The sequence below is a fragment of the Rhopilema esculentum genome, chromosome 19 (genome assembly GCF_057945365.1).
Source record: "Rhopilema esculentum isolate cy_ngs chromosome 19, ASM5794536v1, whole genome shotgun sequence".
In the NCBI taxonomy this organism is placed as follows: Eukaryota; Metazoa; Cnidaria; class Scyphozoa; order Rhizostomeae; family Rhizostomatidae; genus Rhopilema; species Rhopilema esculentum.
In genome coordinates this window covers 394,724-510,487 of record NC_142833.1, presented here as the reverse complement: position 1 = coordinate 510,487, position 115,764 = coordinate 394,724, and the positions used below count along the sequence as shown (strand labels likewise).

Genomic DNA, 115,764 nt, shown 5'->3' with positions numbered 1-115,764 from the left:
TTTTTTCCAAAATGTAGCAGTTAAAAATGTTTCACTGCAATCTTGATTTCAACATATCCAGAAGGGCGTTTCCCCCTTTTTCGAAGGTCTGAAGGTCGTGGCTCCACGCGATTTTTCTGGCCCACCTGTTCTTGATTGGCTACGCCACTGTTATTTCATAAACCCTGATCAAATAAATTAATATAGACTAGGCTGAGTATTAGTAGCTATCTACAACTTTTTACCTTTCATGAATTCAATTGTGCAATGATAAGAGATTGCTTCCTCAATGCACGAAAAATATACATAAAGTGATCAAAAGAAAAAACAGCTTTCATATCGATTTCAAAATTAAAGGCTATGTACATCGTTTAATGCGAAGCTTAATGAAGCTTCATCAACAAGACAAAAATATCTGCTTTCTGGTTTTTCTTTTGCCCATAATAAAAATATCATGTTTCTTGTAATTGAAGAGCAAGAAAACTGAGGGAAAGATAGCGAAATGTTAAGCAAAATATGGCTCGTTGGCTTCTATAAGAAGGCATAAATCTCCAATAGACTTTATTCCAAATATTTCCTTTTTATTGGATATTGAGTATTCCAAGAATTTTTGGACGCGTAGATAATGCTTTTCCTGTTCGTGAAAGCATCTTCTATCCCAAAGCCAGTCATGGAATTCGAATGCAAAGAGATTCTTGTGAATGTTTTCCCTTTGATACATAGTACAACTTTTTTCACAATAACGAAATCCAGCTGAATAGCACAAACTCTCGCGAATAAAGCCATCCATGACTTCCCGTGGAGGTTCCTGTTGCTCAAACTTGATGCCATTTAACATGAGATATCGAATATGAATTGCAGGTCGGGGTATTGGTACTCTCAAAAAAGATTTTAATTCCTTTTTGTAATATTTCAATTTAGCCATACTTGGTACCAGATCCTTACGCTTCAATACACCTTTTGGTATAACTTGCAAATGCCAGGCATACTCGTTCCTGTGATAGTACCAAACATAATTACACATAATATTAAATTGAGATATGCAAAATGCTCCTCCTGCTTCAATAGGTACGTCTCTAAACAATGCATCAAAAGTTTTTTCATGTTCCAATGAAAGCCTTTCCCTCATTTTTTGTATATGATCATTTTTTATCATAATTGGAAATGTTGACATGCATTGCAAAACTTCCTTCCTTCCGAGAAATATTTCAGTGGCCAGTGACCAGCATTCAATTGCCGGTTTACCGATTTTCGCCACAATTACAGGCTTTCCATTTTCAAACAAAAGAGAAGGTGTAACCAAAGTGCTGAAAAACGTATCTGTATCTATAAAGCCAACAAATGGAGAATCTGTGCATTTTTCCGGATGGAGCATGTCCCAGAACATCCTTGATTTTCCCATGTTATGGTAAATTGTTTCGTCTCCCTTTTCACTGAAGCAAATTTTTGGGAATGGCCATTCATTGCGTATATTTTCGGCCAAATAATGATCTTCTGTCTTTTCGCCATCAAGAACAACCACCAATTTTGCTCTTTCACTGGGAAAGAACAGCTTCATTGTTCTGACCAGAATATACTGATATTCTTTATCCCATCGATCATCAGAAGTAAAACGAACATACAAAATGAACTCTGGGATCCCATGCCAAGGGCTTGCTTCACTGATACTAGCTTTGCCTGCTTTCCTTGTACTTTCAAAACGATGCGTACGAACAGCGATGTAATATGCGAAATAAAGAATGGCCGACACAGCGAAGGAGCACACCGTGAGCGAAAACTTGGTATTTCTCATGCAGCAGCAGGCCTGTAAATCATAAAAAGAAAAATATAAAAATTTATTTAAAGTTTGCAGAGACAATAGCGATAAGCTAATTAAGACCAACTATACAGAATGTAATTAAAAGTCTAATTACAGAAAACCTAAATTTGGTATAAAAATTTTACGCAATTTACAGCTACAGTCAAATGTTTTTGTGCACTTAATATTTTTTTCAAACTTGCTATTTTATGGGACTCTTTGATTGCTCATGGCAGAGTATGCCATAGGTTTTTTGACCAACAAACCTGATCGATGCCATATCAGTATCGATGCCATAAAACACGCCATAAAGACTGATTCAAGTTGTTCAGGGTTTTATAAATCTCTGTCAGTAGCACCTGTAAATTCCTCTTGTAAACAGTTTATTTTCGTTAAAGTTCCCAAAAAATTTGAAGTACTATCTTTGTGAATGAGTTTAACCAACGTGAAAATATTTGCTGACCACACCTAGATTAGGGAAAGCCCTCATTTTGTAACTGCTTTTGGAAAAACTGTCTTTTCTACTTGACCTTGGTTGGCTATTCAAACACAATAACCCTCATATGTAGCTTCTTGTGGCTGACCTCCTTATACAACTGTCTATTTCCTTCCTAATTCCTCTAACATTTATATTCTGAATTGTTCAAGACAAGGAAGCTTTACGAGTAAAGCCTGATTTTCCAAAGTTGCAAGCAAATATCTAAGAAGAACAAACAGTATTTAAAAGTTTAAAACTAAGTCTGTTCTCAGGGAGCAAAACCTGCAACATCCCTGACAAGTATTTCAGAATCCAGTTTTTTAAGGATTAAAGCACTTTAGCATTTTAGTTTCCATGTTATTGGAAAATCTAAAGACTTTTCTAATATAAACCCTAAAAATGGGGGGGGGGGGGGAGAGAATGTAAAATATCCTGTAGAGGGTCCCTTACGAGCAAAGTGAGCAGAAATTTTTTCAACCACCTCCTTTGGATTTAGCTTAAAATACATTTAAGAATTTCTTACAGTCATTTACTTGCAGTCTTTAAAACTTTTTATGTTTGTCTGAAATATCGACACCCCCCCCCCCCCTCCCTGAGGTAATAAGCTTAATGCAAATTTGCACTTTTCCAAGACACCAAATTTCTGAGCATTAGGGGGCAGCCGTCCCCTTGCAATGCTTTTGTTAACAGTCTGTTTTTTAATTGTTATGTTATGTAGTTTTGCACTTACATTGTGTAAAGTTCTCCTATTAAATTTACTTCACTATAACAGTACATTGCGCATTGAGAAGTTAACTGTCAGGCACACCTTGAAATTTAAGCCACATGAAGGGTTACCCTCTGTAAATACAGATTTGACATAATATGTGGAAAAAATATCAACTTTCTGTAGGATTGACAAAAAGAATTTCATAAGGCAGTCTAAACTACAGAAAAAAGTGGATTTCTTTTTCCCAAGTATGAACAAAAAGTAGAAGACGGTATACCAAACAGTCATGTGCAGAAGATATTTTGCCATTGAATCACCATGCCAGGCACATAAATGGCAGGGGGTGTGCGGCTTTATGCCCCCTAAAGTTTGGAAAATCCATTTACAGTTGGAAAACCTAACAGTTTACTTGGGTTTTGTTTTCACAAGACCAAACTCATGAATGTAATAATTTAGGAATTTTGAATGTAAAAATTTTAAACCTTATTAAAATTTACAGGCTGGACCTATCTACTAATTGTTTCCTATTGTGAAGTCCTGTCTCCACCGGATCTCCACTGTATTTTTGGATGCTTTTTTGACGGGACTTAAGTTGAATTGAATTATTTTGATCAGGCAAGGAAAATTTTCGAACAAGAACAAGAATCAGATATTGAGCCTACAGTTTTGAAAAAATGATACCTTGTATTGATCATAATACAAGGGAATCTTTAAGAAACTACGAGTAGTCAATTCAATAAAAAGTATAGAATCTTTCAATGCAAAAAATTCTTGAAGCTTCTAGGAGAATAGTCAAATTCTAATAAATTTCTATAATAATGCTGCTGAGAAGCCAGAAAACATTGCAGAAGCTGTAGCAGAAGTATTTGATCAAACAAAATGTTTTATCTTACGAATTGAGCATGTGTACTTGCTCTCAAATCATCCATTTCTATTGTAATAACAAGAAAGGACATCTGGCCCTCTGAAAATTGTCAACAATTTCCTTTGATCAAGAAAAAAGACGAAGGGCTCAATTCCTTGATGCTTTTAAATTGTTAAAGAGATATCTTAGATAAAATTGATTTGCAGCAAATAGCTGGGGCAAAGCAGAAAAAGTGAAGAATTTCTGGAAATTGATTAGAAAGAATGTACATTTTTATTATCAAATATATATGTTTATCAGATATTTGGCTTTACTTCTTATGACAGTTTTAATGTTTATGTTTTGTTAATCCAAACACAGAGATTTCCTTATCATATTTATTGCTTATATATGCTTTACTAGGCTAATTATTATTAGTAAAATTTTCCTAATAACAAAGAACCTAGAAATGTGGAATAGGGTCCATTTTCAATTATATCAATTGAGTAGGTACAGTAGATTTACAGGTCAAACAAAATATTCTTCAGTTGAAGTTGGAATTTTCATCCTCCCAGGACCCCCAAAATTAGTTTTCATCTCTGTGAATCACTGATATTCTGAAATACGTGAAATAGTATTCCTTATCAAAAAGTGTTGAAAATTAAGGTTGGACCAGGGTTGTAAAAAGTTGGAGGCACAGGGGGCTGATGTCCTTTATCTTTTTGCAATTTTAGGGTGCATTTCTCATTGCAAAATATCCTAGGGTGGAACTGTCAATTTTGCTTTCTTTCTTTCAACAATTTTTAAATTCTCTTCTGGTTTTTCAATTCTCCTATAAGGTAATCTTCTTCTAAAAAGAGGAAGCTCTATCGAGGTTGTTCAGTTGAAACATTCTTTTCTTCTTCCTTTCCTTACCGTGCTTTGCAAGAAAGGCTCCAAAGGTCCTGGAAATTGATAGACATAAATGTTCTGTACTGTTTACTCTTTACTGTTTAAATATGTCTTCTTGTTTTCAAAGAGAATGAAGAATTTCTGCAAATGTTGAGGACATTCAACATTACCAATGTTTATTTGCAGGAAGGTTTGGAAAAGAAGCATATGAAAACAGGGCTATCAGAATCATGGGGCTAGGGGGCTGTAGCAGCAATGATTGCCTAACTACTTTAGTTGATTCCTTTATAACAAGGTACTGAATGGGAAGCAACTGAGAAGGCAACTAGCCCCCACCCCAAAATATGAATTTTGATCTGACCACACTGGAGCTAATCCCACAACATTGACAGTATGCTTAGAAAATAAAGATGGTGAAAATTTGTCTTTTGATAAGAATGGTGAATGCTTGATTCAATGCCATCAACAGCATTGAAGTAGACAAAAGTTATGATTTACCACAAGAGAGTAAATACAGGAAGTAATCATGGAGTTCACAAATGTTTGTGAGAGGGCCTCTTGATTGAGAGATTATATCTTTTGCAGGAGTGGCAGCAGGACCTAATGGTGTCCATCTAGAGTAATTGTTAGCACCCAAAAAACAAAAGTATTAATTCATAGGAAGTGATGTATGACTGAAATATTATTCCCACATGAAATTTAGCAGCAATAGGAAACCTGAAAACCTTTACTAAAAAGGAAAATGCTTTAAAAGCCCTTTATCTCCAATTAAATATGGATCAGCAGTGTTGCAGGCAGTCATATACCAATCAAAAGAAGATGGTATAGACTTTTAAACTAGCATAGCTTGCTTCAATATCAAAAAGTGATACCCGTTTCTTATACAGAGAGTCTATTTGCTTTTATGGCAGTGTGCAGTCATTATTTGCTTACAAATCTGTAAGAAGGGTGTTAGTGTATAAAGTCAAAAGCAAAGATTCAAATCTCTCCAAAAATAGACATCAGCGCAAATTACTTTCAAAGTATGACATTGCTGTAATCGTCTACTTAGTTTGATTCAATGATAGGTTTCCCAGGTCAGAACAAAGTGGACCTTTCTAAAAAACATGATATGGGATCAAAGCGATGTGCACAGCACAAGTGCGTAAGTTGACACAGCTGATTTTTTGTTCTGGTGCACAAAAGATGTTTTTCAAGAATTATTTTGTATGAATCACCTGTGTGCAGGGGCGAAACTACTGGGGGGGTATGGGGGGTGCTGCACCCCCCAATCTTCCAAAAAGCAGATTTTGTCAGGCAAATTTATGGCTGCCACTGTATCTGTCGGGAAAATCTGGAAATGTTCTTTAGATCGCACTTTTATTGCTACTTTTTGGCCTAGCTTGGTTTTTCCCCCATCTTTTTTTCAATCTCCTCCCAGTTGGGAAAACAAAACAGAAACGAGGCTAGGAACAGTAACATATATATGTCTTCTGTCCACTGATCAGCGCTTTCGTCTCGAGCTCGACAGGCACATGTTTATCTTCGCCTCGAGATGAAGTCTGAAGTATTGATCAACAGCGAAAGTATAGACAAAAAAGTAAAGTGTGTTTGATGCGAGAAGAAAATGAACACTGTGCATACCCATTCCCCCTACTTTTTGCAAAACAAGAGAGCTTTTTACAAAATCTCAGTTGTGATTTCTAAATTTTCCCTTGACAAGCCCAATCCCCCCCCCCCCCCCCGCCTGTGTTTTGGTGTTCCACTTTGATAAAATTGAGACCCCACTTCAATCCCCTTTTTTGAATTGCTCTTTTAATAGCTAGGTGATTTAGAAAGTGAAGACCTTACAAATGCCTGCTTTTCGGAAACAAATGTTTATAGCCACCAGAAAAACTAGAGGCATATTTCTTGACTTTAAACAAACAGCCTGAGTCTAAACTCTCTCGGACTTCTCCTAAAAAACTTCGAAAATCTGAAGGCATGTGAATGCAAAGATCGAAAATTCAAGTACGTACAGATTCCCTTTGAGATTTTTTCTTGGAATCATCGGCCATTATGACATGGATGACAATGACATCTTCCATCGCCATCAACTGTAAACATGATTGTAGAGCATTCTTCCTCTGAACTAAAAGGAGACTGCATAGATCTCGGTCACAAGTGGAGCGCCATCACAAGGGGGCTTCATTGGGGGCTTATTCGATGTGCGAGGGGCTTATTTCAAAACATGGCATTCTTCAAGGGGATGGCAAATTTGACTCGCAGAATATATCTGAAAAACACAGGGGCGTAGCGTGCCGGGGGGGGGGGCGGTGTTGTCACGCCCCCTAACTTTCAGAGAACTTGTCACGCCATGCCACTGTAAAAACAACACAGTCGAGTCGTCGAACAGTCTTCCTCGCTGACCCACTGCCTATAAGAAATGAGTAGCCTACAGACAGTCAGAATAAAAAGAAATTTCTGTACTCGAAGCAAAAAAGTAATAATAATAATAGCTTTGAAAAAAGCAAACATTTAGTAAACTAAAGCTTTTCGTCTGACACTCTTCAGAGTTTAAAACGTCAGAACATAGACCGAAAAGTTGTGGATCGAAATAGGCCAATCAGAAACACGAGCACATGACTGTTGAGGTTGTCCAATCAGTGCCGCTTGCCTATTGAGAATGTTACCAATAGAGTCAGTCCTAAGGTGAAGACGAACTCCTTTTGTCTTCACAGTAGCGGTTTTTTCGTGCTTATGTAGATAGATTCCAAAACTGCTAGGTGGAACGACGATCGGGCTTTACCAATAATCCGAAACATGTCGCCAATCTGGGTTTTCTAATAAATGCTGCCCGATAGCAGAATCGCAGGTTTTAGTTGTAATTTTAGATTTGCAAGACCGAGGTGGCTGTTCTCTTTGAAATGGGTTTTGTTTCTAATATTAGACGGAACATGTTGTTTTATTCTATCCTCCAATCTTGGGTGGTGCGTCCTACGTAGTCAGAATCACACTGGCACGTAAATTCATATACAACGGAACTTTTTTGTGTGGTAGGAATAATAATAATAATAATAATTCTTTTTTCTACAGCAGGCGTTCTTTACAGTAGTAGCTAAAACCATAAGCTAATTAAAGCCCACTATTTATAGGAATAAAAATGATGATATTATACAGTGATGTAAAAACTATTTAAAGAAATAAATTAGAATACCTAGGATTTAATTAGATAAATAGTTGAAAATATTAATGTTAGACAATTCATGTCAAGAACCCGACCTGTGTTACAAAAGTTCTACATAGCCTGCAGCTGCAATTATCTTTCCATTGTTTGATCTTCACTTTAAATGTATGAAGAGTATTTTGGTTTTACAAGTTTTCTGGTAGATTGTTCCAAAGCTTGCATCCTAAATAGGACAAGCTTTCGATTCCATGAGTGATGGTTCGGTGGCTGCTCTTTTGTATAAATATTTCATTCATAAAGCTTGGATTGAGTTTATGTACAGTTTTGTAGATCTCAATCATTAGTAGCTGCAGGTTTCTTTTGTGTATGGATGGACACACAGTTGTTTTCAATCAGGAGAGTATCAAAATCTGACACATTGTTTTTGCATGCGATACGCAGTGCGTTTTCATGTATATGGTTTATCTTATTATTTAGGCTTTTGTCACAGAACATCCATACAAGTGGGCAATAGCTAAATTGGCATAGAATAAATGTCCTCATTGTTTGCTTGAGTTGTTCTGTGCTTAAGTAGCATGAAATGCGGGAGAGGGCGTGCAATTTTTGACTAGCCTTTTACACAGTGTTTTTATGTGTGGCTTAAATGAGAGTTTTTTGTCTATAGTTACACCAAGTAGTTTTTCTTCGCTGCTTTCGTTGATTAGATTGTTGTCTATTTGTATGTCTAAGTCATTACTTTGATCGCCAAAGGTCACGAAGTGGCATTTGTCCCAATTTAATCTCATACAGTTGTCTTTAAACCATTCTGCAACTGTTTAGGAATTTTTATCTAATTTTTCAATTACATGTGATGGGTTGATGTTGCTCGCATAGAGGGTTGTGTCATCTGCATAGTTGCATATCTCTATGTCTGGTACAAACATGAGCAGATCGTTAATGTAAATATTAAATAAGAGAGACCCTAGGACTTACCCTTGTGGAACACCCTTGTCGATTTCTTTCCATTTACTTTGTTTCCTCTTGTCTAGATAGCTATGAATGAACAATAAGGCTTTTCTGCTGAATCCATATGCATTAAGCTTTGTATTCAGAAGTTCGTGGTTTAAGCAATCAAAGGCCTTTGATAGGTCCATAAAGACAGCCCCGACACACTCTCCGGCGTCCAGACTAATCTTACATTTTTCAGTGAAGCGCAGTAGGGCATGTTGTGCACTATAATTTTCTCGAAATCTACAAAGCAAAGGGTTAAAGAAGCCTAGTGAAAATGGTTTCATCTGAGATTCCATTAGTCTTTCCTATACTTTTGAGACTGGTAGGAGGACCGTGATTGGTCTATAGTTTTTTTAACATGATGCAATATCACCAGCATTAAGCTTCGACGGGAAGTTGCATTCATCAATAGACAGGGAATTTACTGTAACAATCTAGGAAACTGGGTAACCGAAATTTTTGAAGTGGATATGACTTCTATGATGGTTGGTCGTCAATTTAAACCTTGGGCACATTCTCGAAAATTTGTTGTTGTCAGGTGATCGATGACGTAATTACTCCCCGGTCAGTAAAATATTAACATTTTTTGAATCTGAGTATACCATTCGAAAGAACATGCCAAACTGTGTCAAAAATTATAAAACACTTAAGTATTGTTTGACTTATTGTTTCGAAATTATAGATGTTTGAACTTTCTATGACTTCATCAAAATGGCCGCCACTGGATTTTGTGAAGAGCATCCCGCCTAAAGGGTTTGATAAAGCCATCGATCATAAATTGATTAGTTGTGAACGTGTTATCAATTTTCGTCTCAGCCATTGTTATTATGTCTATATTATTGGATACAACTGTTTTCAGCATATCAAATTTATGTCGTATCGAGTTGATGTTCAGGTAGCTCAATATAAGTTCTTTTTTATTTTTCGCTCGAAAGTCTTTAAGCCTATTGAAGACGTTTTCAGAGTTCGAGCTTTCTGTGACCGTGTTATTCGAGCTTTCATCGGAGCCTGCATCCACATTTTCGTCAGCAAGATCTATGCAATTAAAAGAGGATATCTCAGGGGTGTTATGCTCACGGATATTATTTTCCTGATTTTTAGTAACTCCCGAGGCAACCTCATTATTCTTTTTTATTTCATTTGTCAATATATCACTGTCGACATAGCAATAATAAGTTAGAAAACAACAGAAAAAGCAACATTTCAAGAAGTTTCGTGAAAATCCCCAATATGATTTGCTAGTAGGCATGACAATTTAAACACAGGAAATAAAATCGCTCTTACAAATTGGGATTGTCAAAGTCTTTTTCCCAAAAATTTGGGAACTGCCCCGACGAGCACCTATTAATTATGAATCTTTGAATGATTTTTGCCTTAATTTTTGTCAGGGACATTTATATACAAGATCTTTGGGATCAAGAAAGTGCTTGATTCCTTAGATTAGGTTCTCTACAAAGAAAAGTATGCGCTCTTTGTTGTTTGTTAAAATTATTGAATAACACTTATGGTGATCTTAATATTTTGAGCATTTAGTATTGCAACTGAGTTCATTTCATTTTCATTTCATTTTAAAATCTTTATAAACGAATTTCCTATCAGCTAAAATAAAAATGAACTACTTCTACTACGAATTAATTCTTTAATTTATATAAAATAAAGATGTTGCTGTTCTACCCAGGGATCGTGTTTTGTTTAGGGAATTTATCAACTTTGCAGGAATCCTTTCAAGTTTCTTTTAAACATGGAAATTGTGGGGCTCATTCTGATGTTTCTTGGAATCTCATTCTATGTTTTGGCCCCAGAGTGAAAGAAACTTCCCTTTGAGAATTCCAAATTTTCCCTTGGGATGTCAATATCAAGCTGATTCCTTTTCGAATACCTGGATATCTTTAAACTAGTGATAAATTTACCTTAAGGCTGTCAGGGCAAAGACCGTTCATCATTTTGTACGTCATTATGGCCCTGTCATATTTATATAGATTAAAAACTGAGAGCCATTAACAGACCCACCCGTCCTCAAATTAAAGATTTAATGTTTGAGCCCTTTCTTGAAGACGCTGAAGATGTTCAAGCTTTGTAGCGGACAGACTTCCCCATAATTCATCACCGTATCGTAGATGGCTCTCGAAAAGTGTCCTATAAACCTGGTCCAATTTCGACTGTGGTAGTATGTTTTTAAGTTTCCTCAACGAAGGAAGACCACTTTTGAGTTTACACTTAAGCGTCTTGTACTGCTTGTTCCAAGAAAGGTTTTCATCGATAGTAACTCCTAGATATTTTACTTCATGGGCTCGTTGGATTTTCTTCTCTGAGAAGTTTTATTTCTCTCTCCGATTCTCTAGCCCCCTTTTGGAAAGGTCACTTTCCTCCGTCGTAGAATAACTAATAGAGAGTTTCCGATCGCCGACGCAGCTAGGACGGGGACGTTTCCGAGGCCTGGAAATAGCGCGGCCGTTCCGTCCTCTTGCACATGTAAAAAAATCAGATTCCGATTTTACGACGGGGACGTGCATTGGCGCCAAAATTAAACCAGCTAAAATGGACGACATGCTGTATTTATTGCACGATGAGGGCGATATCGACGACGAAGAGCTGCTTCTTCTATTAGATGACCACCCGAAAAATTTGCACGTTGGCCTTCCGTATTTTAAGTACGAACGTTTTAATGTTTTTGATATGCGAGAAGACGAATGTGAAGTGGAATTTCGCTTCAAAAAGGATGACATTTTTAGACTTGCAGCTGCTTTGCGCCTCCCGGAAATATTCAAGTGTCAGAATGGTGTGGTGGTAGACGAAATCGAAGCCTTGTGCATCGCCCTAAAGAGATTTGCTTACCCATGCAGACTTGCTGATCTCATCCCTCGTTTTGGTAGGCCTGTATCACAACTCTGTATGGTCGTAAATCTCGTGATTGACCATATCTTCGACAGATTTGGATACCTCCTTGCCAACCTTGATCAGCCATTATTGTCACGCCATAATCTGAAGGTATATGCAGATGCCATTCATCAGAAAGGTGCTGCATTAGACAACTGTTGGGGTTTCGTGGATGGAACAGTCAGGCCCATTTGCAGACCAAACCAGGATCAAAGGGCTGTCTATAACGGCCATAAAAGAGTGCACGCAATCAAGTTCCAATCGGTAGTGGTACCTAATGGACTTATTGCCAACCTCTTTGGTCCAGTTGAAGGAAGAAGGCATGACAGTGGCATCCTGGCAATGTCAGGTCTTTTAAATCAGTTGGAGCAACATTCCTTTACACCTGATGGCCAGCCTTTGTGCATCTATGGAGATCCTGCATATCCTCATAGAGTTTTTCTCCAATGCCCCTTCGCAAGAAGACCAAACCTCAATGTTCAAGAGCAAGCCTTCAATCAATCCATGAGCAGGGTTCGTATTTCTGTTGAATGGGTGTTTGGTGATATTGTGAATTATTTTAAATTCACAGACTTCAAGAAAGATCTGAAGATTGGCCTCAGTGCAGTTGGAAAGACTTATGTTGTTTGTGCCCTACTACGCAATGCACTTACTTGCCTGTATGGGAACAACACATCTGCTTTTTTCAATCTGCAGCCACCACTTCTTGAAGAATACTTCAGATAAAAACAGCTTTTTTAAAAGCTACCAAACAGCTTTTTAAAAGCTACCAAACAGTTTTTTTAAAAGCTACCAAAGCTACCAAGTTTAGATTTATCTTATCACACATGATAGAAATCTCAGTGTATGGGATAATTAATATTGATAAACAAAAAATTAACCAATTGAGTTAACCATTGATAGAACTTAAGTAAATGTGACTTTTCCAAAACAAACAGTATGTCACTTCGAACACACTGAGTTGTAAAGAGCAACATTTCATTAATTCCAAATCACAATCTTGTCTTGTAGAACTATTTTATCAGGACATGAGCCTGAAAACTGACACAAAAATAGTAAAAATTTGAGAACAATCTAAGGCTGAGATATTTTACAAGGTGATTTTGAATATAAAGCTTGTTGAAATAGGCTTTTCAATGCATAACCTGTCAGAACATTGCTATTAAGAAAATTGATATTAAGATTATTTTTTAAGAAAATTGTTATCTAAATGAAAATAAAAGGCCATTAGTACTTCAGTAAAATGTTCCTGTCTAAAAATTTCTCTACTTGCAACCTAATTATTTAGGAACATATTAAGGACAGTCCAGCCTTGAAGTTTAAGAACAATTAACAAGAGAAATCCTTAACTGCAATTGACAATTTCTAATCTAAAAAAGTTAATGTTGAAAAATAAAGCATCACATTACATCAAGAACAACTATAAATCTATGGTTATATAGAAACATATCTTTCAAAGTTCTAAATTCAAATTGAAACAACAGCATGCAGGATATGCTTATATTTTTATAAGAAAATGACTAAACAAATGGGTGGAAGGAAAATATACATACTTTTGAGACTAGACAAAATTGTGTTTTAAAGTGAGTTGTTTGTCTATTAGATGTATAGTGCTAATTATATAGTAGTTCTAGAAGAGCCTCAAGAAAAGGCCTCAATAAATTTTATGAAATTTTGAACTCAGAACCAAAAAACTATACAGGAGCTAGAGGGCCTGTAGTAGCATTCCAAAAAAGGGGCAAGCTAAACTTGCATAATGGGGAAATATGTCTCATGAAGAAGTCTTTATAACCAGTGCATCAAAGCAGTGGGGGGGGGGAGAGGGAAAGCGGTAGGCATGGTCCTTCAAGCTCTGTATTAGGTCAGGTTTTATAACAAAAATTGCCAACATGTTTATCTTCTAAAATTTGTTCTTACTTTATAATATAGTCATTAAGTTCTTACTTGAAAAGAAGGAATGTTTGGATATGAATTTTATCTGGCATTTATGAGTTTTATAAACAGAGGATCTGTTGGTACTAATAATACCAGCATTTTCACTTGGAGGTTCCATTATTTTTACTATGAGTCTTAACCTGGTCATTCCTTCTTTTCCAGGCTACTTTGGTAAAGAGACAGTAGCAATTTGTTTTGCTGCTGTACCTCTTCCAAAATAGCCTGTTGCTGCTGCAGCTGTTGTCTTAAAATATTTATAACTTCATCATCTTTCTTGAGCCTTGCCTCCAATTCCCTCTCCCTCATAAGTTGTTCCCTCTCTTTTATTTCTTGCTCTTTCCTTCTCATCTTTATCTCTTCTTCCTGCATCTTTTCCTTTAACTCCAGATCTCGCTTCTTCAACTCAAATTCTTTCTCACTCTTTTTGACTTCCTGCGCTCTCTTTTCCTTTAAATACTCCACTGTATCCCCCCCATGCCTTTTCTTCTTCCTCTCTCTTTCTACATTCTCCCTCTCCCTTGTCTCCCCCATTCTCTCCATTGCCCTCTTCCTCACTGCCTCTGCTGTTTCTTTTTCTTTCTCAATGTCATTTTTCTTTTTTACCTCTCCCCTCAACAACTGTTCTTGCTGCTCCCTTGCAGTCTCTGTAATATCCTCAAGAGCCTGATCCAGCTCATCAGGCTCTTCTGGACTGATACCACTGGCTCTTTCCTCGCTGGCCTTTTTCCTTTTAAAATCTTTTTCAAGTTTGGTGAAGCGATCTCTCACTGACCTTTGGTCAACTATGAAGTGAGGATGCTCCACCAAATTCAAATTATTGGCAATTCGCTCCCAGCATTGCCCTCGGTCATGGGTGCCATGCCTAAATTGAAATGGCTGGACAACCAGCACTTCTCTACAAAGTAGCACATCATGCTGCTTGGTCCATGTCATTTTGTGCCTATTTGAAAAGGTTTAAGAAGGGTTGAAGGCAAAAAAAACCTTTTCACTCAAAAATTATGTATGAAACATAAATGATTACAGATGTTCTAGATATAATTATGTATATCCCAGTCTGCAGAGTGTGGCAGTTCTCAATAAAATCTCACATGCTCAAAGTCATTTCAGGTTGGTTTTCTGTGTGTAAAACTCATGGCAGTAAATGTTATGTGTAGTTCCTAATATCAGCATACAGCACTACATTGACCTGGTGCATAAATCTGCCATGCTCTTCAGACTGGTGTATATCTTACAGGATACCTTCAACATTTTTACAAGAACACAACTGTTTATTTAAAAACAGAAAATGTAGAAAGCTGCATTTTGACATGCATAATAAGAATTTGGCAAAAAGTCTTAGCAGTTTGATTGCAATTTGGACGAACACTCATTTTTATAAGAAACAAAGGTCAACATTTAGTAGCAAAGTGTCTTAGTGTTGCTGCATTTTTCAGCACTTGCTTTTGTCAACTTTCTTAATTTCATGTCATTAATTCATAATTGAAATATTTAAACCTATAACTGAAACCTGAAGGGGACTTGATTAACTTATAACTGAAGATAAGTTGGCTTTGAAGAACAGGTAGATGTTTGTAATAGCTTTTGTTACTTGTCCTACTCTCAACTTTCTTCAAGCTCTCTTTTCTGAAATGTCCCAAGCAAGTTTTCTATATCAAGTTTGTTGAATAATAGATAAGTGTATAGTGTTTTTGTGAAGGGAAAAAACTAGCTTTAATAATAGCTGGTAATAGATGGTAAAATCCCTTTAATAATAAATATCTGAAAATTTTAGCTTCAAATGCGTTATGAAGCTGGCACTCTTTTGATTTAATAACTCTTAGACAAAGTTTAACTATGTTTCTTAAAAAAAAATAGTTAAAAGAAAGCCATAATTTATAAGAAATACAAGACAGTGTTCAGTCAGTAAATTACAACTACATTCAATGCGATATGACTACGAACACGGGTCGGCTTTCCATTTCTTTGGATAGTGGTTCTGTTGCCATTTTCCCTCTGAAATAGGTCGATTTGATAAGGCTGAAATGCAAAAGAAAGCTTGCTGAAATGAGCTGTTTTTACTTCGAAGAGATAGATTAATGTCTCGATGAATCAAAATTATATCGATTTTAAACTATTACATCGAAAACATTTAACTCTTACCTTAAAAATTCTGCGTTCTTCCTCCGACGGAAATTTTCGAATTTTGCGTCGTAGGCCGGACGAGAAGTAATCACGGGGGGTAGGCAATTTTTTCTGACCGCGCTATTTCCAGGCCTCGCAAACGTCCCCGTCGTAGCTGCGTCGGCGATCGGAAACTCTCTAATGACACCACTAAAGGCATCATAATCTTCTTGCTTAAGGTAAGCATAACTGTATATCCAGGTGTGGATAAAATGAAATGCGTCGGGATAAAGGACCCTTTTGATCAGTTGCTCATTTTGACCAATCAGCAACCGCTATCCTCCCACCTCGTTGAAGTGGTTGCAAAAGTGGGATCATGCCAAGCTAGGTAAGCACAAGGTAAGCATAACTGTATGTCCAGGTGTGGATAAAGAGTAACGCGAGGGGAAGAAGGTTGATTTTGATCAGTTCCTCGTTTTGACCAATCAGTGCTACCATACCAAAGTAGGTAAGCCTAAGGTAAGCATAGATACATGTCCAGGTGCAGATCGAAAGGACGTTTTTCTTTTTATAAGAAACATGAAATTTGAGTTGAGCCTGACTGTTTCTTAATATTTTCACATTTTCAGCCTGCCGATGTTTCTTAAATGTTTCTATGTGTACATTAAAGGATATGTACCTCAGTTTCAATTTTCCACAGGAAATTCGTTTTTCGCCTGATGGTACAGATGATGATTTGGTCCAACCCGAAGGTCTTCCAAATTATAAAATATCTCTCCCTACCATGATTGATCCAAGTGATAATCTTGCTCTTTCTTCCCTGCCAGAACAGTCACTGCAAAATGATGATATTGAAGAAAAAGGTGATAGCCCATTCGAAGAGATGGCAGTAGACGAGTGAGATGCTGATAGAAATACCTTCGATATCATCAGTCATCAGTCATATTGACTAGTTCACAAAATAATGTTTGTGTTCTTAGTTTAATGCTGAACAACATTACTTTTCAAAAAAGTTCCTTTTTTGCTTGACTCAGCCTTCCAATGTTTCTTAAATGATTTTTAAAATTAAGGCAATCTGAGCTGTTTCTTAAAATCATGTTTCTTATAAAAACAAAAGACGTGTAACGCGAGGGGAAGAAGGATCCATTTGATCAGTTGCTCGTTTTGACCAATCAGCAACCGCTATCCTCCCACCTCGTTGAAATGGTTCCAACAGTGCTACCTTTCTATTGCATATGTTTTCACCTTAGAAAATGAAAATTGGCGACCGTTCTATAAATAATCCCTGTTTGTGGCACTCACGGGTTCTTTCGATTGCGTTAAGAGACACGTGACCCTGGGTCATCCCCTGATGGCCTAAGCTGAGAAAGACAACACTTTTACAAATTCTAGATGGCCCGAATCATTCAAAGCCAAAGTGTACTTCAAATCACACGAGATAGCAAATAGAAACATAAAGACGACAGTTTGACAACAATGACACAATCAATGACACATATACACGACCCGAGTTTACCACCACTTATGCGCCTGTTTCTAACGAGATCGTGCAAATGTAGGACGGGTATATTCGACTTTCGGTTTAAAGAAAATTTAATGATTGGTTTGCTGTTATGAGGGGGAAAATCCAGCAAAACTTTGAAGCACTGCTTCAAAACAATTCTGTAAAAGATTCTCTGATTATTCATAAAAGATGACCACAAAGTGTCACTTTATTGAAGAAACGCGAACGAAAAATGTTAAAATTCGAAGCAAACTGCTTAAAGCTTTTTTTTTGAAAAAAATTTAACTGAGAAAGTGACGTTAGCTGTGCACTTAAACTTTAAAGTCCCAATACTGACACAAGGTGAGTTGCTCTACATTTGATGTTAATGACTTGTTTTTCTAAAATTCTGATTTACTCATTATCTAAGCACATGAAAGTAAAAAAATTAAAGCAAAACGTTCAACGTTTATTATGCTTTTGAAATTAATGAAAAGAATCATCTAAACCCAAAGCGTCTGTTTTTTAGAAAAAAATATTTTGATCATTAAACGAAAGCTTTAGAAATTGTTCACCCGATATCATTTTTGATCACCTAATGCCTGATATCTCGGCCAAAATGATCTTCTCCGTCATATATTTAAAGTAAGAACAAAGGTGCATGTATCAAGTTTCAAGGTTGATTAAATTATCTCATGCTCATCAAGTTTCGTTTTATACTTTGAGGCATTTTTTCATGAATCCTTCGAAAATATTTTCCAGAAATTGTTTGAAGAACCGGTCCAACGTTTTCCTGACTTTTTACCCATAAAGCAGTAAGGCAATATTTCAAATTTATTTTCATTCAAATGTCATTGAAGTTACGCAAAAAGTTTAGTGGCGAAAGCGTTCCATACTTTTGTGACCCTATTGTAGTTGCAGCGTCTATTTGTTTCAACGGAATATTCATATATTGTTACGCAGACATAAGCAGATACGACTAAACAAGTAGAAAAAAAATTTAGAACCCCGAAGCCCGACAAATTACTACTTTTGAGGCACACCATTCAACTTTCCATACAAAGCTTTGTGATCGTTTCCGTGTTTCGAACGACCAATACGGCTGCCACAATCTTTGAATACTTCACCCGTTGAACAATAGAAGCTCGATCCAGTCTTCTAAGATCTGTGCGAGATTCTTCTGCTTTTATACATGTTTTTGGTTTAATATCTGAGCATTAGATCAACTGGTAGTAAAACATGCTTTGTGTGTTAGAATCAACTCAGGCCTCGACCAGGCTGTGACAATTTGGCGTCTTTGTAGCACTAGGGATTATAAAATAATGACCTGATGCAAAAAGACTTCAAGGTAAGACTCTTTGATTACCAGCAAGTTAGAAGTCTTTTACAATACTTTTTTACTAAATTGGGGTGATATTTTTATCAATTTTATCATTTTTATGAATTAATTGTAAGACAGTTTGTAAATATATGTTTGTGGTGTTTGTTCAAAGGTGATTGCATTTCATGAACAAGAATATTTAAAACAATTTTCCTCAGTAGCTAATTGTAAAATCTTGAGAAATAAAGCTACTTTTGTTTCGATGCTTGACCGCACGGGTTGCTGATCCGAGAGGTCGTAAGATTAATAATTGTTTTATAATACTTTTCTGAATTCATTTCTTTTCAGATCAGAATTGAAAAATACCACCCGTTTTCTTCATGCCACCCGTATCTTTAAGTGCTCTTCAGCGCTATAAGAGCTAAATTTCTAATCATGCTTACTCAACAGTTTCAAAGCAGAAAGCAAGTTTCAATGAAAAATTTTAGTGTAACAGCGAGACCCCGCCGCCATAAACAGGGAGCAATGTGCATTTTTCTACAGCAACATTGAATGACACTAAATATTGCATTTTTGCTTTTGTTTGCAAATTTGAATGAAACTGTTACCATTTGACGCTTATTCATCAGAAACTAATTGATTATCTAGATTTCAAGATGTCTAACAGTGATGTGACCGTAGTCGAAACTCGGAGAGTACTTCTTGTGGTTACTGGAATATAAGAGCCAGGGGCGTCACTCCATACTTTTTGTTGGGAGGGGGGATGACTGCATATTTGCCCTGCAAAAAAAGTTTTGCCTTGCCAAAAATTGAAAAATCCATAACGGAAAATGAAAACTAAAGAGGGTTTGAAGCTATATATTGTTAAAGAATGATAAATTACGTTGTTTTTTTGTTTTTGAAATACGTGCGTTTCCTCCGAGTCATCCCTGTGGCACTGTCGCATGTTTTATGTTTACGTTTCAGCACGTTATGTTTAAAATTGAAGTTATCTACATTCACAAGTAGGTTCAACGGCGCCAATGCTTGAAAATTAACGTGCAAAGTTATGCGCTGACCCCGGTTTTGAGAAATTTTAAATGTGCCAAAAAAAAGTGGTTTTACATTTGGATCATGTATAGTGATAAATCAATAATCTAAATCTTCTCCATTGATACAATCATACATAGATTATCTCCAGAAATGCAAAATGGGGATTTTTCTATGATGTCATACGATTTTTATCTCTAGCTTACCCCCCGAAACCGATAGAAACCGGCATCATTTCTGGAAATGTTCTCCATGCCCCTAGGTATCACCAAGAAAAGTTTGGTGCTTTGTTCCAGTCTGTCACGCTATTGTCTTTTCTGCATGGTTTTAATTTTAAAGGCACAAATATTGACCGCACTGTAGTCTGCAGTGAAAGCAGGGGCGGATCCAGTGGGGTGCGAAGGGGGCTCGAGCACCCCTCAGATTTGAGAAAAAACTTTTTGGGGATTAAAGCTTATTCTACCGCAATTTTGTTTATTATTATTTAAACCATTTTAATAATACCGGGAAGTATGCACATCTCCTGAAATTGTTATTTCCGCTTCAATGCCCCGTCTCACAACTGTTCAACATTGTTATTTCAGTCCATGCATTGAAGTGTTATGAAACTCCCCCTGGTTGTCCTGTATAGCATTCTACAGACTCGGAAAGCATTGTCTCCTCTTATATCCAGCCACTTAAGGAACCCGTGGCCTGTAAATTATACGAGTTTCTGCACCCGTGGAAGTGAATCTAGCCAATCACGGTGCCAGGTCGAGGGGTTCTAAACTTTGGCGCGAGAACCCATGGATTTCAAAAATCCAAAACATCAAAGAATACCGACAAACCAGGGGGAGTTTCTTCGCTTCAATCTACAGTCAAATGTATAAGTGGTTTCATGACCAGGGGGAGTTGAGCTTGAACAGGGGGAGTTGAATTATGATACAGCACGCGACAAATGCTTAGGCGCAAATTTGCAATATGTTTTCGTAGGTCTTTTGACGATCTTTATCTGATGCTCGATGCTGTAACGGCAGAACTTGTAATCGCTGTGGTTTATATAACAGAACGGTTTCAAGTTTCAACTCCGTGTTTCAACTCTTATTCATAGACCATGAGGTATGATTTATATTCAGAGGATAAAGCTTGCCCGAGCCCTTGTTATTCTTTTTTTAATCATTCAAGAACTACATAAAAAACATCTCAAAAACTTGCCCTTACTATTATTGACCAAAAGGGGTTTCCTTTTTATACCTACTTATATTCCTGCGAATCCTTTTTTCTCTAAGAATTTCAAATACATAAAAATACTCAAAACGCCAGGCCCATAGCGAAACGTTCAGGGCCTTCTTTGTTTGGTTTGAATGCTGTGTTAGAATCCCTGTGTTCAACTTTTGCACTGCACTTCAAGGGCTTCATTCCACCAATTCCAAAAATTAAATTTTGCTTTGAAAATTTGTGGGCTCAGGCCTTTTGCCACTGCGGGCCATCATATCATCTTTGACTACAGTTTCTATACTTTTGTACCCTAAGTGAATATAAGACGGGCGAGCTGCAAATTGCGTTCAATTGGCATAAAAGCTGAAACCAAAAATTACTATATAAATCAAGGCATCCAGGCTTTTTAGTTTATGGAAGGCTTTCATTTCATTATGGCTTATTAGCAGGGGTACGGAGTTTGTGCATAGCAACACCCTGGGTTACCAAGCCTTACGTTTTAGAACCCCTCAGAATAATTTCTAGATCCGCCCCTGGAAAGGAAGTCAGAATCAATTCAGAAATCTATTCCCTCCAGACCAAACTATCACTGGCAATTCCTATTGCGTGTCACTGGTAGTCTTTAATGTGTTACTTCTAGAACAGGCAATTTCCAAGCGTAAACTACCTTCTCACTATAGATTTATAAAAAAAACACCAAAGCAGATCAATTGGAAAAAAAATTGCCCTGCCAAAATCGATTTTGCCCTGCGAGAAGGCCATATTTATTTTCTTGGGGGGCTAATCACCATCCATACCCTTTTAAGTGACGCATCTGATAAGAGCTATCACAGAACGAATTAAAATAACAGAACACAATATAAAAGGGACTGCATGATAATAAAGTCACGGGGCTGTCTACCAACATCCCCCCCCCCCCCTTTATTATGATAGCATCCCAAGGAATGTTATCAGGAAGGCATCGAGCTCGTCTCTTACGTTGCGGATATTGTTGACACGGGGCTACAATTTTTTGTTTCAGAAGCGTCTGATTTCAGAACTGATGTTTTCTTCACTGTTTTCATCATCTAACCCAGCGTTAAGGGATGAGCGAGTTGGAACGAGTTCCGTCAGAGTCCATTCATACGGTGGCCCATTGCTGCCACTTACTAAAATTAACTGATTCGCATACAAACGAAACAGATTCGCATTCAAACAAATTGATTCACGTTGACAGAACAACTACTCACACAAAATTCAAGCGAGTTGCACAGAAAAGAATCTTATTCGCACAAAATTGAAGCGAATCGCAGAAAAGAAAACTGATTCGCAAAAAATTCACACAGTTGCGCACAAAGAAAAGAGACTCGCAGAAAATTGAAAGTCGACACACAATTTTAGTTTCAATCACACGAAATAAAACAAAACCCATAACGTAAATCCTAGAATTAGTCCCCTGGGGACTTATTTATTTTTGATATTTTTGGATGGGGGCTTATTCGAAGGGGGGGGGTTTATACGAGGGGGGACCTTATAAAACTATTGTAGACATTAAGAGGACATTATTAAAAGACCTTGTTTATTTTAGTAGGAATTTCTTTATGAGCATGTAATTAATTACTACCAAAAGTATGAATTTGTTGTGGAAATTCAATAAAACGCCATAGGCAACCTCAAATGGCAAAAATCGTCAAATTGAAGGGTCCAATTCAAGAATTTACGGTGGCAGTGGGGGCTTAATCGAGGGGAGGGGCTTATTGACAATTTGTAGTTTTTAGGGTGGGGGCTTATTCGAGGATGTCTTTGAATTTGTTTCGATTGAACTCTGTTCAAATTTCATGATACTTCTACTCTTGGATCACGTTCTATTTAAAAAACCATGCAGCAATCACCGTCTATCAAAATCATACAAAAAAATTCAAGTCAATAAAAGGTAGCTTGTAAATAGAAAGGAAAGGTCAAAAAGAAAGCAAGGGTCAGGGGCTAGCGGCCACTTTTTCCCACACAAAGTATTACCTGATGATAAAGTTTATATGGATAATTGTGGAACAGAAGAAATTTGTTTCGATTTTGGTGATGATCATAATGATGTTATTCTTGATCAAGAAGAAAGACCGCAAGTAAGGTACCCGATTAGAAATCATCAGCCAGTACGCAGGGATGGTAACAATATCTACTTTTACTGTACATAAACGTAGATAAGGGACTACAATTGAAAAAAAGTACGCTGCTTAAAAACTCGTTGAATTTAATTTTAATGATTCTTAAGATTTATAAACATTAGTGATTTTATATGTAGTAAGGGAGGGATGTAATGTTTACATAATTAGTATCGTACACTAAGTCCTGATGTAATCCGCCCATGTAATCTCGTACACACGTGTTTTGTTATGGAGTTCAGTTTTATATGCATGGAGTTCATATACAGTTGGTATTTTAGTAATTATATTATCATGGACATTTCTCTATGATCAGCTCCTAAAACATTATACTAAGGAGGACGTCAACTGGAAGACGAGCAGATCTACCAAAAATCACATTGTATGGTGTGCATTTAATCGCTTTGCTAAGACTGGCGTTCAGAGCAAACACAAGTTCTGGCGATAGGGATATCCATGTGGAATGTTGTGCTTTTCGCTGCAGTAGAACGGATCGTAACATGTCATTAACACTACGTGTATTGCGCTCAGCGAACCCTTTGCCTTGCAACGATCGCCGCTTTTCGGTACCTAAGATATTACAAGTCTGTTTGATTGTAGTGCCATCAACATAAAGAGCCTTCGTCACTGAGCATGAAAAATGGAGATCCATGGATATAGATCCAATGTGACAACAAATTGAGATCCATGGATATAGATCCAATGTGACAACAACGTAATGGCAATAATAAGAGCCGTCTGATCTTTAAGTGGTACAGCTTCAATGTATTTTGAGAAAACGTCACCGATAGGGAGAAAATATTGAAAACCGTGATTATCCTTAGGCATAAAAGCGATATCAATTGCGATAAATTGCATTGGTGCTTCAGGAATTGCCATGGGAGTAAGGGCGCTTTAGGCGGAGACGAATCACATTTAGTCTGTTGACAAATCAGACACTGAGATACAAAATTATGTACATAGTCATACATATTTGGCCAAAAAAATCTGTCTTCAAGCAGCGAGTATGTTTTATCTGTTACGAGATGGGCCATTTGATGTATCTCGGTCACTGTGAATTTTCTTACTGAGACTGGCACTACAGGTCGAGCGGATTTTGTAACAGTGTCATTCTCGACCCGAAGTTGATTTCTAACACGTCACTGAGTCTACCCTGAACTACAGTTTCTCCATTTTCGATGAGTCTTTTAGTTTTACTTATCACAGGGTCTGTACTTTGCTCCTGTTTTAATTGGTCAACAAAAGCGGAACTGTCACTATTTGTAGCGAAAACCTAGTCGTCGGAGAGTGAGTTTGGTTGATTTGGGCACAGAATAGAAATATTTCTTTCTATTCTGTGATTTGGGTTGGCAGCTGGGTTACGAGACAAAAAATCGGTTTTTACATTGTCCTTTCCTCGAACGTTTTACACGGTATGATTATATTCCTCTAACTTAGCTATCCAGGGTCTAGATTTGCCGAGTGGTAAAGCCTGGTTTTCACTAAAGTCATGAGGATCGTATCGATCATAAGAAACATAATTTTTAAGTCCGTGTCGCTTATGTTTCTTAAAATCCAAATGAAAACGCCATCGTTAAAATGTCTTAAGGATCGTAAGATTTGAAAATCCTTTGTTCTCATAATGTCATAAGCGTCATAAGTATCGTAAAAGTAGTGAGATTTCTTATGATTTGAAAGGGCGCTCTTCTCCCCGCCACTTGTTTGCATGAATCCAGCATGGCTGCTACGAATCTGCGTTTGTTCCTGGCAGTGTATATTCTAATCAAAAGATGAAGGCATCGAAGAAATGCACGTTAAAAAAATACGAGGAAAGAAAAGGAGCTCTGAGCAAGGTGTTTTGCCAACTTGTAGTTTTTCGAAGACTAGTCTTACAAGCAGCTGAATTTCACGATAGATAGTCTTTCCGCGCGAGATAGATCCATTTTGTATACAGAAAATAAATTTCATGTTAAAGGGCCTCTCCAGCCAAAATTTTTTTTTTTTTATTGACCAAAAAGTTAGCATCTGGTGCGTGTATTATGGTAAAGTTGTTGTTTTTGCAAAACCGAGAAACCGAGAAGTGGGCGACCAAAAATAAATTGATGTTAGAGGGGAACGACTTTGTCGGTTTTATTTCACTGCGTTTGCACCCAGGGGCAGTAAAAGACAAGAAACTCGAAACTGGGCAAGGTTTTATAGCTCAAAATCCGTCCACAGAAAATATAATGAGCGTTTTGAAAAAAAACAAAAGAAAAATTTACTTGAGCAAACGAAAACTATATTTACAAAGAATTATTTCCAAACAAAAGAAATTAAAGCTTTGACAAAGTCAGAGTAAAGTCCAATTTTTAACATCACTTAAAAAGTTTGACTTCAAATGAAAAAGGTTACAAATCGTGATCCAAATGGTGGTCCAAAGACCAGAGAATCATTAATTATAAGAGGTTTCCAGGCCTAATACGAAATTCCACAAGTATTCGTTGGCCAAATGTATGGATCCATTTCAAGGAGGCTTTTTGCGGTTTCATAAGTTTGCGGCTACCCGTCAAATTATTGAAATTTGAAACTGTTAAAAGACGTTTTCTTCTGTTATTTTTAAAACAAATGCTCTAAATAGATTGAAGTTTAGATTGGTGGTTGTTTTGCTTTCGACCAATTGCCGTTGGCCTTTTAAAAACAGAATTAATTTGCATAACAATAGCTTTCGATCATTCATGCGCCATTTCTTCTCCTTCGAGGTGATGCAATACTTTTGATACCCTAGTTTATATTGTACTTTTAATTACATTTGATGTAACTTTCAACAATCTCACTCTATCTTGATGATTATTTTGTGAAGTGAAGTATTTTTATGTTTCTAATGTTTATTTAAAAAGACAAGAACTGAAAAATAAAATAAAATGCAAAGGTTAGAGGCAAAATATGTACTATAGGTACAACTGCACTTTGACTACCCACTTCTTCGTCTCGTGGTCAGAAGTTGAATTGAATTACAAACTTTTCAATCTAGCCTGGTTTCTGAAACAATCGAACGTTGGAAGTTCAGCCAGTTAAGGGCAGGCTTACCTAAGAAACATGATTTTTGTCAATTCTGATCAGATTTTGATTAATCTTTGGGAAAATGTTGTTTAGAGGTTGAATATAGAAAAATCACCAAAAAAAATAAAATATAGCATTTTGATCACATGATTTAAAGATGGTAGATGCACAAAGGATGTCGTTACAAAATGGGATATAACTGAGCAACCAGGAAGGCTAGAGGTTCCATATTTTGGCCTATGATAACTCTAGGGTATATGTTCAAACTGAACTACAATCAATGTGATATATCAACTAGATTTTATTAAAAAAATTATTTCATTTGCACCATTGAATTGTCACGCAATTTTAAATATACTTTTGTTCTCAAAATAAAATCTATCAGGGTTAGGGGGCTCATTGTAGTTCAGAATGAAATACATAGTCTGGGTAATATGCCCTGAAAATTTCAAGACTCTAGCATTAATAGAAGCTGAGATATATCCCAGTTTATCATGTACATTAACCGTAAATAAGACTTTTGAGAAAAACGCGTTTAAAGTTTAGGTAAAGGCATTCAAACACCTACTAATACTCCTATGCTTTACACCCTTACAGGAAAATGGTATTTAAAGTTTTTAATGCTAGAGGGTCTTGAGCTAAAGTATCTACAAACAGAAAATTACAGTTATTCAGTGATTTCACAAATTCCAGGGCCATATTGACTGGATGGTTTTGACAAGCTAGCTGCCTCTTGATTTCTCCGCCTTTTTGCTTTATGTCCTTCGGTTACATAAGAGCTTTTAATTCTTTTCTTGTCCATCATGCTAGCATATTGCTGGTGATATTTTGAATGGAACAAGCCAAGGTTAGCATACACAGCAAGCTTACTGGCTTTTCCCTCATTGTATTGCAATGTAGCAGAAGAAACTGCTATATCAAGGCGTCGCCAGCCAACAAAAATTTCTTTTGGGCACAGGGACCAGATAATGTTATGGAATGACTCATTGACATTTTGAGTCCCTCCATGTGTGCACCTTGAAAGAAGCTCTGTTGCAGTTAGACTCTCAAATACAGGTCTCATTTCATTTGTCACAAAATCTGGAAGCAATCTGGCATTAGCCTTTTCAAGGTTGCCGCATAGTGAAGGACACCACTGTCCACACATTGAATGGTCTCCTGACCGGTGGTGGAAAATAGCCCAAATTGCCTTTCTCATTCCATTTTCATCACCAACATGTTTCCTTATAGCAGCCCCATAATGTCCTTGAATTCTATAAATATCCTTTTTGGTCAATTTGTTTTTCCCTCCAATTCCTTTTATTCTTTTTCCATTGCTGTCTGTATAAAACATTTTCTTACATTGAAAAACTAAATTGTTCAGCTTTCTCCCCATTCTCTTCTGAATGTGTCCAACACATTCAAGTTTTTCAATTTGTTTTCCTGAGTAGATGGGTGGCTCTGCCTCACTTAGATTTTTGAAACTCTTTGAGTCACCATCTCCCAAGTATCCAACATATGATAGACCATACTGTTCTTGTGACCGCTTGAAAATTCTTTTCACACCTTCACCTTCCATTGACCCAGCAGTTCCTTCATAATTTTTCTGGCATGTATGTGTAGTTTCATTGCCATTTGTTGCTGCTTTGCATTTATTGCAATGGTTTGTCAAGGTCTCAGTATCAATTATTTTAGAACTGAGTCCATTGACTGTTGCAACTGTCACTACACCATTCTTGCTGGAAAATCCACGCTTTTGCCACGTTCCATCACAAGAGACAGTAACATCATCCCCTTTGGCATCCTTGATCTCTGAAGCAGCCTGGTTTTTGCTCTTGGAAGACTCTTGCTTGAATGCTTCATGGATCCTTTTCTTGTTTTGATTCCAAGATTTGCATGAAACTGGTGGTGGAAGGTCCATATTTCCACAGAAATTTCTGGCAGCTTCAAAGTGGCATCCAATTTCATACATTGAAACCTGTAGCCTGTCATTGACCTGGTAATGCTTGGATGTTGTGCACAGATCTGAGGATTTGAGGGCTAACCTTGAATTACATCCACATAAAAAATAAAGGGTGGACGCTTGTCCAACCAATTTTTCTTCGGCAAAGACCATCTTTTCTAAGCAAGTGCTACAAGCTAGTTGTTCCAAGAAATTTAGAATGTTCATAACACTCATGATTCTGTTGCCAGAAAGTCCAGGATCAAAATTATCAGACGACAAAAGGGTGACCTTAGAAGAAGATGCCGTTGCTTCGCCGTGTCTCTCTGAAATTGACTGCGATGAGACAACACTGGTCTTACGAGTGAATCGATTTCCATGAAACTTTCTTGCGTTTTTCCGTGGTCTACCCATGTTTATAAATTAGGTAGTGTCAGCTAAAATCTAAAACAAATACGATCGAGTCTGATGAAAAGAGAGTTAGAATGACACCAACGTTCTTGCACTTGGCCAAAACGAGTAAACAAACAGGCCTAACTTGCGATTTCTTCCCAGGAAGTGTGGATATGTCAGTTCGAGATACAGTTTATAATTTCGTAAAGCCAATACAAGTAAGAATATGAATAGTGAAGCACATTCACAGCGAAATGCGAAGGTAGGCAAAGTAATTTCACACCACACAACAGTTTTCAACGTTTGTTTGTGAGCGAGACGCCATGTTTGAACAATAGATTTCAAACCATGTGACCAGTTTTAGCCAATCAAATTTGAATATCGGACATTTTGCATCATTTCGACCAATGGAAAACCTAGATTCTCTCTTTTTTAATAGGAGACTCAATAAAGATGGTAGGCTTGTTGAAAAGATAAAAATGTAACGATTCGATCGGTGTCTGGGTTGAAGGGGTTAGGATGACGCCTGGAAAAGCATAAACCATTCATTTTTCACAGTTTTTGCACAGAATTTGAGCTTTTTACTGTAGGACATGTTTTTCAAATTAAAATATAAGTAACTTCCTGGGAAGATAGGTGAAATCTAAATTGACCGTCGGAAAGAAGATATTTTAAAATATGTAAATCCTTTCACTTTGAGATTTCATAAAAATTTACACTTTTCATCAAAATCTGAGGTAAGCCTGCCCTTAAAGGTAATGTGTCCAGCTATAGCAAGCGACTCTGCAGGGGTTTTTAGAAACATGTGATTTTTCATGTCATCGTCCCAGCCATTACAGTCATTCTGTTTATCTAACCTGCTGCGAGGTTAGCTTTTCATGTGAGCAGTTTTGCATCCCAAGAATACTAACCAATCGCAAGCCGTTATTTTGATGGGTGGCTTGACAAGTTGGGTATGCGCAGTCCTTTTATATGGACACCAGTGGCGTGGTGGCAGAGGGGGCCAGGGGAGCCATGCCCCCCCCTAAATAGGGGCGCAAATGGAGATAAGAAGGCGCCAAAATTGTTTGCTTGTAATAATTGACTAGGAACATCAAAATTGATCGTACACGGGTAGAACACTTCACTGTAACTTGCTGTGAACAATCTAATAAAACGTGTGATTCTACAATCGAAGCACGTTGCGCTGCCATGACCCAATCAATATTTGTGTCATATTTTTTCGTGTTTTCAAGATTTTACGTATGCCAAACATGTTTTCTATTAGTTTGCACTCCGAACGCAAAAAAGTCTGATGGTACGCCATAGATCTTCGGGCCTAAGTACATTGAATACCCCTGGCAATCAATACAGCAACTTCTTGTTATTAACATCGTTGTGAACCAAAGGTCACCCTTTCTTTCTTTATCCAACGCATGAGTCCTCCCCTCCCAAATTTTTTCTAAAAATCAAAAATCGATGTTTTTCTGAGCACCGTCGAGCTGTCTATTCTGAGCGGTGTAGTAATTTGTTAAATTTTAGCCTGGGAGATGCATTTTCCATCCTAGAAGGCTTGATTTCCAAAATTTTCTTTAGCGTCGGACCCAACCATGGGGGATCCTCCTTTGTAACTAAACTTGATCCTAAGCGCGCTGCCTTTGTCCGATTCAATAGTGTGATTCAATGCTTGAAACTTTCAAGTTTTTTAAAAAAACTACTACTATTTAATAACTATTAAAGAATAACAAACTTGAGGCCATATTTGTATATCATACATCATTTATACGATGACACTAGGCTGATAAAATCGCCCGCAAGCAGTGGCGAAATGGACTAAGGTTACTTTTGGTTAAAAAACTAAGGAACCCGAAACAAAAATTTGCTCTACGTTATTTTACTCTGAAGCTTGTATTCTGGATATAATAAACGAGTAGCCTGTATGAAACATTAGTGTAATTGAATATAATGTCTTTTGATTAGTATTTTATGTTATCCCTACAGTATTTTTTCCTCGAAAATAGGCCGACTGTGGAAAATAAGCCAATTCAAAGTAGCCTGATATTTTTCCGAACCACGATCGGAAGGTCAAGTGTTAGGGTTACATAAATTATCCATTCATATTCGTATTTTAAGTCAAAACTTATTCATGCAACTTTGTATTCAAGTTGCAAAAATCGATTTCCCTTCTAGAAACACATGCTTTTACATAACCACGATATATAGATAGGGCGCAAAAATTGACTTGGCCACCCCAGGGAAAACATAGCCACCCCGCCACTGATGGACACATTACCTTTAAGGATTCACTCTCGTACAATTACAGCTGTACATCAGTTTCAATTTGGATGACTTCGTTCTTTGAATTGTTTTGGTGTCTGTTTTGTTGCAACTTGTTTGCAGTAATCATTTTCACACAATCACGCCGTGAGTAATGCTGATCACAGGTCACGCGCGAATGTCTGCCTACTCAAGCATGCGTAACATATTTTTTACTATGCTTTTATTGCCTGGGCAATACTCTATCGATTCGACAGTTATTGGAGGAGGATGGCTTAAAATGCAAATGCAAACCCGATCAACGTCAGTAGAACGTGGAATTCGACGGTTTTCGAACCTTTTGTCTAAGTTTCGAATCTTCCTTAGTTTCGAAGAAACTACAAGAAGTTGCCTGGTAGTGGTAGGATTAGATGTCTTTTCAATTCCAGAAGGATGAAAGCATGATCACTTGACGTTGCCCTTTCCAAAAGAAAATCTGAAACAAGAGCAGACGAGGCTAGTAGTATATTCGCTACAAGGTATGCTACATATGTTCGATTTGATTTCAAATAATAGTTGTAATTGCTCTAAGCATTTTGAATAGGTTGGTCCGGCTGCTAAGTCAATAGGATAAGGAATGCCTTAACGGAATAGCAAGGTTATGCTGGCCTATAAAAAAAACTCGTACGGCCTTGTCAATTTTTTTAGAGATGCCCAAACGAATTCAATTCTTTAGATTCACGTTTGCATAGCAAAAAATTACAAAAAGTTTACAAAATCAAACCCTTTGTTTAATTTTACATGGCAGTATAATGTCTAATTACTTTATCGGTATGCCAACCAATTTTTTACCAATTTTGTAGGGAAAATTTCTTTCCACACCATTAAAGCTGCACCAAAAGGCAGCCAACAATTGATTCAATTTCAGGAAATCTACTCGCGTTTTTTCACAGAAAGAAATTTGCGAGCGCTTCTCGAAACTTTATTTTTGACTTTTAAGTACTTTCATGTTTACGTCTCAAAGGCTAAATAATTCTAACGGTTATGTTTTTCTTGTTTTTTGTACACTCCCCTCACAAAAGTATTGCACCACAAAAGTATACATTGCCCAATTATATGCAACCAATTTAAGAAGGCATAAAGCGGTTTCAAAAGTTCATAGCTCCCGTCAAAATATTGTAATTTGAAACTGTTAAAAGACGTTTTGAAACTGTTATTTTAAAAAAAGTGCTCTAAAAAGATTGAAGTTTTGATTGGTGGTTGTTTCACTTCCGATACACTCCCATTCGCCACATAAAAACAATCAATTCGCGCAACAATAGTTTTTCGATAATTCTTGCGCCATTTTCCCTCCTTCGAGGTGGTGCAATACTTTTGTGAGGGGAGTGTACATAAAAGGCTTCGACGCCGTCTTGCGAAAATTTCATGGAAATATCTACAGTACTTGTTTAATGAAAATGATTTTTAAAAATCTTTTCAAATTTTTTCCATAGAATGTTTAAGTTGGTCCCCCGATACTGTTTCAACGTGCGTGTAGCTTATTATTAACAAAAATGAGTTGTCAGAAAGAAACTCCTACCTTTAATGGTTGTTCTCTAGCCAACATTGTCGAAAATTATACCTTTGCTTGACCATAGTCAGTGCTGAGGAGAGGGGGGGTCAGGGGGGTCACTGACCCGGGGGCTCTTGGCTATAGGGGCCCATAAAAAACAATTCAATCAAAAACATTTCTAAGTGATAATCCAACCTCTCCATTACCACACATTGTCATTAGTAGAGACAATCGTGACAAAAGTCTATGAATGAAGTAAGGTAGAAGCAGCTTGAGTCTTTGACTGCCTGAGTGCTAAATATATTTTTGTTGAGAATTTTTCATCTTTGAGGTTGAAAAGCTTCTGAATGTAATTAGAAAATGTGATTGAAAGAGGGCAACATACAGTATTTACACTATAGCATGCGCATCTATTTGCAACAGTGTGTCGGTTCTGATCAAATTTAGTTAACGAATTAAACATTTTCCATTTTATAAGACTTTCAAAATTTCTAAGAAAATTTCATTTTAATGCATTATGGTGTTAAGATATCAGTTTTGCTCAAATTATATTAAACAGCAAACAGAAGTAATAAATAGCCCCCAGATAATGGCTTAGATAGGAAAATTCGTAGGAGGGTGAGAAACTTTGATTTTCCGTCAAAAATCTAACAAGCATTTATATTTTTCATAAATTTTAACATAGCATAACGACTTCGGAACTGGAATAAATAAATTTTTGCTATATCCAGATATTCTTATATTTATTTAGCTTTAAATTCTTTCCTATAAAAACATAGCAGTTAGATAAACTTAGACAACCATGCTAAATTTCCGACAAGACCAGAGGTTTTCCGATAATTTAGCAGTTAAGCTCTACAGGGGTTTTTCGCCCCCTCTGACCCCCCTCTATCTACGCCACTGCCACCAAAGCAGTTTAGCCACCATAGCAATTTAAGCAATCGTCAATTTAAAAAATTCCAGGGGGAGCATTCCCCGTACCCCTTAGAAGTATCTGCCTTAGGCATGTTTTACTATATATCTTTTGTCCTGACCCAGGGCCCATAAATTCTCTCCGCGGCCCTGACCATAGTTACAAAAACAATTAGACCCTTGGCTAGACTGAAAGTCCTCAAAACTAACCTTGCACACAGAACATTCTCAATTTCCTGTAGAAGAACCCCCCTGCAGTGGTGGATCCAGACTACCGCCATTACCGCCCGAGCGGTAGTCAGATTATTCAAAAAATTATAGAAACAAGGATCATTTTCATGTTTATCCTACTACTTTAATTAAACCAAAATTAAAAATTGAAAATTTTTTGATCGCGCTGGAAACCAAGCATTCCTCCCTAGAAACATGCCTGAAATTTCTACAGAGAAAAAAATATTTTTTAATCCTTATTGCTATGGAAATTGCGTGCCACATGTTTGCAAATAAAAGGCATGGGGGGATGGTGAAATTAGGGGGGTTGAGTCGGTGTAGAGCGGATTCGAGCTGCACTGAGCGGTAGTCAGCCTGCCTAAACCAATCAAATCAAAAGAAATCACAGCAGACCTGGGGGGATGCGTACAAATTTTGTTGACAACCAATGAACAACCGAGTTGACTACCGCTCAGATGGGGGATTGAGTAGTACTGCCGCTCAACACGGCTCAAACGTTACAGAAAGATGGGGGGATGCCTACATATTCTGCAAGTGGGCAAACTGTAACTTCAAAGCCGATGTGACCCATTATTTTTTACATTACACAACTATTCGTAGGAATATATTTCATAAGAATATTAAAGCCTTGGCCAAACGATTCGATTTTCCGCTCGATTTTTCACTCGATTTTTCACTCGATTTTTTACTCAATTGCCTCTGAAGCCTCTTTCCCATGCAGAAACGCGCCAAATCCTAAACTCTGCCATTTAAAATGGGGCCAAGAAACGCAAAGCGGCTGCCATGCTTATCTTAATGGAAGTTTTGGAAGACAAAGATGAGTTGGACGGTAATCCCAAGAGAGTAAAGACTAGAAGTTGGATGAGAAGAAGAGGAGAAAAGGGATATTTTGATAATATTTTTGCAGAATTGAGTGCCGAGGACACTTCCAGCTTTAGAGAAATTATTCGAATGTCGAAAGAAGATTACAATTATATTCTGATAAAAATAGAAAAATATATAACCCCGAATCAAATAATTGGTGGACACGAAATAATCAATGCCAAGGCCAGGTTAGCATTAACGTTACGATTTCTTGCCACTGGCGAAACCTATAGATCACTTTGTTTCCAATTCAGGATATCCAGAGCAGCCATATCATACATAATTGTACAAGTTTGCAAGGCAATTAGAATTCATTTAGCTGAATATATGACTGTCCCAAACACGACGAAAGAATGGTCAGTAATTTCAGCAAAATGTGGAGAAAGATGGAATTACCCTAACTGCATTGGGGCTGTTGATGGAAAACATATTGTTATGCAGCCACCTGCAAATGCTGGGTCAAAGTTTTATAATTATAAACACACTCATTCAATTGTTCTTATGGCTGTTGCTCGGCCTGACTATGAGTGTATTTATGCAGATATTGGAACAAATGGTAGAGTCAGTGATGGAGGAGTCTGGAATAAATGCACATTATCCAAAAAAATAGAAACTGGGGAGCTCTCATTACCTGCCCCCAGCTGCCTTCCATTGAGTGAAAAGGTGGTTCCATTTGTCTTTGTTGGGGATGATGCATTTGCTTTAAAACCTAACATGATGAAGCCATATCCACAAACAGGACTCACAGAGGATAAACGGATTTATAACTATCGACACAGCAGAGCAAGGCATATATCTGAGAATTTATTTGGTATATTAGCCAATCGCTGGCGTGTTTTCAGATCAGTGATACTGTTGCCTCCAGAAACTATAGAGCATCTTGTGCTGGCAACACTGACACTGCATAACTTTTTAAGAAAAAGTAGCTCAAGAAATGTGTACTGTCCTCCTGGCCTGGCTGACATGGTTGATAAAACTGGTAATCTAACAAGTGGTAGATGGCATGCAAACCCCCCAACAGAGTCTATGTTTAAATTACAGGCTCCTTCTTCTGGTCACAATGCTTCTAGTAATGCAAAGGCAATAAGAGAAACTTTAAAAGACTATTTTTGTTATGAGGGTGCCATAAGTTGGCAATGGAGTAAATTATAGCTGATTTACTAAATTCTTTTTTTAATAAATATGAAACTGACTGCAGTACATCTTTTTTGTTATCTTCTCTAAACTCTAGTTAAAGTTGCATGCAATTATTATTCAAATATGTTTCCTTAATTTTCTGACATAGAAAATCATTCAACTGGGAGCAGTAATTGGCACAAACAAGGATTTCCAATAAGCAGAGAATGTTTGATTGTATTTGACCATCAGTTCTTGCTTTTGCTCCATGATTCCTTTTCTTGCAGTAGACTTAGGATGCTTGCCATTATTTGCTGGGGGCTGTTTCTCTGTTTCAAAGCCTTTCATGTCCTCCTTTCCATCATCTGAAGTTGGGCTAAGGGAGAGGTTGTCTTTGCTTTTTCCAGGGTTCATCACTGGGCATAGGAACTGTAATCTTTCCCAGTAGGTCCAGGTTGGCTTGTAAAGATCTGATGTGCTTTGACCAGACTTTTTTTCTCTGACTTTTGCTAATTCCCTTCCAAGCTGGGTTCTCAGATTCATCACTTTTGTCTTGACTTCTTCAATTGATATGTCAAGTTCATCTCCAATTTCATTATAAGCAATTTGTTTTTTCTCCCTGTCATGGTATGTCTGGCTAAATATATCCCAAAGACAAGTTCTTTCCTCCACTAAATCAATGAGGTGGTTGACCTTGTCAACAGTCCAAGTTGCACTGGGATGTTTCCTTTTTCTTTTCATAGCTAAATTCCCATCTGCACTTCTGCATACCTTCTGATCTTGTTTAGTTCTTTTTTGGGGGTTTGGGTGCTTATCATTGATGCCAATTGAATTATCAGAGGAAGCTGTCTCTTGCATAACTTTTGCTTGCCTAACAAATTTCTTAACTTTTGCTTTTGCAAGCTGCTGCTCCAGTCTTGTTATCACTTTATCGCTATCATCCTCACCGCGAGTAGGGCTGGTAGACCTAGACCGTGACTCATCGCAATCGCTGCCATAATCTTCATCATTTCCCAAAGATGAATCCGATTCAGAGAATTCAGTAATTTTATATTCGCCGTGTTGCATTCTTGCTTGCTTCGTTTTGTTCATGGCCTTTAAATTTTCACCAGCGATCCAAACTTTTACATAATTAAATTGTCTGTCTTGTCTCCTCGCTGCAAAAATAATTCCCGCGTAAAAACGGGTTATTGCGCATGCGTTCGCTCGACTCGCTCGACAAGGTGGCCAAACGATTCGATTTTCATTCAACAACATGTTTTTCACTCGACTTTTTTGATCGCGATCAAACTTCACTCGACATCACTCGACGCCATTCGACTCGCTCGACAAGGTGGCCAAACGACTCGATTTTTCACTCGACTTTTTGTTGAGCAAAAAATCGAGTGAAAAATCGAATCGTTTGGCCGGGGCTTAAGACTCGAATATCATAAAATTTAGGAAGGCATCAGGAGTACAAGTCAGACCCAAAATGTTCGCCAAAAGTATGATTCTTTGTTTAACAAAAGTTGCCCTCAATAATTGCAAATTTTATCTGGCTTTTTAAACTTATCATTTCCAACAGGTCTGATTTTTATAAGTAATTGTGTGACTAAATGCGAGTTTTAGGCGACACTTCAAAATTCTGCCAAATGTATCTTTTTTTTTAATTTTATGGTGTTCCTCGTCTAAATGCGGTAAATTTCTTCAGAATATCCATCCATATCGAATAAGATTATTTATTTCTTCTCAAGCTTGTTGTAAGGATACATAATTTCAGTAAAGCACCGCTTGTCTCATGAAAATGGTCTACATAAGAAATTATAGAAAGCAATAATCATTTTAGAAAACTGGGTGTGACCAGGAAATGGGTGTGGTCCAAAGGGTGTGGTCGACCCTCTATCTCATTTCGGCGGTAGTCAGCTATTTCGAAAGGGAGTTCGTAAATACAACTTGTATTGTTAGACCATTATGTTTTAATCTCCTTTCAAATGTAAATCTAGTTAAAGAGACGAACTTGGGAAATCTTCGGCAGGAAGATAACAAATAATATTTTGTTGCATCTTGAAGGATTGTTGGTAGATATGCGAAACTACAGCGCTCGTTCACGCCAGACTAAATTTACAAACCAAAAAGTACGCATAAAACTTCTTCACGTGTAACTGCTCTGATGAAGTTCAAGTCCGTTTACTTTTGCTGTGATGAAGCCCCGTTTGCCGGGGCGAATTATTGGCCATTACTGATTTCTATGTGTGTTTATTGTTGTATATTCTCGGCGCGTTGCGGTGTTTCTTATTTACTACATTTTAATCGATATCTTGCCTCAAAAATTTTATCCGAGTCCGTCGAGCTTCCTGCTATTGCGGCCTTTTCATTATTCACACACCAAGTATTATTAGCCTGTTTCTCCAACTTCTACGTCAGTGATGTCTATCTTTGAGAAATAGGTCGCATTTGAGTAACAAATTCTCCTCATCATCCCACTTACAAATTTTGCAAAATCTTTTAGGTTGTTTATCATTCCTTGTGTCTTCTCTCGCGTCCTGATTGCTCCTCCAGCGTACTACTGGATCACGTGATTTATGATCCTCTATGTTTAGCCTTTCCGTATCCGTACTTATAGTTTTTTCGCCTGTAGTTTTATATACTGAGGATGACTCTAACTAGAGTTGAAACGTTTATCTATTGGAAATGTCTAATTAAAGGGTTTGTAACTTTTTAACTGGACTATCTAATTGAATCGGATTTTCAGTATATACTGGTTTCATCTATTAAAATGTAATAAGGAGTTTTCGAATCGATTCAAGCTAAAAGAACTGCCATGTCTTTTTTTGTCGTGGTACTGGTTATAAATTTCGTTATCAAGCTGCCTTTCCAAAAGTCTGAATATTGAAAATTCATTTTAGAAAACTGACTTAGTTCTGTGCACCTAGGGAGTCAGTGTGAATCCGCCTCTGGCCTTCCAGATTTGATCATCCAGAGTTAGTCAGAATAATTCATCCAGAATCAATTCCTCAAAATTTTCCTAGCTGGTATCGGACTGATTAATTGCCTTTCTATAACTTTATATAATTTTCTGGCAGATTCAAGCAAATTTGCCTCTCAATATTTGAGATCTATCTTGACCAATTAACTGCCTGGGGTTAAAGTTAAAACCAAGTGCCAGCGACTTCTCCCTTTCCCCATAAGTACTTGCCTAATGATCGCTTTAACGGTCCTGTTCTATACATGAAAACGTATACACTGCCTTTAATTCAGCGAAAACTGCTTAAAAGACCGGTAAAAAAGCAATTTCCATTTTTTTAACAACATTTTTATTTACCAATCGATTCGTCTATCCATCGATGTAGTAGTTTAGAACAACCAACTTTAGTTTTTACGTACAGATTTCTTTGAATTCAACCTAAATTGGTATTATAAATTTTTCTGTTCTGTAAATTGCTTATAGATTTTCCTTGGATAAACAGCGACAGATAGTATAATTGTCAGTAATGATATGATGACAACATGAAATGTTTTACTCAAACTATGCTTCTTTCCTTCCATAGGTACAACAGCCATGCAGTTGTTTCACTTGGCATTGCTACTGGCAACAATCTTCGTTGCATTTGGCACCTTTCTGCTTAGTTCCAAAACCAAAGATGCAAACGGTTTAAATCATGTCCAACCGCTTGTTAAAAGGATCCTTCCTGCAAGAAACCCGTGGGATGGTGTCCCTGAATTTGTGCTCTACTTGAGGCTAACATCTGGTTCACGATGGGAACAAGAGTATAGAAATGATTTGATTCGCACCATGAACCTTTTCTTTCCTTATGAGAGAGCCAAACTTTTAGTTGTGTTGGACAATGAGAAAGATGAAGACCATTTGTTTGGTGACAAAATAAAAGGAGAATGGCCTTATCCACGAGTATGCTACAGAGACCCAAGTGCCGTCGATGCTTACCGTGGGAGGGGCAAGGCCAGGATGTTTTGGGACATGATGTATCCCGATGAATGTACCAATGTCTCTTACGTAGGGTACGTTGACACTGATACATTTTTTAGCACCTTAGTAACACCGCAGTTGCTATTTGAAAATGGAAAACCAATCATTATCGCAAAGATTGGCCAAGTTCCATACCAATGTTGGGCAGAGACAACAGAGTTGTTTCTTGGCAAAAAGGAAGTTATGCAGTGCATGTCAACTTTCCCTGTCATGATCAAAACAGAACATATGAAAGAAATGAGGGAGTTTCTTGCAAGAAGCCATAACACAGATTTCGATTTAGTTTTCAAGAATTCCGCTGCTGGAAATGAAACACTTTGTATCTGTCAATTTAGCATAATGTGCAATTATATTTGGTACTACCACAGAGATGCCTATTCATGGCGTTTGCAGATGGTCCCAAATGGTGATTGGACAGGAGAACATTTGTCTTCCAGTCAAGTGTCACCAGACTATTATCGATCTAATATGCCACCAGAGATGCTGGTACCGATGCCAAGATCATCAATCCACCTAAGGTACACAATAACAAATGGTAAAATCTATGACAAAAGGGAGCCTCCTAAAGAAAGCATAGAAAATTTCATCAAAGAGGGACTTTGCTATTCAGCTGGATTTGATGTATGTCCAGAAAACTGCAAAAGATGGCTAAGGAATAACACGCATTACAATCTTTTTTCCTTTGAAACTTATCAATGGCTTTGGGACAAACGATGCAAGGAGCAACAAGATAAGCATTATAGAAACGTTAAAGAATTAGTGAACTACTACGTGTCTTCAAAAAAGGAAATGTTTGGACTGGCCTCTATAGACAAACTGTGCACTTTAATATGAAAATTCATCCACCTTCCTTCATTTGGTAATTCGGACAATCAGTTGTCATATCGGACAAAATGTTCCAGCACCTGCTTAAAAGACCGGTTGTAGAAACGATGAATTTGTCAACGAAGCTTCCGGACGATCCTCAAAACTACAATCAATTTACTAAATATATATATACAACATACACAATAAATATACATCATGTCCCTAATATATACTAGATTGTGTTTCGTACAATATAAAATTTTTAAATGGACTGAAATGTTCGAGGGGAGTATAATATTTTGTAAGTTAAATCATTCAAGAGGACTACTACTTTAAGTGGACTAAGATGTTGAGAGGGCAATAATGTTTTAGGACGACTCCAACATTCAAGAAGATTGCAATATTTAGAAGACTAAAATATTACAGAGGACTAAAATAGTTGAGAGGATTTTAATATTAAAGATGGCAAATACAGTATTCGCCGACCACCACTTTCAGAATGTTCTTTTTTTAAAGGACTTCAAATAAACGATTTCATTTGTATGCGCCAGTAGTCGCTTTAAATCAAATGCTATAGAGACATGTAAGCTTTTTGTGGCTGGCTAATTGTTTTTCACATTTTATATTGTAAATGGGATGAGCCCAAAGACCCTTTTTTAAAATCTGCTTTTAAATCTGTATATCATTATAGGAGTTCGAATTAAGAAGTTTTAAACTAAGCAGCTCACTTGGAGCGAAATCTGCGAAGTCCTTCATAAGCATTTAAGTATTTATTTTCTTAAGACGTTTAGCTTTCAATCTTTCTTGCTTTGGTCAATATAAGATTTGAAAATGTCCTATCAGCCCTCCACGATGTCAAACTAATGAGAGCGCAATTTCAACCGGCTTAGGAAATGAAGAATCTGATAAAAAGCCAGGTCGTACCTGATACTTTTCAATAACCCACCAATTAAATTTTGAAAATTCTAGGAAAGGGTGGCTATATATCTGGTATTTTCTGATTATAGAAGTACCTTTAGAAATAGTGCAACCCTTTTACCTAAATGTTGAAAAAACCCTTTCCATGGCATAAGTAAAATCATCTGCTGCCGGCCTTGTTATAGAATCATCATATATGATATCATCATCTTCTTGGCTGCCATTTAGCACCTTATGTGCAAAGAGGCTGCTTTTAGCACTTTGTTACATCATTTGAACAATCAATGGCATTTGTGTTAATTTCACATTACACTTACATTTTTAATTACTTAGGCACGCTAGCCCCGTCACTCCATGAGAACTGCTTTTCAGGGGGACGTGACAAAAACATCAATAAGTAAAAAGATAGATACTACGACACAGTGGCAGATTCAGGGTGTCGCACAGGTCACATGGAAGACCGTCAGATTTTCAGAATTTAGTTTTCGTCTTCAGTCATTGAAATTAGGCAATCATGTTTACCACAACCTTTTTATTTTTTTCCTTACAGATAATACATTCACCTCTCTTAACACAATAAACACAGGACCAACAGGGTCGATCGCACCTCATATACAATGCTATGATTTAATTCAATATAGAAGAAATTCATAAAACATCCTAGACCGTGAACAGTATGATTTTTAAGCATGTCGCCCGTGCCGCACAAATTTGCAGGGCTCTTTGTTATGCAAATATTTTACTAAATCTCACCAATCAAAATTCGAGTTTTCACATATTTGTGCGGCACTGAAAGTGTGTAAATACTATGTTAGATTATTGTGCCGCACAACTGCTGGCAAGGGAAGGGAAGAAAGTGGATGAGATTAGAAATTGTGAAAGAGAAGATTTCTAATTTTCTTTATCTATACGAAAGAGGTGCACAGGAGGTGTACACTTCTGAATCTCAAGATATTTTGTTTCATCCGCGTGTTGGATTTGCTGGGAAATTTGGAAAACCTTTAAAAGGGAAAAATGTTTGACTGAACAATTTGAACGTTTCAGGGCCCCAGTCCCGTCGCCACTCTCAAAACTACCACAAGGCCTGGTGTCGCAACTTCCGCTCCTAAAGAGAAGGGCGTCCAAATGAGGCCTTTCATTGGTCAAAGTGTATCAGTCTTGCTTAGCGGGAAAAATCGCAGTTAGAAAGCAAACGCTTACAAGACAAACAATATTCTAGACCAAAATTCAAGATGACTTGTTTGAACGAGGTGAAATTGTTTCTTTTATCTATAGTGCAGAGGCGAATCCAGAGTGAGTTCCTTGATGCACAGAACTCAGTCAGTTTTCCAACATACAGCTAAAAATAGTGTTGCCTGAAACAAGTAATATTTAAATTAAAAAATTGAAACCTAAAAAGTTTTATCACAGTCTCTTCAAAATCTTAAAATTGCCAGTTTCTTCTCTGTCGTGATTTGAAACGATTTTCCAGACGCTGTGGAGGACAACAGCAGTCTAGAACTCGGAAATAAACGTTTTGTGCCTCGGAAGTGAATGAATTGAAACAATGAAATTTTTGTTTGGAACACGGATGGAACTCAGTCAAAACAGCATCTGGAACTCGGAAATGATACCATATTTGTAAGAGCTGTACAATGGCCCGTAGTTGATTGACTAACGATTGTTTTTGTTCTATTGTGGAACTGCAAAACATTGAATTCGAAATGGCGACTGCAGATGTCTTATACTCACGACCATCGCATCATTCTAGCAGATTATTAAGCGTTTGAGATAAAACCAGGCGTTTAAGGATTTATAAAAGTGATTAGTCCTTCAAAGTTCTTCACATTCTTGACAGGGATTTGTTAGACTTTGCTCCTAGAAGAATGGACTAGATTAATCACAGCCAGGCTTGTTCCAAGAAATGAAATAACTGTCAACGCGCCCTTCCATTGAATATCAGTAGGTGATATTTGTTACACTGATGGATGTTTTGAATCTTTCAAGATTTGCATTCAATCTTTTGGTGTCTCAACAGAAATCCTTGTTTGTGTAGAAACAGTTAGTTAAAGTACAGAAAGACAAAGGGGCCTGCGGAAACTTATTAAGGACTTTGTTGGACGTGATCTATCCATTTAATGTTTGTTAAAGATCAGACTTGTATCTAGTGTCTTTCCTTTATGTTGGACCAGAACTAGCTTGTTGGAAACAGATGCCTCAAATGAGATTCACCTGAAGTTTATTTCTCTTAGTCTCTTTCAAGGAGAAATATACAGCTTCACAAGATAATTTTTTTCTTAACTTTCTTTAGAGTTGGTAAACGTACACTACTAGCTATACTAAAGCTAACTAAAACCAACTAATTATATCAACAATAACCGTATTTAACAACGCAACAATAAGATGCATCAATGTACAGTAAGTTCCCCGTCATTTTATATAGCCCACGTGTCCTATAAATGGTTTACAAATCCGGCATGAGCAAGAAATCGCAAACATAGTTTTGATACTTGCTTTAAACGTTTTTTTATTTGAGCTTGAGGTTTTTTCTATGGTAAATTGAGTTCCATACTTCTTGACATCTGTAAGATACAGTGTCTAATTCGCATGCTATGCTATGCTATGCTATGGTTATTTCGAAGGCCATGTTGCTATCATAGATTCTAGAAGTTCCACGTAAAGTTTGTCTCATATTCTTTATAGAAATATAGGAGGCTCTCTTAGTGAGTTGGAATAAAAAAATTTTCAGGAAAAAGAAAAGCGTCTTGCATATTTCTGATAGTGGATCAGAAACTGCAATCCAGGCCAAGCAGTGCTTGAATTTTTACAAACAAAAGAATAAAAAAAAGCCTAATGAAGAATTCTAAATTTTCTTCAAAACTAGTATTTTTAACCTAGAAAGGCTTTATTAAACATTTAAATATGACCCCCGAGCTCTTCTTTTTATATGGCATGCATACCTAAATTTCCATTTTTGTTGGATCCAATAAAAAATCTATCTCAATTTTCAAAAATCCTTAAAAAATGCCCTTGTCTTTTACAATTGTTTATCTAATTTATCTCACTTCTCTCGTCTAGCTTTACCAATGTAGAGGAGTTGATTCCATAATTTTTTGTCCCTTTGGTGCAAAAGCGACATCAAAGAGACTTTATCAGAAAATCAAAGCACTCTTCTCTCACTGATTTTAGTTTCTGCACCGATGCGCCAAGCATTAAGGACAGCTTTCGAAATTAAAAGAGGAAGCATAAAAAATCAAGAATGCATTAACTGAGGAAGACAATATGTAGGAGAACAATGAACAATGAGCAAATTATTAGCTTACGGAGTTAGAGGCTGTAAGTACATAGAGACTGATATGAAGCAAGAGAAAGAAGTAGCAAGAGAAATCGCTGCTATTATCTTTGACGTAGTGCGACATATCACTTTGCAAAGCGAACCTTTTCATGAACACATCCTTAATCTAGGATTAGTCTCTTGAAATGATAACGCTTATCGCCAAGTTCCATGCACCACTCAAAAAGTGGCTCGACAGCAAATCTTAAAACATTTCCTAGCTAAGCCTTGATATTCAGAACCAGATGACAGGTATAATTACTGATTATACATGGTAAAATTCACGAGGAAATGCATTGTGGCGCAGCGTCAAGGCATGCTAGTAATTCGCCACACGCACTGTAAAATTTGATCTAAAACATCTTTTAAGCAGTATTTTTTTTGTAAAAAAACATTTTTTGAGGAGTAATTCAAATCTGTAACACCTATGATCAACTAATTTTCACCCTGAAAGGTTATTACCCTGAAAGAAATTTATTAAACTTCGTATCTCTCTTTCTAAAGATCATTTCCTATTAAAATTAGCCCTTTGCTAGCAAGTTTTGTTTGCAGAACTTCTCGTTTTCAGGTATGCCGAATTCTGACCGCGCTCCCTGTTGAATTGAAGTGAATGCTTGTATCAACACTGGCTTAACTAAATTAAAATAAACAATAATAGCATGACTTTTTCCATCAACAGATCTTACTTTTGATGACATAGCTAGTTACCGAAGCATTACCATTGACATAGTTACTGAAAAATGCCAAAGGAATGTTATTTTTTCATTTAAAATACCTTTTTACACAATAAGAACCCGCTTAAATGTGGCATCTTGTTGGCAGAGCCGTCGGCATTGAAACAAGAGCAGGCGAGGCTGGTAGTATATTCGCTACAAGGTATGCTACATATGTTCGATTTGATTTCAAATAATAGTTGTAATTGCTCTAAGCATTTTGAATAGGTTGGTCCGGCTGCTAAGTCAATAGGATAAGGAATGCCTTAACGGAATAGCAAGGTTATGCTGGCCTATAAAAAACAAACTCGTACGGCCTTGTCAATTTTTTTAGAGATGCCCAAACGAATTCAATTCTTTAGATTCACGTTTGCATAGCAAAAAATTACAAAAAGTTTACAAAATCAAACCCTTACGTTTCAAATAACCTAATCAGCGAAAACGTAACAATTTCATCAAGGTAATGAATTTTCCTCAAGCTACTTTCAAAATTGCGTTACCCTTAAGAAGAGGCGATTAACTTTTGCTGTGAGAGAGCATTTTATTCTTATAAGGCTGGAAAATTTGTATTTTTTTGCTATTTTAGTTATTTTTTGCTTATGTTTCTAAATTAAGCTTCTCTTTACATGGCAGTATAATGTCTTATTACTTTATCGGTATGCCAAACCTTGGTAAATTTTTTACCACTTTTGTAGGGAAAATTTCTTTCCACACCATAAAAGCTGCACCAAAAGGCAGCCAACAATTGATTCAATTTCAGGAAATCTACTCGCGTTTCTTCACAGAAAGCAATTTGCGAGCGCTTCTCGAAACTTAATTTTTTATCTTTAAGAACTTTCCTGTTTATGTCTCAAAGGCTGAATAATTCTAGCGGTTATGTTTTTCTTGTTTTTTGTACATAAAAGGCTTCGACGCCGTCTTACGAAAATTTCATGGAAATATCTACAGTACTTGTTTAATGAAAATAATTTTTAAAAATGTAGAAAAACAAGATTGTTAAACTTGGGGGACTTACTTTATGCGTGTGGGGAGCTCGTTAACAATTAGGTGCTTGCGAAAGTAAAATACTAATTTTTAAGCCTAAAGTATCTATACTTATGGCTTTTTGTCGCCGATACCAGATTAGTTTGCCCTGAACTTTTCTGGTAAAAAGTTGGCAACTATGTTACAAGAATGATTTGTAATCTAACTATGTTGCAAGAATGATTTTTAATAAAATTCAATTTATGACCAATTGAGGAAAATATAGATTATATTAACGTAAGAAATCATGCATTTATAAACAAAGTAATTACATTGGTAAGAACACAATAATTCCGGATAAAGAGCAGGAAATTGTGTTAATTTTTGTCTTAAGGCATTTGCGATAAAAAAAAATTCAAAGCTAATAGCAAAATGATAGCAAATAAGAGCAAAATGGCAAGATGTTTAGGAAACAACAAGTGAAGTCTGCAATTCCGGTTTTTTTGCCAAACATTTCTCAAATTCAATGGTAAAATAAGCACAATTTGTACTGACCAACACTGTAGGATGATCGTGCGTGAGATTTTGACCTACAACAATTAACTTATAAATCATTCTCACAATTATTTTTATTCTGATCTTTCCCGAGAAATTGAGCAATGACTTTGCCAGCCGTCACGCAAGAAAATGTTTCTAAATCTATAGATATACAGTGCATTATTGATTTCTTAACGGTTCCTTAAACCCTTCAAATTTCTTGTGCTTATTGAGTTGGCACTCTACAATATTGAAAAGCTGACTTTCTTTTGTGCAATTCATTGGAATGTTATTTATCTACCTTGTCTACATTAAGACATGTTTGAGTATTATAGATAAAAAAAACACTTGCAAAAAACAAAGAATCGAAGCATATTTTGGCTCGTTAAAGTGGATGAAACTAGGTTAACAAAGAAGAAGCTATTTCGAAAGGGAGTTCGTAAATACAACTTGTATTGTTAGACCATTATGGTTTAATCTCCTTTTAAATGTAAATCTAGTTAAAGAGACGAACTTGGGAAATATTCGGCAAGAAGATAACAAATAATATTTTAAACAATCTTTTGGTGGTACAAAAACTTGTAAATGGCTTTGAAAAAAGCAAACATTTAGTAAACTAAAGCTTTTCGTCTGACACTCTTCAGAGTTTAAAACGTCAGAACATAGATCGAAAACTCTACGCTAAGAAATATATATACCCAGTTGTGGATCGAAATAGGCCAATCAGAAACACGAGCACATGACTGTAAAGGTTGACCAATCAGTGCCGCTTGCCTATTAGAATGTTACCAATGGAGTCCTAAGGTGAAAACGAACTCCTTTTGTCTACACAGTAGCGGTTTTTTCGTGCTTATGTAGATAGATTCTGAAACTGCTAGGTGGAACGACGATCGGGCTTTACCAATAATCCAAAACATGTCGCCATTATAGTTTTTAGCACAATCTGGGTTTTCTAGCAAATGCTGCCCGATAGCAGAATCGCAGGTTTTATTAGTAATTTTGGATTTGCAAGACCGAGGTGGCTGTTCTCTTTCGGGATGTGTTTTGTTTCTAATATTAGATGGAACGTGTTGTTTTATCCTATCCTCCAATCTTTGGGTGGTGCGTCCTACGTAGCCAGAATCACACTGGCACGTAAATTCATAAACAACAGAACTTTTTTTTGTGGCAGGAATGCAGTCCTTTTGAATGGACGGAAGGGCCTTTTTTGTACTGTAAACAACACGTGGGTTAACCGCGAAGAAACAATTTGTTATGGCCTGTTTTATTTGGCTTTCAAAACGTAGGGAGCTGTTATCGATCCAGGGTAGTTTTAGATAGACCGGGCACTTTTGAGGACCAAATTTTACGTCAGCCGAGAAATTTCCTATCTTCTCCTTAATTTAAACTGAAATAACATGTTCTGGATAGCCGTTCTCCAGAAAAATCTTAGTTAGTTTTTCAAGTTCCGAGTCGAATTTAGACTTGGAACAAATCATCAGTGCCCTATGTGTGAGCGTTTTGATGAGGCTGATTTTTCTTTGTTTTGGGCAAAACGAACTCCATCGAGTGTATAACCCCGAAAATCCACATACCGAAAATAGACACCTGGCTTTTGGTCGCAGTCAAACAAACGCTCTTCATGAAAGCCAACAAAGATATTGGCCAAGGCAGGTACCAGAGGGCTACCCATAGCGACACCATCCTTTTGTTGGTACATTTCATTGTTAAAGCTGAATTCAACTGAACGTGTTGCAGTTTCCATCAGTTCAATGAATACTTCCTCTGGGAATGGTGGGTTATTAAGTTCGCTCCGGTACAAAGCGTCGGCACATATTTTGATGGTCTCACTCAAAGGAACATTTGTGAAAAGACTACTAATGTCAAAAGAACACATGAAAGATGTTTCGTTTTCGATGTTCAAGTTTTGCATGAACTCAGCGAATGTAAAAGAGTCCTTGATACAATGTTTTGAATATTTTTGAAGAACAGGGTCCAAAACTTCAGAAAGCCACTTAGCCAGTTCGTGTTGTGCTGAGCCAATCATAGACAAAATGGGTCTAAGTGGGACATTCGGCTTGTGTATTTTAGGGAGGCCATACATTTGTGGACGTTGTGAACCTGTGGGTCTTATCCTATCATAAACTTCGTTGGTCAATACTTTTGAGTTAACCAGCTCCAAAAGGCGTTTTTGAAGTTTCCGCTCTAGCTTGGCCGTTTTATCCTGTGTTTCGACGTCACCCAATTTTTCGAACTTTTCTTTGTCGAGGAGAATATTCTCCATTTTTTGGATGTAGTCCTTTTTGTTCAAAATAACCACTCCTGACCCTTTATCAGGCTTTGTAATAAAGATGTCATTATTAGACCGTAGAGATTTTAATGCTTGAAAATGTTCTGCTCTAAAAAGTTCTGTTGTTTATGAATTTACGTGCCAGTGTGATTCTGGCTACGTAGGACGCACCACCCAAAGATTGGAGGATAGGATAAAACAACACATTCCATCTAATATTAGAAACAAAACACATCCCGAAAGAGAACAGCCACCTCGGTCTTGCAAATCCAAAATTACTAATAAAACCTGCGATTCTGCTATCGGGCAGCATTTGCTAGAAAACCCAGATTGTGCTAAAAACTATAATGGCGACATGTTTTGGATTATTGGTAAAGCCCGATCGTCGTTCCACCTAGCAGTTTTAGAATCTATCTACATAAGCACGAAAAAACCGCTACTGTGTAGACAAAAGGAGTTCGTTTTCACCTTAGGACTCCATTGGTAACATTCTAATAGGCAAGCGGCACTGATTGGTCAACCTTTACAGTCATGTGCTCGTGTTTCTGATTGGCCTATTTCGATCCACAACTGGGTATATATATTTCTTAGCGTAGAGTTTTCGATCTATGTTCTGACGTTTTAAACTCTGAAGAGTGTCAGACGAAAAGCTTTAGTTTACTAAATGTTTGCTTTTTTCAAAGCCATTTACAAATAATATTTTGTTGCATCTTGAAGGATTGTTGGTAGATATGCGAAACTACAGCGCTCGTTCACGCTAAACTAAATTTACAAACCAAAAAGTAAGCATAAAACTTCTTCACGTGTAATTGCTCTGATGAAGTTCAAGTCCGTTTACTTTTGCTGTGATGAAGCCCCGTTTGCCGGGGCGAATTATTGGCCATTACTGATTTCTATGTGTGTTTATTGTTGTACATTCTCGGCGCGTTGCGCTGTTCCTTATTCGCTACATTTTGTCGATTTTTCGCCGCAAGAATTCCATCGGAGTCCGTCGAGCTTCCTGCTATTGCGGCCTTTTCATTATTCACACACCAAGTATTATTAGCCGGTTTCTCCAACTTCTACGTCAGTGATGTCTATCTTTGAGAAATAGGTCGCATTTGAGTAACAAATTCTCCTCATCATCCCACTTACAAATTTTGCAAAATCTTTTAGGTTGTTTATCATTCCTTGTGTCTTCTCTCGCGTCCTGATTGCTCCTCCAGCGTACTACTGGATCACGTGATTTATGATTCTCTTTGTTTAGCCTTTCCGTATCCGTACTTATAGTTTTTTCGCCTGTAGTTTTATATACTGAGGATGACTCTAACTAGAGTTGAACGTTTATCTATTGGAAATGTCTAATTAAAGGGTTTGTAACTTTTTAACTGGACTATCTAATTGAATCGGATTTTCAGTATATACTGGTTTCATCTATTAAAATGTAATAAGGAGTTTTCGAATCGATTCAAGCTAAAAGAACTGCCATGTCTTTTTTTGTCGTGGTACTGGTTATAAATTTCGTTATCAAGCTGCCTTTCCAAAAGTCTGAATATTGAAAATTCATTTTAGAAAACTGACTTAGTTCTGTGCACCTAGGGAGTCAGTGTGAATCCGCCTCTGGCCTTCCAGATTTGATCATCCAGAGTTAGTCAGAATAATTCATCCAGAATCAATGCCTCAAAATTTTCCTAGCTGGTATCGGACTGCTTAGTTGCCTTTCTATAACTTTATACAATTTTCTGGGAGATTCAAGCAAATTTGCCTCTCAATATTTGAGATCTATCTTGACCAATTAACTGCCTGGGGTTAAAGTTGAAACCAAGTGCCAGCACCTACTCCCTTTCCCGATAAGTACTTGCCTAATGATCGCTTTAACGGTCCTGTTCTATACATGAAAACGTATACACTGCCTTTACTTCAGCGAAAACTGCTTAAAGACCGGTAAAACAGCAATTTCCATTTTCTAACAACATTTTTATTTACCAATCGATTCGTCTATCCATCGATGTAGTAATTTAGAACAACCAACTTTAGTTTTTACGTACAGATTTCTTTGAATTCAACCTAAATTGGTATTATAAATTTTTCTGTTCTGTAAATTGCTTATAGATTTTCCTTGGAGATGTTCATAATAAATTTTGATTTCCATGTCAGCACATTCAATTGTAAATGTAGTTGATTGGTTCTACCATGCTCTGTTTAGGTCTTTTTAGTTGATTCCCCTTTTTTGTGATATGTATCATTTTCGCTATTCTAGCACCAAAAGCGTTCGATATTGCAGTTAAAGACTCAACCCACCCATACTCGTATGCAACCAAAGGCCACACTTACAATGTCTTTAAAGCAAGTCATTTGTTGGATTTCCATTTGTGTATAATGTAATCTTTTTAATTGCGACTAAACAGCGACAGATAGTATAATTGTCAGTAATGATATGATGACAACATGAAATGTTTTACTCAAACTATGCTTCTTTCCTTCCATAGGTACAACAGCCATGCAGTTGTTTCACTTGGCATTGCTACTGGCAACAATCTTCGTTGCATTTGGTATCTTTCTGCTTAGTTCCAAAACCAAAGATGCAAACGATTTAAATCATGTCCAACCGCTTGTTAAAAGGATCCTTCCTGCAAGAAACCCGTGGGATGGTGTCCCTGAATTTGTGCTCTACTTGAGGCTAACATCTGGTTTACGATGGGAACAAGAGTATAGAAATGATTTGATTCGCACTATGAACCTTTTCTTTCCTTATGAGAGAGCCAAACTTTTAGTTGTGTTGGACAATGAGAAAGAGGAAGACCATTTATTTGGTGACAAAATAAAAGGAGAATGGCCTTATCCACGATTATGCTACAGAGACCCAAGTACCGTCGATGCTTACCGTGGGAGGGGCAAGGCCAGGATGTTTTGGGACATGATGTATCCCGATGAATGTACCAATGTCTCTTACGTAGGGTACGTTGACACTGATACATTTTTCAGCACCTTAGTAACACCGGAGTTGCTATTTGAAAATGGAAAACCAATCATTATCGCAAAGATTGGCCAAGTTCCATACCAATGTTGGGCAGAGACAACAGAGTTGTTTCTTGGCAAAAAGGAAGTTATGCAGTGCATGTCAACTTTCCCTGTCATGATCAAAACAGAACATATGAAAGAAATGAGGGAGTTTCTTGCAAGAAGCCATAACACAGATTTCGATTTAGTTTTCAAGAATTCCGCTGCAGGAAATGAAACACTTTGTATCTGTCAATTTAGCATAATGTGCAATTATATTTGGTACTACCACAGAGATGCCTATTCATGGCGTTTGCAGATGGTCCCAAATGGTGATTGGACAGGAGAACATTTGTCTGCCAGTCAAGTGTCACCAGACTATTATCGATCTAATATGCCACCAGAGATGCTGGTACCGATGCCAAGATCGTCAATCCACCTAAGGTACACAATAACAAATGGTAAAATCTATGACAAAAGGGAGCCTCCTAAAGAAAGCATAGAAAATTTCATCAAAGAGGGACTTTGCTATTCAGCTGGATTTGATGTATGTCCAGAAAACTGCAAAAGATGGCTAAGGAATAACACGCATTACAATCTTTTTTCCTTTGAAACTTATCAATGGCTTTGGGACAAAAGATGCAAGGAGCAACAAGATAAGCATTATAGAAACGTTAAAGAATTAGTGAACTACTACGTGTCTTCAAAAAAGGAAATATTTGGACTGGCCTCTATAGACAAACTGTGCACTTTAATATGAAAATTCATCCACCTTCCTTCATTTGGTAATTCGGACAATCAGTTGTCATATCGGACAAAATGTTCCAGCACTCGCTTAAAAGACCGGTTGTAGAAACGATGAATTTGTCAACGAAGCTTTCCGGACGATCCTCAAAACTACAATCAATTTACTAAATATATATATACAACATACACAATAAATATACATCATGTCCCTAATATATACTAGATTGTGTTTCGCACAATATAAAATTTTTAAATGGACTGAAATGTTCGAGGGGAGTATAATATTTTGTAAGTTAAATCATTCAAGAGGACTACTACTTTAAGTGGACTAAGATGTTGAGAGGGCAATAATGTTTTAAGACGACTCCAACATTCAAGAAGATTGCAATATTTAGAAGACTAAAATATTACAGAGGACTAAAATAGTTGAGAGGATTTTAATATTAAAGATGGCAAATACAGTATTCGCCGACCACCACTTTCAGAATGTTCTTTTTTGGAAGGACTTCAAATAAACGATTTCATTTGTATGCGCCAGTAGTCGCTTTAAATCAAATGCTATAGAGACATGTAAGCTTTTTGTGGCTGGCTAATTGTTTTTCACATTTTATATTGTAAATGGGATGAGCCCAAAGACCCTTTTTTAAAATCTGCTTTTAAATCTGTATATCATTATAGAGGACTACTACTTTAAAGAGGCAGATATCTCTTTAAAGAGAACACCCTCTCTGACATGATCAGTAAAACACCTCCATGTTGATTTCGATCAAACCTGACGGGTTTTGAAAAGCCATCTAGTAAAAACTGACTGGTTGTAAAGGTTTTATCAAATTTTGTCTCTGCAATAGCAAATATATAAACATTATTAGCTACAAGGGGTCTTAGAAATTCAAATTTGTTTCTGATTAAGTTAATATTTAGGTAGGCAATGATTAGGCCTTTGTGGTTTTTCGTCCTGATAGCTTCCAAAGAACTGTCATCAGAGGCTTCATTCACAGATTCGTAAGGTTTTGCAATAGTTCAATTGTTTCCATAGTTAATATTATCAAAATGTGAGTCAGACGGGGAAGACGAGGGAAGGACGAGGGAAGGACACCGCCACAGGGCAGCCCGGCCCATTTTTACAACGATTCATTTCCAAACAAGAAGAATTCAAGTTTTCAATGGCGTCTATCAAATCCAGATTTGCAGGTCGTTGAAAATCTTTGGCTTCACATGAAAAACAATATGCACCACGATTTAAATGGTTCTTTAGGAACCAAATAATCGTTAAATAAACGAATTGTTCAGGTTTGACACGAAATTCCACAATAATCCAGTGGCAAATTACATCCTACGAACTCAAGAAGGCTAAAAGTGGTTTCAAAAGCTTGCAGCTTACGTCAAAATGCTACAAATTGAAACTTTAAAAGACGTTTCTTATTGTAATTTTTTTAAAAAGTGCTCTAAAAGATCGACGTTTTAATTGGTGATTGTTTCACCTCCGACCCACCCCTATTCGCCACTTAGAAATACAATCCAATCGCGCGCGTATGTATGTGATTGCTTTATCGGTGATTGAAGAGGAGAATCTTTTCAAGAACGAGGTGAAGATGCTGCCTCGTTTGCAGCTTCTGTCTCATTATGAGAATGCGGCAATGTTCTTTGGGCCAAATCGTATGGCTGAATGGATAGTGCCTCTTATGTAGTTTTTTGCATGTTGCTTGCCATATTGTTGGGTAAAGAAATTGGCAGGAATAAAGTTTGTGCACTCACACAGTAAATAGTGTAATGGCAGGTCCAATACAGGAGAGAAATCAGGGTGAGTAGTTTGTATTTCGCTACACTCTACCCGACCTTTACGGCATCACTTTTCGACGAGATCTCGGTTGTGCACGAACAAAAATTGAAGTGTGCAGGGTTCATTAGTCAGAAGGTGTGCACTTAAAGTGTGTGCAGCCTTAAGCTGTAGATTTATATTTTCTTTATTCATTTTTTTTGTTCTCCAGCAACACCAGTGCCTGCGGAAGCAGAAAAGAAGAAGTCAAACGCACACTTTATACTTGACAGGCTCGGAATCTAGGCCACCAACTTTCCTCTTCACTTATATACTCCAAAATTCCTGAAGTCCTGTAGTTAATTATTTGAATTAACTGTGCTTGCTGGATTTCCCCTCTTCAAATCTAGAATTTTCTTAGATTTAGCTGATTAGGTTTAACAGCAGTGAAAAAAAGCAAAGCACATATTACATAGTTTCCAGACTGGAAACTCTGTCTCTTGGGCGGAGAAGTTTGCTTTAAATATTTGAGACTGGGTTGCCCGAAAGGGTAAGTTTTTTAGCGCTTTTAGCGTTAATTATGGTAAATGTTTTTATCTGGAGATTTTGCGCAGCCAATTATGGAAAAGCACACAGTTGAGTGCGTGGTCAATATCTTGTGGGCGCACAACAAAGTTTCCAGTCTGACATAGTTTAAAATTCAATTTTTTGCCAGAGAAAAAAATTGCAGAAAAGTCTGGTTTAAACTATAGAGATCTTTTCTTCAACTTTTCCAAAAAACGTACTAGTGTCGCTGGCTACCAACAAGAACACCTGGCCAAAAACAGCAGCAGTGGTGGCGTTTCTATTTATATTAGGGACTCTAATAAATACAAACCACGTTCTGATGTTCCAAAGGATGATCTTGAACTCATTTGTAATGAAGTAGAACCACCCGAAAGCAAGTCATTTCTCATTGTAGCTTGGTACAGACCACCTAGTGACCCTGTTGGTTCTTTCAATAAGCTAGAACATGCTCTATCTTATTTGGACATAGAGGGAAAAGAGATGATCTTCCTTGGAGACACTAATTGTGATCTTGCAGGATGTGAAGCTGATCAGCTCAGAGAAAACAACACAAAAAATTTGTGTGATGTGTATGGGATCTTTGGCTTCAAACAGCTTATTTGTGAACAAACAAGGGTAACCCTGACCACATCTTCTATCCTTGACCAGATTGCCACAACAAATGCCAGAAACATAATGGGTTCAGGAGTGCATAAAGTTTCTCTAAGTGATCATTATTTGGTCTACTGCATCAGAAAATTCAATTGTGCAGTGGAAAAAGGCCAAAAAATGATCAAAACATGCAAAATGAAACATTTCAGTGAGGAAGCATTCCTTGCTGGTGTTTCTGCTATATGTTGGGAGCAAATATTCACTGAGACCAATGAAATTAATATTCTGGTCAATTACTGGTCCAGCCGATTTTCCCTGAACATTGACAAACATGCTCCAATATGTCACCACTCATTATGGATTTTTATAGGCATATCCGCAATAAGGTCAACACTCTCAATAAATAAAGGGGATACTACACTAATAAGATCTCTGCATGTGAAAGGGAACATGAAGGAATCACCATCAATTAGGGATGTACCGGATATCCGGTAGGCCGGATAATCCGGCGCCGGATCGCTGATTTTTTAAAAATCGGGTTCCGGCCGGATTTGTTTTCAAAATTGGGCCAGTTGCCGGATTTTCCAGAATTTCAATCATAACTAAGAAAATTTCTAGAGAAAACATGTTAGAAAAGTATAAATACAAAGAATGGGATTGTTGGATTCTTGTGAAAGTTTTAGATTTTGCCTTTTTATGAGCATTTTGGCTTAAATTGCTCACCAGTCTAGCTTTCGTTTTGGAAATTCAATCTGGCAACCCTGAATGGGTCTCTTTGATCTTCTCGCTATAAATTTTTTCGCAAAGTGGCTCAAAAACTTTTTATTACTGAAAAATCCATAAATGGCCAGATTATCCGGTAAAATCCGGCCGGATATTCCGCGAAGAAATTCGGTAAATCCGGTTCCGGCCGGATTATGAAAATCCTGATCCGGTACACCCCTACCATCAATGAACTTCTTAATAAGATTAAAGGGACGTTCCAGCCCAAAATTTTTACTTCACAACACTATTTAATCAGACCTCCTGAAAACTAATGTGCTATTATTTTTTTCATATCTCTTACCGTTTTGTAGTTATAAGCGTTTGTAAATTGGTCATTGAGTTGAATTGTTTTTCAACCGTGTTATCAGAGATCTTTAGATTGACGTCACAAACATTTTCAGCCTCAGTAAGTTCACCGCAAGTATCATTGGCTGTTCAAAGGGTCAACAAGAACCTAGCAAAATGGCAGACAGGGCCTAGCAGCAGCATGCAGGCCTTGAAAAAAGATTTTTCTTCCTGGCAGCAAAATGAAAAATTCAAGATTTCCTGCGAAGCTTTGACAAAGTTTCTAGCCACTGAAAGTGATATTTAAGTTGCTTGATTTGTTTAAAAATTTGTCCTAAAAAAATTGCCATACTAAAAAAGAACTCATTGCTGGTCCTCGACTTTTGATAACAGCTTTCAGAACAGCAACCATTTTGTTTATACTGTATTAGATGATCAAGAAGAACGTGACCATGCATAATACTGATAGTTTATTTTCAAGGTTAAAGTTAGTAGATCTTAAAATCTATAATAACTTTGATTAAATTTCATATCAGTACTAGCAAACTAGATACTTAATTAGTATTGATGTATCCTACATCTTGCTCTGGGTTTCGGTTCGTTGCTTTTTTTATCATCAAAGGTAGTAGTTCATACAACATGTGTGAATACTATTTTATTTTTCAATGGTTAAAATTACTGTTTTAAATCAGGGTTGGTGCTAGAGGCAAAGATGTTAGACCAAAACGCTTACATTCTATAAAGCAAGCGATGAAAAATATATGCGAATGCGAATTTCCTAACATGGAACACATTTGCATCAATTTTCAGATAGTAAAGATTTTATCTTACCATCTATTTTTGGCTAATGTCTTAATCTACATAGCAAAAATGTCATATTTTGTTCATTGGATTATTTGCAGATGCAACAGTTTATTGTGGGAATCTGGATGAAAAGGTTTCAGAGCCATTGCTCTGGGAACTGTTTCTCCAAGCAGGACCCGTCGGTAAGCTGAACACCAAAATGTTTCTCATATTGTCATTTTCTGATTCTAGTTACTCATGCAATGTCTCTTGTAACAAGTAGCTTTCTCCATTCATGCCAAACCAAGAAGATTTCCAAAAATAACTGAGCCAGCCCTCAAGCAGGCGCATATTTGGATCAAAAGTCTGCTGATTGTTTTCTCAGCATAAATTTTTAGAAAAAGATTGTAAAAGAGCTTTGAAATACTTTTGTTGAAGGTGATGGTTTTTTAAAATAATGATATCAGAAGGGATGTCATTTTTCAGGAATATTATCGTAAAATGCGTTTATATAACTAGATGTGTCATCAATGCATCAGTTATTCCACTTTCATCATTGAAATAATTTGTAACCTGGATTATTCCATGCATATATCATCAAAAAATTTTGAGCTACTCTGTTAAAAAGCCATGTTCTCTATGATTCTAATTTCCAGTTTTCTTAATGTGAGAACTCATTTTGAGAGTTGGAGGTGGGGAGGCTTTTGGGTTATGGTCAATAAGAAGAAGTAGCACATGCAGTTTCCGCAGAAGTATGAACTTTCAGTGATGAAGTCTCTTATTTCTGTTTCATCTTCGAATTTAAATACTTCTTCCATTTTCATTTCCAGTTAATGTTCACATGCCAAAGGACAGAATTACTCAAGCACATCAAGGTTATGGGTTCGTCGAGTTCATGGGGGAGGAAGATGCAGACTATGCTATTAAGATTATGAACATGATTAAAGTGTATGGGAAGCCCATACGTGTTAATAAGGTATTTTGGTCCCAGGTTTTTACTTGTTTTACCTATGTGTATCTAGGCTCATATTTATTCTACTAGCACAGTGTTTTATCAGGGCGAAGATCGTGATATTTTTCTTAAATCTGATTTGCGGAAAGTTCTGTACTTGGTGTTTTATTATCATCATCACATTTTCGTCTAAACTGCGTTGACAAATCAACTTAATTTGCAACCAATGTCTATTCTGTTTCAGGCCTCTGCGCACAATAAAAATCTTGATGTTGGAGCAAATGTGTTTATTGGCAACCTCGATCCAGAAATTGACGAAAAGCTTCTCTATGATACATTCTCCGCTTTTGGTGTCATTCTGCAAACGCCAAAGGTTTGCATTCTGTCTTTCTCGAGTTTTTACTTTTAATCTAGCTCTTTGCAATGCCACAAGATACAGAATCACAATACAAAGACTCGTATCTGTCAATTAAAAATTCAAATCTATCAGCTTGAAACCCATCTATCATTTTTCGCAACAGCAGTGTTAAGGATAGGAAGAATTATGGACAGGCCAAAAAACAGGACTGTTATCTGTGAAAGGGAAAAAGTGTTGGCTCTTTTAAATTTCTATTAAATCTTTATAGCTGATGAAGATGATTAAATGTACTCATTCTTCGAGTTAAGAATGGGCAGTTGGAAGAAAGCAAGATCTGCCTGCAGCTGTCACGCTTTTGGTATAAACAGAAGGGTTTTATTCATCGGCCCTGCCGCTCCAGTCGCACAAGAAGCTAGAGATCATCGATTTGTCAAAGACAGCAAATCTGATGACTTTCTCTTCTATAAAATGTACACAAATGTTTCTCTTTTTGTAGAGGTCTAGCATGTTTGAAACTGTGAATTGGTCTAATAGTCCTTTAGCAATGATGAATTAAGCTTCGAGAAGACCAGCATGTACTGTAGGCTTTGGGTAATATCAGGGTATTTTTAACTTGCCTATGGTGGGCCCTTTCGTAAGCTTCAAGGGATAATATCATTTTATTTTGTGCGCTTAACTCAACTGAACTAAACTGCAATGGGAGCAATCCGAGTAGTAAAAGTGTCTCCCTTTTTAATGAAAACTCAAATACTGAACTGAAGTGCTTAGTTCATGAGGGAACCAACAAGAGCAAGCATTATATTCCAATGAATGACCAGTGTTGAAGTGCCTTATATCAATATTTCAAAGAAACTGACCAACAAGATGATAGCTAGTGGAATGAATAAGCGCTTTTGCAGTATGGGAAAGGCTTTAGCTGCAGATGATTGCTTTTATAGGATTTCCTCTGGTGAAGTTAATACTATTGTTAAAAGAAAATGGTAAAAAGTAAAATCATAAGCGAAATAGACATAGACAAGGCAGATGGTAAGATAAAAGCATAAAAGATGTAGTGATGAAAATATATCTGGTTACTTTCTGAGAACCGAATTTAGCATGTTAGTGATATGCATTTACTTCCGTCTTAAAATTTTTTTTCAGAAGTCGGTTTGTCATTTATAAAAGACCTAAATGCTGCAAAACGTTTATACTAGACAAATTTTGCCATTTAGCTAAGATTTAGCTAAGATTTAGCGAGATTGTCTTTAAAATTTAGCCTAAGATTCAACTTCTTCTCTTTAGACCTTAATAGGAAAGCATAAAGCGAATTTCCGAATTTCCTCTCTTCAGACCTTAAACCGAATTGCCACTTGAAGAAAGCCTTTATACTGGAGCAGACTGTTGAAGAAAAGCATCGTTTGTCTGCTTCATATCTCACCGTTTTGTGCCTGTCATGTAATTTGTGTTTGTTGTTGCAGGCACTCATTCGGGCGATCTGTTGCATGCCTTAAATTCGTCTATCCTGTAAGTGATTTTCGCTTCACTGCTTTTAGATCATGCGTGATCCAGAAACTGGAAACTCCAAGGGTTTTGCCTTCATCAACTTTGCTAGTTTTGCGGCATCAGATGCGGCTATAGAAGCAATGAACGGCCAGTACCTGAGCAACCGACCAATCAGCGTTTCGTATGCCTTCAAAAAAGATTCCAAAGGAGAAAGACATGGCTCTGCTGCTGGTATGTATCTTTGTGTCTGCTCATACGCTTTGTGTCTGCTCATACGCTTTGTGTCTGCTCATACGCTTTGTGTCTGCTCATACGCTTTGTGTCTGCTCAAACTTTTGTAGCTGATATTCTTTCAAAAATCTGACATCTACCTGGGCATGTAACACAAAGATAGTCACCGGCAGGTGTACACTTGATCTGATACGTATTGACACTGAAACCTCTTTGCGCTTCCCAATGGTGTTAGCAATCGTGAAGCCTTGGAATATTCACAGGCGAAATGACGTGCTTTTTACTGGCTTTTTACCCGTTGTTGCTTGCCCCTGACGATGTTTTGCTGAAAGGCTTTTTATTGTGTATCTTTGATTCTACAGAACGACTCCTGGCTGCACAGAATCCATTGACCCAGACAGACCGGCCGCATCAACTGTTTGCTGATGCTCCTCCGGTTGCACCCAGCGGTATGGACATTGCTCAGCAGATGTCCGGCATCAATATGCTTGTTCCGCCTGGACAAGTGTCAGGTAAGCAATTAATTTTTATGAAGATTATTGCATTGTATCCAACTGTGATATATTGCTTGTATAAAGTTTTTCTTTTCATGTATTGTAATCCTCTGTTTTTCTTAATTTCTGTTTTTTCCAAGGACTTCTCTGCTGATCAAGGTTGTGCTAGGCAGACGATCAAGGGTCCTTGTGAATTTTAGCTTCTGCAACACATACTTTCTTAAAGTACCAGTGCTTAAACATACATGCACCCGTATTAATATTTTATTCTTTTCATTTTCTATTTCATTTTTTCTGTTTTAGACCTATTTTAAATCTTATCCTAGATATGCTTTTTTTCTAGTTCCGTCTATTCCACCACCAAGTTTACCTCCGGCAATCCCCCCACCTGGATTACCTCCCCATGGTTTAATCCCCCCACCGCCTGTTATGCCGCAGATGCCACCATCTTCGCAACCCCTGTTTATGACTCGGCCAGTTCCTCCATCATCAGTTGCCTCCTCCACCGCCGACTACCCAGCGTCCATTGGAGCTGCGTCCTCCGCAGGTCAGATGCCCCTACCAGGCCAGCGTCCAATACTGCCCCCTCCAAGACCGATGATGGTGAGTTTACTTTCATATATATTTATTCCCTTTATTAAAAGAGCAAAGAAAAAACCAAAATCAAACAAAGAAAGAATGAATGTCATGCTTTCATTTGGTATTTAGGTCCTTATGTACTGCTTTGATGCAATTGGGAATAGTAGAGAAGAAGGAGTTCTGTAGTTTGGGCTTCTGTACGAAAGTGTTGGTCCATTGACCCAGATGAGTGTATTCAATTGATTTGGGTCAGTCTTATCATGCTTGTTTGGTATTCTTTTTCCACGCTGTTCTCTTCTCTTGTCTCTCCCTCCCTTTTTGATATCAAGCATAGTGCATTTCTTCAAATTCTTTGTAATTCACTTGTTCTCTTTTTGGGGTTAGGGCCCATATACATCACAGGATTCCTTTCAGTGTACCTGTTTTTTTCGTTTAGGAAAAACTCTGCTCTAAATTCTGTCATGTTTTCTCTTCCCCTCTCATATCTTAGGTATCTAAGGTAGGCCTGGTGCATTGGCTCTCTGGCGGGGAAAAGTTTACTTTTCTTGTCCATTTCCTGTTCAGAACTTCAAGCTGCTTGTACTTGAGTAAATCAAGCTATATCAAAGGCTTGATTTTTTCTATATTGGTGAGGTGAAGCAACTTGTGCCGATGCACCAACGGCCTAACGTTCCTTCCTGTGATGAGGGAATGTAGCCTCAAGAACTAATTTGATGAGGAATGTGGCAATGTCTTCTGAGGCAGCTATTTTATTTGAATTGATAAAATTTTTTGTTAATCCTTTTTCCTCTAGTAAGAAATTAATATCAAGTTCTTTATTCGTTTGAAAACTATTTTTTGCTCGGAATCCTTACATGTCTACTACCATATGTTATTTGCCGAGGGTTCTATAGCCAAATGTCCCGGGAACAGTTTAGTTTGACACTGTGATAAAGTTGAATGATGATGGTATTGAGTGTGAACTTGGAATTGCAGCTTGAAACAACAGTGTGCTCTGTCCATAGACATTGAGCACTATATGATGACAGACCAGTTAACAGTTAACAGCGTTATAGGCTGTGGGTAAGACTTTCATTTAGGCCGCGGGAAGGACGACCTTGAAGCAAATGCAGACAAAGGAAAAGATGAAACAAGCCCCCATTTACCCAGTTTGGAATTTGTTTGATCAGAATTCGCGTACTGAATTCAGGTCGCTCCATTCAGCTGGAGGGAGCGTCATGATATACAAAAGCAGGCTGAAGCGTTGTTTTGTGTGGAGCTGTTTAATGTGAATATCTTTTGAAGACAAAGGCTGGAAAAACGAAAAGGTCTTCCTAAAGTTGAAGAGTTGGTGTTGAATATTTAGATAAAATAGTAAGCACTAGGTTGAATTGGACATCGGGCAAAGAAGAAATCGAAATCTTGCATCTGACTTAGATTATTCAGGAATTGCACTGGCAAAGGCAAACATCTTATAAAATGCCTGCCTATAAAAATGATACCAATGGAGTCCAAACTGGAGGCTTGTGAAACACCAACAAACCGCTATGGTGTAAACAGAAGGCTTTCGTTTTCATCTCTTGACTTCGTTGGTAATATTTTCTATAGGCAAAAGTATGTGAGACAAAAATCTTGGAAATGTTTAAAAATAATTGATTTTTGAAAAGTTTATTAGAAAATTTTAAATAATGTATAATGCAGTTTAGCAGATTGGAACTTTCATCCCAACTCACGTTCAACACACCTTCGAGTTTAGTAAAATTTGTACCTATTTACCTCCTTTTTTGTTTTAGGCACATGGACGGCTTCCCCCTCCCATGCCTCCACCTGTCATTCCAACCCCTGGTCAACCAGAAGGAGGCCCCTCCGGAGTGGCTGAAAGCAACACCGGCGTGCAATTTAACCAGAGAACATTCCCTCCACCTGGTATCCCTGGATTTCCAAGACCCCCCATGTCGGATTCAGCAGGAGCGTTCGGCCATCCTGGTCAGTTTTTCGGAGCACCTCCTCACCCAGGTCAGTTTGGACCACCTGGGATGGCACAGAGTGGCCTTCCACGAGGTCCACCTCCACAAATGAGACAAGGCCCACCTTTCGGTGGCTTCAGGGGTCCGCAACCAGGACTGCCCACAGATCATGATGCTCAGTTTGATCCACGTGGAAATGCAAGAATGAGAATGCGTAAGTTTTCCTTGTTCTTGTGTTTTGTCGGCCCCTTATGGCAAATCATGTTCATGAATATTTCCTTTACATTGCATATTGAAGTTGTAACTCAAAGTGGGCGTAGCACCGTGTAAAGGAACCTCTTCTGCCTTACGTCATTGGTTTAAGGGATGTGGCAGAGAAACATGATTCTTTTGTTGCTGTTTGATCTAGTCTGTAATGGATCCATGTGGCAAGTAATTGGCTTATGATCTTACAGAGCATCTAGAATGTCTTTTTTGGTTAAAGAAATAAAGGTCATACTTTCTACATTTATTTTTTAGCGGTACAGAACTTCAAAATGGCTTTGAAAAAAGCAAACATTTCACAACATACTACTCAAAGCTTTTTTGTCTGAATCTCCTAAGAGTATGAAACGTCAAAACAAGGGTCCAAAAGAACGCAAATGAAAATATACACCTAGTTGAAAATAGAAATAGGCCAATCAGAAAAACGCAAGCACATGACCGGCATAGTTGTCCAATTAATGCTGTGTGCCCATAGAAAAATTACCACTGGAGTCAAAGAGAGAAAACAAACTTTTTCTGTCTACACAATGGCCACTTTTTCGTTTTTTTATTGGCCTATTCCTCACTCCTTCTGTATGTAGATCGATTCCAAAACTGTTAGATGAAAGGCGAAAAAGCAAAATGATACAAACGAAAAAGCGGCCATTGTGTAGACAGAAGAAGTTTGTTTTCTCTCTTGGACTCCAGTGGTAATTTTTCTATGGGCACACAGCATTAATTGGACAACTATGCCGGTCATGTGCTTGCGTTTTTCTGATTGGCCTATTTCTTTCCACAACTGGGTATATACTCTTTATTGTTATCTTTCAGACCCTTGTTCTGACTTATTATACTCTGGAAGGTATCAGACGGAAAAGCTTAAAGTAGTATGTTGTGAAATGTTTGTCGTTTTCAAAGCCATGTGGGTTTATTTTTTACAATACATTCCTTTATGTATTGAAGGGGCATTTTTTTTGTTTATGTATTTGACTTTTGTTTCCCTAGACAGCATTTTCATTTGGCTAGCTTCTTTTATTACATGGAAGCTCTGATTTTTTAAAAGCATGTCTCTTCAAATAAACTGTTTTTATCTCGCCTCTCTTTCAGCTATGGATCAGCGCGGAATGAGGCCAAGAATGATGCAACCACCACGACCTCCACCTCGAACGTGAGTTGGTTAAAAAAAGACATTGAAGCTGTTGCATCTGTCTGTAAGTGGTTGGTTCCTCATTCTGCAAAAGAAGAACAATGGCATGTTTGACATGTCGCTACAACGATGCTTGCTAATGCCTGCATTGGTTGCACAAAAACGAAGTTTAGAAAACACAATACAAAGTTTTCGAATTCAAACTTCTTAGATTTAATTTGCTACTCTCTTCTTATTCCTCAAATACTGATGTTTCCCTGGAAGTTGTCCCCCTATTAGCTCAGACTTTCACTAGGTTGGACTGAGTTTCAATTCCCATTTAATTTTTTCTCCTTATTCAAGTTAAAAATCGGATATTTGCTTCGTCAGAAAGTTTCCTTGAGAATTTCCTTCAATTTTCCTGTAAGAGTTGGTTTTGCTTTGCTGAAAAAAGATTTAATTTGGTACACAACCCATTCAAAAAGCTCTTTCCATCTTCCTTTCCCAAAAAGAAAATATCTTCCTACCACCTTAGTGAAATGATATGGAAAGTTTCATAGAGCTGTGCAAGCTCCCATATTGCTTCTATGTTTTTTACTCATCTTCTGAAAGTAGTCATTTTGTGTTCCTAACATTGCTTTTATTTTCATGTATTTAATAAGGATAAACTGTTGCATAATGTCCAAAATATATTATGTCTAAAAGATGGTAGTGTTTTTGTGATAGTCTTTTGACATCAGTTCTTTTTTCAATGGTAATTTACCAACCCTTGCATACTTTGTTTAGCTTTTTTACCAGCTAGCCCAATCACGGTCAGTAAGGTCTCATTCCAAAAAACATCTAGTCCAATCACGGTCAGTAAGGTCTTATTCCAAAAAACATCTAGCCCAATCACGGTCAGTACGGCCTTGTTCCAAAAAACATCTCGCCCAATCACGATCAGTAAGGTCTTATTCTAAGAAAATTTTTCTATCCACTGTACTACTTTTGGTTTTAACATTGCTTCATTGCACAATTAATTGTTTTATTATCATATTATTTCATTTTTATCATATTAAGATTTATTGTTGTCAAATAACCCATGCTTAATTTTCAAGAATGACCTATTTCATCCTAGGAGTAACTTACAATTTCTAAAAGTTTTATCTATTTTTTATGAACTCCTTTTTGCAAAGAGAAAAGCTACTTTTATCAACTTACATTCTGTCACATCATCAGTGGGGGCAAAAACATGATAAGATCTACCAGTAGAAATGAGAAATTATCTTTCAAAATACTGGTTTAAAAAATCTTAACTATATTTTACAAGACAACTTGAATGACAAATGATGATTACTTTGAATTACTCTATATTCTGCTTACTTTAACTATTGTTGATTAAAATCAAGATTCATGCAACTTCTATACTTTTTGTGCTACAAAGTAGGCAATAACGTGTTATGTGTCCCTTTGTACACACCTTACTTGTTCTCTACCGTGCTGGTTTATTTTATTGATTTCCTTTCCATTATTGTTTATTTTATTAAACTTCCTTTTATATTGACTTACAAGCTGTACTCTAGTATGGACTTGTGCTGTTGTTGTTGTTTCATTGTTGTTGTTGATCACTATTCCATCCAATTATTACAAAATGGAGTTCCAAGGGGAAGAAGCTGCAAGGGCTGCTACCAAAAGCTCCCAGAATGAAAGCATCAGCAAACGCTTTTATCATCGAAAGCAACAAACATCCCGTGAAAGGATGCAGTCCTTAATTTTTGCAGGCCATTGGCAAGTATCGAAAAAGGATGTTCGTACTAGAAACGCGTTCATGTTCAATAACCCCTTGATGAGCGATGTGCGTCTAATTTCTGGAAAAGGTCCTGACCAAACTGAAATTCCTGTCCATAAATACGTCCTTGCCATTTCATCGCCAGTTTTTTATGCAATGTTTTATGGCTCTTTGTCAAACACGGATTGCAAAGAAGTAAACATCGAAGATTCTGATACAGATTCACTTTTGGAAATGCTGAGGTATTTCTATTGTGATGAAACGCAACTTACAACAGAAAATGTATTCGGAACATTGTATCTTGCAAAAAAATATGTTGTGCCCTCACTAGAAGACCTTTGTGTAGTATTCCTTGAACAGAATCTAGATGCAGATAACGCACTTGATATTGTACCACAAGCAATTCTTCTGAATGAAGAACAATTGCAAGAAAGATGTCTAGATATCATCGATTGTAGAACAACTCAAGTTCTTGACTCCTGCAGTTTTACTGACATTTCCAGAGATCTATTGAAGTCTGTTCTTGGAAGGGATACTCTCTGGGCAGAAGAAATTGACATTTTTAAAGCTGTCTTAAGATGGGCAGAGAAAGAGTGCCAGAGGTGTGACCTTGAATGCACTCCAGGTAACCTCAGATCAGTTGTTGGAGACTGCCTCAATTTGATACGATTTCCAACAATGACTGATCGAGAATTTGCTGATCATGTTGCCAGGTCTGGTCTTCTAAGTGCAGAAGAGGCACTCAATGTATTTTTATACTTCACTTCAACAAATAAACCAGTTTTGAAATTCCCAACCATATCTAGGATAGGACCAGCAATGCACCATGTGCGGAGGTTTCCAGCAGCTGAAGATGGAATGCGCTTTGGGTATTATGGGACAGAAGAAGGCATTAAGTTTCAGACTGACCGAGATATAAGTATTGATGGCCTAGGTCTGTATGGAGCTGTTGAAGGAAACAGTGAAGGAAGGTATGAAATAATCACGCAAATAATTAGAGACAATCAAATCCTAAAACACATGAGATACACATCAACATCAGCATCAGAAGAAAATATTTACAAAATAATGTTTGATGAGCCAGTACCTGTTATGAGGTGTGTTTGGCATAGTGTTGTTGTCAGATTGCAGGGACCGAGATCTTGGAAGGGCATTGAAGGTTTTAAGATTGTTTTATGCCATGGTGTCACCTTTCAGTTTGGTGATTACACTGTGAACTCAATAACATCAGAATCACAAGGACAAATACCAGACATACTTTTTAGGCTTATATAACTTTAGCTTAATATGACAAAAGCAAATGTCTTCCTTTAAGTGACAAACATTTAATTCTTATGATGTATGTGCTACTTCTTAGCAGAAGCAAATATGTTACCTCATCTTCACTTGTCTCCAGGTGTTTTCTATCAAATGCCATTTTGCCAATGCTTTAAAAATTTGCTTTCCACCTGGTACAAATTTGTGAATGAAAAGCATTGAAAATAGATATTCCTGAATTGATATCAGCGAAAAGAATTTTTGCCCGATCAAAAATTGATTGTTATTAACTATTTTGCATATAGTTTTTATTAAACTTGTCCATCAGATTGAAAGCTACATACTCTTTCAAGAATTTCTCATTTTTCGCCACTGATCAAAAAAAGGCAAATAATAAAGGCATTTGTCTTGTTTCAATTCAGCTACAGTCTGTTTGTTAGAAAAACTAAGCATAGAAAGTTTAATCATATTCATAAATTTTAATTTGTTGAGGGGTGTTGTAGAATTTGATTACACAAGGAGATCATATTTTAACTGAATTGTATTATTCTTATTTGGATGTAATGCTCCTGCTTTCATTCCTGTCTTGAGCCTTTATGTGCTACTTTTCATTCTTTGGGATGTCTCTGCCCCTTTTTCTTGTTTGTTGCTAATCATTCTGGGGCAGGATAACACCTTTGTTTCCTTTTCTTTGACACTGGTCAGATTTGTGCATCATAATTCATTTGTGTTAATTTTTGTTTCTTCCATTGCATTGCAGTGGTCCTTTTTTCAGCAGATCAAATTTGTCATCAGAATGATATTGTTGTTCATATCTATGCAAAAAATGTATCATCAGTAAATTTGTATTTAGGGAAGCCATTAGTTACCTTGATATAATTCAGAGACAAGTATCATGTTTCAATGTTAATTCTAGGACAGAGTCACAAAATTTTTGCTTGCAGAAAAATTCTCACCATCTTTCTCGTCAAGAAAAAATACAAATTCCTGTCAATGTAAACCCTCTGGGCTTGACTCAAATTAGTGCTCCGTTTTAAATGCTCTTTCCATTCTGTTCTCTTCTCTTGTTCCTCCCTTCCCTTCCATACAAAGTAGAGTGTGTTTGTTCCAACCATTGTTGATTTCATTAGTTTCTTCAAGATTGGGGTTAAAACACATTGCCATATTATTTTCCAAGCCATTTTTTACGATAGAGTTGGCCCTTTAAGTAAGTTATGTTTCCCTTTGCCTCTCATTCTTAGGTATCTAAGGTAGGACTGGTGTACTTTTCGTTTTGAACCTGAATATTTTCTTAAATTATTTGCATTTTTCCAAATCCGATGTGATTTCAGGAAAACATCAGTAGTTCTCGAATAGAAAACACGCTTTTTGATAAATGTCATTGTTACGACACTCTGTTGTTAACATTGCGAAAAAGGCAACTGCTCAAGACAATGACAGAAATATGCGAGTTGCCCTAATGTTATTTTTAAAAAAAAACGATCCTGAGCCTGAATTTTCTTAGCAACAATATTCTTAAAAGACAGCAAAGCAAGAAACAACTCAAAGAAACACCTGATGGATACATAGCACACTTTATGCGAGTTTTGTCTGCAAATGAAGGTAACTGACGCTCTAACTCTTAAGATTATTTGATTTTGACAAAAATACTCAAAGTTGAAAAGTTCCAAAGAGATTTTGTCTTAAGTAGTATAAGTTCTCTAACTTTTTTGGTCCTCTATATGTAGATCCCTAATAGAATAGCTCTTCATGAAAAAAACAATGTTATCCATCCAAGTATGCTCTGGACCGACTGCAGCGTGAGTACTTTTATGGATCGACTCAGGGTATTTAGAATATGTGTGCTAACTAAAAACGATTCAAAGACTTTTACAAAAATGAGATCAAGTATGCAACATAATTTCTCTAGGGCTACATAGTTTTTTGGAGATTTCATAATCTAACTCAAAAAGTGTTTTTGAAAAAGTACAAAGAGTTTCGGTACCGCAAAATTTAAAGATGGCACGAAGTAGCGGAAATAAAGCATGCCGAAATTCTATTCGTCAAACACTCTCCATTATGGTTTTGGCAAATACGCCATGACAGACGCCTTGTCTTTGACATTTTTGCCCATCTGTTTATTGTCTTTCTCTCGTGCTAGGCGGAGAAGAATCTGTTTCACTGCTTGCCAACCAACGACATCCTCTTCTTGCTGGCTTGCTTCTATTGCTGTTTGTCGTACATATTCCTTCATTCCATTGGCTATGAAACTTGTTTTCTTTTTCTAAAACCTTCTCACCAAGATTTCCATTAAAGTGAGTCCTGCGCTGCGCCTGATCGATAGCACAGGGTATTTCTCCAATTTCCTCGAACTTTTCTTATTGCCTTGCAATGCTCCTATAACCAGGGGCGGACTGGCTGGTCGGGCTATTCAGGCGATTGCCCGAAGGGCCGGTCGGTTTAAGGGCCGGCTGATAAAAGTGCAAATATAATAAATTAGCTTAGAAAGTGAATGCGAAGCAAAAAAGTATACCCACGCGTTGATTTTTTTGCCTTGAATTTTCAGAGACTTTGTGGGAAAGAATAAATATACATGTTACTGACATGGGCTCCGACAAAGGGTTGAATAGTGGGAGGCCAAGGGAAAATTTAACACCCATAACAAAAGATTTTGAAAAAAACTCTATTGTTTTGCAAAAAAGTGGGGGGAGGGGCCAAGGCCCCCCGCCCCCCCCCCCCTTCGTCGGAGGCCCTGATTGACATCTTGTTATATTTTCTCTTGACAGTGTTTCCTTTTGGCGACATATTATACTGTAACACACCTGCTTCAATGCGATACATAAGATTTTAACCTGCCTTGATGTCTTTTTACTTAGCTTTTGCTTGAAGCTGGTCATGTTTTTGCCTAAGCACAAGCTATTGCTGAATGTAATAAATTTAAAAGTACAAAAATTAGAGTTCACTGAGCGATTTCCTCTGTGATGTGAAGCAATGAAGAGGACATACGTAGAACAAGGGAAGAGCAAGAAGACTCCAACCAAAGGTGGTGCACATAAATTTCGTGAGGAAAAGCTGCGAGACTTAAAAAAGGATTCAGCTACGATACAAAGCTTTTTTATCAAGCAAAAGCCACAAACGTCACAAAAACAGCAGGGTCTTTACTCTTTAGTCAGCAAATGACATATTTAACAAGTTCTGTTAACCATATTCTGTTAACCAGCATTCATCCATGCACAAAATTACTGAATTTAAAAACTTGTTTTCCTTACAGACTAACGTTTACTTGCATTTTCCGAGGAGCTTTTTATTTGCTATTATTGTGGGCCGGTTTGATAAAAATTTGCCCGGGCCAAAAAAATTAGCCAGTCCGCCCCTGCCTATAACCCAAAGTTTATCTAGCTGTCTAGCCAGGGGTTCCGTCCTAAAAAGTTAGGAAAGGGGGCCCGGGCTGTGCTAGGAATCAATGACACAAAAAGACTGATAAGGAATTGATTTTATAAGGAATCTTTGGCGTAATGAAGAGTTGCCAAAGCAAAATTCATTCTCACTTGAACTCACATATATAAGGGGGGCTGAGCGCCCAAAAAATCTCTCTATTTCTAACAAGGGAGGTTGTGTCTAGCTGTTTGTTAAAGACAACTTAGACTTCCTTGTGTTGTTACTTGCCAGAAAAACAGACATCCTATTTCGATTCTTGCTCCTCGCTCTCAGCAAATTTTCGGAAGTCTACAGTTGTTTAAAGCAAGGAAAACTTACTTTTCAACACACTGGCAACGATCTAGCCTGAGTTCCAGACCCGAAACTATTTGGAGTCTGGGGCTCAGGCTTGCAACGATCGAGAAACCTGCATCTTCTTCCTGCATACCTTGTGTTTAACCTTCATCGTAAGATTAGGTAAATGGCAAGTAATCAAATGAAATTTCAACGACTGTTAAAATGAAGAAAATTTACGAAATCAGACCTCTCAAGCTTCAAGTTTGAAAATGAATGAGTTTTGTTAAAAGGTCGGACAAATGTTCGGGCTGCTATGGAATCTCAAGGCCAGGGGACCCAAAACTAATATTTTGTGCCACACAAAAAGTGGGAGCTGAGGGCCTTGTTACAGAAAATTTCTGGCTAAGTCAGTTGGTCCATGAGTAACACGTGTGTTCCTGAAAGTTAAAACTGGACCTTAATCTCTGTTTGTAAGCTGCATAAAATGTACCCTTCTCTCTGACTTTGCAAGAGTTCATTTATTTTAATTTAAACAACGAACCCTCGTGGATCGTGATATAAATTGACAAAATGTAAAACTTTAAATGCAACATATTGCTTACTTCATATGATCTCAATGTTTTGTATGAAGAAATTGAATAGTTGTGTCAAGTTCCAAATAATACCTTACAATGAGTACAAACTAGCAATAACTTAAAACTTCTTATCTAGGATTAAAACTATTAACAAGGTTAGACGATACTGCGAAATTCGCCATATTTTAATAGCTATTGATTTACAAAAAAATTATCTGTCGCATCATATCAGTAAATTCCTATCCTTTTGTGGCCGCTCTAACTGAGTAAAAGTCTTTTCTGTTAACTAGCATAGGCAAGGCCTAGGTAGGGAAGAGGGTTTTTGATAGGATTTGTTAAAATTGATTACCGTATTTCCTCTAAAGAACGCCGCGGCGTTCATTACAAAATCCAAATTTTGGATGCGGCGTTTAATAGAGGGCGGCGCTCAATACAAACTGAAAAGTTCGTAATATGAAAAATGACAAGGAGAGTGCGATGAAAAAGATATTTACAAACTTTAAGCAATGTTTCCTTTTCCAAAAACATGTAATAAAGATTGTGAATTCATTTTAAAAGTTCACAAAAGATGTGTTAACGTTATAGAATTGTCAAGGAATGTCGAAATTCTTGTCTCCGTCAGAGTTTTTCCTTGTCTATCACATAACAACTTCATAGCTTTCGAATAGTAAGCGTGTAAACAATTTGTTACTTCTTGTTTCGGGTGTTTCCTGTTGCACTCCGCTTTTCAAGATGCAGCGTTCATCAGAGGGCGGCGTTTTTTATATATGGTTGGCTTAAGTTGCGGCGTTCAAGAGAGGGCGGCGTTTATCAGAGGGCGGCGTTTATCAGAGGGCGGCGTTCAATAGAGGAAATACGGTAACTTATTTAAACCAAGAACCCCCAAGATTCAAGAACCTTGTCAGGGAGCGGTGTCGCTGGGCCTCTTGTCAGTTTCTCGAATATGAGGCTGCCAGTCAATTATAGAGTTTGATTTGGCGGGTCAAAAGAAGTAGAGGTTTGTTTATATGTTTTGCTATGCTTTTATATTGTCTTTATGCAAGCTGGACTACTAAATGTTTTCCTATAAGTTTATTGCACAGACTTTATTGATATATGTTTTTATCGAATCGATTCTCCAGCCAGCAGAGCATGTTGGTAAATGGATCATCTTTGTGTCGCACACGTGCAAAGATCTTTATACCAATTAGGGGTACCAAATAGGGGTACCAAATGGGGGTACGCACGGATAGAGTTTTCCCCTGATGCCGATTCGTTTGAAGACTGGCAGAAAACATTATAAAACGGACGTTGATTAATGATGCAACTTATAATGAATTCATTACAATGTTGCAAGTTCAGAAGCCGATACGGTACGAATGTTTTCACGCCTAGGCCACCCGGTCTGCATAGTATGGCACTTTTCGACGAGATCTCCGGTGTGCACGAGCAAAAAGCCTGGTGTGCCGGTGTGCACCACCAAACCTTTCTGGTGTGCTGGTGTGGACCAGCTATTTTCCCCTGTTGTGGTTAAAGTTTGTAAATTTGAATTTTACCGTAAAAATGCGAAGGAGCCTCACATGCCTTCTTCTTTTGCCCGCCCTTTCTTCTTTTTATCTGGGTAATTCCAATAGAAGCCACAGAATTTTCTATGGGACCACAACCAGCCACGCCCATCTTCATCTTAGTTGCCACACCCAAAAATACCCGGTGTGCAACAGGTTTTGCACAAAAATATCTCCAGTGTGCACATGCCATACTCTGCGCAGACAGGTAGGCCACCACATTTCATTTCATTTTATATTCTTTATACACAAAAATCCCTTCAACTTACAACTGAATACCAAATAAGAAAATAAATACCCTAGTTACATCAATACAATTTATATACAGTTAAATCTAAATTATGCACAGTAATCTATCTTATCGCAGCTGCTCTTCCAGGGGTCGTGTTTTATGTTGCGTTCAGCTAGTATCATAACTTTTAAATTGCTTTTTGAATTTACTAAGTGTAGAGAGCTCTCTGATATTGATGGGAATATCGTTCCAGGCTTTCAGAGCCGAACAGTGAAAGACTTTCTTGACGTATTCAAGGTTATTTCTTGGGAATTGTAGGTCCCTGCAATTCCTTGCTCTGTAGTTGGAGTGCTGGGACCAGTTGTCTTTTAGTCTGGCCTTATCAATAATCGAGCGTGCTCTGTCCTGCAGACATTGGAGTGTACTCAATTTTGATTTAGGAAGACTTTCCCCCAATAACATTAGCGTATCTTAGATGGCTTTCGATAAGTGCACGGTACACATGGTCGAGCTGGGATAGTGAAATAAGATTTTTCAGTTTTTTTAGCGACTTCAGACCGCCGTTAATCTTTCCTTTCACTTTGCTGAATTGGTCATCCCAGTTTAGCCTTCGTCCACCATAACCCCTAATGATTTGGTCTTTGCAACTCGCTTTATTTCTGAATCATTAAGGTGCAGTGGTTTTGAGATTTCTTTATTTAAAAAAAGACAATACTGGTCCGCAATTTTCAATGCGACATTCGATCATCTAGACCATAGAAATATGTCTAGACATTCGGAAAATTTTGGTTCGGTATAAGAAAATCAGAACCATAACAAAATAAAACCTTGCTCAAAATCAAAACCTCAATATCAAAGTTTGTTTCAGTAAACAAAGAATCCAAGGTGAGTCTCTCGGTTCTCTAAAAACATCTTCAATGTGTCTGTGAAAACACTTGGGCCCAGAATTAGACATCTGCGAACTTTCAAACGCTTGCATACAAAACTCTTTTTTTAGAGATCCTGCTCACAATCGGAGAAACATTAAAGGCAAATAAATAGATATATTACCAAGCTATTCTCACCTGAAATATTTTCCAATTCAGTTGTGATTTAGTAAAGAAACAGATGCAAATTGCCACAGCACTCACACCACTGTTTCAGCCAAGAAAACGGTGACAACACGAGTGTTTGAAACTTTGCAGAGTGTCTTGAAATAACGTATCTCAGATGTTGTTAAAGGTCTCCTGTGTCCTGTTGTTTTGTCTTTATGGAGCAAAGTTCCAGATTTGACCTCCATACTGGATCCTTATAAAAGGCTATATACTGGTGTTTGTAACCAAAAATCTCCTAGAGTTCTGAACGAAATTCAAGGAAACTTTACAGTATGTCTTGGAACAATGTATCTCAGATGTTTTTTAAGGTCTCCTGATGTTTTGTCTTTCTGTAGCAAAGTTCCAGATTTGACCCCCATACTGAATCCTTATAAAAGGCTAAATACTTCAGTTCAGTTCAGTTTTATTTTAAATTTCACTGGATACATACACTTGTTGCAAATTAGAAATAATCCAAGCTTAAAAGTATAAACAATGTAAAAGGAAGTTAAATAATATAAACGTAACATAACAAATACAGAGTAGAGGAGAAACAAGCTAGTATTGTAAACAGGGAATTATTTAAAGGAGGAAACTTTCCCAGTAGTTTATAAACTAATCGAGGAGAAAGCACCCCCTAGTAAATTAGATGCGTTCTGCTTAATTTTTTAGTTCTAAAAGTAAAATGAATCATCTGTAAATTGCTATCAGTCATCCACAGAAAAATATCATCTATTTATAGACTAAGTTTAAAAACCATCATTGACTACTATGTTGTTTTGTAAAAATATTTTAAGATTGTTTTTAAAAGAATATTTTGAAGGAGAATTTCTAATTTCTACTGGTAGGTCATTCCACATTTTTGCCCCCATATATCGAATAGACTTCAGGCCATACCGAAAACTGTTCCTATGAGTCAAAAACAAATTACCGCGATTAGATTGTCTAGTAGAGTGTTGGTGAATATTTGCATTGAAAGAGAAGTAATCATGAAAGCAAGAGGGATTTTTCTTGTTTAAAGATTCATACACAAATGTTAATAGTCTTAGCTGAAAAATGTCTTGAAGTCTGAGAAGTTTAAGCTTTTTAAAAATGGGAAGAGAGGGAGAACGAAAGGGTTGATGAGAAATAGCTCTGACAGCCTTTTTTTGCAGCTTGAATATTGGCTCCAGGTATGAGTCATATGTTTGTCCCCAGACAGTGATGCCATATTGTAGAAATGACATGAATAAAGCATTGTAGATACATATCAGTGATTCAGATGTAAGAAGATTTCGAATTCTGAAGAGAATGCCACACGTTCTTGCCAATTTTTTGGAAAGTTCACCAAGATGATACTTCCAGCTTAGGTTTTCATCAAGCAGAAGACCTAGAAACTTAACATATTTGACTCTGGTGATGTGTTTTTTCCCTATTTTAATTACAGTGTCTGGAGGTATTGACAATGAGGTAGAATGGAAGATAATAAAATTAGTTTTGTCTATGTTCAATGATAGCTTATTGGCATCAAGCCATCTTTTTACGAATTTAAGCTCAATATTAACTGTTTTAACAAGTTTATCAAGAGTTTCGGTATCATAGTAAATGTTGGTGTCATCGGCAAAGAGATAAAATTTCAATTTTCTTGAGACATTAGGCAAGTCATTAATGAAAATTAGAAAGAGAAGAGGTCCAAGTACAGATCCCTGAGGTACACCACAAGTAACATTCATACAATCAGAGTTGGTTCCATTATTTGAAACATATTGGGTTCTATCTGATAGATATGAATAAAACCATCTAAGGGCCTTTCCTCCGATACCATAGCATTCAAGTTTAGAGAGCAAAATATTGTGATTAACCGTATCGAAGGCTTTTTGTAAATCGATAAATATACCACAGCCATATTTTTTATTGTCATACTAATAAGCGTATGTTCAACTGAATGATTTTCCTGGAATCCAAATTGCAAGGGATATATTATTTTGTGGTAGATGAGAAAGGAGTTAAGTCTTCTGTACATTAATCGCTCATACAACTTACTGAATAGAGGTAATAGAGAGATAGGTCTGTAATTAGAGGCTATTTCAGGATCATCTTTTTTGTACAGGGAGATCACTTTAGCCAGCTTGAGTTTAGAAGGAAAGATACCTTCAAGAAAAGACTGATTTACCAGTTTGGCTAGGGCTTCAGAGATGTGAGGGCCTAGAATTTTCAATAAGTCAATTGGGATACTGTGTGGTCCTACAGATTTTGATGGGTCAAGGTTTAGAATTATTTCCTCTACTTCTATGTAGGTCACAGGAGAAAGAAATATTGAATTTTGATTTGTATTAGTAATATAGTCTAGAGGCGATTTTGGTGTTCTTGGCATGTTTCTGGTAATATTGTCTGCAATTTTTACAAAAAAGTTATTTAGAATATTAGACACTTTAACTGGGTCAGACGTTGTATTTCCGTTTTCGTCTTTGATTTCATTTATGCTAGAAGCAGTAAAGGCCTTATTGGAAATAATTGATTTAATTCCTGACCACAGCTTTTTCATATTTTGACTGTTTATAGAAAAGTAACTTCGAAAATAATTGACTCGAGATTTCTTCAACTCATTAGCCACACGGTTTCTAAATTTTTTGTAGAGATCATGATTAGTCTTTGATCTATCTTTCGTAGTCTTCCTTAAAATGCGATCTGGAATTCGCATCATTTTTTGGATGTTGCTATTGATCCATGGTTTGGTTCTAAGTTTTATTTCTCGTTTCGTGCAATTTTTAATTGGCACATGTTTTTCAACCAAAAAGGTAACATCTTCAAGAAATTTGTTATAGTTAGTTTCAGCATCAGACGAGCAATTTAAATAAGTCAGATCAATTTTTCCAAAGTCTTCAACAAATTTTCTTTCATTAAATCTTGAATAATCGTATTTCAGTATCTTTGGTTTAGTACACGATAACTTAGCGTTTTTTAGAAACAGAAATTGAGGAAAGTGGTCAGATATTTGAGTTACTGGTGTTTGTAACCAAAAATCCCCTGGAGTTCTGAACAAAATTCAAGGAAACTTTACAATATGTCTTGAAACAAGGTATCTCAGATGTTTTTTAAGGTCTCCTCATGTTTTGTCTTTCTGGAGCAAAGTTCCAGATTTAACCCCCATACTAAATCCTTATGAAAGGCTAAAAATTGGTGTTTGTAACCAAAAATCTCCAAGAGTTCTGAACGAAATTTGAAGAAACTCTACAGTATGTATTGAAACAACGTATCTCAGATGTTTTTTAAGGTCTCCTGATGTTTTGTCTTTCTGGATCAGAGTTCCAGATTTGTCCCCCATACTGAAGCTTTAATAAATGCTAAAAACTGGTGTTTGTAACCAAAAATCTCCTAGAGTTCTGAACGAAATTCGAGGAAACTTTACAGTATGTCTTGAAACAACGTATCTCAGATGTTTTTTAAGGTCTCTTGATGTTTTGGCTTTCTGTAGCAAAGTTCCAGATTTGACCCCCATACTGAATTCTTATAAAAGGCTAAAAATTGGTGTTTGTAACCAAAAATCTCCAAGAGTTCTGAACGAAATTCGATTATTTGCTTACAACTTTGGAAAATCAGTTTTTACACCTAGCACTTCATCACCTTACACAATTCAGAATATAAACGTTAGAAGAATTGTTAAGGAAATAGACAGCTGTAGAATGGGACCAGCCACGAAAAGCTACATACATATGCCAACCATTGCCATATAAAAAAGGCTATAGCTTTTCCAAACACATTTACAAAATGGGGTGTTTTCCCCAAATTCTTATGGGTATGGTCAGCAAAAATGTTCTTCTCTTTGCCCCGCTAGTCTTCCTACCCTGGCTACGCCACTGATTCTTATCTTCTTTATCACAAAGTTAAAGACTGAATTGAAGAATGGGTTCCATCATCTACCAGTGACCTGGAGGGTGTGGAACCAAAATCCAATTAGTGGCTAACACCCCCCACCCCCACCTTCAGTTTGAGAAAAATAGGTGATTTTGAGGCGGGACCCTTTACTTCCGGGAGAAACTTTTTAACAATTTTAGGCTGCCATTATGGGACAACTATTGAAGAATGATTTTTTTGGTAATTTTTGTCTGGTACTGCATCCAAAAATACTCCAGATTATCAATTTTGAAGAGGCTATCAAAATCGGGTCAGGAAATATAGGACCTCAAATATAGAAGCAAAAAATTGGCTTCCATCTCCCAGAATTTCGCACAAAAGCCAAAGCTGGAGACTTAGAAGACCATATCTTTGGGATAGTATAAGATTCCAAGCTGACATTTTCAGGATGCTTATGTCGTACATATATGAACATTGACACAAATTTTCATGCAAATCTGAGGTGGTGCGTGAGAGACCACTTAAAAAATTGGTCCATTTGGCATCAAATGACCCGTTAACTTTTGATGGATGTTCTTGGCATATTCTGCAAAGTGTGTGAATCTCAGATTCTCCTTATGCAACAGCTACACTGTAACAAACAGATTCTTTGTTTCATTCATGAACTGGTTTGAAATCATAGATTTTCTTTGGTGTGTCTGGCAGTTAATTTTGCATGAACCAAATTTGCACAAAATCGACGTTAGATAAAACTCTGATAGTAATTGATCATATTGCTTCTCCATTTTAACCCATTATTTTTTATTCTTACTCAAATACTTTATGTTATTTGATTTACCTTGTTTAATTTTCCTTTCAGATCGAAATAATATATCATAGATCACATTTAAAGAATGGACAGGATCAGTGATGGCTGGTTCTATGAGAAAAGCGATACTTTTCCTGGACAATCATTTGGTTTAGAAATTGAAAAAGTCCTCTATCACGACAAGTCAAAGTACCAAGATATACTAGTTTTTCAAAGGTGACTTATTTCTTTCAAGGCTGTCCAAAGTTTTCCTCTTCTGTCAGGCTTCTTCTTCATAAACAAGCTTGTTTTTATTTTTAACATTCAGCGCTTTTAGAAGAAGGAGTAGAGATAGCAAAACCCAAGGATATGAGCTTGAACTCCATTGATAAATAAGCTAAATTGGCTTTCCCCACAAACCAAGGTTCCTTGTGCACTTTCTTATAAACTTTTGGTCTGAAGCCTTGGTTAAGTTGGTAAGTCTTGCTACACGTTTGATCCTACTCTATGCAAGTCTAGGTAGCGCGCTATGTTGGTTGTAGTAATGAAGTATGTAATTAACACAGGTGTTAAAAGGAGTTATTAGAATAAGCAAGCAAGTACTCTAGCACGTTAAATGTACATTCAAATTGCAGATCTTGATATAAATCGAAGAGAGTGTTTTCCTTCCATACCATTACAACCCACAGAGTTTATATTGGTCTAGGAGGCTCTGGCCCGCAAATTTCCATTTGCCACACGTTCAACCCTATTTTCATCTGACCATCAACATAAGCTCTGGAATTTTGAGCTTAACATAAAGCTGAGCCCAAAAACACATCATTTTACTAATAAGATAAACATAGTAACATAACTCAATATATCTAAGTTATTGTTTAATTTTTCTTTGTAGCAAATCGTATGGAACTGTGTTGGTTCTCGATGGAATTATTCAGTGCTCCTCGCGTGATGAGTTTTCTTATCAAGAAATGATTGCAAACATTCCACTTAACTGTCACCCAGATCCTAAGAAGGTATACAAATCCTACAATTAATTCAACTAGCCAATCAAATTCATTTGCTAAAGAACCTTTTTGTTTTTGTCACAACTTTCAAAGTTTCTACTGTATTTTTCAAGTTCGATTAGCATAATGGGAGCCATTGCATTTAAAAGGTGATGGAATTCATGCTTGTCAAGAGAACAAAGAGGAAAAAAGTCATCGTAGAAACCCATGCGTAGGTCTTCCTTTAACAACTTTTGCATCTTATATTAGGGGAGAGGCCTATGTGCCAGCTCCGCACTTTTGTGCCGACTAAAACTGACCGAGCTTGGAGAATTTCTAGGTTGGCCGTACAAGTGTAAGCATCACAGTAGGTTGGAAGATAAATAGGCTTTTTGTGTCGGTTCGGCTTGTGAAGATATACCGTAATTCAACTAAAAGTTTTATGGAACTTTCCCTAAATTGGGCCATACAATAATGTAGTAGGGAATTCTTTAGACTGAATTCAAGACTTTTTAAGACTTGTTGCTACGGGGAGGGGACGTTTACAAACAAATACTGAGAGCGAAGTATAGGATCACCAGATAACCGATTGGTCAAGAAACCTGAACTTCGAGCAGCTGGCTTTGCTGATTTTTCGCACCCTGGCCAAGATACCAAGATACCAAGGTCAACCGTCCTTGATTGTATCTGGCTCGACAAGTAGGTCGCAGCTGCCGAATGCCGGGCTAGATTATGATTGTGACATGTTATATTATGTGAAATAAAGACAAAATGCTTTGTAGCGCCAAAGTACTATCTATGCGTCACGTCTTAAGGTGTGTTGATAAAACAAATGAATTGGCTGGGTGTATGCTCATTTTGGTACAGTGATACAACCAATATGTCTTCTATTATTTCGTACACGAAAGATGTCACGTTTGCAGTTATAGTCTTGTTTTAGTTATGCGAACTTTGCTAAAAGCCCATCTACACAAAAGCGTTTTTGAATAGCGAGGTCTTTTGACAGTGAGGAGAAATGCCTTCCCCCTCTGTGCTGGAGCCTCTCTTTCATTGAAGCTCGAGTACCCAGGGTAGCAATGTCAGTTCTGTTACATTGTTTGAAAACATTGATCCACCAAACAATGCATCTTTTGCAATTTGGGTTTCCAGCTTGTTGGCTTGCATACCAAGGCTAAATAGTGCATCTTTTTCAATTTGGGTTTCTCAGCATTTTGGCTTGCAGACCAAGGCCAAATAATGCATATTTTTCGATTTGGGTTTTTGCAGCTTTTTGGCTTGGAGACCTTAGCCAACTGCATATGACTATAAATAAACATGATCTAATTTATAGATTATTTTTATTTCCCTGGGAAAAAGATAGATGGATATCATGGAGTTGTAAGAATAATACATCACGTCTGTTTTCACCTAAAGGTTGAAAAAAGGAATGACGGTAAGCTGTTTACACGTATCCTTTAAAAAGGACCACTTTTCCTTTTCGTTCTTTTCGTCATGGGTAGGCCAACGAAAAAAGTAGCTGTTTCCTGTTTACTACTGGCGCTTTTTGCCAAGTGACAAAAAGGAAGGTAAAATTGAAGCAATTTGGGTGAAACTGTGGCTCCAGAGCGTGGAAACAGACAGTTCAGGGGTTTTCGCAACTTTCCTGATTGAGTTTCACTTGAAGGATCGTGTCGAATACGAAAGTTTTTTTGAGAATTAGCCCTGATATTTTGGACGAACTTCAGCCGCACAGCGTGGTGAGAGATGTCCTACACCCTTATTCTTATAAGAATAACTTTATAAGAACACAAGTCTCAAAATTGGTCAAAAGTTGAAAACAAATTAAGAACAAACTGAGGCTGAGCTATTGTAAAATTCAATTTTGAACAATGCTTTATCTCAAAAAAGAGGGTTTTTCAGCCATGTGTGGACGCTTTACGGTGAATATTCAATCATGGCGGCAAATGAAGGTTTTCTCATGCACTGTGTTGGCATATGAGGCCTGAACAACACCTCCCTAGATTGAAAAGCTAGCAATCGCCCTGCTTATACCCTATCAATTTAAGAACAAATTAAGAACAATCCTGCTTAAGATTTTTGAAGAAATTAAGAACAGTCAGCCTCAACGTAAATTTCCTGGTTCTTATGGAAAAGTGTGTAGTCTATACCACCATTTATCAAGTTAGAGGCACTGTTTTGATTCCGAACCAGACCTCATGACGTAACATACATTAGAACAAAGCAAATTCGAAGCAAAAAGGTTTTAGCGCCTTGTCAAGAAGACAAAAGAAAAACTTATCCTTTTTCGCTGCAAAAGTTAGGAGAAAGGGAAATGAGGACTGATGATCCTTTTTTCCAATATACACGATCAGTTTTTTCACCCTTTACGTGAAAACGGACGTAAAAAAGGACCGTGTATTTCAGCCTTAAAACTTTTAGACAATATAAAATTTTGAGCATATAAAGATGACCCTCTTTCATGTAGTTAAAAAATGTTCAAATAAAAAAGGATTGCCTTTCATTCTTCCCAATTTGAAAAACAAACCAACCTCTTAAGTTCTGTGTTTTCACAAGATTTGATTGCTTTGTAAAAACATTCCAATTTTACTTAGGCCTTACAACCGTATTTGAATTTCCATCTGTTTTCCCCTGGCTTTGATTTATTTCATAGGTACATATCACATCTGCCCAAGAACCTATAGTCAATTCTGAAATACAGATCCTTTTGTTTTGTAAAGGTTTTGATAATTGGAGGTGGAGACGGCGGAGTTGCACGAGAAGTAGCCAAACACCCTGCTGTAGAAGCAATTGACTTGTGCGAAATTGATGAGGTATTTGTCTTCCTCTGTTTTTTTGTCAGATTTTTTCTTAATTTTAGATCCTAGCGTGGTGTCTCGAGTTCGTAAGAACTACTCAGTTGAAACTAGATCTGTTGCACATAGAAAATAAAAGAAATGGACTATTTTCCTTCATCATTTTCATTTTTTTCACAACAGTATCATTTTTTTTGCCTAGATTAGAAAATTTGCTCTCATTGATTTGTGCAAAAGTATGATAGTGTTCAACTCATTGTAATGGCCAGAAACTGAAGTAATTCTGCAGATTTCAACTTTTGTGTGCATGACATTGTGAATTATTGCAAGTTACTGCACAAGGCGTAGAGCCCTTGTATCAAGAGTAAATATTAAGATTTTGTAATTTAATCTGTTGTTATGGTAAGTTATTTGTTGATTTGATTAAATACTTTTCTTTGTAGATGGTAATTGATGTCAGTAAAAAATTCATTAAAGAAATGTCATCTGGATTTAACAGCGATAAAGTCACAGTTCATATTTGTGATGGATTCAAGTTTCTGGAGAATCATTTGTCACAGTATGATGTCATAATTGCTGACATTAGTGACCCTGAAGGTAAGAATGTTGTCTTGGATTCAATCGATTTGTTTTTAGCTGTGGATATCATGCAGGTAGTATATTATGCATTTAGAATAGCATGCATGTAGTGTATCATGCATTTGGAAATTATGCATGTATTATATCATGCATGTATAGTTTCATGCATGTGCAATATCAAATGCATGTGGATTAACATGTATGCGTAGTTTCGTGCATGTGTAGTTTCATGCTTGTGAAATTTCATGCATATGGAATATCATGCATGTGTAATTGCATGCATGTGTAATTTCATGCAGATAGTATATCATGCATATGGAAAATCATGCATTTAGAATATCATGCATATGGAAAATCATGCATGTGGAATATTATGCATGTGGAATATCATGCATTTAGAATATAATGCATGTGGAATATCATGCAGATAGTGTATCATGCATATGGATAATCATGCATGTATAATTTCATGAATGTTTAATTTCATGCATGTGGAATATCATGCATGTGGAATATCATGCATGTGGAATATCATGCATTTAGAATATCATGGATGTGGAACATCATGCAGATAGTTTATCATGCATATGGAAAATCATGGATGTGTAATTTCATGGATGTGTAATTTCATGGATGTGTAATTTCATCCATGTGTAATTTCATCCATATGTAGTTTCATGCATGTGTAGTTTCATGCTTGTAGAATTTCATGCATCTGGAATATCATGCATGTGGAATATCATGCATGTGTAATTTCATGCATGTGGGATATTATGCATATGTAATTTCATCCATGTGTAATTTCATCCATGTGTAATTTCATGCATGTGTAATTTCATGCATGTGGAATATCATGCATATGGAAAATCATGCATTTAGAATATCATGCATGTGGAATATCACGCAGATAGTATTTCATGCATGTGGAATATCATGCAGATAGTATACCATGCATATGGAAAATCATGCAGGTGGAATATCATGCATTTGTAATTTCATGCATGTGGAATATCATGCATGTGGAATATCATGCATGTGGAATATCATGCATGTGGAATATCATGCATGTGGAATATCACGCAGATAGTATTTCATGCATGTGGAATATCATGCAGATAGTATACCATGCATATGGAAAATCATGCATGTGGAATATCATGCATTTGTAATTTCATGCATGTGGAATATCATGCATGTGGAATATCATGCATGTGGAATATCATGCATGTGGAATATCATGCATGTGGAATATCACGCAGATAGTATTTCATGCATGTGGAATATCATGCAGATAGTTTATCATGCATATGGAAAATCATGGATGTGTAATTTCATGCATGTGTAATTTCATGCATGTGTAATTTCATACATGTGGAATATCATGCATGTGGAATATCATGCATGTGGAATATCACGCAGATAGTATTTCATGCATGTGGAATATCATGCAGATAGTATACCATGCATATGGAAAATCATGCATGTGGAATATCATGCATTTGTAATTTCATGCATGTGGAATATCATGCATGTGGAATATCATGCATGTGGAATATCATGCATGTGGAATATCATGCATGTGGAATATCATGCATGTGGAATATCACGCAGATAGTATTTCATGCATGTGGAATATCATGCAGATAGTTTATCATGCATATGGAAAATCATGGATGTGTAATTTCATGCATGTGTAATTTCATGCATGTGTAATTTCATACATGTGGAATATCATGCATGTGGAATATCATGCATGTGGAATATCATGCAGATAGTATATCATACATGTGGAATATCATGCAGATAGTTTATCATGCATATGGAAAATCATGGATGTGTAATTTCATGGATGTGTAATTTCATGGATGTGTAATTTCATGCATGTGTAATTTCATGCATGTGTAATTTCATACATGTGGAATATCATGCATGTGGAATATCATGCATGTGGAATATCATGCAGATAGTATATCATGCATTTGGAATATCATGCAGATAGTTTATCATGCATATGGAAAATCATGGATGTGTAATTTCATGGATGTGTAATTTCATGGATGTGTAATTTCATGCATGCGTAATTTCATGCATGTCGAGTATCATGCATGTGGAAAATCATGCATTTAGAATATCATGCATGTGGAATATCATACATGTCGAAAATCAAATGCATGTTGATTATCTTACTAATGTAAAAAATATCTGCAATACACTTGCGTACCCTTATTACATAGAATCCTACAATGTATAACGCTTTGTTTTCTCTTTAGTCAAAGTATGGTAATGTCGATAGGATTAAAAAACCATAATTAATTATGTCAGACTCAGAAAAATTTAACTCAGTTCTAAATTCTTTATCATGGTAATGTTTGAAAAATCAAAATGGCTGCTGTGTGGAGGTTTGTGCTCACCGTGGTGATATTTTCGATAAACCTTTACGTTGAGCGATGTGCATTTGTTAGCTCAGACTGCATTGGACTTTCGTTGATTGGAGAGGAAGCTAAGGAGACCAAATATGGAGAGTCATTTATTTGCTCAAGCATGTGGCAAGCGAGAGATGGAAAGTTTTTATTTCGCATGCGAACGTCGAAGCAAAGCTTTTTTAGCATTTAAATCCTTATGTGTGGCGATGTGGAGCAATGTCCCGGGCCTGGAAATTTTAGAAGGAACATCTCAGAATTAACCTCATTGACTAACAGCAAAGGAATGAAAATCTTTCACCAAAACGTGAGGGGACTCTTTGGAAACCTTGGACATGTGTCTGAACTGCTACAAAGTTTTCCAGGCATTGACATTTTGTCACTGAGTGAAACACACAACGAAGCGGGATTTGAGCAAGAGGAAGCAATATACGACGTACCTGGCTACTCTTTCATAAATCGTCCAAGGAAGTTTGGAAAAGGTGGTGGAGTTGGAGCGTATATCGGTGATGGTGTAGTTTGGGATCGACGATACGATTTAGAAAATGATAACATCGAAGCAATCTGGATTGAGATTTGGCCAAAACATTCGAAGAGTTTCCTAGTGGGAATTATGTATCGTCCTCCTGATAGCTCTAAATATCTTCGTAAAGATTTCAACAACCATTTGAATAGCATGCTTTCTAAAGTGTCTGAAAAATCACAAGAGAAAATACTCATGGGAGACCTGAATGTGAACTTTCTAAAGCAGAACAACAAAGAATTCAAGGCTATTTTGAGTGTTTTTGGTCTGAAACAAATGGTTGAAAAACCCACGAGAGTAGCAAAATCATCTGAAACTCTGATAGACGTCATCTTAACAAATAACCCGGCAAATATGATACAAACTGAAGTTATTCCTACCAGCATCGGTGGTCATGACATGGTTGACTGTGCAAGGAAATTGAATCACTCTGGTTTCAAGCCAAGGAACATAGTCTGTCGCGATTATAAGAACTATCGGCCAGAGGAAATGAATAAAGATCTAGAGGCCATTGACTGGTCTACTTTTTACATCTGTAGAAATGTAAACGAAGCATGGTCCCCAATGAAAAATACTTTAGAAAAACTTTTTGAGCGCCATTCCCCAAAGATACACAAAAATGTAAGGAGTAAGCCTGCTCCATGGCTAAACACTGAAGTCAAAAAACTTATGAACGACCGCGATAAACTTCTCCGCAAATCGAGAAGAACGAGGGCGGAAGTGGACATTTCTCATTATAAACGAAAAAGAAATGAGGTCAACATTGCAATTAGAAAAGCAAAATCGACATATCATAAAGACCTACTAAGAGAAAACAGTGCCAACCCAAATAAGTTTTGGAAAGCAATTAAATCCATATATCCAACCAAGGCAGCAAATGCGGGATCATCGATGCACTCCTTTGATTTACAAGGTGAAAATACAAACGATGCGGTTAAGGTGGCCAACGGTTTCTGTACCTTTTTCACAACAATCGTTACAACTTTACGTGAAAAGGCGATTCCACTCTGTAACTTTGTTTGGAGACCCCCAAGGCCAGTACGCAATAGAGCTGAAAATGAATTCAAATTTCGCCCCGTCTCAAAGCTTGAAGTCGAGCGAGATCTAAAGTCCATTAAACGTACCAAATCAACCGGTATTGACAATCTGCCCCCAGGTTTGCTGAAGGATGCTGCATGCAACTTATCCGCACCTCTGGCCCACCTAATTAATCTCTCCTTGCAGACAGGGACTTTACCAGCAGACTGGAAAGTTGCAAAAGTTGTTCCAGTACACAAATCCGGTTCATTTTCCAGCTTCGACAATTACAGGCCGATTTCAATACTTCCGGTTCTGTCTAAAATCATCGAAAAGGCCGTACATTGGCAAGTCATGGGATTCCTTGAAGTTAATAAGTTTCTATCAAAGTTTCAATTTGGATTTAGGCCTAAGTTGTCCACGGAGTCAGCAGCAACTCTCTTATTTGATGAAATTCGGCAACATGTAGATGAAGGGAAAGTAGTTGGTGCAACGTTCATTGACCTAAGTAAGGCATTTGATACCATCAGCCATTCGAACCTGCTTCAGAAATTACCTCAGTACGGAATCTGTGATGAAGAACTTGGATGGTTTACAGATTATCTTTTTCATCGATCAATGGCTGTTAGCTATGGTGGCTGTTTGTCTAACAAGCAAGATATTCAAACAGGAGTGCCGCAAGGATCAATTCTGGGTCCCCTACTTTTTATAATATTTTTCAATGACATAACTAATGTGATAAAAAGTGCAAAAATTGTGTAGTATGCTGATGATACAGTGATATATGTAGCTGATAAAGATGTAGCAGTTATTAATTCTGAGCTCACCAAAGATATGGATGCTATTGCCAAGTGGCTGGACGAAAATGCGCTGATAATAAATCTTAAAAAAGGAAAAACTGAGTCGCTTCTTTTCGGAACATCACAGAGGATTGCAAAGCAAAATGAGACACTCACTGTCATGTACCGAGGCGCAAATGTATTGAACACAAGCCATTACAAATATCTTGACATTGAAATCGACAGCTCTTTGAATCTCAATAGCCATTTAGACAACTGTTTTAAACGCGCATCAAGCAGGCTGAGGCTGCTGGGAAAGCTTAGAGATTATCTTGATCTCACCGCTGCGGAGACGATTTATCGCTCACTGATTCTGCCTACTTTTACCTACTCTGGAATACTACTGCTGAAGCTAACTGACACCCAGTTAAGAAGACTAGCTTCGTTTCATAATCGCTCGGTAAGAACAATACAAGGAAATTTGAACACTAGCGGAAGAATTCATTCAGTTGTCAGTGCAAAAAAGATTCGTGCATGTAAGCTGGCACGCAAGTGTATTGACAAGGACATTTGTGACACTTTTCAAGGCTACTTCGAAATCAATGACCACAATATGAGAACAAGAAACAATCAATGTCTTGTCAAGCTTCCAAAAATTAAAACTGAATATGCACGCAAATCGTTTCGTTTCATGGCAGCAAAAATTTACAATGAACTGCCTATCAACATACGGAAAACTGAATCATTCAATGCCTATGAACAGCATCTTAAGCAACATTTTACCTAGGCTTCTTATTTTAGATATGTAATATATGATTTAGGCTCCTTATTTTAAATATGTAACATATGGTATTGATACAATTGCTGTAAAGTTTTCATTTTTTTTATATAATATCTTTTTACGTTAATCAGGACACATTGATAACAGCAGTAACGTTGAAGTGTTAGTCCTGTATAAAGATTCGTGTTATTATTATATTATTTCAGTCGAATCTGTTGTCGTTATAAAGTGACGTTCTTAAATATTTTAATGGAGGAAAATTGACTGTGCGAGATAATTGTCTGTTTCGATTGGACCCAAATGTCATGATCCACTGTATTATAATGTTGTTACGTGTGTATGGTAGCTATGGCCCACTCCGACTTCTTTATTGAGCAAAAAAATCCAATGAAGGACGAAACCATTTCGGTATTTAGGACGCACTAATCAGCGATTAGTCGATAGAATAAAACATCATGTTCCTGCGACCATTAGGCAACAAACGGTTCGGTTAAGAGAACGGCCCTGACTGATGGAATCTCAAATTAAAGCCTCTGTTCACTGTATTTCAATCCACTGCTGTGTGGTTTTCAGGAGCATTAAAGCACATATCATGCTCTTCTTCGTTTGATAGAAAATTGCAGATAGGCATTGGACAGTAAAACACCGTTGGGGCCGTGCTTGTGGACCTTTCCAAAGCCTTTGATTGCTTGGTATCAATTACAAAATTAGGAGCATGTGGCGTTTCGCATGCAGCTTATCCACGTCTATGAGGGTGGGCAAAAGCTGAGAGTAAAGGTAGATTGGAAGGAGACTAGCGTAGGTGTACCACAGGGATCTGTTCTGGAGCCTCACTTGTTTAATATCTACCTGAATGATCTGTTTTTGTTTATGACGGACATAAGAATATGCAACTATGCTTTTGATACCTCTATCGTTGTGCGGACACAATCAGGGAAATATAATCAATCGCTTAGAAAACGAAACCCGAATTCTTTCAGAGTGGTTTCAGAATAATCACATAAAGTGCCATCTGATGATTTTCGGTGAAAGGGGTGATAAAAAATTGAAGTTAAACCATCATATAGAGCACACGTACGACACACGTAAAGTTGTTATGCAAGAAGGAAGCTTAAAAGCTCCACGTTCTTTTTCGTATTTTTTATTTACTTGTCCTTAAAAAACTAAAACATATTTTACGGTGTTTATCCTATCACAATTGAGCTACTGCCCTTTATTGTAGATGTTCTGAGATAGAATTGTTGAAATCACGATCACCCAAATTCACAAAATCGGATTAAAAATAAGTGTATCTGACTTTGGTGCATTTTTGACCCTATAATAACTGTTTGTCCATTATCAGAGTCTGCTGTTGTTGTTGAATGGCAAAACTCAATCGGATATCAACCCAAACTGTATGACTGAGATTTTCATCTACGAAACAAAAGTCTTTTACAAATTCCCAAAGCCAAGACAGCTCGGTTTGGTTCAGGAAGTATTGCTTTCTCGAGATTTTAACTGTGCTATGAACTGGGATTTGAAAGATGCAACTCGCATCAAACGGTCCCTTAATATTACCATTTTTCAAAAAGTGTGAAAGAGTGGAGGGGTAATGAATGCAACTGCCGATTATGCAGGACTAGGTAGCACAGGCTGGGTTCTTAAATTGATCTTTGATTTTAAGCTCGCTAGTTTAAGCAACTAAGCCTAGTTTTTGACGAGGACGTGCCATTTTGGTTCAAAATTTAGACCCATAATCCCGCACATGTCTGGAAAAATGTGACCCATAATTCCGCAAAAATGATTTAAAACTTTTAAATAATTTTTGCGGAATTATGGGTCACATTTTTCCAGACATGTGCGGAATTATGGGTCTAAATTTTGAACCAAAATGGCACGTAATTCCGCATAATTCCTCGAGGCACAGAACATTTTCCAAGACACAACAAAAAGTTTAAACAACTTTTGTATGTCCTTTGTTCTAAAATTTTAACATTACACATCAATCACTCAATCCCAAGAGCATTAAGAGAACCCATTGGTGCAAGTCAGGTGTTCTCAATATAGCAATCCAATTCATTATGTTATCCAAGAAAATGCAAAAAACTGTGCTGACATGCAACAACAAGGTTTCTGTTATCTTATTGGCTAATGCCTGACAGGCATCAAATCAAAGTTGCTCTTGTAACCTTTTATATGATTGGATTCCCTTAATGCAAATTGTTTATTGTGGTCCTTGTCCTTTGGGATCTACGAGTCCCATCAAAGTTGGTGCTTGGCTCTACAATTTCAAGAAATGTTCCATTAAAATAGCTGTTGGCACTTTCAGCCCTTTTATGTTGTGTAATCCTGGTTGTTTGTACACCACTTTTATTAGCATTTCCGGAAACTGTCTCTTTAGGAGCTTCAGTTCAATTATAGCCATGGTTGTCAAAATATGACTTTTGCACGCCTAATGATGTTTCTAGCTAACTGGTTTTCCAAAATGGTACCGATAACTTTGTATATTTCTTCAAATGGTACCCATGATTCCGCACATAATTGAAAAACTGATACCCATAATTCCGCATTTTTTGGAAAAAAGGTACCCTTAAATAATGGCACATCCCCGTACGTCAAACCTATTAAGTTACCCCCCCTCCCCCCAAGGGAGCAGGAGAGATCAAAGATACCTAGGGAACTGATAGAAAGATTAACAAACATGATAGAAGAATAAGCTGAACTTAGGCTGTGAACGAGATGCGAGTATTTCTCTCTTTGGCGGTTTGCATTAACATCCAAGTTATTAGAACAGGACTTGAAGAGTCTCCTGTTATGATAGAGGGTGGGAGAAAACCTAAAAGGTCTACTTAAAGTGAGATGTCAGAGAAAAGAAGACAAGACCCAGCAAGAAAGCAAAAGAAGCGCACAAGAAGGTCAATAAACACTGCGGATTCGATTTTAAAGAGAAATGGTACAAACATGAGCCAGAAACTGGCAGTGAGAATAATGATTTCCAAATTCTGTTGCATTTTGAGATGCAAGCGAGAGGGCCTAACGACATGATTGTAACAGACAAAAAGAACAACACGTGCGAGATTATGACTTTGATTTGCCTTCAAATAGTAGGGTGGATACAAAGAAAATGGAAAAAATTGAAAAATACATTAGGCCAAAGAACTACGAAAGATTTAGCCAGAGGACTACTAAAGATTTGGAACAAACCAGTGAAAGTTATCCCTATTATTCGAGCCTTAGTAACAACTCTAAACTAATACCAAAGGGTTTTCAGGACATCGATATTGATACAAGGATAATGGAGTTGTAGAAGGGTGTCATGAAAGCAATCACTACTAAAATAATGATTATGCGATATGTCGATTAGTAGTTAATTTCTCAATAGTTGGCCTAGTGTATAGCACTTGGCTAATTATTGCCAACCATTATTTATAAAAAATTATTGATTTTCACAATATATAAATTTGAATGTAACCAATGTTTACAATAGAATCTTTACATTATCTACAGCTGCATGTAAAATTCCAAAACTTAATTTCCCTTTTAAAATTATCGATCGACAAACAGATCGAAACTCTTTTATATGCATTGGCAAATCAGGCCAGAGTTTTTGCCCCAAGAGAGCTTCAGTTCCCAAACCGTTGGCTGTAGTCCTAGGTTTGCGTGGGTAAATGTTGTTCATAATTAAATTGCAAATGTTTTTCTCTGTAAAATTTTATTTCATTAAACATCCATATCAATGGCATTCCTTATTTTTTCATGCATTTACCATGAGGAAACATTTACCATGAGGGCCCTACAAGAGCTTATAGTTTCTGGCTTGCTTTCGTACACACGTTTTCGTGTTTCTTAAAATATAGCTTTAAGTCAATTACAGCACCCAACAATGTTTCTTCTTTGCCCTTATAAAGGACAGACAAACCAATTTTTGTTGAGATTCTAGTTTCCTTCTTGCTAAGTACAAGGGCATTTCTCCTCTTTAAATTCCAAACAATTTTGTACAAACCAATTGCTTGTACCAAAAGCTGATAATTACCATAGTGGCAGATATAAAACGCAATGGCTGATAGTTACCCAGCTTTAATGGAATTCTTAGTTGAAATTATTGAACTTTTTTCTAGCCAGTTGTGCGCTACCTAATATTAGTTAGATTTTTAATTGCAAATGTAACTTGCTATATGAAATTAACATTAATATTAACTTTAGAAAAAATATTGCTTGTACTGCACTAGTTGATAATTACCACAAGGCTTAAGGAACTCCGGAAAAATGTTGATAATTACCACATGGCTTAAGGAACTCCGGAAAAATGAATGCATTGCAATGCAAGTAAAACTCGATACAATATAATTGGGACAGTTAGTGCGTTCACGCTTTCCTTGTTCAAATTTTTACCAATGAGCATGCGAATGACAGCTGAATTTTGTACAATATAACATGCATAACATTGAATTTCTGTGACGAGGCCCTCTCGTTGTTCTTGGGTCACGTTTTCCGAAATACATTGTCAACTGAGGTCAAAGCGTATTGATTCCCGGTGCTTTTTCTTTATTCTTACATTTTTGTTCATACTTTGCAATAGTTTTATTTACTTTCTTGATGAAATATTGATGATATCTGTTTTCGAGGCTTTTGGGCTTAAGCAGCTGTTTGCTGGTCTTAGATTAAATGCTATTATGATTGGAGCAAGCGAGATTTGAATTGAAATAATGGATGTGGTGAGCAGTTAAGTGCCTTTTAGGCCGGTTCCGCGTAACAAAGATTACCCCCTGTTTTCTCAAGTGCAATAAATTTCCATGACAAATAAATAACAGGGTCCCATTTAAAATAGGATTTTTTTAAACAAAAGCTTTTTCTCGTCACTGCTTATTCGCCTTGTTCGAGAATAGAGAAAAGTCAAGAAACTAATGGAAAGAAAATCGCGAAGAAAATGATATGATGAATGTATGCGAGCAGATGTTTTAGAGAGCTGTATAACGTGATGAGAGTAATATGTATCATTTTTTAGAATGATGCTATAGAAATAAGTATGTGAAAGAAGCCATTGGTTTGTTTTCCTCAAAACTGCCTATAGGTATTGCATAGTTCATTAGATCTACTGCAATTCTGTCTGTGACCCTAATGGCTGTTTTTATCAGTTTGGCATCGAGTGCTTCAAAACCTTACGCTATTTGTGGATATAGGACGAGATAATGCATTAACTGATATTCGATGATTAGACTGCAACAATGTAATGATGTGAAATTTCGGTTTATTTGTCGCTTATAAACCACGAAAGGCCTATCCTTCAAGAGTCGCTAGGTTTGTAACACGAATTAGTTAAAGATATCATTTACCGTCCAAACCCTTATCAAATTATGCTACATACAGTGCAAGCATAACAGCGCTGAAAAGATATTTTGTTGTGCAGGGGCGGATCCACTAAAATAACTTACCTTTGCAGGTTTGCCAAAGAGAAAAGTGCGGTGGTCAAGGGTGTGGCTTGCGACGCCCTACCTTGATGTAAATAGCCAAGGTTAAAATTCATAAACAACTTAAAACATAGTTTTTTTTTCAAAAAGCCTGAAATCAAAATTATATGAAGGGGGGCCATAAGAAATGTATTTTAAGCTGTAAAGTGACCCATAAAACAAGGCGTATTGACATTTCAAGGCACTGTAATCATGATGTTCACGGTTTTCTACACTTTGCCTCAATAACTATTTACATGGCACTGTCGTACAGGTTACCAACAAAATTGTATCGATTTTCCTCTCCCAGTTGTATTTTATCTTACACAGTTCATCAAAAAATTTTCTTTTGTCAAATTTTGCCGAGAGTAATATTGCAACAGGCTTCAAAATTGCAACAGGCGATCAAGGACAGTCTGTAAAACAGCCATGACCCCATCATGCCTTCGAGTTTCAGTTACACTGCGACACGCTGTTGCAAACCTCCAGAAACACTTCTCGTTGGTAAGCGTTCAACTGCTAGGACACAGAATATGACTAGGGAATATAAGGTTTCATCGTTCCTGCCTATGGAGGCTGCGGACTTGGGCAAGTACTTGATGGACGAACGCTGCGTAATCTCCAATGATGTTGTTTGAGTGGCTGATCGCCGCTGCCCCTAGCAAGGAACAAGGATGGCCATTTACCACCAATTTCACCAATTTCAGGGATAAGAATTTTTAAAAGATGAAGCTGCCAGTGCCGAAACTATCGCTGGTGGGAAAAATAACAAGTTGAATATTCTGCAAATATGGAACTTAACTGCCAAACTTTCGTGTGGAATTTACAAGAATCTGAAAAAAATCGTTCCTCATGAATTTGAGAGTTGCAACCATTTGGATCCGTCCCTTTTGTGCTTGTGCTGACGCTTCGATGATAATCTGCAGACCCGTGTACATTTTATGACCTGTTACAAACAGAAATTGGCTTTTGTTTAGCGAGCATGTATTGGCATTTTGCAAAATCATTTTCTTTTAGGCCCCGCTGAAAGGCTCTTTGGTGAATCCTTTTACGTTTCGATGAAAAAAGCGTTGAAAGATACCGGAGTTATCTGTGTTCAAGGTTTTCTTGTTTATGTTTCATTTTATTTCAAGCTCTTATTTTGCATTTTCGCTTCTTTCCAAGATTCTTTGTATAACCAACGAGATAGTTGAACTGAGATAGTTACTCAGAGTCAGTCATTTTACATGTTTTGAGCTTTGTTTGGAAATTTAAATTTTTAATTGCTTTTTAAGGAAGACTTATTTGCTTTGTAAAAGGTTTAAGTGCTTTGTAGGTGGTTAACTCCTTGTTTGCCGGCCCCTTTAATCGATAAATTTGTCAAAAGAACACATTATGTAATTTTCAGGCGAATCTTTCTGGATCGATCTCCCGCTTATCAAAGAAATATTATCGTTCAGTCGAAGCCATTTCCCTGTTGTCTCGTATTCGCACACTCTTGTTCCAACGTACACTACTGGAGTGATTGGATTCTTTCTATGTAGTACTAATAAGGTTGGTACCTTTTCAGTTATTTTCTTCAGATAGCAAAAATAATTGACCTATTTTGTGTTACTAGGATAAAACTACTCCACATGCCGTTTTGTCGATAAGCCCTTTTGCAAATAAGGATTTATAGCAAGGTTCTGCTGTCTAGGACAACAGCTTGTTAATGAAACTCTTACAAGATTATTCTAACATGTGCTGGGACTAGAGCCCAGAATGTAGTGACAATCACCGCCGCTTCAGTTGATTTTTAAGCTTTAACCGCGTACATATTATTTCATTCATTTCATTTCAAATGTTTATCTAGTAACGCAGTTAAAGTTTGATCTTAAATTTGCTTAATTACCTGGTTTTTTAACAGCAAAACACACATTGAAATTCTTTTGCAGGCACTCGCGTTTCTTAATAATCTCAAGGAAATTGAAACAATATTACTGCCATAATTGTCCATCAATTTGCTCCTAGGAAATAAATTTTAGAAAGCCTCGTCGTATTCTGTCAAAAGAAGAGAAATCGAGAATGAATTTGAGATATTATAATGAAGACGTTCATGAAGCTTCGTTTGTTTTTCCTTCATACGTCACAAAGGTTTGCACAAACTAGTTTTGAATGTCATTAATTGCCAATTTGAGTTATAGATATAATTTCTTTCTGATAAATGATTCTATGATTCTATTATGTTGATGATTGTTTGCAATGATATATATAATTTTGATACCTCTATAACAGTATTTCAGCGCTGTTTATACCGATAGACTGCCGGTTTATCTCTTCTGATCAACGATTTTTTGCGTAAGGAATAAATCCTTTCCCTTACGATGTTTATCCTCTGCATTTGTTCTAATACACACAGATAAGTCCGCCAAGTGAAATATTGTCCGTGCATATGAAAATGGGATTGCATCCAACAGGTCGGCCGCCCCATAATGTTCTGACTACTGTCGGGAGATATAGAGCTTTGAACTCCCCGCCTTAATTTTCCGCTTTAATCTAGTCTGGGAAATTGCATTGCGTAAGAACACACTCAAGATTTCGATCACAAGTAAACAAGAACAGGCTCTTCAAATCTTCGTAAATTTGCTTTCTTCCCTTTATAATGATTCATAGGAGTAACAGGGCGTTACGTCTTTTAATAAAACGCATTTTGCATTGCAGGAATTGAATTTATGAGATGAACAAAAAAGACCAAGCTCAACAACGACATTTCTTGTAATTCTTCGTAGTGATGAACTTTTGAATAACCGTATTATAACTGCGTATGCAAATTTTATCCGCTGCTAATCTTTTATTTGTGTATTTTTGCAACTTGATATATTGATGTGAGTTGAATGTTGTTACTTGAAACAAAGAAAACGGATAAATGTCAGCAGCAGTTTTGCATTCTTCAATTTCAGGGCATGCCCTGGCATCTTCTTTTTCTATTGAGCCTTGAATATTTCCTATTAAATTTTTGCAAGGCGTCTTTTGTGTCGAAATATCTACTTCTAATCTCTTCAAGTGCAGCTTCCAGTATTCGAATTCGTTCACTCATTGTAAACAGCGAACTTTTAAAGTCCAAATAATATTTTCCGGTCGGCGTTTCTGTTATTTCCCAGTCCTTTAGTAGTTGCATCCTCTCTTCGCTACACTCTTCATTTGAGTTTTTTTTCTCGTCATCACTGTCACCTGTTTCCTCTGAGTTTACCTTTTCATAATTTTTGTTATCGTGTTCGCTATTATATCTTGATAATGCATCTTTATGTAAATTGTTTTCTGTGTTTCTCTCTTCGAATGAACCCATTTTTATCAAGTGAAGATAATCATTTTTTACAGTACTTATTCTTTCAAAAGCAATTTTATCTCTTGCTACTGATGTTTGCGAACGAGATCCCTCCGCGCTCAAGCAATACTCAGATAAACTGTAGCCTCCATTGCCCGTCGTTCCGTAGTACAGCGACGAGGATGACTGTTGTTCTGAATGCAGTGTTGTAGCCTCATTGATGCATGTTCCCCTTTGGCTACCTTCCCTTTGGCTACCCTTCCTTTGGCTACCCTTCCTTTGGCTACCCTCTCTTTGGCTACCCTCCCTTTGGCTACAGCAAATGCCTTCAGCTAGCCGTTTCCTGCCATTCTTGCCCACCTCGTTGCTACCATTGTTATCATGACCAAATTCTGCCTCCGTAGTTTTCAACGGACAGGACTGCCCGTCGCCGCAGTAACTAAGGCAAAATTCACACAGTTCCTGTATGCAGTTTTCCGGTTCAAGGTTGCTACCCAGTTCCTTTTCAGTTATCTTCCAGTTTCCTCTGTTGCTTCTTTTCTCATGTTGCTGCACTGCAGATGCCAATATTGACAATTTATTCATGGCGAAGTAGGATAATCCGATCGTATTCTTAGTAGAGTAACCAAACATTCACAGAGTTGGAATAAATTGAATTGGCCTTGCACCGCGACCACCAGACCTGCCCTGTTCATGAGCAGTCATTCATCCACTTCCATTGCCTTTGCACAACAGGTTTTCCCGAGCATAACAGGTGCGTCCAATGGCTTTGTTCAAGACACCATTCAAGTGATTTTAGTGAAGCGCTGAATTTTGTTAGTGATTTTAAAAGCTACCTTCAGCGATATGGATGAATTTTGTTTTAGAGATTTGCAAAAAAGTGTGTTGAGTTTCGATCTTTTAATGGCGTTTCGTTCGTGAAATGTGAAGTGTTAAAAATGTTTGACCAATTATAACCGAGCATTCAGTTTCTTGGAAACCTTTTTTTGGAAAGCAATTTGGACAAAATTTCAGACACATTTCATCGCTTTTTATTGTTTTGCATCAAAGAATGGTATTTAGTAACATCAGTCCTTTGGTTTAAATGATCTTGCAGAGTGGGCTACAGGCCAAAACATTCCATTAGTTCTCAAACGTGCAGCTTACAGACGTCGGGAAAGTGTCAAATGACGGGTTGAGAACTAAACCACTGCGATGGCGCAATTGATGAACACCTATTCTAGAGCATGAAGAATGGAGTTAAAGGCACACCAGACATTGCCTGACATCACCCACTAGAATTTTTTAATTTTTCAAATGCATGCTATTTCTATTTTAATCCTTGTCTCTTTTGATCATGCATTTGTATGTCATTATGATGGTTTCTTGCTCTACTTACAAGACCCTTCTTAGTAACTTTTGTAAGATCACTAATTTTTAGCCCCTTTGGTACACTGTCATCTTCATACTCAATACGAAAGAAATACTCATGTCGAAGGTATTTCTTTTTAACATAAATTGTTTTTTATAAAAAGAATTTAATTATGCTTCTCAATCTTTTCACCAATTCAAGAAGACTCTACCCAAATGGTCAGATTTGTGACATTTTTTCCAACTAGTTGGGCCACTTCCCGGACGAGCATTTTGCGACAGCAATCGAAAACAGCATATATGTAATTTAATAAATCAGCATGAAATTGTTTCATGTTGACATTTTCCTGCCAAGTATCTAATTTCTTGTTCGTTTTTTATTATGTCGCATGTTGTCAGAGTTTTAGTTAGGTGAAGGACAACCGAGTAATTTTCCCTTTTATTTCACCGCTTAGTGAATGGCAGAAGTCTTTCAGAAGCTCTGCCTGGTTGAACGTCAACTATGTGTCTGTGTATCCACACGTGTTTTCGTTGAATCCTCGGATTTTGCAACCAAAAGAACCTTATGTGTGGGCAACGCGGAGCTGTGATACGTTTGAGCTCATTTATATAGATATAAATGATCAGTGGATACACAGTGCCAGATGTTATTTTCCTACGACAAATGTTACATTTCCCACTCTCCCCTTTATCTATCTGTTAGTTTATTTGTAATGCTACATTTATGTATTCTATCCCTTCTTGAATATATCTAACTTTTCGTGATAATGATAAATAGGTAGTTTGATTTCCAGCTACAAAAACCTGTAGCTGATACTATGATGTTTTTATCTCAACAATAGCCGAATGTTTTAATTTAGATGCTCATCTTGAAGGTAAAATGCATACTATAAAAGATTTATCTTGTAGGAACAGAAATGAAAATTGCCCCGGGTTGTTTTATGTGAAAAGATCCACATGTTCACTTTGAAATCTGAATATGAATAAGCCTCAGTTCACTGAATTTTTAATGGTTGGTGTCTTTAAGAGACTTTGTGTTTCCCTCAGTCAGTCACTTTAACAGAAAATGTGCAACGCAATTTGTGTTCTCAGAAAACTTCTCGACAGCAAATAGAACATGGTTTGTTTTCAGTTGGCGTAGCACCTCGTCCAAAGAGGTAAGTGATTGAATTATATAGGCTTGACGATTACATCGCCATTTGACACATATAAATTGTAAGTATTAAAATACTGAGAATTTTCTTCTTCCTTGCTACGTCTATGTCACAAGAATTCTTTGTAGAGATAAACAGATACTCATCCAAATGGAGCAAATTAATATCATATCACAGTCAAACACTCTCAAATCGAGTTAACGGCCAGTTCTTTGGCCAAAACAGACGACCTCCCTGTCCCTAAAAATGGCTTACCTTTCAACATGGCCGTTCTTGTACCGAACTTTAAGTTGAAAAATAGCCAACTTTCTCGGTTGCAATTTGTTCTTAGAGGTGAAATCACTCTCAACTGATAGTGGATAGCTAGAAGAACGCGAAAACTTGGCTGATGTTTGTCCACGGGGAACTTATTTTTGATACACTGACCCTCGATTTTCTTAAAAAGCTCAATTTCGCAAGTTTTTCAGAGGGCATATTTTTTTGGAGAACCGTAGATTTTAAGTCGGAACTTGCAAATTCCTCTAGAATATTGAGTTGTCTTTCCAACGAATGTCGATTGAAGATCGTATGGTGATTTTGAGAAAAGTTATTTTGATACTTCAATACGCAAGTCTTTACTAACAAATCTTACGAAATTTCCAGTTTCCAAATGCTAAATACCTCTTCCATAAACAATCCTTGAATATGTTGTTAAAACAAAAATAAACTTAACATTTCTTTTAAACTAAAAGCTTTTGCTGACACTTTGCACAGCGTTTTCCGTGCGAATCGTCAGAGCGAATCGGTAGAATCAATAAGTGAATAAGTAAACGCAACTGTCCATGATTTACTGAAAATCAATATGTTTTTCTAAAATCCTTATTATCTAGCAAAAATCTTGATATTTAAAAGTTTGATAATCTACGTGCACTCTCGGAACGTTGAACGCGTAAGTGCACGAGACTTGAGAACTGTGTGTCCGGAATACCAAACCTTGTAGAACAATTGACAAAATGAAGCCAGGGACATCCGCAAGCGTTCAAGTACATTTGTTCAGAAGTCACGGATTCAACAAACCTATGTTCTAGGCAGACGTGATTTCTTTGCGGCTAGATAACACCATCTCCTCTGTAGCTATGTGCAAACTTTTCTAAACTGTAAATGAAACAACGGCATGGACATATTCTAAAGGTAAATTGGTACTCTCTACATTCTTCCCTGCTTGTGAAATCCTGTTTTTGTTTGCTGTGAGCTCGCTAAAAAACTTTTTAAATCGATCATAGTTTCTATGCCTTCGTGTGAATCTCATCCGTTGCTGAGCTTTTTCCAGTGTACGTCATTTATTAATACCTCCATACGAAGTGTTTTTATTGTCACTTCTGTATCTGTTTGATGGAAAAAGTGTCAATCATCAATTTGAATTTAGTCCTCTTCTCTCTGTTCAAAAAGTGTTTTACCTTTAAATTTCTGTTTGATTTCTTTTAGACTATTCTCATTGTGTTGCTACGACCAAAAGAAGAGATTGTGTCAGTTCTTCCAACGAAATGATTGCGGCGCGAGGCGTCAGAGTTGTAAGAGGTGAGGGATGGAGTTACAATGACCAAGATGGCGGAGAAGGAACTGTTGGAACAATCATTCATGTCAGAAGCGATCTGCAAAGGCTGCTGGTGACTGTCATTTGGGACAGTGGGCTCAAAGGTTTCTATGAAATCGATGACAAAAGACCAGGGACGATTGTTGCTCATGATGCCAGACAAAGTGGTAAGAGTTGGCTCTTGTCAATTTTCTTTTGAGACAACGTGATCTTGCTGTTCGGTTTAAGAAGCACAAGACGGCATGGATGTCTATAACCTCCCGTTTTTAGATCTTTTTCAATAAGAAGCTTGGGTCAACTTATCAATCATTTCATTTAATCTTTTCATATTTACACATGTGACAGATATAGATAATAAAGAAATTGAGAGGAACATTTTCACAACCGTAAGAAACAACGTATTTGTGACAGTAAGTGACAGAAAGCATTCGTGACAGTAAGTGACACAACATATTCATGACAGTAAGTGACAACACGTAATCTTGACTGTAAGAGACAGCATGTTTCTGAGAGTAAGTGACACAACGTATTCGTGAAAAAAAGTGACACAACGCATTGATGACAGTAAATGACAGAACCTATTCATGACGGTATGTGACAACACGTCTTTTTGACAGTAAGAGGAGCAATGTATTCGACAAATTTCTAGGCGTAACCTAGTTATTTTTATTTAATATTACTCGATGACATAATCACGTGTTCTAGTTACTTTTTGCGATCTGCATGACCGAAGGGGCAGTTCTCACAGAGAGGGAGTCCTTTTTTCTTTTATTGGGACACTGGCTTATACTTATTCACTGTTTAATGATTATTTACTTATTTACTGATGTATAGTCCCCTTTACTGTTCAAGTCTTTGCAATAGTCCCATTCGCTTGCCTTTACTTTTTAGCAGTTCCAATAACTTGTTCATGCTTTGTCTCATTGGCTGGCTTTTCATTTTGCAGTTATCTTATGTGCTAGTGTGTAAACAGGCTCAAACACTGCCTTCCGATCACTGCTACTTTCAAAGCCGGTTGAAATACGTTAATCAATATCAATTTTCGTGCCTCGATTTTAGGGGAAAAACACAATTGTAAGTGTTATGAGTGCAGTGAGGTTATCATCGGCACCATATGGAACTGTCTCATCTGCACCTCCATTGTTCTCTGCGTCACTTGCTACATGAATAACAAACACGAACTTGCGCACCCATTCAGAAGGAAATCCGGTCATCAAGGCTGCTGGTTAGTATTTCTGCTTCGAATATTTTTCTTTTGCTCTATTGGTTGTTATACATGCTGGCTCCTTTGTTAAAGAAGGTCAAGGCTCAAGGTCAAAGTTTGCGACATCATTGGTCAACTCTTTGACCTTTGACGTTCAAAGTGTACAGTATTACTGAGCTGTCAGCATTGCTTGTAGCTAGTTTTTTGTTTACATTAATTTTTTTGCACTGAAGCTACTTTTGTATTTTGTACTGAAGCTGTTTTCGATAATTCATGTCTGATACGAAGGTAGATTTAACCAATAAGATGTGCCTACCTCCCGGTTGATATATTTCATTACTGCCAGTAATTTATTATCACTTCAGGGTCAGTCTTCCAGAAAGAATAAATTCTACTGAAGTCATGTCAAAGGGTCTCTTTCCTGGTGCCACGGTTGAATGCACCTCAACGTTACGCCAAACGGTACTCCGAAGTACCTTCCAGTCCTTGGATGACAACTTTGGCAGAATCATCAACTACGAGAGTTGCATTGGCAATTCCTTAAGTGCTGTTTGTGTTGTTTGGAATCAGAGTCTTAAGAAAACTGTTTATCAACTTGGTAGAGACGGCAAGGTTGTTTCTTGTTTCTTCTGTATCTTTGACACTTTAATACATTGTATTCCCGGAATTGCCTGTTAATGCAATGTGAAAATACTTAGAATATCCTTAAACCTCATAGAAAGAGCTATTCAAATCATTCATCTTCTCAGTTTCAAGCTAATTATGAAACAGAGGTTGATTATCGGCCATCTGTACATCTGCTTTGATTCCTAACTTAAAAACATTGTAATAGTAGTATCAAGGTTTGTGCTTTTAATGTTGATTATTTGTTGTTGGAACAAAAACTGAAAGAATGAGCTTTCTTTCTAATCAGGTTGAATTGAGATGTACAGTCGCAGGCTACGGTCCTACTTTCTATAAAGGTCACCTGCCAAAGATAGTGAAGCCGCCAGAAATAAACACTCGGTCGCGCGGCTATACGACTAGTCAGATTCCGCTTCACCGCAGTTTACAATATAGCTCATTGCAAGCCTGTCAGACTTCTTACGTGAAGCCTGAAGACGATGTTTACGAAAATAGAAATGCCAATTTTTACTCGCATGTTCTGAGTTCGCAGGGGGCGAGTGGACAAGGGCGAATGACAGGAAACCATAGGTACACAAAGTCTTCAACTGTTGACACAAAATCGTTTAAAGTTGCCAGTGAGAATAACAATAAAGCTATTGAACGATTTGCCGAAGTATCTTCAAACCTCAATAGATCATCAACTCCCATGCAAGATGACTGGCAACTGTCTTCAAAGCAACCATCTTCTAGAATAGATCAATGTGGTAGCAAAATATCACGTGGTGGCCGCAGCAACAATGAGGCGCAGTGTGTCAAGGCACTATGTTCTAATAATGATGGCTTGGAATTCCGCGAAAGCGAGGCTACTAGATCGTCGACTTGTCCCAATACCTTTGCTGTGGGTGAAACCGTAATTCTGAAGTCCCCGGATAAACATGTGTTAGGATTGCCTTTAAATCAGGTAGTTTCGTTTAATTCTTTTTCCAATTGAGAATTCATACCACATTTAGAAAATTGGGAATGAAGCCAGGGGAGATTTTTTCTCGGCTTTTTTTTCATTCGTCGACGTTATCCCGTAATTGGAAATCTCTAACTTTTTTGATACGTCAATTGAAGTTTGCCAGTTTCAAGGTTTGTGGTAGGCGGCTATGGCCTTTCAAATTTCAAAGATTGAGCAGAAAATAGAACTATAAAGCGGGACTCTTTCAAGGCCCGCACCAATGATCCAAAACTGGGGGGGGGGGTATCAATGTAAAGAGAGTTTCCTCTTACCCATCACTAGCCCCAATTGTAGCAATCATTTTGCTGACACTGTGTTTTTGCGGACTTCGGTTTTTGAATTTGTTGTAAACTAAAGGTTTATAGATAAAGAACACTTAAAGCTTAGTGTAGTCTTTTGTCTAGCGAAAAAGCGCGGAGGCCATGGCCCCCCTAGCCCACCTTGACCAGGTCAAAGCCAATGAGAAGGTTTACTTATTTAGGTGTCTCCTTTCCACACCGATCTACAGACTTAGGAATAGACTTAGACTTAGCTATCAGAGACTTAGGAAGGTGGGGGTCACAGGGGTTTAAGGGCACTTTAACCACACCCTTTATTCTAAGAGCCACGCCCAACTATGCAAACTTTTATTGAATAATGAAAGTATACTGTCAACCAAGATCATAACTTAAATAAAATTCTTTTCTACAATTTCCAAAAATCTGTTTTCTCTGGCAAAATTTTTAGTAACTTAAAGGAAATTGTTGCATATCCGAAAATGATATTTCTGCCAAAGATTCACTCATAGGGGCTAATAGATAAATCTTGAAGAACTTTTAACACATGTGGAAATAGCATCTGTACAGGCCGTGCATAGTGGCCAGGAAAATTCTTTCTTGCAAGAATTTTCAACTTTGGGCTAATCCTTCCATCGCTCTGCCTTGAAGCAAGAAGGACGAATCCGTGACCAGGGCCACGCAAAAGGATTTGGTGACATGTGGAGATAGTGAAATAGAGGGCATTTGCTAGCCAAGCGAGCAGAAACGTTTTGAAACAATGCCCTTTAGATTAGCTCAAAATACATTATAGAGCTTTTTGTGCAGTCATTTTCTTGCAAGATTTTTCGATAATTTCAAGGCATACTTTTGTTATGTTTGATTAAATCTATTCCCAAAGTCGAATTTATTACTTTATGAGGCCCCCTATTACCTGGAGCCCTAAGGCAATTTGATCTCGTGAAAACAAAAATGCACCCACGTAGAAAATGTGAAAGCTTCTTTTTAAAGTTTTGCAGGCACATTTTACTATTTTAAGGGCACTTGAAAAAAGTTCGGGACACTTGACCCAATGTTCCCAATTTCTTACGTCTCTAAAAGCTATCATAATTTAAGTTTTACTCGTTCAAATAGACGTCGGGGCTCTACAAAGGTCATGCTTTCGTCCTTTCTTTTTTATGATTTTATTATTAAACTCACCAGAAGCATCAATGAATTCTTTGAGTTCAAGACGATACTATCTAGCTAGCAAGTCAGATCGTATCTAGCTTTTGCGATTCGACCTCACCATGAAAGTAACACGTTCCGTTGTATGAAAAAGCATTGTGTGCATCACAGAACAAGCATCTTAAAAACTAGAAGTAAATCTTTATTAATGTTTGCATTCTTCTTGCCTCTCTTTCTCCATTAAACGCTGTTTGCGGCTACATTCTCTGCTTCGATCTACCTACTGATGTTCATATCTTTGAAATCCATTTTCCCCTCTTGGTCTACCCATATAAGCCTTTTTCTTCCTCTGTGGGCTCTTCCAAGTTCCTGGGCTTTTCTTACCGCCTTTTGTTACGGGTTTGTCTCTATCTAATCTTAGCAGGTGACCGGTCCATCCTTTTCTTTCTTTTTTCGGTCTATGATTCTTTCTTTCATTCTGTCTTTCTTTTATTGCGATACGATCTGACTTGCCTATGAGCAGCGCCCCCAACTTAGTCTGGCTGCCGCTTGATGCGTTTTCTTTGAATGCTGTCCACCTCATTCCACGTTTATCTGCACCAAACACAGACACGACGTTTGCAAATTGAAAGTCAGATTGAATTTTTTTGAAACATTCATTGGTGGTGATTAAAGAAAGGAAATACGTTAGAGCCAAACTGACTACTCTGGGGCACAGAATAGAGAAAAGTCTTTATTCTGTGTCTGAGGATTTAAAGGAACAAATCACAACAGCCTCCAAGGACTATCGACAATGATAGATACGGTCCGGGCTCTTTGACCTCAGAAAGTGTTCAAACACCAAAGTCATATAAATGGCAGCATTGATGTCCGAACAACAGGTTTCGAAAATTGATTAGCCCCACCATACCTATGCCAATCAATACAATGCCACTTTTTTACCAAAATGACGCGCTACTTGCCTAGCGTACCCACTTATCAGTCGATTTGAACATGTCCCCCCCCCCTCAAAACGTATTAGTCCCCAAATCCATCATAAGCTCTGCTGTCCCTGCCATCAATACCCTGATGTAGTCAAAGTTGTTAAGAAAAGGTTGAATATCGTCCCTATCTCATCATTTTTGCATCATTTTCATCGATGGAAAAGTCTCCTTGCTGAATGATACTTATTCTCAAATAATAGTCAATCGACTCCCAATCCCAATTGCTAATTGTTAGAAAAAAAAGACACCTGGAAATAGATTTTTATCAGAGACTCTGATTTGATAAATCGATACTCATATTTTCTCCAGCTTCCTAGTTCTCGAGCACAAGATCTCTAAATGGCATTCTTTCTGTTTCAAAGTGGCAAAAATCGAAGTCTAACTCATTGCTTAGCATCGGCACCTTTCAAAATAGAAGACTGTTATGAATGGTTTACAATCTTCGGAAATTGACCGTTGCTGCCTTCTTGTAAAACCCCATAAACAGCTATTGTCTTTTTTGTTTGCCAGATCGTTCAGTCCAATTTTGTAAAACCTCTATACGCGCTGTTTTTCCTTTGTACCTCCTTAAGATCTACATCCAGCTTATCAAACGTTTAAGCAGTGCTATGTTAGAACGTCGAGCGAAATCTTTTGACGTGATTACAACTTTAAATTTATATTTATAGGTATCCTTGATTTCCACTACTTGCTTATAAAAAGTTTCTAAGTTACTACTTCATGAATTTTATTTGTTTTTTCAAGTTTTTGTAGTTTCATTTCTAAATATGTTATTTTGCATCCATTTCATATTATTTTAGCACATCCAACAGATTGGCAGAATACAGCACTTTGACAAAGACAAAGAGTTTTGTTTTGTCAACTTTGCTTCTTGCTCTTCTTTGGTAAAATTGCCAATTGGTTCGCTGTTAAAGGTCAGATTTCTTTGGAGATTTCGAGAATTTCAAAAGCAACCCCCAAAACAAAGTTGATTTCATGGTGTTGCAGAATTTCTTCTTATTTTGAAAGCTGAAGCATAATCAGCAAAAGATGTATTTTTTAATCATTTGTAAATATTGAAAAGACTCAAGCAATTTGTGTCCGTAAAATGCAAATGAGAATCAAGGATCTTTGTGCAGCAAAAAGCAATTTGTTTTTCAGTAGCTTTACCTTTGCAATGACTTAATGGTTTGCACTTAGACTTTGCGTAATGATGCAGTGACAGAGATGCATCTCAAATCTGATGAGCTGTGCAAAACACTGTTATCTCAGCTTCTGTTTGTTTGGCCGTTTTGTAAGTTTTTCTTTTTTTGAAGTGCCAATAGTATAGCTATAATGCTATATAACTATTTGCAAACTCTATAGATTTTTTATATGATATTTGAGCTTTACTGAACGTTTAAATTAAAATGAATACTTGACATAATAATGATGCTAAACTGAAAGAAAGGAGCCACCTTGCTGCCTACTTGACGGTAACACGGAACTTTTCATGTCTGTTTTAATGCATTTGTGCACATTTATATACTAATTAGTGTTCTATGCCAATGCTGAAAGTCACATGCCAACTAATTTGACCCATTAGATCAGTCAGCAACAACATAGCCAAACATCCAGCCGACAGTCTGCGGTGAGATGTACTGGAGAAGATTGTGATCAAGGCTCCAAGCAGGATAAAGGAAACACCATTTTGACGAAATTTAATGTAGTAGAAGACATAAATGGAAGACATGTAATGTTTGATAAAGGGTTATCTGATGACAGTTTAGGACAACGAGATTGTCAAAGGTATGTAGAAGCTGTTTAGTTTTCCAAAAGCGGCAAAATTCCTTTCCTGATTAATGAAAAAGTTATCTTTTAAAGTAGCAACTCCTTGCTTGTATTGCTTATTAGAAAGCCGATCCATTCTTAGATCCACTGGCGCATCCAGTCTCTCTGAGAATTCCGATGACATTGGCCAAAGGCAAAGTGACGTCACTCGCTGTTGCCTTTGTCAAGAAAATGAATGTGACGTGAGGTTTGATCCCTGTGGTCATCTTGTTTCATGCTCTGGCTGCGCAAAGTATTTCAAAAAGTGTTTCTTTTGCAAGGTACTTTTGATACTTCGTATAAGTATGCTGTCAATTTCTTTCATTTTTCCTAATGTAAAGTGTTTTCTCTCTCGTCTTTTTGAAACTATTACTTTTAAACTGTTATGTGACCGCAATAAGATTGAAATTCAACAAGTGATCCCATTAAATCAACTGATCTATTTTCTCTTAGACAGAGCTTGAATCAAATGCTTTATACTTATCTATCTATCTTTTTTTACTTATGCAGTTTATGCATGCATGTTTCATAATTTTGCATTTTTCTTAACGAAGGTATCGTTGAACAGCTTCTTTGTTTTTTCTTTATTCTCTTGATTAGGTCCACAACTGTATCGCATTCTGCTTTTTAGCTTCTCATTAACATCTACACAGTATTTCTTGTACCTCTTTTTCATAACCTACAAGATGTGCTTTCTCCAACAGAGTAAAATTTTGTCAACTGAATCAAGCAATGGTTTTGCAATCTGCTTCGTTTGCCATCAGAATCAATCGTGTGTATTGTTTCTGCCTTGCAAACACACGGTGACTTGCCAAGGTTGGTTTCCTTGTACTCAACCACGAGAAATATCTGAAATTAACCGTTTAGGATACGTGCTCCATTTTTCGTTGTAGCGAATTGAATTGCTTGGAAGGTGGCTTACTGATTAGGCTAACTTTATTCAATTCGCAAGGTTTGATCGAGCGGAGCCTCTGCGGAGACGTAGAATAGATGTTAACGAGTTTTTTGTCAGAACGTGGCGAAAATTGTCAATGTCATATTCGAAGAGCTTCATTCCATTAGCCATGGTATTTGCCTAAAATTCTGTAGCCTATATATGGTAAACCCAACAAAGAACTTTTTTGTTAGACAAACTGACAATAAAAAAGTCCTCTGGGTTGGTAGATCCTAAATCAGGTATAGATACTATTTGCGGAGTTCTTAGTTTTGCTTATTTTGCAGATTGCTGTTTGGATTTAAAACATTGCGTGGAATGCAAAAAGGAAATTGCCGAGAAGATTGGTGCAGGTATCTTGTCAAACATGTTTTAATATTCATCACAGTATACCTAAATTTATAATAGGGCATTTTAAAATTGTTATAGCCTTGCATAATGAGTGCATAAAGTATAAAACAAATAAATAAATAAGCAAAGCCCGAATAAGGATATCAGCATTTCCATATTTTCAAAACCTTTTTTGGAAATTTCGTCAAATCTGATAAGTGAGAAGCAGTGTATCTGATATGCTTCAGCAAGCCTTAAAATAAAATTCATTTTTAGAGGGACCCTTCTTGATGCGCCTAATCTGACTGTCTTAACTGAACTGAAGGTCTCCATTTGTTTAATTCACAATGAAATTCAAGCCTTGATAATTATAGAAAATGCGGTTTTGGACAAAAGATGCCTCTCCTTCTTTGGACATAAATATCAGCTGTTTTTTAAAAGTTCCTTACTTCCAACAGGTCTTATTCTAAAACCTTATGGGCTACAACTATTGGACGAAAACAGTTTTTTCGTAAATTTCATTTCTAGTGATTGAGTGACTTCAACTGGCAAGAAAAAATTCAGTCTAAAGAACTGACTTAATGGTTGTTTGATGAGTTCTTTGATGGTGTGCTTATTTTTTCAGACGGAAATAAAATCAAAGTTGAGCAAAGACGGTGGCAATCACTGGAAAATTTGCTGTCATCCGTTGACAGATTAAGGTCAAAAGTCATGACCCTAGAAAGCAAGTCGAAGTGTCAGATCTGCTCAGTTAATAACAAGGATTTGTTCTTTCAGTGTGGACATGCAACATGTGAAGTTTGCGGGGAAAAGCTGATTGTTTGCCCAACTTGTCATGTCAAAATAGAAGTTAAAACTCTGCATGGCTTGTAAAGTCTCAGAAAATATCGTTTATTGCATTTTATGTTTGAGTGAAGAATTTTATGACTAATAGCAAGAGCAGATATATCTGATCTTCCTAAGAAGGTATTAATAAATTTCGAAAAACATCCACGTTTTCAAAATTATTTATGTGATATTGTTGTGTCAAATAGAATAAGTTCATTTTAAGTCAGATTTTTTCTGTGTAAATCAAAATACGCTTCTATCTTTCTATGCTTTATATGGTTCAAAAACAAGCTGCACTTTATCCTATAATTTATAATAAAGACCTTCTATGTGCGTACATACAAATTTACCCACCATAGAGGATCTCCTCTTTGACTAAGTTAGTGCTATATAAGCGATGTGAGTTTGCCATCTAATGTCACATTGAAGGACCCTATTATTGATGCATTTAGCAAAAATGAAAGTCATCCCAGCATTTTTTGATTAAACGTAACATACGATATATAAACCCTTTTTCTTTAGTTCCAGTCAATCAGCTATGTTAATATGGAAAATAAAATAAACAAACCAGAGAGTTCGAAGAAAACTAGCGCTACACTCTCTGTTGATATCATAAAGAAATTAAAGGAATGTATTATGCTTAAATAGCTGAACACTTTAACTCAATGAATCCTATCCTGCGAATTCCCTGGTCTTCTAAAGGGTGCAGATATATCTGCAATCCATAAAAGTTCTGACCTTACCTCTTGTATTAATTAAAGGCCTATTAGCCTACCACCAGCAAAGTCCAAAGTTTTCGAGCGCTTGTTAGAAAAACAAATCGCCCCTTTTTTAGACATCAAAAAATCAAATCTGTTATGCATTTATAGAAAAAACTATTGTGCTAAGTATGTACTAATCAGATTGATTGAGAAAATACGTAAGGCTAGAGATTTGAAAGGCGTTGCGGTCATGATCTCTTTGGATCTAACAAAGGCATTTGATTGTATGCCTCAAGATCTGCGCGTTTTCCAAATTGAACGCATAAGGTTTTGGAATGCAGAGTTGATTGCAAATTACCTCTCAAATAGAATAAAAATACTAAAAATATGTACGACATATTGTAATTTGTTGAAAACAAAGACCGGTGTACCATAAGGCTCTGTGCTAGGTCCGTTGCTCTTCAATATTATTGAGGAGTCGGAGGTATGCAATTCTGCAAATGATAATACTATTTTCTCTTGTGACAATTCTTTTGAAGTTGTTGCCTCAAGTCTTGAACAAGGCTATGTCTAAATCGATGTCCTGGTTTAGAATAAGCCAAATGGTTGTGAATACATCAAAATATCAAGTTATGCTATTCGGCTTGAAAGCATAATTTTAGAAGTAGGCGGATGTTCAATTGATGTTACCAACAGTACCTCTTTTGGGGGTAACAGTGGATTCTAGATTGAAATTTAACCAACATGTATCAAAAGTCTGTAAAACATAAACAGCAAGATTAATGCTTTTTCCAGGGTTTCAAATTATCTTGATTAAAACCTGTCTCTTATTCTTAGCAACTCTTGTCTCTTGGTATAGATGTTTTGTGGAAAAGATGCCAACAAAGACTTGAACTGCACCATAAAAGAGCACTTCGAATTCTACACAATGACTATTCCCTCTTCTTTTGACGAACTTCCACACAAATAAAGTTAATGCACAATCCTTACTAAAAACTTGCAAAAACTAATGCTTGACGTTTATTAGAAAACCCATCTTTCATGTGGGATAAGGTTCCAGGTCAAGAATAACCAATAAAATTAACGGCGAAAGAGCCTGCTAATGTTGCCCAAAACTAGCACTATTAGATATGGAAATAGTAGTGTAATCTTTTGTGGTAGCATCTTATGGAACAAACTTCAAAATGACATTAAAAGCATGACCTCTGTCTGCTCTTTTAAAAAACGCGTTACAAGATGAAGTGGGGAGGATTGCAATTGTCAATTTGCAGAAATTAAAAACATTTTATTCCAGGTATTAATCCTTTATCTTCTCATTGATCGATTCCTTAGCATTTTATTGTATTTAGATATGAGTGTTTATTGTAAATAGTTGATGTGAAATAGTTTTCTTTATAAAATCTATGTAAAAACCAACTTTAAAGAGTTTCCTAATGATAATAAATAATAATAGCTTCCCCAAATTTTCGGTAAATAAAAAACTAGAATAAGCCTAAAGTATTTATTCAAATAAACCTTTAGTTCACAACATATACATTTAACAAAAGTCAATAAGTAAAACAGCGTCAGCAAGAAGATTGCCACCATTGGGGCTAAATGGAGAAATAGGATATTTTCTTTACATTGCTGGCCCCTCCAGTTCAGGATTAGTGGCGCAGGCCTCCAACGTAGGATCAGTGGAAAAGAGAAAAAGAGCAACAGCCAACATTGCAGATTCGCCACAAAGGGAAGAAATTAAAAGCCAAGATAAAAACCTAAAGCAATCAACACACGCTCAGGGATCCAATGTGTTACAAAGAAATGCTGCCTTCTTTCCAGGCCATTGAGCTGCAGGAAATAAAAATACTTTTCCTTCTACAGCATTGAACATGCTACAGCATTCTACAGAGGGAATTTTCTACAGCATTAAAATAGATGGCAGCGCCAACAAGGACATCAGAGATCATAAGTTTGTCAGTAGTACATTATCAATGACTAATGGCGACAGGTGTACACAGTTTTTATGACAATGCACCTTCCAGAAAGAGGAGGGGCCCATGGCTTCTCGAGGCAGTGAATCAAGCTTTCAAGGTACGAGTGGCAGACGGACATGCACAAACTAGTCGGCATTACAACAGGTGTGAAACTGCAAATACTGGGCGAAATTATCAGCTTGGGAACCTTTTTGGTGAACAGTGGGAACGGAACATTTTAGTGATGTGCCCCTCCTTCAGATCTTGCAACCGAGGCAATTATCAATTCTGTCCAAGAACTTAAGATTTGGAAATTATCACTGATTGGTGTTGTTGTATGTTTCCGTGCCTCGACATCAAAGATGAAAATGCTGGAGAAGGCAATTACTGAGGTGAAGTACTTTCCACGAGATCATGACGTTAAGTTTGCTCAACTTTTCTCCTCACTTATAGATGCTGTTCTTGCGAACATCAAAGGATGTAAAGAGGTTTGGAATGAATTACAAGAAGTGGTGATCACACAGATGAGAAAGAAGCATCAAGATATCTAGATATTCCCAGAGAAATTATTCTAAAATCTAACATATAACATCTAGAGACAGAGAGCAAGACAAACAAGACAACATTTTGATGCCAGGTGTCAGCTAACAGAAGAAATGAAGCTTCAATTCGTGTTGAAAAAACATCTTGAAGTAAATCTTTGAGCTGAGCGCCTGCACCCCGAAAAAGAAGAAAGTACAAACGAATGGTTGAGTTCAAGTGCCTTTGAGCAATTTGTAGGAAAAGCAATATGGAAGACTCAGAGGCTTTTTCCAGAGGAAGAGAAATGGTGGCTTTGCAAATAAATGCTATCAACAGCGGGAAAAAATCGAGGATGTACCACATTTTCACGAAGAAAGCGTCATTGGTTGTACCTTTTCAGTACGTGTAAGAAACAGTGGCGTGGTGGCAGAGGGGGCCAGGGAAGCCATGACCCCCCCAAATTGGGGCGCAAATGGAGATAAGGAGGCGCCAAAATCGTTTGCTTGTAATAATTGACTAGGAACATCAAAATTGATCGTACACGGGTAGAACACTTCACTGTAACTTGCTGTGAACAATCTAATAAAATGTGTGATTCTACAATCGAAGCACGTTGCGCTGCCATGACCCAATCAATATTTGTGTCATATTTTTTCGTGTTTTCAAGATTTTACGTATGCCAAAAATGTTTTCTATTAGTTGGCACTCCGAGCGCCAAAAAGTCTGATGGTACGCCACAGATCTTCGGGCCTAAGTACATTGAATACCCCTGGCAATCAATACAGCAACTTCTTGTTATTAACATCGTTGTGAACCAAAGGTCACCCTTTCTTTCTTTATCCAACGCATGAGTCCTCCCCTCCCAAATTTTTTCTAAAAATCAAAAATCGATGTTTTTCTGAGCACCGTCGAGCTGTCTATTCTGAGCGGTGTAGTAATTTGTTAAATTTTAGCCTGGGAGATGCATTTTCCATTCTAGAAGGCTTGATTTCCAAAATTTTTTTAGCGTCGGACCCAACCATGGTGGATCCTCCTTTGTAACTAAACTTGATCCTTAGCGCGCTGCCTCTGTCCGATTCAATAGTGTGATTCAATGCTTGAAACTTTCAAGTTTTTGAAAGACTACTACTATTTAGAAACTATTAAAGAATAACAAACTTGAGGCCATATTTGTATATCATACATCATGTATACGATGACACTAGGCTGATAAAATCGCCCACAAGCAGTGGCGAAATGGACTAAGGTTACTTTTAGTTAAAATAACTAAGGAACCCGAAACAAAAATTTGCTCTACGTTATTTTACTCTGAAGCTTGTATTCTGGATATAATAAATGAGTAGCCTGTATGAAACATTAGTGTAATTGAATATAATGTATTTTGATTAGTATTTTATGTTATCCCTACAGTAATTTTTCCTCGAAAATAGGCCGACTGTGGAAAATAAGCCAATTCAAAGTAGCTTGATATTTTTCCGAACCACGATCGGAAGGTCAAATGTTAGGATTACATAACTTTTCCATTCATATTCGTATTTTTAGTCAAAA

At 37.1% G+C, this 115,764-nt stretch overlaps 8 protein-coding genes across 13 annotated transcripts; 6 read left to right on the top strand and 2 right to left on the bottom strand.

Moving 5' to 3' along the window:
- Positions 1–291: 291 nt before the first annotated feature.
- On the bottom strand, positions 292–6,853 carry LOC135688491 (uncharacterized). The gene is made up of 2 exons (XM_065205357.2): positions 6,697–6,853; positions 292–1,783 (listed from the first exon to the last, which is right to left on the bottom strand). The coding sequence occupies exons 1-2, from the start codon at positions 6,769–6,771 to the stop codon at positions 485–487; spliced, it is 1,374 nt and encodes a 457-aa protein (XP_065061429.2). The 5' UTR covers positions 6,772–6,853; the 3' UTR covers positions 292–484.
- Positions 6,854–11,372: 4,519 nt separating this feature from the next.
- On the top strand, positions 11,373–12,437 carry LOC135687411 (uncharacterized). The gene has a single exon (XM_065203955.2). The coding sequence runs from the start codon at positions 11,373–11,375 to the stop codon at positions 12,435–12,437; it is 1,065 nt and encodes a 354-aa protein (XP_065060027.2).
- Positions 12,438–13,790: 1,353 nt separating this feature from the next.
- Positions 13,791–15,972, bottom strand: LOC135687413 (uncharacterized). Its single transcript, XM_089114082.1, has 3 exons — positions 15,786–15,972; positions 15,588–15,662; positions 13,791–14,586 (listed from the first exon to the last, which is right to left on the bottom strand). Exons 2-3 carry the CDS (start codon positions 15,629–15,631, stop codon positions 13,791–13,793), a joined length of 840 nt encoding a protein of 279 aa, XP_088970208.1. The 5' UTR covers positions 15,632–15,662; positions 15,786–15,972.
- A 2,450-nt stretch (positions 15,973–18,422) lies between these two features.
- LOC135688004 (uncharacterized) lies at positions 18,423–53,859 on the top strand. Of its 4 annotated transcripts, none has more exons than XM_065204676.2 (3): positions 18,423–18,577; positions 38,684–45,034; positions 51,109–53,859. In XM_065204676.2, exon 3 carries the CDS (start codon positions 51,120–51,122, stop codon positions 52,377–52,379), a length of 1,260 nt encoding a protein of 419 aa, XP_065060748.2. In that variant the 5' UTR covers positions 18,423–18,577; positions 38,684–45,034; positions 51,109–51,119; the 3' UTR covers positions 52,380–53,859. The 4 variants fall into 4 exon arrangements, with proteins under 4 accessions (XP_065060748.2, XP_065060749.2, XP_088970338.1 ...); XM_089114212.1 differs by lacking the exon at positions 18,423–18,577 and adding an exon at positions 29,002–31,020; XM_065204677.2 differs by lacking the exon at positions 38,684–45,034 and having other exon boundaries at positions 18,442–18,577.
- Positions 53,860–53,991: 132 nt separating this feature from the next.
- Positions 53,992–65,228, top strand: LOC135688002 (uncharacterized). Its single transcript, XM_065204673.2, has 9 exons — positions 53,992–54,167; positions 57,233–57,316; positions 57,944–58,089; positions 58,310–58,438; positions 59,956–60,136; positions 60,499–60,648; positions 60,974–61,233; positions 62,982–63,369; positions 64,506–65,228. The coding sequence occupies exons 1-9, from the start codon at positions 54,137–54,139 to the stop codon at positions 64,568–64,570; spliced, it is 1,434 nt and encodes a 477-aa protein (XP_065060745.1). The 5' UTR covers positions 53,992–54,136; the 3' UTR covers positions 64,571–65,228.
- A 150-nt stretch (positions 65,229–65,378) lies between these two features.
- Positions 65,379–68,467, top strand: LOC135688003 (BTB/POZ domain-containing protein 6). The gene has a single exon (XM_065204675.2). It carries the CDS (start codon positions 66,155–66,157, stop codon positions 67,565–67,567), a length of 1,413 nt encoding a protein of 470 aa, XP_065060747.2. The 5' UTR covers positions 65,379–66,154; the 3' UTR covers positions 67,568–68,467.
- A 4,234-nt stretch (positions 68,468–72,701) lies between these two features.
- LOC135688045 (spermidine synthase) lies at positions 72,702–97,483 on the top strand. Of its 3 annotated transcripts, none has more exons than XM_089114214.1 (9): positions 72,703–72,814; positions 79,360–79,524; positions 80,180–80,300; positions 82,988–83,080; positions 83,506–83,659; positions 95,605–95,688; positions 95,975–96,120; positions 96,577–96,699; positions 97,267–97,483. In XM_089114214.1, exons 2-9 carry the CDS (start codon positions 79,394–79,396, stop codon positions 97,279–97,281), a joined length of 867 nt encoding a protein of 288 aa, XP_088970340.1. In that variant the 5' UTR covers positions 72,703–72,814; positions 79,360–79,393; the 3' UTR covers positions 97,282–97,483. The 3 variants fall into 3 exon arrangements, with proteins under 3 accessions (XP_065060808.2, XP_088970340.1, XP_088970341.1); XM_089114215.1 differs by lacking the exon at positions 72,703–72,814 and adding an exon at positions 72,836–73,569; XM_065204736.2 differs by lacking the exon at positions 97,267–97,483 and having other exon boundaries at positions 72,702–72,814; positions 96,577–96,729.
- Positions 97,484–98,820: 1,337 nt separating this feature from the next.
- Positions 98,821–114,219, top strand: LOC135688044 (uncharacterized). The gene is made up of 11 exons (XM_065204734.2): positions 98,821–100,377; positions 101,839–102,114; positions 103,007–103,172; positions 103,517–103,763; positions 104,065–104,718; positions 107,962–108,075; positions 108,726–108,928; positions 109,053–109,230; positions 109,654–109,765; positions 110,171–110,236; positions 110,839–114,219. Exons 2-11 carry the CDS (start codon positions 101,898–101,900, stop codon positions 111,084–111,086), a joined length of 2,205 nt encoding a protein of 734 aa, XP_065060806.2. The 5' UTR covers positions 98,821–100,377; positions 101,839–101,897; the 3' UTR covers positions 111,087–114,219.
- The last annotated feature ends 1,545 nt before the right edge of the window (positions 114,220–115,764 follow it).

Bases quoted from the DNA above. Each gene is read 5' to 3' on its own strand.
- LOC135688002 (XM_065204673.2), top strand. From the start codon at position 54,137: ATGGCAGGTCCAATACAGGAGAGAAATCAGG. The intron at 54,168-57,232 runs GTGAGTAGTTTG...GATTATTTGCAG, and splicing joins AATACAGGAGAGAAATCAGG to ATGCAACAGTTTATTGTGGG. The intron at 60,137-60,498 runs GTATGTATCTTT...TTGATTCTACAG, and splicing joins AAGACATGGCTCTGCTGCTG to AACGACTCCTGGCTGCACAG.
- LOC135688044 (XM_065204734.2), top strand. From the start codon at position 101,898: ATGATTGCGGCGCGAGGCGTCAGAGTTGTAAGAGGTGAGGGATGGAGT. The intron at 108,929-109,052 runs GTATGTAGAAGC...ATCCATTCTTAG, and splicing joins GGACAACGAGATTGTCAAAG to ATCCACTGGCGCATCCAGTC. The intron at 109,766-110,170 runs GTTGGTTTCCTT...CTTATTTTGCAG, and splicing joins ACACACGGTGACTTGCCAAG to ATTGCTGTTTGGATTTAAAA.
- LOC135687411 (XM_065203955.2), top strand. From the start codon at position 11,373: ATGGACGACATGCTGTATTTATTGCACGATGAGGGCGATATCGACGAC.
- LOC135687413 (XM_089114082.1), bottom strand. From the start codon at position 15,631: ATGGCAACAGAACCACTATCCAAAGAAATGGAAAGCCGACCCGT. The intron at 14,587-15,587 runs GTTCGTAGTCAT...CTTTTCAAATAG, and splicing joins GAAATGGAAAGCCGACCCGT to GCACAAAATGACATGGACCA.
- LOC135688045 (XM_089114214.1), top strand. From the start codon at position 79,394: ATGGACAGGATCAGTGATGGCTGGTTCTATGAGAAAAGCGATACTTTT. The intron at 79,525-80,179 runs GTGACTTATTTC...TTTTCTTTGTAG, and splicing joins GATATACTAGTTTTTCAAAG to CAAATCGTATGGAACTGTGT. The intron at 80,301-82,987 runs GTATACAAATCC...TGTTTTGTAAAG, and splicing joins GTCACCCAGATCCTAAGAAG to GTTTTGATAATTGGAGGTGG.
- LOC135688004 (XM_065204676.2), top strand. From the start codon at position 51,120: ATGCAGTTGTTTCACTTGGCATTGCTACTGGCAACAATCTTCGTTGCA.
- LOC135688491 (XM_065205357.2), bottom strand. From the start codon at position 6,771: ATGGCGATGGAAGATGTCATTGTCATCCATGTCATAATGGCCGATGAT. The intron at 1,784-6,696 runs GTACGTACTTGA...TATGATTTACAG, and splicing joins AAAAATCTCAAAGGGAATCT to GCCTGCTGCTGCATGAGAAA.
- LOC135688003 (XM_065204675.2), top strand. From the start codon at position 66,155: ATGGAGTTCCAAGGGGAAGAAGCTGCAAGGGCTGCTACCAAAAGCTCC.